Raw genomic sequence first — 143,879 nt, 5'->3', positions numbered from 1 at the left:
TGCCCTGATTAAAACAAATAAATTAGAGACTGAGCAGCTCTCTTGCTTCAGAGGAGCGTAAATTGGGCAGCTCGAGATCCTGCGCAAAGCCAGACCACGAAACGCTCCGAGATGGGTCTGCAGGCGATCGCAGGTGAGATGAGGAGGAAGGTGGAGCTGGAGCAGCTCCAGCTCCACACCCTGGGTGGAAATTCTGATTGCAATGTCGTTGTCGCCATCTGTCGCAGAGAAGGGCTCCGCAGGGCACCCTGCGGGAGGCTCGGCTCCCTGTGCCGCAGCCCATGGGAGCAGCTGCTCCCGCACCCCTCCCAGCTCGGCTCCTGCATCCTATAGGGAAACTGTTGCTTTAGCTACATTTGAAATCTTCTTGCTTTAATTTCACTTCATCAGCACAATGTAACCCATTTCAACAGGCGGCACGGGGGACGAGTCAGCCCGACTGTCTCGGGAGACCCCGGCTCCTCTCGCACCTCCTGCTGTCTTAGCAGAAAAAAACGGATCACAGAATCATTGAAGTTGGAAAAGACCCTTCAAATTATTGAACTTCATCATGCGGCCGCTCCACAGCCAATGTGGATGTGCTCTCTGCACCTTTAACCTGATCGCTCTTCCCATCTTCCAAGATTAACAAATTATTTAGAAAACACGTGTAACAAGGGCCCGCAAGGATTTCTCAGCGGTGCAGCGCTTAACGTGACCACTGTGCATCAAACTGCGCGGAAAGCATTCTGCACAACAACACCCTGTGTGTTTTGAGGGGTGCCAATCCATCACTGGCACAGCCCTTTACTTCTGCTTTATTTCTTAGTTCTAAAAAGCTGTGTCATTATTTATCGCTCCTATTTCAACATCGTGAAAGCTTAATGGAGGTTTTAAGGCCGGTGCTGCTCAGACGTACCAACGCAACCCTCGGCACGGCTGCCCTTTTATTACTTTCTATATCGTGCATAAATACTGACTGACATCATGGGAAATTCGTAAATCAGAGTCCTCGCAAAGGGGCTCAAAGCGCAGGAGTCCCAGCCGCTGCGCCAGGACAGACAGACGGACAGCAACGGGTCACCTCGGCCCCTGCGTTACCACGTCTGACGGACAGACAGACCAGGGATTTGTATGAATTCTTTCCTAATCTTAAGCTGCTAAATCATGCCCAAGTTCCCTCTTCTATTTGTTTCTACAGACGCAGTCAAGTGCTGATGAGATGAAGATTTAATGTCGAGCAAGAGGGAACAACTGGCTGGAATCAAAACACTCATCAGAGCGCAAGATTGAGGGGGAACACACAGGAGAAAATGAGTCCCATTGGAAATGCAGATGCCGGTTGCTTCCTGGAGCAGATGAGGGGCCCCCAGCACAGCCCGTGGGGCACAGACCCCAGAGCTGGGGGCCACCAAACCCACCTTGCTGCTCCCTGGGCTTTTCTGCTTTTATTTTTTGCACAATTCAGGCTACAAGTCTGGAAAAATGGCATTCGGTGTTTGGCCTGTTCTGGTAGTTTTACACAAAACTGTATTTTTGCTGAGATTCCTATATGCATTTGTATATATGTGTTATACACATCCACACGTGCACCCCAGCCTCACCCAGGCCAGCAGCGATCGCTGCCGCCTCATCCATAAACATCACACATACATAATACATACCTGCCTTTGTTGGCCGAGAGATGGGACCGGACCTGGGTTATCTTTCTGTTTCCATGGTAATAAAAGTAGCTTCTGATAATGGTGATTTCCTAAGTGCAGGGAGGCTGGGGCGTTTCAGAGGCGTCACAGCACAGACTTCAAATGGTCGGCGCCGCGCGGGGTCGTTCTGGCTCGGGCTGTTAATTGTGGGGGTGCAGCAGGTTTCGGGTACAGAGAGGATGCGGGGCTGAGGTTCCTCTGGTTATCGTCAGCTTATTCCCAGTAAGTCTGTTGAAGCGTCACGAGTGATCTGCGGGATTGTGCTCAGTCCCCAATGTCCCCCGTCCCCAGTGTCCCCAATGTTCCCAGTGTCCCCTCTCCCCAATGTCCCCTTGTCCCCTGTGTCCCCTGTCCCCAGTGTCCCCTGTCACCAATGTCCCCAGTGTCCCCTGTGCCCAGTGTCCCCAGCATCTCTCTGGTAAAAGTTTTCACTCTCTGGTAAAAGCTCTAACAATTCATTGCTCTATGTGGCACCTTTACAATTATTTATTCCTGAATATCTCACTGTGAAACTAAAATTAAAATATCCCCATAGACTAAGGCAGAAACCTTTGCAGAAACCTGACAGGATTCTCCTCCAGTCACAAGTCCCCAGGGTAAAATAAATTACAGAAGAAAATGTTTCAAAATAACTGCTCCCAATTAAAACTTCACTGGGGTTTACGCTCCACAAGTGCTCCTTTTCATCATGGTAAGCAGAAAAATGACACGGGCGCTGCCAATGGAAATGAGTCAGTGAATCAAGTGATTTATTCACTTTGCCTGTTTAAAACATGGGCTGTGAGGACACGGCCCCTCGTCCCCTTTGCACACAACTGCACTAACACAGGCACATGCTCTTCCTGCAAAATCACCCCATGCATGGGATGGTTTGGACATGCAGACATGCATGGGATGCACGGACATACAGGCATGCATGGGATGCACGGACATGCAGACGTGCATGGGATGCACGGACATACAGACATACATGGGATGCACGGACATGCAGATGTGCATGGGATGCACGGACATACAGACAGGCAGGGGATGCACAGACATGCAGACAGGCAGGGGATGCACGGACAAGCAGACGTGCATGGGATGCACGGACATGCAGACAGGCAGGGGATGCACGGACACATGGGAGAGGACCCGCAGGCATCACGATTCCCTTGCATTTTTAAATTAATATCAATAAAAGACACATTAGAATTGCAGAAATCATGGAAATGTCAAACATCTCTCACCCGCCTTGGTAAGAACTTTGTTAAGTACCAAATGCAAATGTGCAGCTGGTGCCTTTGACATTTTGGTTCCTTTGCTGGCACCGGCTAATCAATTCCGTTTCTAATTTTAATTTTATCAGCAGCAAATCTGTTAGATTTTTAAGGCTCTGATGCAGGCCAATTAATTTCTAATCAAATTACCTACGTTCTGATAGGTTTTGCCTGCGCGCTCAGCAGCGCCGTGAATCGCAGCCCCGGCTCTGCAGCCGCGACCTCGCACTGCAAATACAGTTCTCAGTGCCGGCTGATTTGCTGTTTAGATGTTAGTTTTAAAAAGCGTTGGGCCACGTACACAAAGGGTCTGTATTTACTGCCATTTTCATTTTTTAAGCTTTTTATTTTTGCCTGCAAATCTTTTGGATGAAGGGCGTTATTAGCGCGGCAATTAACCAACCCGGCTATCAAACTGTGCAATGCAGCATTAAATAAATCTCGGAACTGATCGCTTTCCAATTTTGAACAGATATATATGTGTCCATGTGTGCATGTATATATATATATATATATATGCGGAAATATCTGCCTATGTGTGTCTGCTTGATTGTCAAGTGGGAATGAATCACAGCTAAAAGCTTGATTTTGCTTAAAGATACCGTTAAAAGAAACACTCTTAAATATCAACGTTAGCACTGGCAAGAAGCATTTCCTAGAATAACCCATTTAAAGAAGGGGTGGCCGGGCCAGGGCTCCCGCGCGGGTCACACGCGTGTCCCCAGGGACCCTGCCCTGGGCTGACACTTGTCACTGGGGCTGCATTTGGGTGAGACAGGGATCCCAGAAATTGGTCCGAGAGCGGCCCGGGCAGGAGAGCTGGTACTAATGGGGACAGACACCGGCTCTGCGCGGGCACATCAGCCTTTCACCGGCTCTAAGCGCCCGTCAAACCCAATCCCGTCTCTCCCCTGACAGTTCTGCACCGCCAGCCACACTCACTTAGCAGAATCGACTTTGAAACGTGCTAATGACAAAAACTACATTTTCCCCCTTATAAATAAATAAGGTAAAGAAGGTTTTGCAAGGCATTTTTGCCTCTTTTATGAGCTGTCCTGTTCATGGGCTTCCTCCTCCCTGCAGCCACGGATGGGGCGCAAGGACGGGGAAACCCGTCTCCAGCTCCCGCTCCGCAGCACCGGAGCCGAGATGTCTCAGTCCCGCATCCCGACGCGATGTTGCTGCGCAACCCCAGCAGCCGCGGGACCACAACCTGCGCAAACGCAGCTTCTCCGTGAAGCTGGTTCCTCCTCCCGGGACGGCAGCTGCTGCTCGAGCGAGCCCGGAGCTGGTTTTGCCTCATCGATCTGTCCTGGTGGGCCTTCCATGCATTTCTTATTATTCTGCCTGACATCTGTTCACAATTTGTTTCTAACTCCTCACTCCGCTCCTCCGTGGCTGACTTGGGCCGTAGAGCCGAGGCCAACCCCTCGTGCAGATCTCAGGTACGTGCGGCTCGCTGGGGAACCTCCCGCTGCGCCCACCCCGTGCCCAGCGCGGGAGCAGCCGTTTGCTCCTCTGGGGAGTCCAGGTTGGTGGGACGGGGTGACAGTGGGTGCCCAGGGCAGCCTGGCACCCACCACCCACCCTGGACCGCCGGGAGCTGCTGCATGGCTTGCCAGGGGCGCCTGCATTTCCGTGGGCAGCTCAATAACCCGTAACAGCAGCTTTTTCAAGGACAAAGTTGTTGGACGTACGCGGGTACGAGTGAGAGCCAAACGCTGCCCCAAGTCTGCAAGATGCTTTGGATCCTCTGGAACAAAAGGGATATAAACTAATGGGTGGATGCCAGCTGGTAATGGTAAGCAGATGGCAGGAAGACTGCTGAGAGATGACTGGTTTATTTACTTGCTTATTCATTTACAGACTGTATTTTGGGTAAAGAAAATTCACCTGACTTTGTACCACCCAGTGACACTCAGAACAGGGGTGGGCACGGCTCCCTGCGCCTCTCCCCGCTCGCTCCTATTCATCTGCTGTTCACAAGGGCTGGAGGACGGGGATCAGGTCCTTCCAGTCTTCTGCACAGTTCTGCAAAGCTGGGCCTAATCCTGGAGCGGGGCTGAGACGGGTGAGCTAACAAGGAGCACAGCACAGACGGACAGAAACGCGCTCTGCGAGGGGCCGCTCGCCTGCCCGGGCAGGAGCAGCTCTGCTACGCCTTTCCTACATATGCTTATCTACTCGGTTCTCAGAAATCGAGAATCCCACATCCTCTCCAGCAAACGGTTCTCATGCTCATTGTCCTTAAAGCTGAAAATCTCTTTCATTACAAGTGTTTGCAGTGGGGACTTGCAGGATCCTGCTCTCTCCCAGCTCCGGGCCCCACTCTGCTTGTGCCCACACGTGAGATGCTTCAGCCTCATTCTGCAATAACTCCTCTATGCCCCGAAAACATCTCCAATGTGGGAAACCCTCCCTCCCCCAGACGTTTCAATCCTCACCTCCCAGGCCGGAGTCTTCCTAACCCAGCAGGACAGCACTGTGAGCCCAGACACAATAAATCCCAGGCGAAGCACAGGTGCTCTCAATTAGCAATTAGCACCCCCAGCACCTCCGAAAGGGCTCAGAGCTGCCGGCCAGAGGGACCCGCCCTCCAGAAGAGCCTCTTTTGGGTAAAACCTTCATAGCGCACAGAGCTGGTGCTGCAGCACGAGTTCCTGACCTCGCTACAACTCACTCCCACAGAGCTGCTGTCTCAGTGGCAGCAACGCTTTTGCCTTTCAACTTGAATTTAATTACAAAATAATTAACTGGGCAAAAATTCAGGGGTCATTTGGCACATGCGCCTGTCATACGCTACTGTAAGAGCTTCCTTTTGTCACTCCGCTGCCTTTTGCTGGCTGTGCTGAGAAGTCATGGAGCTCCACGTCCCCTCCCCTTCCCGTGACAGTGCTCATGTCACTGGGTAAAACCACCTGAGGGCTCATCAGCCACCTTCAGCCTCGGCGACATGATGCCTCGGTCGCTCTGTTTAGCGGTGGGATAAGGCAGAAGGGGCAGATCCAGCACCCTGGGCTGCCCCGGCCCTCCTGGAGCACATGGGCGATGCTGGTGGGTTTGGGTTCCAGCGTCAGGGAGGAGGCACCACGTACACCCCGCTCGGCAGGGAACGGCCGGAGCGTGCTCACCATTGTGCCAGCCCAGCTTCATTTGCCCTGTTGCTAATTGAGCTCTTCTTCCTCTCTCTTGTGTTTGCTGTTAGTAATTAGCATTAATAATCCGCCTCCCCTCCAAAGGGAATATGACACAAGTCCTCCCGCGAGAGCACGCCGCCTCCACGCTGCTCCAGTCCCACAGAGCCAAGGCAGCCCCCGCACCCTGACACCCCCACATCCCTGCACACCCACATCCCCGCAACCTGACACCCCCACATCCCTGCACACCACATCCCCGCATCCTGACACCCTCACATCCCTGCATCCTGACACCCTCACATCCCTGCATCCTGACACCCCCACATCCTTGCACACCCGCATCCTGACACCCCCACATCCTTGCACACCCGCATCCTGACACCCCCACATCCCTGCACACCCGCATCCTGACACCCCCACATCCTTGCACACCCGCATCCCTGCATCCCCACATCATCCCCCAGCTGCTGTTTCGGGGTGCAAAGCGGAGGCACCACAGGAGGGTGGTGGGAACCCACCTCCTCCCCTTGGCCTCCCCAGGGGCGGGCAGGGAGCGCCCAGGAACTCCAGAAAAGGATTTGGGGAGCCAGGAGAGGCGGAATTCGGCAGGGAGGCCGCACAGGGACGGCTGAGCCCTCGGCCGGGCCGTGCCAAGCGCCCTGCGATGCGCGCGCTGACCCCTCAGCCCAGAGAGACAGCCGCTCCGCACCCTGCCTTCGCTGTGCGCTTTTCCCCTTCTTGATGAAAAGTTCTGTTCTGATTGAACTAATTACGCTGATTGAATTTCCTCCCCCTCTCTGTCTCTGAGTGTGAAAGGTTTCCTTAATTTGACGGGGGTAATTGTTATGCACACACTGTCAGATGTTAATGCAATTCTGTGATTGACAGGTAATCAGCACATCAGTTGTACAAAAAGAGTGAATAAGTCTGTAATTTTATTTCCCCTGATTCCACTGTGTGGGATGGCAGGAAAATCTAAATTAGCAATCAGGGAAGGCAATCCTGCTGCAGAGCTGCTGCCAGCCGGCGGACGGCGGGGCTGGGACTGCAGGGTCCCACTCGGGCTCCGGGGGACGGAGCCCCGTGCAGGGCTCAGATCTGCTCCCACCAGCACCCACACCCACCCACGCTCCCGTGCAGCACCCACGGCTTCAGCGGCTTGGAACGCGCTTCTGCAGAGAGAGGCAGAACATCCCCAGCAACCTCACAGTTCTGACACCCCAAAGTCCCCCCAAGAAACGTGTGGGTGATGTGGAGCCTTGTGGGCTTTGCTAAGCTGGAGGATAAGGGGTGTGAGGATGCACGGGCCGTCCCCAGGGCGAGCACACGCTGCCGCAGCTGCCTCCAGGGACACAGGGTGCTGGGAGAACCGCTGGCGGGGCTCCGGGTGTCCCACGGCGGGGGGAGCGAAGGGATTAGGCTGGAGGTTTGTGCTGCGCACCTTCTGTTGGGGCTGGCGGAGCGACGGGAAGAGCCAGACGGATGCTCCATGGCAGTGACGGCGTCTGCCCATCTCATGTGCTGCTCGTCAGCTGCTGACGAGCCCCAGACAGGCAGGAGGAAGGAATGCCAAAACACGCACTTCTCCAGAACACTTTCTGAGGTTTCTTATAGCCTTGCTTTCCTTTCTTTAGTAAGACCTGATGTAATTTTTTGCTCATCTCCTAGCTTGGATCCCAGGCACAGCGCTCTGTCTGCACAGCAGCAGCGGCTCGAAGCGCAGAGCAGCAACACGGGTACCAGAGCGATGCGCTGCAGGAGCTGGAGCGGCTGACGGCAGAGACCAGGGGACGTGGAGATGCCAAATGACACCACGAGCAGCATCCTCCGAGCGCCTGCATTAACATCACAAAGGGTCAAATCCCACGTATGAAGAGCTGGGACTGAATAGCTAGATTTACCATTAGCAAGATTTATCTGAACTATTTAAAAATCCTTAGTAAGATTTATCTGAAATATTTAAAAATCCCTTTTGGAAGGATTTTAGTCTGGAGCGAGGCTGGTTCTCTTCCCCAGAGCACGCATCAAATAGGCTATTCAAGGCAAAAACTCCGTGCTGATTGGGATGCACAGCACTGCCCTGCGCTTCAATAGGATTGAGCGGGGTGTAAGCCAGTGAAGAGCTCTGCCCATAACGGAGATGATACAGGAGGCTCAAGGAGCTTAGTGGTTCTTAGGGAAAGAAACAGGGTGTGAGAGGAGATTAGAGCAGGACCTCACTGTAGTCAATAAATTCCAAGGAAGAGAAGAGACCGCTATGCTGGCAGAGCTCCCCTCCTACTGTAGAACACATAAAACACCATCTCCAGCTAAAAGGATGTTTGACATTGGAGAAAATTAGACAGATATTTTGTTATCCAGTGTAAGTCACATGCAAAATGAACTACAAAGGGCAGCAGCAGGAGCAGCTGGTAAAGACAGATTAGAAATCAGATTTAGACAAGCATCTTCTGGCAAAAAAGATGCTTAGGATTAGGCTGCTAATTTGTAATGGCAGATGGGGACAGGGCTTTGTTGTGCAAAGGGGCTGCAGGGAGCACCGGGACGTGCCGGAGGGAAACACGGGGGCACCCAGCAGCTCCCCCTCCCGCGGGGCAAACGGCCGCTCGCACAACAGCCCAGCGCTGCTCACAATACCAAACCCAGCACACCAACCTCAGCTTCTTTAGAGCCTGGGATGAAAGATTAAACAGTGACTAAGCCCAGCTCTGGAGGGTGCAGAGGGCCTGGCCGCGGGGCTGGAGGCAGCGTAAATCCTCGGGAGCTCAGAGACCCACGTGGCATCTCTTCCCCTCTCTGAAGGCAATTTCCACTTAGCACAGTCTTAATTTGTTTGGTTTTTTTTAATGACATGAATCAGGAATTTTTCGCTGATCTGTGCTTGAAATGCTCTGAAATATTTGTGAATTGATGGGGGTCAGGACAGATTAAACAAACTGCCTCTGAACCCCTGGTTTCTGCCTCTGCGGGCAGCAGCAGTCCCAGGCTGGGGGTGCTTTATCCCATTGCAGCCGTGGGGGCCGCACAGGGTCCCACCTGGGGGTCTCCCTGCAGCCGGTACCGCTGTGTCCACATACGATGCCGAGGGGCTCAGCGTTTGTGGATCTGCAGCATCCGGAGCAGACGTGCTCAGCTCACCCCTCAGACGTGTCCTTTCCACCGCGAACACCAGGAGCAACACGTTACAACCAAAGTCAACGCGAATAATAAACAACAGCGGAGGGGAGGCACCAGCTGAAGCGCGCGGCGCCCGCGGAGCTGCCGGCAGCGGCGCGGGGACTGTAGGTGGCAATCGCATCTTGCGAGCGGGAGGGAGCCGGGAGCAGCGAGATGGGAAGGGGTTCCACGCCAGGGAAGCCCCCAGCCCACCGCTCGCACGGCCCCAGGGCAGCGGCTCCCTGTGCCCACTTCTATAAGCTCGCTGTGCTCTAACAAAGAGACTGAATAATTTATAGACAGGAATCATTTCCCTCCTGGATGCTGAGTCCCTGCAAACGCAGTTTTCCAGCTGCAGGCTGCGTCCCGGGCAGGAGCCGCTCCCAGCCGGGGCTGCCCACAAACGGCACCGGTGCCCTCGTGCAGGCGGATTGTTTCCTCTGAAATAGTTTGGACCCTGAATTCTCCATCCCTCTTTTCTTCTCTTAAACAACAACTGACATGGAACCTAAAGGGCAAAGCAAACGCCCAAGCCTCTGTATCTCTGAGCTGGAGGAAGCTGCTAAGGAACATACTGGGTTGAAAAAGCGCCAAGGGAAAATCTCCCGAGTGACAGCAGCGCCGAGGTCCGGGCGAGACTGAGACAGAACTGCAGGGACCGGAGCCAAAGCAAGTGGGACTGGCCCGGTTAGAGGCGTTTGGGCAATAAAAACCTGTGTCCCAGGGCAGGTTTTAATAATAATTGACCAGTGAGCAGCAAAGAATGGGAAGCTGGTCGGTGACAGTCACCGGTGGGATGGATCCTGCTGCTCGCGCTGCTCCAGCTCCGCACGCCCAGCGAGAAGCAGCCGTGGCAGGGCAGGCGTTGAGCCCTTTCCTGGTGTGATTTAATAGCATCCCAGCCCTTCAGCACATGATAAAAGCCTCAAGTGAGCATCAAGTGTCGTCCGGTTCATCTTCCTGCCCGGTGGGCCCGTGGTGCCGGCTGCGGCGGCTCCGACCGTCCCTCCCACCGGGAATTCTGGGTCAGAACCCACAGAAAACGGAGCTGCCGAAAACGGAAATTCCTGGAAGCTGTCCCCTTTCTTCAAAATATTTAGAAATTTTGTCGAAAAAAAAGGCTGACAACACCCAAACTGACTCTTTTGGACCGGCTTCTCTCTCTCCGCAGTTTGCAGCCAACGTTTTTCAGTGGGTTTTGGCAGAAAATCTTTGGGTTTTGACAGTTGTTCTTTTCTCAACGACAAGCTGACATCTTCCACTACATTTTTTTTTTTTTTTTAGAATACTTCTGAGTTTTGCTTGTTGGAATTTGACTCAAGAAACTGATTTTCACAAACCCTTTGATAATACAAGGGAAATGATCAGCAGGCCCAGGGCAATGGGATGCGGCGGGTTGCTGGAGCCAGCAGGAGGTGGGGAAGGGGGGACAGCACGACCTGCGCTGTCACATCAGCCAGCAGAACCACATCTACCCGTCCTATTCCTTCTCTGGTTCAGCTGGACACGAGCAAAGCGCCCGCGTTTGTCCCCCCGCCAGCAGGAGGACGAGTCCCAGGCAGAGGGACTCAGCTGTCACACGTACGAACCACCAGTATTAATGTTGCCCTGACACAGACTTTTACAATTTATTATATGCAGATGGACGCTGGGAATGCAGTTGTTTTAATTACAGTGAAATGCCAGGCAAGATTGGTTATGCAAGTCAATAAATCACCCGACTGCACTGATTAAACAGGAGTAATATTTTGAATAAGTGACTGTCTCAGAAATGATCATTACTATAGTTCGCTATCATTCTCCTCCACGTGTATATTGCAAACAAAATTAAATGAAGATGTCGAGTTGCAACAGAGACTAGACACTGATTAAAAGAGAGCCCCTCGGTCCTTTTTCCCCTTCCTGAAAGGTGAGACCTGGGAGCCCATCGGCTCCATGGGCTCCGCACTCACCTGCGGCTGCAAAACAAGGAGACAGATGGAAGGAGATTAGGGAGAAGATTCATATTAGGCAGAAAAGAGATGGATGTCCTTATGTGTGTACAACTAGTTAAAACATTGATCGTTAGTAAGGGATTCGTGGGCCTGATGAAGAGTGCGGCAGGATGGCGAGGGTGAAGGTTAAACCAGCTCCCACCAGTGTAGAGCAAAGAAATGACGCTCTGGAAAGCACGGGCGGACCTGACGGCCAGACGTGGCTTTGCAGACGCATTTATCCACAGGACAGGCTCGTTTAAGCTCGGCTGGTGCAGGATGCAGCATCTTTAAAAACCGAAGTGGCACGTTAAATGATTCTGCGAGTGCCCGGCAGCGCGGGGGGACCCTCGGAGGGACGCTGGGAACAGGCAGCTCATAAATGCACTTGCAGCCCTTTCCAGCAGGAGCTGCAGCAGGACAGGGACACAGGGACACTCGTCCCCGTGTCACCTGGGGCTGGACACGGCCTGGAACCTGCTGAGGGTCAGTCCAGGCCGGGCAGAGCCCACCGCTGTCCTTGTCACCGCCGGGACCCGCTCACGGGGGAGGCTGCTGAGATCCTTTTTGTACTACACGCTAATTAATAGACTTTGGCTTACAGACCCTTGTTCTCTTCTTAATTGGCTTTTGGGGCTTATTCCTGCTTATGTTAATCTCTTCAGGAAAAGCTGTTTTCTAGCCCATTTACACCGAAGCAGTGTTTGGCAAAGCAAGGTGTGTTCAGAGCATCTCAGCAGCCGGGGAAACATGGCGTGTCCTGGCACACGGGTGGTGAGGCCGCGGCAGAGCTGCCGGACCCGCCACCACCACGGCAGAGCCACCGGACCCGCCACCACCACGGCAGAGCCGCCGGACCCGCCACCACCACGGCAGAGCTGCCGGACCCACCACCACCACGGCAGAGCCGCCGGACCCGCCACCACCACGGCAGAGCCACCGGACCCGCCACCACCACGGCAGAGCCACCGCAGCCACCACCACGGCAGAGCCGCCGGACCCACCACCACCACGGCAGAGCCGCCGGACCCGCTGCCACCACGGCAGAGCCACCGGACCCGCCACCACCACGGCAGAGCCACCGCAGCCACCATCACCGCCGGCCGGGGGTCGGGATGCGATGGCACATTCGCTGCGCCGAGAGAGCCCGGGGCTGCAGCTCTGCAATGGTTAAACCTCAGATATTGCCTTTCTGCCCAGTGAACCAAGTGATAGGATTGCAGTTAATGGTAATTTGAACATGTTTGGTCAACTAGAAATACATAACTAGATTGAAACATGAAAATGCCCTATGAATTTATACAACTGATGCATTTGAACGCAGTCAGCTGTTAACTTCATTGCAAGAAGGATGGTAGGAATAATCTTCAACAGCCTACACATTTTTAATCGAACCCTTGCAAACAGGAATAATGTATCAAAGGTACCTAACGCATCTGCCTCACACCTACGTACGGCATCAGCGCTCAGATATTCGCAAGCCGCAGTGTTCAGGACCAGATATAAGAGGTTTTCAGCTACAGAAGATCTGTCTCCCCTGACCTTGCTGCTTTCATTGCCGCGCTCTCCCGGCGCACGGCTGGGCTCTGGTCTCCTTCCTCCCGCCCACGCCGGGGACCTCACTCTGCAGTTGCCCTTTGAGCGGCACAGTGGCCACGGGGCCACCCCGCCACGTCGAGAACGCTCTGCAGGGGCCACGGCCACGCGCAACAGAGGATCCCAAACCTCCTCCCCACTCGGAGCTACAAGAGAACCCGGCCAGGGTCTAAAAAACACATCAGAGAAATATAAACCACGGCTGCCTATTCCCTAGCATCCAGGAAAGGACATGGGAGCAGGTCTAGCTGGGATCCCCCCAAAAGAATTCAATCTGTTCATGGTGTGGGTACCCAAACCTGCCACCCCATCCCACTGGGGGTCTCTTGTTCTCCTGCTCTTTTCCTGCCACTCGTTGCATTCCTTGAGAGGGAGACTCAGCTCTTGTCTGTCTGTACAGCCCTCCCAGGTGGGTCCGTCTGTCCAGCCGTCCCGGGCGGGTCTGTCTCAGCCCACACTGGGCTCCGTGTCCTTCGCTCATGAGCTCGAAAGGCTGGAGCCCAGAGAATTGCCAATAAACGCTCCAGTTTTCCTTATTTAGACTTCACCATTTTCTCCGCTCATCTTGTTAAAGGATGTAATTTATGTTGTGTGTGTCCATTTACGAGCCATTATATCCTAAATGAAAGAAGAGACGAAACATATTCTCTATTTAAAGCTTCCAAAATAGGCCTGATTAATACGTCCAATTGATTGTTCAGCTGTTCTACTTGCTAATCTGCAAAAACTAATTAGGCAAGTGGGAAACCAAAATACTGGGTCATTTCCATCGTGTGCTAATGAATGTTCTTCAGTTTAGCAAATGTTTTGTTTCTACCATGGAAAAAGAATAACATTGGAGATGGATCTGGCTGCCATATGGAGGAAGCTGTGCTACCAGTTAGATCCATAATTGATAAATCTGAATAGACTGGTCTGCAAAAAAGTCTGTATTGAGTCGCTAGGATGCCCGAGTTGTGGGGCAGACTGCAAACTCGCTTTCTGGGTTGAAGTTGTTCAAGAAAGGTGCTGCTTTAACCACATTCTCAAGCTAATGGCGTTTCTTTCCCTCTCAAATCACCACCCCAGCTAGTAATGGTTTATTGCCCCAAGGATGCCTTCCTGAAAGTGTCCTACAGGGGCCTCAGATGTCCTGGAAAGATCCTCTTCTTCCCTACCAGAATTATTTCAGAGATTGTTTCCTTCAACTTTCCATTTGCACTTTGCTGCTGAATAAGGGCATTTGCTCTTGGTGCTTCTATTTTGGAGCCTCCACAAATCACATCCTTAATTGTCCCAATTGCTAATGAGGCTGGTGGGACCTGCATGATCTCAGGCCTTCGCTACCTTAAAACAGGCACCTAAAACCACAGACGCTAAACACTGACGACTCTGAGTCAGAATGAGAAGGCGGAGAAGGAGAACCGGCGCAGGAGGCGGCAGGAGCCGTCTGCAGCCCAGCGGCACCGAGCAGCCCAGCGCTCAGCTCCCAGTTCCATTAAGCCACGGAGAGCTGGTTGAGATGCAAATGTATGCGCTTGGTAAACAAGCCTCTTTACTGCGGGTTAAAAGCCAGTTTCTGGAATCACATTCAGAGGAGACAATTAAAGCAGCTCCCGGGCTGCGTCCTGCGGCAGCTCCGCGGGCATGGAGAGCCCTTCTCGGTCAGCTCCATCCTCCGTGTTTGATCTGGAACCTACTCAATGAATAGCTAATGCCAGCGCTCTCCGTACCCGGGACTCCTTAAAACTGAATAACTGATTCCATTAAAAGGGCATTAGCTCTGTACGCTCATAATTAATCTCCTCGAGAGAACTAATAGTTCAAAAGATTTGTGCGGAGCAAGGACGTTTTACATCACACAGCCCGTTTTTCCTAATTGATTAATTTAAAGCGATCTCTTGAGCAGTTTTGCGGCACAGAACCTTTTCACCCCACACACAGGGAGAATAAATAGCTATCAGCTCGCAACCAGCCCGGGCTCCTCGTGTCCTGGCAGAGCGGAGCAGCGGCACAGCGTGCGTGCAGTTGCGAAAAGGCTGCCCGGGACCATTCGGAGCAGCTGCCGCCTCCTCCCATTCTGTAGCTCTGTTCCATCTCCTGCAGCGTCTCAAAGCACGGAGAGCACTCAACATACCCTCGCTGCCAACCTTTGCCCTTTCAAAGTGTGTCTTGGAGAGCAAAAGCTCTTTGCTCGCAGACACAAGCAGCCAGGCACTGAGCTGGGGCTGTGCGAGGAGGCGGCGAAGGTGGCAGCTCCAGCCTGTTTGACCCTCTGCACACCCTCCTGCAACATTTGCTCCTTTGTGTTTCCCTTCAAGATGTTTTCAATGAGCATCTTGTCCCTTCTGCACTGCCAAGTCACTGAAGGCGCTGACACAGTCGACAGCCTGCAGCTGCCTGTGAGACCCACATCTCGGGATGGGTACCGCAGGGATGCCGGGTACCACAGGGATGCTGGGTACCACAGGGATGCTGCACACCTGCTGCAGGGACGCTGGGTACCGCAGGGATGCTGGGTACCACAGGGATGCTGCACACCTGCTGCAGGGACGCTGGGTACCGCAGGGATGCTGGACACCCGCTGCAGGGATGAAGAGTACTGCAGGGATGCTGGATACCACAGGGATGCAGGGTAACAGCACGCCTGCTGCAGGGATGCAGGGCACCGCAGGGATGCTGGGCACCACAGGGATGTTGGATACCACAGGGATGCAGGGTACCAGCACGCCTGCTGCAGGGATGCAGGGTACCGCAGGGATGCTGAGCACCGCAGGGATGCAGCACGCCTGCTGCAGGGATGCTGCAGGGATTTCTGCTGCGTGGTCAGTGCTTGCTCTCATTTTCTGCCTGGGTTTCGCATCAGTGAACTCGGCGCTGCCTCCATCCCAGCATTTACCAACGGTGTGATGAGCGAAGCGCAGCAAGCAGCCAGTTTTCCGGGGGGTCCCACCGCTGGGGATGCCGGCAGAGCGGGCTGAGTGCCCCTGTGTCCCAGGAGAGCCCCGTGCGTCTCTCGGGACGCCTCTGCCTGCAGGTCCCGGCTCTCCCCAGCACCGGCAGCCGGCACAGAGCTGGCACAACGGCCCCGGAGAGGAGGACTCCGGCCTCCTCGCAGCGCTCTGACGGGAAGGCACTGACGTTACCTGAGCTGCCACAGGAAACATCACCCACGGGAGAAGCCGGAGCAGAGGGCATTCCTCCCAACGCTGCGCTGCTCGGGAGAAGCGCCCGTTCATCAAATGCCATCTTGCTGCGCTTCCCGCTTGGGGAGAAAACTCACTGTGAACGCAGAGCTCTGTGTAGCTGATTATATCAATTACTTTTCAAAACATGATTTTGATCCCAATGCCGCTTCACTGGATCAGTAAATAGAAAGTGCTCTCGGAGAAAAATGGCCTTTTTTTAGAACTGGCAAAATGCTATTGCTACTGATGAACGAAACCACCCAGAGAGCGCGATATAGCACATATGATACATAACTAATCACAAGTATCATCTGCTAAATTGAAAACCGTGATGTTTGCTGCTAGAACCAAACACTAACGTGGCGTTCCGCCGCAGGCGCGACCCCGGGGGTGCTCACCAGGCTGTTTAAGTTATTTGATTAACTTCTTATAATCGGAATTAAGAAATGAGTCGTTTTACTGAAATGTGAAGCTCCAGGACAGGTGCAAGCGGTGGCGGAGCCGCGGTGGCGGGCGCTGGACACGGCGCGGGGGCCTGGACGTGACCTGGGCTGGGCGGTGGTTTGGGTGACGGGTCCCATGGGGACCCAGGGACACAGACGGGTGCAGGGGACACAGAGGTACAGGAAACCTCCTTTCTCACATGTAAAGGGCATTTCAGATGAAACCAAACTGACATGACACTGAGAATCAGCCCCGGGCGGAACAGGTGCGTGCTGGGTTACAAACACCTTATTTACAGCAGTGCCTGGAAGGCCGGACAGTCTTTAATAGCTGCTCCAAATGCTACATAATGATCTCCTGTTATTTAATTCTCCAAGAGGTTTGATAGCTTTCCATAAGTCAAGGTTTATTTGCCTTCCCTTGAATGTCACGCATAATTCTTGTGGAAATGTTTATTTGCCTAATGCAAGTTTTAATGTCCAGGTTATTTATTCCTTCTATTTGTCAGCTATAAAGAAAGCTACCTTTAGTCTCAAGCCTGATTACTTAAAGTAATACAGTGGCTCAGGCTCTTTCATCTTCTCAGTGTGACTGAAACGCATTTACAGCTGAATGGCTTATAAAAAAATATCTAATTTTTAAAAGTATACCACATTTTAATACACTTTGCATTACCCATAAGTAACCCGCAAGCTAAAGCCCCATCGGAAATATCTATTTTGTTAACTATGAGGATTAACCAATAAAGGGCACATTTATGGGGAAACGCGGAATGAAGGAATTACCGGCTTTTTGGTGCTGCTGGTTTTGTGCCAAGTCCCCAGGAGGCCTCACCCACCACCCCTGCAGACAGACGTACGGACACCCAGTGGTCGCAGGTTCATGCCGAGCTGCACGCTGCTCAGCACCCCAACCATCTCCCCACACCCCAACCATCTCCATTCCCCCACACCCCACGAGGCTCATCGGCCTCAAAACCCAGAGCTGGAAACATTCAATGAAATAAAATAAATCCTGCTAGAAGAAATTACTGCACGTCAAAAATAATTCTTTGCCCCCGGACTTTCTGCTCCCACTGACAATGAATCATCTCTCGGCATTAAGCAGCCGCAGCTTTGTTATTAAAAATCAATACTATTAAAACACACCTAAAACTTGACTAAATGCAATTATGGCACATCAAAGAGTATTACAGCTCAAGGGGTTTTAAGGACGGCGCGGGGAGGATCTGGAATCCCAGGGCTCCCTGCACCTGGGTGGAGGGAGAAGCCACTTTGGCACCATGGGACCGGCTGGCAGATGGTCAGTGATGCTCGGTGACAATGTCTGGGGGCGACCAGGGGGGTGACAGGGCCACCGTGAGCCAAAGAACCATCCAGCACAGGGCCCAGCCCCTCCGCTTAATTTAGACGTCTAACGCTGCAGAATTAACTCGGTGCAAAATAGCAATTAGCATAACAATCCTTCCTGCAATTAAGTAAAAAGGGGCTCTGTGCTGGAGGAAATTATAGAGTGAGATCTTCTCCCGCTGTCGCCTGCGAGCGCTGGGCTGCGCCACGGCCCTTCCATTGCTGCACAGGACAGAGGCTGTTCTGGGCTGGGGACACATCCTGCTGTCGGGGACCTTATTTTGATGTGTCACTTGTGCACGCATTAAACACACAGCTTTGTGCACAGTGTGAGAGTGAATGAGACTCTGCGAGCGAGCTGTCACCTGCTCCGAGAGGTGTGAAAAAATTATGAGCTGCATTGTACTGGAAACTACAAATAGTGCTTACTCCCAGGAATAAACACATACATTTGGGCTATGAAGTCAAAATTAAGCTGTATACAGAATGTAGATTTATTTGGCGGGTTTGCGAGGAATTGGCATATTATAGAGTTTCACCCATGGAAATCAAGGCTCCTGCCTATCATTCATAAAAATAATCGCATCTATTACCCTGCTCCTCCCACGGCTCCAGGTATCGGTACATCTAACCCTGTCCGCCCCTTACAGAGTGACTGTAAAAGCCTGGAGGGCACAGCCACCAAACGGGGACACAGCCACCAATGGGACCTCAGCCCCGCTGGCCCAGGGGCTCGGCCACCGGCCCCTTTCACCCCCAGCCGGGCGCCAGCGTGTTGGGATGACGCCCCTGCGATGGTTTCCATGGTTTTCCGTCCTGCTGAGCACCTCGGCCCCGATCCAGCGCAGGCAGGAGGTGACACCGGCTCCTGCGCCCGTCACCCGCAGCTGCAGCCAGAGCCTTTACACCTCCTTTGCTTTCTGTGCTCTTAACGCAAGCAGAACAGATGGAGAAATGTTACCTATTTTTAGCCTCTTACACTGTAGTGTTTTCCCTTGGATAAGGCTGTCACAACACCTCCCGCTCCCCGTGCCAGGCTGGGCAGCCGCAGCTGCGGTGACACCAGGGACATTCGGCAGCGCGCAGAGCTCCTGCTGGGACGGCTCTGCCGGGGACGTTCAGCTGCCACCATAAATTCATCTGCCAGCAAAGAGCCCAGTTTGTGCCGGCTGCAGGCAGCTTGTGTTTTGTGATGCCTTTCCCACTCGCTGGGTAAGAGCTATTTCTGCAGGGAAAGAAAAGGCAGAAGGCAACGTGTGAAACCTCTGCAGACTGACTAGTCTTTTCCTTCCAGTTGCCTGTTTTTTCCCAGAAGGAACAGTAACAAAATCAAGAGAACACTGTTTTCATCAAGCCTGAGCTCAGCCTGGGGCTGCAGCTCCCAAGAGCCCGTCGCTCCCTGACTGGGACTGCGCCTGCATCCCTTGTATCCATCGCATGCCTCGTATCCGTCACATCCCTTGTACCCATCGCATCCCTGGTACCCATCGCATCCCGCACTCTCACTGCATCCCTTGTACCCATCGCATCCCTTGTATCCATGGCATCCATCGCATCCCTCGTACCCATCGCATCCATGGTACCCATCACATCCCTCGTACCCATCGCATCCCTCGTACCCACCGCATCCCTCACTCTCACTGCATCCCTCGTACCCATCGCATCCATGGTACCCATCGCATCCATCGCATCCCTCACTCTCACTGCATCCCTCGTACCCATCGCGTCCCTCGCACCCATCGCATCCCCGCATCCCTGCCCATCCCTTTGCCAACGTGTGGTACCACATCCCGCCTCCCTCTCCTACCCCTGTGGGTACAAACCAGCCTCCAGCAGCCCGGGGGGCACTGGGCTTTATGGTTGTGTCCAGTTGGGTCCAGCAAGGGACCCTGCGTGTTGCCAGGGGGAGCAGCACAGCCAGTTGAAATAACGTCTCATTTTTATTTCACTGAAGGCAAACAGAATCCATTTGTAGAAACCTCATTATTTTGATTTAAAATAATTCTTTGCAGCTGGTTGGTCATGAAGGAAGGCTTAACATTATTTTTTAAATCAGAGTTGCTTTTTTCATGCTATGTGCATGCAAGGAATATGATGTGAATGTCCTGCATTTGCTATAATAGCAAAATTGCCAAAATCAACCAACCAGTGGCAAATGTGCGCAGCCAGGAGTGAGCTGAAGGTTGCCAAAAGCAAAGCGTTATTATTTTTAAAATAACTGTTAAAAATGCACCATCTTCAGCATTAAAATTGCTTCTATTAACACGCATCTCGTTGACGTGTTTTAACGTGGATTCTCCGCCTTGTGAAATCCACAGGAGCCCGGAGCTCAAACCGCTGGGGGTTCGTCCTGCGGTTCGGATGAGAGGAGAGGTGGGGAGGGAAGGCACCGTGCACCCGGACGACGTGAAAATCACAAGGTAGAATAAAGCCCCAAGAGCCATCGTGTTGGGAGCTCCTGCACCACGAGAAACCTGATTGTAGGTGATCTTGTGCCATCCCCATCACCCGGGCTGGACCGCGGCTGCCGGGAGATCCCGGGGACATTCTGGGGGACGAGCATCATCCCCCACGCCTTAACTGTTCTGAAGCATCAAACGGCAAACAAGCGGAATGAAGCTGAGGATCTGCAGAGGGGCTACTATGTAATTAATCTTTAAACATGAAAACCTAAAATTATATCTTTCTTACTGAAAACAGGCATTTAAGAGCTCAGAGTCCTGGAAGCATCTCCGGGGCAATGGCAGCCACTCATTACAGCAGACAAAGGAAGCGCGGGCTCTAATTTGTCTTTAGTCAACTGTCTTGGGCTTGAAGGCCGTGGGGCTGGTGAGAAACGCTACCAAAGTAATGAAGAAATTAAGGGGCTTCTAAAATTAACCCAAACGACTTTCCCTCGGTTGCATGAGGTCATTCTAAATATAAACAGAAAACTCTGCGCTACTTATCTAAAGCATTGCGAAGTCTTAGGAATTGATCCTTGTAGTTTATTTTCTATTTTTTTAAATTAAATAATTCTATAGTAATGACCACATTGATGACCAATTTATCTTCCTCAGTTTTTCTATTTTGCTGTATTTTATTTACATAGTGACCTACATTCTTGTCCAGAACAATTTACCTGTTACCTGAACAGGACGGTGAGACGGTGCCACTTATTAGTTTGCTCTAAAGGTTAAAACTCCCCAATAACAGGCCCGCTGGGGATTTTGCCAGACTCCAGAGCTCAGAAGGACAGCTCAGAGCGTCACCTTGTGCCCCAAGACACTGCAGGGGTATTTAAAAGGATTTAGATTACTCCCCAACAGCCCAAAATGCTGAAGGGCAGGAGACTCCATTGGATTCTCCATAGCGGCTCTGGGGTGCCCTGGTTGCTCCATCTCTGCAGCACCGACTGAGCACCCCCCCCGCGGGACCCCCCTGCGCCCCAACGCGCCCTTCAGCCCGGACGGGCATTTGCTCAGCACCCCGAGGGGGACAAATCTATAGGGTTTGAAATGCCCCGTATGGATTTTCCATTTCCTTTGCATGTACGGATGGAGATTACCCGCTCGTTTCTCAGGAGCTGCACACAAAAGCCTTAACAACGCCTATTGTCAGGGAGAAAAACATTCCCCATCCGTCTTCGATCGGCTTCATCCAAGCCCTTGAAATTTTGATTATGCTCCAGTACAATGAGGAGTACATGATGACGGGGGATGGCATTAGGGACAGAATCAAGAGGTGAGCATTTCATTATGATGAAAATACAGCATTTTTCGCCTGCACAAAGCACAGAGCTGCTCCCGCTCCGCGGGCAGTTTCCACGGTGCCAATATCCACGTTATCCAAGGTGCAGAAGAGCTCCCTCTCACACCAGCTCCTGGATTCGGCCACGACCAAGAGAACCTACACAGGAATGTGCCAGAAATTGCAGGATGCTGGGTTTGGGGCTCTGGGAGCCACCTGCTCTCCTTCACACCAAATGTCACTCAGCTGCTTCTGAAGCATTTCCATGTCTCAGCTGTGCTAATCCACAGCTGGTTCCTCTGGGTACACCCCACACTGACCCCCCCTTCTTCCTTTAGTGCCTTACGGGGTGCTCCTCTGCCCGCACTAACGGCACATTGCATTCGCATTAATGCAGAGTTAATTCTTCACTATTAGCATCCAGAGACTTCATGATTGGCTACTTACTTTAAAATAATTATTTTTATTGTCAGTCATATAAATCTAGCAAAATAATGAAGCATCAAGAGATTAGGCACTTGGTACTAATAAAAACACACCACGCAGGTAATAATATAAACAAGGTATGGGAAACAATAAAATACGTGAGAATTTATTTCTATACTTAATGCAATGACCTTCGTGACTCTCTCCTGAATTAGAGAATGACTTACTGCATTCTCTGAGTCAACGCGCTGTATCGCGCGCCTTGTTCCCCTCCTGGCTGGGACACGATGCTCTCGCACATCTGGGGTGCCCGGAGCAGCGTCCTATGGGCAGGGACACGATGTTCCACCCCCGTGTCCCCCGGGCACCGGGGCTGGGAGAACACAGCACCGGGAGCTGGAGCTTAATGAAACCCAGGCGCTCCTCTCAGCATCGCTCATCTGCTATTCAGCTCAACCTGTACACGGGGAAATTAGCCGCAGAATTCATCTTCTCAGGGAACGTCAGTTCAAATCTTGTGCCTGTTTCTGAGAAACGATTTTATCTCCAGCTATGCCAGTTAGAAGAAGCAGGAGAACATTATTGCTTGGAAAGGAGGTGACGGGTCTCTCGTGGCTCGTGTTAACGGCCCAGAGGCTGCGAGGAGGGGGTGGGGGATCCCAGCCCTGCAGCACGAAGCCGAGCGGCCCCATCTCGCCCCATTACACAGAATCACAGGGGTTGAAGGGCCCTGGAAAGCTCATCCAGCGCAATCCCCCATGGAGCAGGAACACCCAGCTGAGGTTACACAGGAAGGTGTCCAGGCGGGTTGGAATGTCTGCAGAGAAGGAGACTCCACAACCCCCCTGGGCAGCCTGGGCCAGGCTCTGCCACCCTCACCCCCAACAAGTTTCTTCTTAAATTTAAGTGGAACCTCCTGTGTTCCAGTTTGCACCCATTACCCCTTGTCCTACCATTGGTTGTCACCCAGAAGAGCCTGGCTCCATCCTCCTGACACTCCCCCTTTATAGATCTGCAAACATGAATGAGTCCCCCCTCAGTGTCCTCTTGTCCAGCTCCAGAGCCCCAGCTCCCTCAGCCTTTCCTCACACGGGAGATGCTCCACTCCCTGCAGCATCCTTGCTCCAGCAAACCCAAGAGCAGCCGCATCACTGGTGTGGGGACACGGCAACATGGGGACACGGCAACACGGGGACACGGCAATGTGGTCCAGCACCCGTGTCCCCACCAGCCGGAGCATCGCTGACTTCCCGCGCCTCCCCGGCTTTCTGCTGTTGAAATGTCCTGCCCTGCTGTAACCCTGGCATCCTTAAAACACCCCTCTCTCATCTAATGGGAGACACTTCACCGCAAGGAGCCTGACAGCCCCTTCATTCCAGCACGAAGGGGTGAGAAATTGCTGACCCCTAGAGTAAAATGCTTAAAACCATTAGTGACCGCTTTGGTGACAGGCTATTACAAGCAAATTTCTGCTCAGTGATTAATTTCATCACAGTAAAAGGTTCCACCGTTCGTTTTGTGAGAGTTGATGAAACAAGGGAATTCAGTTCCTTTCCGAGTTACGTTCTTGAAAAGCAACTTTTTGGCACAAGGTGAGAGTTTCATTTCATTACAAAATCAAACTCACTTGTGCCAGAAGAAGCAGGAGGAGACCAACCCTGGGAAAGAAACAGCCCCACAGGAGCTGGGCTGCCAGTCCCACAACCCAAACCTACAACAGCGAGCACCAAATGCAATGAGAGTCTGTTCCTGCTACTTACTCATCAGTTTAACACGACTGAACAAAAGAGTAAATAATGGCCGGTGTTTGCCAAGGGGCTCCCGTCACTTCTGCCCTATGTGTCCAGTTCAAGGGATTTTCTTTTCTCTAACAGTATCCTCCTTTTCATATTAACCCAGCTGATGGTCTGAAAGCTTTGACCCCTCCGCAGGCCGAGAAAGCCGCACTCCTTTCAAAAATGCCTCAGAGCTATGTAACACCATCATCAGAAAAGGTAAAAAAAGTCACAGCAATTATTTATCGACTCATAGTTTAAGAAGATGTTGTTTCCTCTCTTGGAGTAAAAGGAGATCCAGGCTCTAATGCTGTTTCTCCCACTCTTCAATCAATAACTCCGACAATAATTCAGGCTCGCTCGCCCCAGCCCACGTATCCAGCCTCATTTCCCAGAGCTTCTGATGAGTCTGGGAGAGGAAAAGGAGCTGAATGACACCCACCATTGGTCTTGGTGGTCCCAGCTCTAGGATGCACCCAAAGGGCCCACAGATGGGGGCAGAAACTGCCCCCCACCCATCCCCACTGCAAAGTTTATCCTTGGAGATCTGTCGGGGACATCACCAGGGGACACGGGGAAGCCAGTAATCAATAAGTCACCCCAATACCTGAGACTTTCTACAAGAGCAAGCTCTGATTTTGGAAGGTCCCTAGAGGCTGTGCCGAGGGCACCGTGATGCCAAGGGCGCTGGGGATGCTCAGCACCGCTCGGTGAGGACGACGGGTCCCCACCGTGAGCATCCACACGGGTCTGTCACCGTGTCACCCGCAGCGACAGCCGCAGCGCCGCCACCGTCAGGCTCCACCGCACCCGCTAACGAACCGTCCATCGGGACCCAGCATCGCCGCAGTGCTTCTGCTTTACAGAAAGCCACGTCCCCCCATCCTTATTAATATGATTAATAATTAGGGGAAAAAAAGCAGCTCAGCTTGGGATAAAATTAATATGGGAATAAAAGACAGATCTAATAAACATGGACAGAATTTATGATTTTCTCAGACGTCGCTTTGCGAGAGATAATGTTGCACTGTGATGCTGATTTGCCGGATGAGAACCATATAATTTATCCTGTCAGCGAACATGAGAAATCTTGTCTCTGCAGGGGATGACTGATGGTCTCATGAAAACTGGCAAGGAAGCAAATAAAATAATTTTGTCCGTTCAAAAATATCTAATTATCACGTCCTCGTTTATGACAACGCACGAGGGCGAGGGCTGAGTCAATACTTACAATGCGGATTTCTGCTTTATGCTGAAACTTTCTTTTCATTTCCAAGTTGTAGCATTTTTAAAGCTAATAATTAGAGCTGCTGGCTCTTTGTTCTTCACAAGAGCAGCTCAGGTTCCTGCACCGACACAGGTTTCCTCAGCCCGATCTGCTGGGAACTTCACCATGTAAAAAGCACAAGCTCAGATCAGCTCAGAATTATCAAAACCCCATCAACTGGGGCTTGATGCACCAATATTATTGCCCTGTTTCAAGATGCCAGCCCAGTGATGCTGGACCGTGTCAGATGGACCCGGAGCAGCGTCACAGCAGAGGGAGAGACGGGAACAGAAATGGACAAGTCCCAGAGTGACGTGCTGATCTGAGCTATAAAAATCCCTGCTGAAATTCCAGGAAAAGGAATAAAAAATACATCTTAAAAGTCAGCACAGCTCCAGCTTCAAAGGGCACAGGTTTTGCATTTCCCTCGCTGCCGGAAGGTCTGCTAATCGCTGTTTAAGCAGGGTTCATCGGTGAGGAATGGTTTCAGTAGCAGGGCTTGTTCCTCGCCGGGAAGAGCGGAGCTGGGTTAATAACACCTTATTTTGCAGAGAATTCCACTTCACTGGAGCATGTGTGAAAAGGACTTTGATTTGAATGAGGATTGATATCAGTCCTGCAAAGCAGGGCAACTAAACCAGCAACAAAGCGAAGCATTTATAACCCAACCACTAACCTGTAAACTTACCACCCAGGCTGATTATTTTGCAATAATCTGAGGAGAAGGCTGGTGCTTCTGTGCCCAGCAGAGATGTGCTGTCAGGTCGTAAAGCCTCCCTGGAGCTGGAGCTGCACGCGTGGGCTAATTGGCATAATTATGCCTGATGAATTGCCAACACCAACCACCGCTCAGAGCGGAGCCGCCTCCAGCATCCTGGGGAATGTCCTTGTCCTGGGAAGATGTGGTGGCCACAGCCCCGAGACCGTTAGGGGGTGAGACCCCCCCGACCGGCGCCGCAGGGCCCCGCAGCGCTATTTTTAGCGTGTGCTGATTTTTGGCACCCGCTGTCTCCGTGTTACCCCCACAGCGAAGCCGAGGGTGACAGGAGGTGTCCTCACCCGAGGGGCTGGGCAGGATCAGGAGTGGCAGATGCAGCGAGTTAAAGCGCCAGGAAGAGAAATTGAAAATAACCAACAGGCACAACAGTGCAATAAATAAAGGGGATTAAATCAGAACAAAACCAGGTGACGTTTATGTAGAGCATCTCCTTTGCAGATTACTCATGTAAAAAATGTACCTATATCATCACACGGCTCAGTTTAGCTCCACGATTAGATAATACTCAGGCAAACGACTCTCATAAGTCTGTATTATGTTTCCAGAGTGAATCCTGCTGGATCCCAGCGACACTTTTGCCTCGAGCTGCGAGTTCAGACACAGAAACACTCGTGTCCCCAGACACCCGGGTGGGCAGGACTGTCCAGCTTCCCGTTACATGTTCACCCAGGCTGATGAGACGAGAGCCCAACCGTGTCCTCAAGCAGCACCGAGATGCTGAAAACCAGGAGAACAAGCGAGCAGCAACATCCCCAGCTCAGCGCGGTCCGATCCGCAGCAATCCTCGCTGTTCTTCTTGGGAATCTCTGTGCAAAGTGAGTGATAAGGGCCATAACTTTGCTTTATTTTTCCTCCCGTACCACTTGCAGCTCACACCCTCGGTGGTTCTTTGTGTCATTTTTATAGTGACTTATAAAAGCCTCGGCAGAGTTAGCCGTGATTTACTTCTGAGGGACAGGCTGGCTTTTGTCTGCCTGGAGCTGGCATGGAAACTTTCCCATTGTTGAGACTTGTATGGCACTTAGCTAAATAAAACCAGGTAAAAAATGAGGAAAACACAGATATTTGCTTTCTATTAAATAATTATTTCTTCTTCAGAACACTATTACTTCTCTGCACTCACAGGCTCCTACAGCAGCTGCTGTGAAAGGGTTTCAAAATGCTGATGCGCGTTCAATACGGCTCTGCCGAGGGGTGCTCCCCGTGTTAAATGGAACAAGTTCCTCTGGCCGGACACCCCTGATGCTTCAATTTATGTATTTGTGGACACCCCTGATGCTTCAATTAATGTATTTGTGGACACCCCTTACGCTTCAATTAATGTATTTGTGACCGCAGCAGCTGGCCCAGCCGGTCATGGACCCACCGCCCGTCCCCTCCAGGAGCGCGTCCCAGCGCACGGGCAGGCAACTGGAGTCAATATACAAGGAGAAGGAAAAGCCAATTAAAAGACCCTTTGCAGACGGCCTCTGAGTCAGAGTTTCATAATTAAAAGCCCCATTTTCCCCTCCTGACCTCGCTCCGGCCCCGGCTTTGCTGTGACCTCCCGAGGCGACGGCAAAGGCTCATCGTCCTTCTCCTCTGTCCTGGGCTGTCACTCTGCCCCTCGTCAAAGCCGGAGCAACATGTCAAAGGCGGCAGCTCCCTGCTACTGAACTCCATCCTTTCCAGCACACGTTCCCAGGCCGGCGCTTCACGTTCATTAAGGTTCATTTTCAAAGTCGCCGCAGCCCATGCTCTCAATAAAGTGCAAATACCAGGGATGGGGGGAAGGTGGAGAGATACCACCATCGTACCCTCTTTAAAAATTGATAGAAATAAGATTAACAGATGCCTCTGGCTGCGAGGCTCCATCACTCGAGCATCGTGCTCAGCACATCTCCATGGCAACTTGCTTATGTGGCCTGAATAGACGTGTTGGGAAATTGGGGTTCGCCTGGACTTATGGGGAACCTTGGGAAAGCATCCAAATCCGCCCTCCCGGTTCAAACCGGGATTATTTGCTTAGTCCCAGCTTTGACCAGCGCTACTTTTAACATCCAACCTCATCGAAAGCGCCCTCACCACTTCTGGAGGTTTTAACTTCCAGCTGGTGATAAATGACATTCGGCAAAGCGAGTGCTAATGAGCCGACATCCTTCATTTCACCCGTGAAAAGATCAGTTATTGACAATAATCAAAGAGCACGTCTGTGGCCGTGCAAGATGCGGTAATTCTGTTACACGGAACAACATCGATTTGTTGTCGCGAGGCATCTGTGGCCAGAAAGGCAATTCCAGCTGAAAGGGAAGGATGGAAAACACTCTGGTGAAGTTTAGATTTCTTGCCAATTAGACAGAACCGGGCAGGGACATTGTGGGAGCAGCAGGGACCGCGTCCTCCCGCCCGGCCCCACGTACCCCGCTTTCTGCAGACAACATGGGCTTTTTTTCCTCTTAAGTTACTTTTATTTAAATGTAAAATCCTCAGCTTAAATTGCAGCAGGTTTTGTGATATTTAATATCCAAAGCTCGGAAAGGTCATGTCTGTCTGAAAATAAGATGAGGTTTAATCTGGAGATTGTGTGTGGCAGGGTTTTTTTATGAAGATTTGGTTTAGAAATAGATCTTAAATCCATAAGGTCACCAAGAGGAATGGTTTTTCTTTCTCAGAGACTTATCGCTCCTGTATCTCGGAGGAACGGAGGATATTTCAGAGAAGAAACAAAACGCCGCATCTTCCCTCCTGTTCATTTCTGCACCTGCACCCACAACTGCTCTCTTCACTATCCCTTTGTCACGCTCCTCTTCTGCTCACTTGAATATTTGTGTTTAAGGTGCATCAGATAAGACACCTTTGCTGTATTCCTCCAGCATTTTAACAGTGTTTTTCAGTACCTTTATGTCAAGTTCACGACAACTGCTGTTTCAGTGACCCCGCGTGCAGCCCTGCAGACGTTGTTCTAGTTGAACCTGAGAACTTCACCACTCTTAATAAAACATCATTTTGTACCCTGCACTGCGGAGAACACAGCACTGACCCGGGCCAGAAAGAGACTTCACCCCCAGGAAATCCCAGGAATACTTCAAATATCCTCACTCCCTCCTTTTCCGCAGAAGAACAGAAGCCAAAGGGCCGGGAGGTGGGACAGCAGAAATACCGCGTTGAACAGAGCACAAAGCAGCCCTAAGAGCATCCTATCACATTTTCCTCTAAACACACAGATATTCAACTTCATTCTTTGTCCTTAAGCACCTTTAAATGCTCCTGCACAACGTCCCTCTCCAGCAGGACCTGTGTCCTCGTGCACTCTGGACACCACTACAGCATCAAACACCCCGGGTCCAGCTTCTCTGTCTGCACCAGCTGCATTCCCCTGCAAACTCCTCTTGCCTTGCAGACTAACAGAGAGCTCTATGTATTTAATCATTCATGCACTCAGCGTTAGAGCCAGGGAATCACACACAACACAAGGCTAAATCACACAGCAGCGCCATCGCTTCCTACTCGTCCGTGCGGCCCTTGAGTAACGGCACCGCGGGAGATCGGGTGCCAAGCCCTGTTACGCTGCTGGTGAGTTGTGTTGTGCTCAAACATCACCGCTCTGTTATCTCTGCATTTACTATGAGCAGCCTGACGCCTGTTCATGTGCTTAACCTGGTTTGTGTTACACAAACACGCGGGGCTGGAACGCGACCCAAGGAAACGGGCGGAACGTCCCTATGGGCTCCCTGTGCCGCACCGGGGCTGTCCCAACATTTCTGTGCGTGTGCACCCTCTACCATGGAAAAGCACTTGGAAAACGCTGCGCTCTGGCCAAATCTGCTCCTCAGCATCGGCGTCCGGAGCTGCCGTCCGTCCGTCCGTCCTCGGTTCAGAGCGCATCACCAACGCGCCTTAACTGCACGGGGTAGATACATTTTGAGTGTTGCACAAAACCTGTGACCGGCGTTTCTGTCCTCCTGTTTGATCTTGTTAAGAATCAAAGCAAGCAATTACAACCTTAATCTTTCTATAGAACTATAGCTACAGATAAAACCACCACGGGTAACACGCGCCACAGCACGGACGCAAAACAAGAAACGACACGGGATCTTTGATGCCTGACTGAGAACACCCAGAAACAGCTTCACAACTCCCTAAACCTTCAGCTGCCTCTAGACAGCTCGAGTGCAGGTTGCAAACTCACAGGCTGGTTTTTTCCTGGCGCTTGTGTACCAAGAACAGGAAAACACGGGCAAGGCCTGAAGATAAGGTTTCCTCCTCATTCTAGATACATTTACTGATACAACTGCAGTCAAGGGCCCAAAGGGGAAGCAAAACAGAAGCAAAGAGAAAGCTAAGAAAGGAATCTCAGCTCTGTACGCGTGGGGAAGAGATGAAGCTCGAGGAGCTATGTGCACAGCATTGCTTTTGCTGAGAAAATATTTCTTTTTCACTTTGGGTGCAATCCAGCACGGCGACTCAAAATTCCCATTTTAGTGCCATCAAGCCTCCTCCGGTCCCCAGGCAGAACCCGTATGTCACACACACCTGGCGCTGGCTCTCGGGGCTCACATGGAGCCACTCGCGACGGCCCCGGCGCGGGAAGCCGGGAGCAGCACGGCTGATATTTACTTTAACTAAGCACCTGAATCCTTGCAAAAATATCTGCTCTAAACCAAGAATCACTGCAGAATAGAAATTCAGTGTTCTGTTGCTCGCTTTACCCGCACCGAGCGGCCCCCGTGCCAAGGGAATAAGTCAGCGCAGCCCTCTCTGTAGCTGTGGTCACCACGTCCCTGCCCGTGCCTGATCCACCGTGGCAAAAGCAACAGAGAAGGCAGCGATGGGCGTCTCCATTAGAAAACCAACCCAAAACAAATGCACATAGTTTTAAACCCATCCCTGTAACGAAAGCGATCATGCATAATTCAGCGATAATGAAGACTACACGGAGAAGTTAAAAACCCAACACATTCAGCTCTTAAACCTCAGAAATAACCAAGCGGCTGCTTCCCGCCCAGGAGCCATCGCTGGAGGCGCCGTGGCCGCGGGGCTGGTGGGCACTGGGGAAAACCTGGGAAACACCAGGATCCCAGCATCGCCCTCCCCAGCTCCGCGTCCCCCGGACCGCAGGGACACGGCTCCGGCAGCACCGCGACCAGCTCAGCTCGTGCGTGTCCCCCCATCTCTGCAGCACCCGCTTCCCTCCCCTCGGGTCCCCTTCTCCGGGTCCCGGGGGGCGCGGGTGGCGGGAGGACCCCCCGTCACACAGATAAGCCTCAAAGCATTAAAACCAGCATTCGGAGAGGAAATGTGACACCTGGATATTACAGGATGTAATGGAATCAGCCAAGTGGTAAATGCAGCTTTTAAATAGGTTTTGTGTTCCCCCTTAGCTTGTCTGACACTGATTAGTTCTGACGGGAAAGGGCTGGTCAGCAGCTCTGCCCAGCCAGGCTGGTGCTGGGGACACCCAAAGACGAGCGGGACCCCCCCGGCCCCACTGCACTGGGGGGAGCAGCTGAAAGCAGATGCAATTTGATAGAAACTTCTGGAATGGTGTAACTGCAGGTCAACAAACGCAACCAGCAAACACCCCGCGCACCGGCCTGGGGGGGTCATGCCACCTATTGCAAATGCGTGGGCTCAAATCGGGAGGATGTTTCATTTAAACACTTAAATATTATTGCTTAGTATTTCCCAAACACGAAGAGGTGGGAAGGAAAACGGGGGGGGGAGGCTGGGCAGCCTCAGCCAGCTGGCTCGGACCCCACCACGTCCCCGGTCCCCTCCTGGGGTCCCTGCTCTTTGGGGACAGCCAGCACGTCCCCAGTCCCCTCCTGGGGTCCCTGCTCTTTGGGGACAGCCAGCATGTCCCCGGTGCCCTCCTGGGGTCCCTGCTCTTTGGGGACAGCCAGCACGTCCCCGGTGCCCTCCTGGGGTCCCTGCTCTTTGGGGACAGCCAGCACGTCTCTGCAGTTTGGGAAGAACAAGGACACAGACTGTGCTGCTGGTCCGGCTGCGGGCGCCACGCGCGAGCACGGGCGCAGCCTTATCTGCTGCTCTGCTCTGCATCTTTCCAGCCAGGCGACGCTTGTGAAAAGGTTTTATCTTCATTCACAGTTTCTAATAAGAACGGAGCTCTGATTTCTTCGTTGCTTTGCTTCTTCACGATGAGCTTTCCAGTACTTAACAGATATTCAGAGCTACGCAGCGACTGCCTTTATTCTTTTCACTTGCAGTTGGCTCTCTCATGTTTTCCCAGGATAAAGCTGATTAAAAATTCATAGAGAATAGAGGCTTATGTAGAAAAAATGCTAAGAAAAAATTCTAGTTAATTGGAATCTGGAAAGAGTTGTACTGTCACAGGTTTGAAATCCAAACCAGATTTCCAAACCCAAGCTGGTTAGATTCGCTTTGGCCCAAAACCTGTTGTTAAGAAAAGCGTTTAGAGAAGGCGTTAAAGGCAACAGCAAGTCTGACTTTCTTAAAATTCTGCAGTAAAGATGCTCAAAATGACAAAGCCGTTTTGACTCGACGCGCTTAACTTCCAGCCTAAACCACCTCAGGATAAAGCTGGACTTGTCATTGTGGGCGCACAGGCGGGTTTGCGGCTCCTCGTCCCGCGCCGCGGGGATGGAGCACAAAGCCCATGAGGTTCGTGTCCCGGGAAGGAGCCTGCGGGAGCTTTTCTGCTGCCGTTTGGGCTGAGGGTCCCCCCAGTCCCCCCCAGTTGGGTTTGCGGCTCTGCGAGCCCAACCCAGACCTGCCCTGGAGCACCGAGATCCAGCTCCGGTGTTCTCTCCTTCTCGCAATGAACGGCGCATCGTTTCTCAGCAAGATTAAGTAAAAGCCAGTGTTTTAATTGTACTATAAGCTCTTTCATAAGCAAGCATAAGAATTCGCAGACTTATTTCCTTTTAAAATGAGGACATTTATTCAAAGTAGGTAAAAGCACCCACTTTGCATAGCATGATGCCAAGAATATTGCTTTTTACTAGAATAACTCCCGCTATTTATGCAAACCCTGATGTATTACCAGTGTGCTGGGAGTTTTCATTGTCTGTTTACGAGCTTACAAACCTAAAATCTTCCCCATTCAATCTAGTAAGAAGTATTGCCATGCAAGTGTGGACTGGATCCTTAACCAGCTACTAAAACAGCAGCTCAGAGAACTAATGAGAGCCTTCGTTAGGCAGCGCTCGTCACTCCACAGCTCAACCAGCTTCCACAAAAACGACCCCAGCCCCAGTACCACCATTGGGACCACAGACAACAGGCTGAGGATCCAGCAGCAACAGGGTCACTTGGAAATGTCCTGTGGGACCCTCGTTACCTCTGTTTTAAACATCACTTATTTTCCTCATCTCCCGTCGCAGAGTTTCAGGCGCAGCCAAGCGTTCCCTCTAATTCACCCCATCTACGCAGAGCGATCCCTATTCCCTCTGCACTTTGCGATACTCCGACAACCAGGACGCATAAACCCCAGTGTATATATATTTTATATATATATATATATATATATATATATGCTTCCCATAGTAAATTTTTGTATGGGAATATTTGGGTCTGCTTTTAATCTTCCGATGTGCCAGTTAGGGAGCGCTGCTAAAGCCCAGCCTGAACGTGCCAACGCGGCAAATCCTAAGTGTTGCTTCTAAAAGCCATAAACGCGAGGCTGATGCGAGGAACGCTCTTTTAGCTAAATTGCTCTGTTCCTTCTTGCTCCTCCCCACCCCAAGTGTTAAAGCGGTTCCTCCAGCAGCTGGTAGCGCTGCACTAAAGAAATCAGGAGGACTGTTCCAGGCGGCGTGGGGGGCAGAAACAAAGGCATCCAGGGAACAAACACAAAATCCTCTTTGCTGGCTCTAACGAAATTGCCTTAAGGGTCCTACACAATCAATAAAATATCACTGCAGATGTATCTAAAATGGAGCCTTTTTTGCCGTTGCTTTGCATTGCAGGTAATATTTCCTGATGAGCGCTGTACCCAGGGCTCTGCTGCTGATTTCTGGCTGGTTTTTGGCATCACGCTGCCGCGATCCTCCCTGCGCTTGCTCTGCCTTGCTGTTGTTCTTTTTGCCATGAGCCTACACAGGCTCTTTTAAGCATCACTTAAAAATAAACCGCTAGCGCAGCAGCGATGCCAGAGGTGTGGACATAGCTGTGGTGGCTCCAGGTTGTGTCCCGAGGGCTCTGGCACACATGTCACTGCCCATCGTGCTGCGCGGCCGCGCACCTGGACCGCGGAGCATCCCCGGGCGCTGCAGGTGCGAACCGGCTGACGAGCCCCAACGAGCGCGAACAGTCGGTACACATGAAAACACACCGTACGCCAAGACCAAACCGTTAGCTAGGGAGCCCCTTTGTCCTCATTGCTTTCTTCTTCTCAAATAATAAACACAACGCTCCCCGGCCCTTGGTCCCGGGGGCACTGGAGAAGCTGGGAGCGCCGCTCGTGCTGCGGAGCCGCAGGTCACGGCTGCCCCGGCCGTCCCCGCCGACACGCTGGCGCGGTGCCCCCGCTCTGCAAACCCATCTGCTGCTCCGCTGCTCGGCCACCGGCTCCTTCGGCTCCCAATGCCCCCCGCGCTCCCGCCACCACCAGCCACCGCTGCTTTTGTAGAGCGGCCGCCAGCCAAGCCCTCAGCCCCGCTCTGCCGCTTTGCCTGCTGTTAAACGGGAGGAAAATCACATAAGTGAGTGTGTATTTGCTCTACATGGGAGAGCAGCGCCCAGGGTGACGGTCCCAGCTCCTGCCGGGGTGATGGGGACACATCACGTCAGGAAGGGACCGGCAGCCGGAGCTGACACCGCCGCTCCTGGGCCATCAAAGGGCAGCGCTGGGTTCCAACGGCTCCGCTTTGGCTCAGCCCCGGCTGCAGAACCGCAGCCCTTCCCCAGGAACAACGCACCAGCCGACTCTACCGCTACAAAATCCTCCTCTCCTAATGTGTTTATATTAACCACAAATTGGCTGATTTCCTGTAATATGACAGCAGTCACATTAATATGGCACATTTGGCTGAGACTTCGTGCTCTTAAAATCTGGAATTGCAAAGTTCTGGTTCCCACAGCAACCACAGGTAGCAATTATTCTGGTTCTGCAAATTTCCAGAACAGACGGAATATTTGCTTTCTGCAGCCCCTTCTAAATGCACAGCAAAGCATGTGTCTCTGCATCAAAATTCATTTATTTCCTTTTTCTGTGTTTATATCTCCATTTGCACCTTAGAAATCTTTTCTATATGAGCATTTTTAGACAGGCTTTTGTACCTGCTACAGAATATAGAACCCCCTAAAACACATCACGCTTAATTTATTTCCACTTAGCTCTAGTCTTTGCAACAAATACAATTCATTGCACTCGCTGCATCACGTTTTGTCTCCGTACATCACGTATAATGAATATCACCACAATAAAATTCATAGTTTGTGACACTCCTTATTAATACCAGCTTCTCATGGAAAAGGAAGATTACTGCGGCCATTATGAATGTATAGATCTTGCTTTTTCTGTGAGAAGACACGCACGCTGCTCTCAAAAGAGGAAAAGCCCTTCATGCCCGTGGATGGAACGAGCACCGAGGAGAGAAACCCGCGTGTGTAAACCCACACGGGGCCTTGTGGGGCGGTGGAACGAGCGGCCGTCGGGGTTTCCAGCACATCAATGTGCTCCCAACGCCGTTCCCTCCGTACGGCGAGAGAGGAGGGCAAGCCGAGTGTTTCTATGAGGATTTTTAAGCATTGCACGGCTCCCTGACCGCCCCCCCAGTGCATTATTGTGATTAACACACCAACGGTTTAGTGGTTTATTTCTTCTTTAATTAGCCAAGCTCTCCTAACGAGTTGCTCCTCACCTCCAGGACCCATTTCCCTGAACGCGGAGCAGTTCTCGAGAACGCTCGACAGAAACCATGCTGCTCCCTGCCCTAGTTTGGCAGCTGCTCTTTGCTTTGGGGAAGCTCAGTAACGCTGCGATCGCCTGGAAAACACTTTGACTGGCGCTCCCAACTCGAGATGCAGTTACATGCTCACTCTGCCACTGCAAATTGCTTTGGGTTCCCTCCCTGCCCCTCCTGCATTACTGGCTAAATTACAAAGACTGAAGCCCGCGTTCTAATCTACTTTTGCTTCGTGTTTGCTCCTGGGAGCAGGAGTTTGCTGGGGCTCCATTCTCAGCCCCAGTTAAACCCGTCTGCGTCCATCTAGGTCTGGCTCATGGAGTATCAGCACTAAACAGCCCCAGGACAGACCCTGACCCAGAGCTCGGTTCAGCTCTTCCTCCATGAAGCTCAGCTTGGTGGGAGAGAAGGAATAATTACCGTCTGCAGCTCACAGCCTGCCTATATTTAATGTGTATTAGCGCTGCAAACTGTCCTGATCGCTTTAGTACATTCATTATGTACTCAGTCCTCTTAGAGCCAAGATGCAGCACTTGATTTAAATTTTTGCTGTCAGATCTGATTAAAAATTAAGTTGAACACAGTTGTAGGAAAACTAAATTAACATTCTTTTTGAGTAATACCATATAATTTAATGCAACAATTAATACAATTGAGTCATGCAAGTACTAATATCTGTCTAGCGGAGCCTGGGGTTGGAAGCAGGCAGGGACACGTGGCTGGTTGTGCTCTCTGAAGGAGCTCAGGCAAAGGTATGGGCACAATCACCAGCACTGCAGCACCCCGACCAGAGGAAAATAAACAGGAGCTGGAGCTGGACAGGGCTGCGTTTCGAGGAGACAGCTCTCACCGGGCACTCCTTGCGAGGCGGGTGGAAATTTCCATCCTCGCTTTTATTTCAGGATCTTTGAAGACCATTCCCAGAGCCGGCGGAACCCGCGTGTGTCCGTGTGTCCGCAGAGCCCAGCGCTCACAGACAGAACCTTGCTCATCCTTCTCCTCGGGCTGCCCGCGCATCCCTGCCAGAGCACGCCTGTCACCCCAGGGGGACAAGGACAACGTCATTTGTCCCCTCACCATGAGCAGACACAGCCCGCACCTCCAGGAGCTGCGGTCAGATTCAACACAGACCCACGGCGCATCTCACCCTGTCCCAGCGGCCGGTTGGCCCAGGAGCCGCCGGGTGGCCCCAGGAGCCGCTGGGTGGCCCCAGGAGCTGCCAGGTGGCTCCAGGAGCTGCCAGGTGGCCCCAGGAGCCGCTGGGTGGCCCAACAATAACAGCGCAGCGTCACCGAGCTCTCGACAGGTCCGGCCACCGCAGCCTCCACAAGCACAACCAGAGCATCTAAACGCACCATAGGGGTTTGTTTATCACTCTGCCCTGACAATTTTAATAACGCGGTTTATTTGTAACAGTTAAGGGCCTCGGGATACAGGAGACACAGAAACATTTGCCACTTATTGTCAGCAAAAATGGCTGGAGGCAAAGCCTGTGTGAGACACCGCGGTGGCCGTCCCGGCGCGCCAGGCTCACCGGGGCCGGCACCGGGGCTGCCGAGAGGGTTTGGGTTGGTTTCGTTAAAGAAATGCGCTATTCAAACCCTGGTGACGAGTGTCCAGCAGCACCTTTAACGCAGAGAGGCGTCCCGGAGCACGGGAGCTCGGCCAGGACGTGGCGGGGGAGCAGGGGATGTCCCATGGGTTCCAATCCTGCCCTCACCACAGGATAAACCGCCCAAAGCCACCCAGGGTGTGCGATCCAGCCAGACGAGGGGCTCAATGCCCTTAATCCCCATCTCATAACCATAAAAACCATCACAGCTTTGCAGCAAGATGTAGTTAAAAACATCCTGAGAGAAAAATGTCCCCTCTGCCAGAGGTTGAGCAATTCTAGACAGTTTCTATTCCTTCACGCTGAATGGAGAAGGCTCATACACCAGGCTTTGAATGCAAGGGCCATTTAGGATTGAAAAATAGAGATAGGTTTATATACAAAACGGGAGCATTTCACAAAAACTCCATCTCTCGCTCCCTCTCCAAGAATTATTGTCCCTTATTATACCGCAACAATGGAGGGATTCGCTTCCTCGCTAAGGTGAGCGTGATCAGTTCTCCTGTCATTCTGCAGAATGGGAGAGGAAAATAACGTTGACCTGAGATCTGAGCTGCGAGGCTGAGGATGCCAGGAAATGCTGGAACCCTTTTGTCTGCCGCTCCCTGTCCCCCCCGGGCAGAAAAGCCCCCAGAGAGCAGCAAAAGCACCGCACGACGGAGGGGCCACCATTAGCCCAACCGGGGCCACCATTAGCCCAACCGGGGCCACCGTCCCCGTGCCGGCGGGGCGGGACGATCCGCTCCGTGACAGGGACTTTGTCAAGCGCCGCAGCAATTTTTGGCCATTAGCAGCATTCTGCAAATGTCATTCCAACTGCCCGTCATTTCTGGAGGTATTTTTGGCTCTTGTACAACCCGCTCATCGCCTCAGCGCCGGGCATCTATTTATATCCCGCTGGCGGGAAAGGCTGGTCCTATAGACATTATTTTCATCAACCGGCTATAAAGCAGCTTCATATTTGAAATGCAGAGTCCTGGGGTGGGCTGGGCAACCTCACCCCCCAGCACAGCGTTTATTTGGGGGAACCAGAGCTCCGGACATTGTAACCGGGGTTGTTCATCTATTGCTTAGCAGAGGTGCTCGAATTCTTCATCCCTAAAATTATCGCCTGGGTCTTTGAATCCTGCTCAAGGTGCTTCACCCCTCTCCCTTTGCTCCTCAACGCACCAGCCCAACGTTTCTGCCTTAGGTCTTTAATAAGAGGAGTTTTGCCATAGCTTATTATCGCTAAAATTAAATGTCACCTTGGGTTTTCCTCGCTCACTTTAGCACACTCTGCTGCTGCCTTCGACATCTATAAAAGGAAACTTTATGGCTCTTTGCTCTCCGCTTCTTAAAAACTGCATGCAAAGAGAAAAATCTCTCGCTTTCTTTCTATTTTTTTAAATATGCAGGAATAGTTTGTGCAGTTGCATGTTCGCTGCACGGTGACGTTCTGGGAAAACTGCACGACTGTGTGGGATTGATGCAAAGTAGGTTTTACAGCAGCAAGAAAAACACTGAGGGAAATGGGTGTTCGTCGGCTTCTCAGACCTCTGGGGTTTTGCTTCACTGTGCCATAAATGAAGGCAGCGTTAACCTATAGAGCACTTCACCCTGACCCGCTTCTACTGCCTTAACCCGAAAATTAAAGACATTTGTCTGGGGTTGGTGGGGCAGAGGGGTCCCCAGGGTACCTGCTCAGGTCTATAAGGATGTTGCCAGACAAGGATTTCAGAACAAGGAGATTTAAGCCCAAATTTCTTCACGGTTTTCCAGTGAAAAGCGTCTCATCCCACAAGACTCTTAAATTAACCTGCCTGACATCCCTCTTCTCTTTTACTGAGGTACCGCTGGGGCAAGAAAATACATTAAATAAGAGCCCTGCTCTCGCTTAAATCCAAGGGACGCTCCGGGAGGAAAAACAAATACACCCCAAAGCATCAAAGGAACGCAGAGAAACAAACTCCCAACAACCTAACACTAAATACTAGAGCTCACCCATTGCTCTGCCCGCTTGTTCCACCCTCTGTACCCCCAGCTCTTCCTCATCCAGCACTGACACCCCCCATACCCCCAAAATGATTGTTTCCCCTCATTTTATACCATCGCCCAACAACATCAGCAGGTGCCTCTTGGCAGGGGAGCCCCAAGTCAAACCAGCTCCGGAGCATCGGGTGGATGATGCTGCTCCGCGTCCCCCCCAAAATCCACACTCACACCCCCCGCTCCCTCTCAAGGGGATCCCCATGCAGCCCAGGAGCAGCCCAGCCTTTAAACCATCCTCAACACACCCTTTCATCCCGAGGGAACTCAGCTCCTTTCCCCGCAGCGCCCGGGATACTTTTGAAGTTGTTTTGCCAGCATCCAGATCAAGCCGGGCTCCTGTTTAATGACACCCGCACGCTTCTGTTACACAGCTACAAAGATTGTTTTGATACTTCAAGAATATTTGACTCGCCAGTCAAAATAAAACACTGGAAATTGAATAAAAACTCCCCTTGAATGCAGAAATCACTTATTAACATGAGCGCGCCGTGTAGGATGCGATCTGGACTGGCTTCCCAATTAGCTGCAACGCCGAGCCTGCTGTTGGAGCCAACCGCACAAGACACGGGGCTATTAATTAACTGCTGCAGTTTCCTTCAGCTTTTATCAGCTCCCGAGTTGCTTATTTTCTAAGCAATAGGGTGTGTGTGTAACACAAAAGCTGGGGAGCAATTCCTCGCTGCCAAAAGCGTCCCCGTGGTCTTGTGTCCATCACAAACCAGCATCAGGAACCACCTGCCCACGGCTCATCCTGCCCGGCATTGAGCACAAACCCTTATGGGTTATTCCAATACAAACCCTTATGGGTTATTCCAGTCCAAACCCTTATGGGTTATTCCAATACAAACCGAAGGAGCTGCTTTCAGGTTGACCCATTTTCCAAAACATTTCATACCAGGTTATGTTGAGAAAGACGCTCAGAACGCTGACCCTGCACATTTAGGGCTGTTCAAGCACCAAGATGTGGGGAACACCAATTCCTGCTGCATCTCCGCTCCCAGCCAGCCTGCTCATGCTATTTTTTATCATTATTGCTGAAATGCATATGAATGAGTTCTCTGGGGCTTTGCACAATTTTTTATTTTGCTAAGCTGCATTTTCTTTTCCAGAAACCTTATTTTGATGTAAATCTTGTAAACAGGGGCGCTGGCTCGTTCGAATGCTGAGCACAAAAGCTCATCCAGAGAAACAGATCAAAAGTCTGCAGTTGGCTTAATGAAAAGACAGATTGACAAAGAGGTTGGGAAAGTCTGCGTGGATTGGGGGGGAAAAGGCAGGTTTAAAGGTTTATTAATTGCCTGGGAGGACCTGGAAGGAGAGGCACAAATAGCAGGAAAGGGTATGGGAGATGAACCCTTCGTCATCTTTATGACTGCAAATACCCTCAGTGTAAAAAGTCCACTGTTCAAGCTCTATGGAACGGCCGCACAAACGCTAAGTGCTGAGGGGAATAGAAAATCCAGACTTTCAGACAAATTGTTCAATATTTAAAGCGTTTTCTTTGCAATCAGGTGTCCCCATTTTGATTTCTTTTCAAGTTGTGCGCCAGCCCTGAAATGACTGCGAGGGGATAATTACGGTACTTTTCCCAAATGAAGTATAGACAATAACGAGAAAAGCAGCCGGGCTGTCGATATCACGGCAATAATGCGCAGCCGTGACACCCGGAGCATCGATCGTCCCTCCGCGGCCACTAACGACGCAGCAAACGAGCCGGGAGGAGGAACGGGGCTGGGCAAGAGAAGCTCCATCATCCCTGGACGTTGGTTTGAGCTCTGAAGGGACCAAACGCTTCTTTTTAGGGGAACCCCAAACTAATGGGCACCTCTTGTGCTCCTGGAGCTGCATTTGTGCGCTCGAGGCTGGAGGGACGTTCTGCACATGGAGCTCCCATTGCGTGCTTGAGACTGGAGGGACGTTGTGCTCACGGAGCTCCAGACCTGAGCTCTGGGCACAGAGACACAAAACAGTTAACGCTGGAAAGGAAAAATGATCCCGCTTTTGCTTTTATCATCTAATCTTAGCTGGACACAGCAAATTATGCAGAATACCAAGGAAAGCAGCATAAGCAAGATCCTTTGGTACTTGAAATTATCCACATTATCTTAAAATAAATCATGCCCGTTGCCCCTTTGAAGTTCTGTCACTATTTTTAATCAGAGAGCTGAGGCTTGGCGTTCCCAGTGAATTCATCAGTAATTTATGCTAATAGATTGCTGTGCTGATGCTACACGCGTATCTCCAGATCCGTCCAGATGCCGCGATAACCGCAGGGACGCCGGCGCCTTTACCAGAAGCCGGCGAGCGAGGCTGGGACCGGATCCTGCAGCACAGAGCCCAAACCCACCCGAGTTCACATCTATTCTTCCCAGAGCCAAAAACATGTGCTTGGAAACCTGGAGATCTCCCTTTCCTTCCCTTCTCAATGTTCTGTCCATAGGGGAACACGCAGAACACAGCCCAGGTTTTAGTTCAGCTCCCATGGGTCCGACCTCTCCTGCAGCAACAGGAGCGGAAAGGAAAGAAACAGCATTAATAAATCTTAAATTAAAATCAAATCGCAAATTCAACCAGAATTTGCACAAAAGGGAAGAGAATCAATTGCAGCCTTCTCCCGGTTTCTTTAAGGTAGCCTCGTGTTATTTCTAATGAAACAAAAATCAATAAGAAATGCTTCTTATGGTTCATTTTTTAAAGCTCAATACCAGCTACACAATTTGGATGACAATTATGAATGATCGGTTATGTCATTCAGCCCTTTCTCTACTCCCCAGCTTGCCAAAGCCTGCAATCATGTATTATTGCTTGCAGGTACATCTTTAAATATTGGTTTGCTTTCCACTTTTCTACAATGATCATTCAGAAATAAACTGAATTTGCTGATCAATTCCATTGACTTGAAAGCAAGAGTTATTAATGCCTTCAGTTTGTTGCTGGCTTCTAAACTTTTCTGATCCATTAGTTATGAGTCCCCATTGATTGAAAACACACATCCCCACCGCATTGTTCTTCAAGCTAAAAACCCCAAGGTTTGTACAGTCGCTTTTCCCCAGGAGGCACAGCTTGGTTTTTAAAACCAGCACGAGACGATCATGTAATTTCACCACAATAACTTCCTTTGTGGGTAAAAGTGACAAAGCCGGTTCTGAAGCGCCTCATTAAAGATGAGTTCATTTTCTTTCCCAATCGCGCGTTGTTCCACCTCCCGCCCGCGCCCCCGGGTCCATCGCTCCCCACCGGTCCCCAGGGTCTTGGGGACACGGGCTGTTCCTCAGCTGCCCTCCAGGAGTTTCCCCAGCAGCGAGAACCCGTTGGTGCTGGGAACGTCCAGCAGCACCAAGGTCAATTTTTCCTTCCAGAAAAGTGACTTTCAAGGGGAATGACACGTGTTTACAAAGGCACCACTAGCGAGCGCAGAGCCTCTGCTCGCCCACCCCATACCCACTGCGAACTGCCACAGGATCCCTCCAAACCTGCTAAGAAACCCACGGAACTATATCCCATTTTAAAATCACGCTGGCTGGGCTCAATTCTGCAAATCGTTTAAACACGTTCTGAACTTGAAGCTAATGAGTCAACTTAGTGAAGTCAAAAGGTACTTGACCGTCAATCTGAAGTGCTGAGTGTGTTGCAAGGTCAGACCCCACAGGTGTTGGTGACAGCGAGAGGTGCAGATGGGGCGCACGCCCCACATCCCCCGTCCCGGGCTTTACCATCTCCAAGTTACAAACTTCACCACTTTCGGTGCAATTTGCAAGCGCCGAGAGCGATCGTTATGTCTCGTTTGGTGAGGAAGGGAAAAAAATACAAACCACTTTCTAATTCTCTGGCAGTTTGATGCCTAAATATATCTAAGCCTTCCAGGGAAATGTTGTGCTTAGAGCAAGTCTAACGTGAGCTGCTTCTCCTTTCAATTGAAGATATTCCCCAAAATGACCTATTGATCACGAGAGAGGGGGATCATTTGTCTGCCCCGATGGCTGCGCTGAAGTGACCTTGTGTGAGAGTGTCTGATGTTGGCTCAGCACCGGGGGGACGGCAAAACCCATCCTGCCCAGAGCCCTCCTGAGCTCCAGGGAAAAGAGCGACTCAGCTTTTGGGGAAACGAGTGTCAGATTAACAGCTTGTGATCTGGAGCATGTGATATGTGCATCCAACGGGCTGGAGATGGAGGAATGAGAGAGCAATACCCCGAAGCCGTTCCTGCTTCTTCTCCACCTGGCTTTCGGAGCATCCTTGGGGATTTGCCCTTCTCACGGAGTTGGGTTTGGAGGAGGAAGAGGGTGACACGTTCTCAAGGAGGTTATTTACAAGCGCTCTTTCCTGGAGATCAATGTGTTGAGCCTGGTGAGGAATGACTTCAATTTTGCCTGTAAAACTTGGATCAAACAGTGCTGACAATGCAAACCTCCCCCCCGCCCGGAGATTAAACTTGTTCTGCTGTTCTGCACGGGGGCCGCGCGCGTTGCGTGCCGGGGGCTCTCGGTGCCGGGGGCTCTCGGTGCCGGGGGCTCTCGGTGCCGCACTCCATCTCCAGCAGGTTCTGAGAGCACACGGCAGAAATAACCCATTTGTGTGTCGCTCGAGGTGCTTCTGGCGCATCAGAGCTGTGTCAGACCCGGGAGCGCCCCACGGAACAGAAAACGCATCCGGAAAACCGGGTGCAAAGATGAGACAAAATTACACTAGTTGAACCTAAACTTGATTCTGGATTAGTACAGGTTCCTCGTATCGACCTTGAACAAGTCCCAGGGATTGAGAGCATAACAGCAGCACAAGGGCAGAAGAGTCCTGTGCAGCACTGGAGTCTATAAGAGGTCTATATTCAAACATCCAAAGCAATTTATAGCAAGAGGCACCCTTGGCATCCAGCATCTCCCGGGAAATGACTGTAGAGCTGAGGCTGATCACCCTTGACTTCACCTAGAGCTGTTTACTCCCTGAGCCGGCAATTAATCCCACTGCCTCCCCACCCCTAGGACTCGGCTGCTAAAACTGTACACCCAAAAAAAGCAATGACACCTCTGGGCGAGCGCCAACCGCAGCCGGTTCTCTAAGGCCCATTCTCCCACCAGCGTAAGGCAAAGCGATGCAACACACCGGTAAAAACCCCAAGGATCTGATGTTCGAGCAATCACAGAACCACTTGTGCTGTGCATTTACAAGGACTCCCTGATAGATACATATATATATATATATATATATATATATATATATATATATATATTTTATTGCCCAGGAAGGAGAGAGGAAAGCTCCAGCCCGTTGCAGGGAGCACCCCTGAGCTGCGCTGCTGTGGTACCTGCTCCTGCTGTGGCTGCTCCATCTCCGCTTGCTCTTCATTCAGCCTCCAAGTTGTAAAGCGTTATTAAACTTGTCCTCAGCCACTTCAGAGCGGCAGACAAGGCGGCCACGCTTCTCCAGCCCTTGATTTGGCAGTTCTGCAAGACATTAATCTACTTGGAGGGGTTTTTCCTAATTCATCAATGGGTATCTTTATATTTAATCTCTAGTCAAACTACTCCTCACTTGATCTTTACCCTGTTAGCACAAGGAGATGTAATTGTGTCCTCCCACGGCGAGCGCCGGGAGGGCTGAGCTCTCACCGAAACACGCGGCCGTGCGAGACGGGCACTGCGATTGCTCGCTGGGAAGGATACAGATCCACTTCCAGCCAAAACGCAAAGGCGCCCAACTTCCCAAAGGCACAACGCGCAGGCGGGTGCTGATTGATTCTGTGCGACTGTTCACCACCGGCACCGCACAGCCCGGCACAGGCGGCACAGCACCGGTCGGACACCGGAGCCACCGGCGCTGTCACCGCAGCGCTGGGAGAACGAGGGAAACCAGAGAGCATCTTCCCAGCTACATTTCAAAAAGCAAGTGGTTTTCTATCTTTTTTAATTCATTTTCTCTGTTTTCCTAACACCTTTAAATACCAAATAAACAGCGGATTTTCAAAAGCTAATAAAAAGCAGCGTTCCTCTCTTCCTGTGAGGACTGTGACGTACATGGGCAGACTCCCACACCCCCCCCTTCCAACCCATAAATACCGCACTGCACAATCCCCTTCCACCGGGATGAAACATGAAACTCTTCATTGCTTGCTAAGCCGAAAAGCACCAACATTAACCTCCTGCCCAAGCACCGACAGCCATGAATAACAAGTATTTAACCCGCACAACGCTCTGGTTTAGCACCGGTTTTAAACGGCGTCTCACACCAGCTTAAAACAAGGCCACTGGAAACCCGCGCTCCAGTTCAGGCGTGCGGGATAAGCGCTAATCCCAGCCCAAGTCTCTTCCGAGCACGACCTGGTGCTTTGTCCCAGAGCCAGGACATCATTCCCGCGGTCACGGGCTTTTTGCTTCCACACATTTCACACACCTGGGTCGTCCGCAGCATCTCGCCCACAACCAGTGCTACAGAAAAGCTGCTTTATGGGCATCCCGCCCCAGGCAGGAGCCTCCTCACCCCACACATCAGGATGCAATGCGCAGTCCTGCCTTATTTTGCTCTGAACAGGAACAGCCAGACCCAGCCGCAGCTCCCCCACCAGCATTTAGACCTTCTCTGAATGCGCTGGAACAAGCAAGACGTTTGCAGCGGGTTGGAAACGGGCCCGGCGTGCGACGGAGCGGGAACCAGGCCGGCTGCAGGCGGCCAAATTCACTCCAGCGCAATCCCACTGGAGCCCGATTTTAACAGGCATTCCAAACAACGTGCTCTTCGCTTGGCCTTTGCATGCGTGGAGGAAAAAACCAAAAGGTATTAACAACTCATTGCAAACCTTTGCACGGGTAATTAGACAGTGGGTAGTGACGCGCCCTGTGCCCTCGCGGGCTGGCCGGTGACCAACCTTCCGCTCGTCCACACGCTCTGAGGCTGACGGGTTCAAAATCAACCACATGCGAATTCATCAGGAAGCCACAGAGCACACCAAGTTTTGCTGTAACCTGGTTCCATGTAAAGATAATTGCAAGCAGAGTTTAATTCTGCAGTGTCTCATTTTCTTGTCTGACTAAGCAGGCATAATTTACGCCCATCAGTTGCAAATGGCTCAATGGCTTCTCCCACCAATCCTAAAGACAGAGGGCTTTTTATTCTTCCAATGAAAAAAAGTACTTCCTACCTCTGCAGAAGGAGGATGAAAAATACATGCAAAGGCTGGCTGACACAAATACGTATTTCCACTCAGCCTAGTTCAAAAGACCACACTGCAGCACAGAAAAGGGAGCACCTGACAAAGCCGACTGGCCCAAACAGCTTCTCCTGTCAGGGGACGAACATGTGGTGCGATAAAGATAATAATTTAAACCGGTCTTTCTCATTCATTTGTTCCCTGTTGCCCTTTTCAACCTGTAAGACACGCTACAATTGTACAAACTCGCCCGCTGCTGCGTGCGGCTGACGAGCAGCTGGGGGCTCGTGGAGCTTCGGTATGAGTGGGATGCTTGAGCCCCGGCGCCGCGATGCTCGAGCCCTGCTCGCCGTGCACAGCCAGGTCTCTCAGAGCACCAGCTCATGTCCAACATCAGATCAAAAGACGTGGGTGATCAAAGGAGGCGCCCAGCAAGGCTCCTGCTGGCAGGGATGCTCATGGTGGCTCAACCGCCTCTCAATGCCACCCGAGGGTCCCCCAGGTGGGAGCGAAGCCGCCTTTGAATCGGTTCCACCACAGGGGCCGTGGTGCGAGCTCCGGAGCACTGGTCCCTGCAACACCCTGCACGGTACTGGAGTCGGTACCAACCCTGCTCGCTCTGTTTCCGCAGAGCGCTCCCGCTCTCCGGTTTGACAGGAGCTCGCGTTCTCCCAGTGCGCTCGCCTGACTTTCGCGATAATATATTCAGCAGAACTGGATACATTTCAAACCAGCTATTACACCACAGTATGTTCCAACACAAATATATGCAGCGTAGTGCAGCAACAATTCTTCTAGGAGTTATTACTCTCTAACGCAGATTACAGGAAAAAAGCAGCATTTCCCTGCCCGTCCCCCGGCCCCGCTGGGCGAGAACCCGCGGAGCAGGCGCCACCACGGACCGTGCTCCCCGGGAGCTCGCACGGAATTAGGGGAGAAGGAACCGGACAAAAATCTAAGCAGCAGGAAGTCTCCAGACATTCCAGTCACCTGCCCAGCAACACGTTGCACAACACGCGGGTGGTTTCTGGCACATTCCGCAGCCCCGCGGTGGGGACGGCAGAGCGGCCAGAGGAGCCCACGGGGAACACGGAACACCGAGCGGAGATGGGAACCCTCCTCTTCCCAACCAGCTCAACACAGCACAAAATCAAAGTGAGTTTGTGGGGGCAACCGTGGTTTCTCGCTGTTGGCTTTGGCAAGAGCTCCAGGCGGCACCGTCGCCTCGTCCCGGCTGCTCGCGAGGGTTTAACGCAGCAAAGCGCCGGACGGAGCTCCCAGATCATTATTGCAGGAGGAATCCTCACTGTAGCTAAACTTGCTATGTAAAAAATCAAACCTACCGCAGCACACCAAAAGCTGCAGGGGAACCAGAATTAAACCCACCGCGTTAAAGGGAAGCGGAAGGAGGAGAAACGAGCGCACGACCAGAACGAAAGGAAATATTCTTCATAATGGTGAACCTGCGAACAGCCGCTGAGATTCAATTCAGCGGCCCATCAATCACAGCGCGGTGTCAGAGCCCAGGGCTGCTGGGGACGCTCTCAGCAGAGGGCACTCAAGCCCCAGAAATCCGCATTCTCCAGCCCCCCTGTATTGACTCTCTGGTATTTTCGGAGCCGACTTCAGCACATGAATCTTGGTAATGTGAGCACTGGGCCTCATAACTCACATTGATTGTGGTTATATTACACCTGATGCGTATAAATCTAAACAAAATGCATGTGGATGTAGCTAATTCAAATGAACTGGTTTAGATACCATTAAAAAAAATGAGAGAAGCCTCTTTTTCTTCATTAGCATAGAAAAACGCCATAGCTATAGAAATGCTTACATCTCCTTCTGCAGGTTCATGCTTCTGCTGCTGCTCTGAAGCATGAATCTTATTTGAAAAGGTCCTTTGTCAATTGGCATTTGTCCCTAGATATTAATATTTTAAATACTATTTCCACTTTTGCAAGTGGCTCCTTTTTATACTCAAAAATAAAGTCTCACATTCATAGCCTAGAACATCAATAAATATACAGCTGTATTTGTAGGTGAGGAAACTGAGATTTTTATGTATATAAAAAACCATAAAATGTACATGAGTATCAAGGTCTTATCTGGGTAATAAATGAACTCTAAATACCACATGTATCCACTGTAAAAAAGGCAGCATGAAAACCCAACATATCCAAACACCCTCATAACAAACGAGGAACAGCCAAATGACTTATTCCAAAGGGCACGCCACGTTCCTGCGTTACAAATACCGCAGAGCACATGCACTAACGGATACACTACGGAGTGACGAATTACCACATTAAAGCCATTTTCACAGCGGTTGTGAACCGCGCAAACGCCTCCCATTTTGAACACGGCCGTGACAAACCGCAGAACGCCGAGCCCTCGCGCTGCCTCTCCTGTCCCTTTGGGCAGCCTCCGGTGCCCAAAGACGGCCCCGTCTCACCCATACAAACTCATCTGTGTCCCAGGGAAAGGCCGCCTGCCCGGACACTGGCGCGGACAGACGGACAGACAGCACGTGGAGCTGGGCAGCACTCACCTGGCAGCAGCGCTGAGCCGGAGCTCTGGTCCCAAAAGTGCTCCGTTCATCCTGCAGGTGCATTTTCTTTTTTCCATCCGTTTTGTCTTTGCTGTAATTGGCCGCAGCTGGGGACACTTTGGCCCAACGTGCAGGTCACTGCTCACAGGTGTGGAGCCCGGGCAGGGCACCCGCAGCGGCGGGGGAAACAGCCTAAGGCAACCACGGTGCCACATCTAAGAGCAGCTTCCAAATGATCCCTCTATTTCATCAGGACATGGGGCAGGCCCTTGGGGAGCAGAGCAGAGCGCTGCCGAGGGACTGGGCTGGGGACCGCGCACAGGAGGGGACGTGGAGCCGCGAGTTTTGCTGCACGGCTCGATTGCTGTGGCAGGAAAGGCCACGGCAGCCCTGAGCAACCCCCGGGCACAGCGTGCACCCCTGCACCCCTGCCCAGGCACAGCACCCACCCCTGCACCCCTGCCCAGGCACAGCGCGCACCCCTGCATCCCTGCCCAGGCACAGCGCCCACCCCTGCACCCCTGCCCGGGCACAGCGCGCACCCCTGCACCCCTGCCCGGGCACAGCGCCCACCCTGCACCCCTGCCCGGGCACAGCGCCCACCCCTGCACCCCTGCCTGGGCACAGCGCCCACCCCTGCACCCCTGCCCGGGCACAGCGCCCACCCCTGCACCCCTGCCCGGGCACAGCACCCACCCCTGCACCCCTGCCCGGGCACACTGCACTTGCTTTGCCATCCAGCCTCAGGTAAACCATCGTCCTGCCCTCCTGAGCAGCACAGGCTTCTTCCTCTGCCCTACAAACCCGCTGTGCACTATTCACGACCTCCAAGAACCCATCAGATCCCAACCAAATAAGAAATAAACTACTTGTGCTGGTAGGATCCAGAGGCTGAAAGCTGGTGCCAGCAAAAAGGCAAGAAGCAACATCCTGACACTAATGAACCAACAGAATATATCATCCTGGCTACATTTTAATTTAAATAGTCCACAAAATCTCAGCCTCTTATCCCAAGTTACTGAAAATCAAACCCACTTCTCTACATGCTGGAGTCTGCAAAGAGTAAAGAACAGACACAGAAGAAAGAGCCCTTTCTAGCCCTTCCCTCCCAATAGGTTTGTGGGGCTTTTTTATCTCCAGGTGCAAAGACTCACCAGGTTGTGACATTTAATCTTATAACAAGTTCACAGAAACAGCCGTCCTTCATTTAAGCAATAAGTAAAGAAAAATTCTTCCGTGCCCTTTTGCTAAATCTCATGCTTTTCGGTGTCAGGAGGGATAAAAATATCCTGAACATGAGAGACCCTTTTCCGTAAGTGTCCTTGACACGGGTACGATTTCCCGCTGGACGCGGGGCCGTCTGCCCACACGGACAGAACAGACCCAGAGAGCGCGATCCTGCACGGCGCTGAGGATGCTGCGCGCCGGCGCCTCCCGGCCTGACTCTTAGGAAGGAGGAAGAAGCAGCCTCCTCCACCACAGCACGACGCTGAGAGCCCAGGCTGTGCTCAGGGGCACCTTCCATCACCCCACACCAGCTCAACCGCGGCCTCGAGCGCCCGGGGGGGTTTGGGAGAGTTACACCAGCATCTATCTGCAGGAGGGGCTGGTGCTGCCGTGGGCGCACAGATCCCCAGGGGCTCTCCCAGCTTCTCCTCAGCATTCCGTGATGATGACAGCTGGCAGACACCCTGGCCAACCCTCCCGCTGCCACGGGCACGCAGGGAACCCCGGCCCCGCGGGGCTGCTCACTGCGGCAGCCGCTGCGCCCGCTCTCCGCTGTCACACGCAACACCCGGGAACTTTCCTTCGGGTTTTAGACCGATAACGATTCGCGTATGTTCCCTCCGCCAGTTCACACAGGCAGGCGAACGGAGGCTGCTCCGAGTCGCTCGAGCGCAGGACAGCGATCGGCTTTTCTCCCGGCGCTGAGCACGCCGAGCTCGCTGCTGGGGAAAGCGGCGGACAAGGAAAATTAAAGGGATGGACAGATATGGAGTAATAGTATGTTTGTAAGAAAATTAAAGATTTGCTCTTCAGATGTTCCAGGCGATGTAGTTAGCAGACAGCTGGCAAATGGGAGCGATTGGAAATGATGGAATAGATCAAATTATTTAAATGAGAAAAAATAAATTCACCCCAGCCTAGCCCAGCAAGTTGACAAAGCAGCTACTTATCTGCTGCATGTGCAGCCCTTTGTCTCTGTCACCGCGGTCATTAAACTCCCGGCTGCGCAGCCCGGGCTTGGCGCCCGCTCGGTACCGCCAACTCCAGCGGCCCCGACCCCGGTACCGGCCCCAGCCCCGGTACCCCGGCCCGAGCGATGCTGCCCCGCCTCGCCCGGAGCCCGACGGAGGGGCTGTCGGGAACACAGGGGACATAGAGGACACCGGGCACCCCGGGATCCGCGGGCCGGGGGGGGCTGTCGGGGCAGAGGGACCCCCGGGGCTGCCGGAGCCCCCGCGCCGCCGCTCCCCGGCCGCCTCCTGCCCCGCGCCCCGGGGGAGCGGGCGGGCACAGCGCGGCGGTGCCGGTGTGTGTCGGGGGTGTGTGTCGGTGTGTCAGCGTGTGTCGGTGCGTGTCAGTGTGTGAGGGTGTGTGAGGGTGTGCGGGCTCCACTCCGGGCTTTGCGCGAGCCGCGCGCATCAGCGGTAGGAGGGGACAGAGCCGCTCCTGCGGGCGCACCGGCACCGCTCCGCAGGTGCCGCCCGACCGGCACCGGCACCGCACGGCCCGGCGCGGCTCGGCTCGGCGTGGCACGGCTCGGCTCGGCTCGGCTCGGCACGCGGGACGGGCCGGCGCGGCCGCACTAAGATGTGCCATGAGCGGTCCGGCCTCGGCGCCCACCGGCCGCTCCGCCTGAGCCCCGGGCAGCAGCCGCCCGCTCCCCCGCTGCCCCTGGGGCCGTAGGGCCCGCGCCCTCCCCAACGATGCCCCATCTCTGGCCGGCTCTCCGCGGCGTGCTCTGGGAATACTGGGCAGCGCTCCTGGTCGGCGGCTTCTGGGGCCAGTGCTCGCACGGGATGCCGCATGTCATCCGGATAGGTAAGGCCGCCCGGCCCCGCGGGGCAAGGTCGGGGCGCGGTGCCGGGGCGGGGGATGCGCTGCCCGGGGACGGGAAGGACGGTGCCCGCGGGCGCGGAGCGGGGCCGGGCGCGGTGCGGAGCTGTGTCCCGCGGCGGAGCGGTGCCGCGTCCCGGTGCGGAGCCGTGTCCCGGCACGGAGCGGTGCCGTGTCCCGGGGAGGAGCGGTGCCGTGCCGCTGCCACGGGGGTAGCGCGCCCGGTGCGAGCAGCCGCCCTGGGCACGGTGCAATGAGGGTGCTGGGCACGGTGCAAAGCGGAGAGAGGGTGCTGAGCCTCCGGAGACGGGGGATGCCGTGCTCTTGGAGATGGAGGGGGATGCTGTACCCCTGGATACAGGAGATGCTGTGCCTCCGGAGAGGGGAGATGCTGTACCCCTGGACAGGGGGATGCTCTGCCCCTGGAGAGGGAGATGCTGTGCCCGCGGAGAGGGGAGATGCTGTACCCCTGTTTAGGGGGATGCTGTACCCCTGGATAAGGGGATGCTGTACCCCTGGAGAGGGGATGCTGTGCCCGCGGAGAGGGGAGATGCTGTACCCTGTTTAGGGGGATGCTGTACCCCTGGATAAGGGGATGCTGTACCCCTGGATAGGGGATGCTGTGCCCGCGGAGAGGGGAGATGCTGTACCCTGGATAGGGGGATGCTGTACCCCTGGATAGGGGATGCTGTGCCCCTGGAGAGGGGGGTGCCCAGCCTGCTGCTGGAAGGACTGCGGTGCCCGGTGCGAGTCGGGCTGCTCTGCCCCTGGAGAAGGGGATGATCTGCCCCCGGAGGGGGGGCTGCGGTGCCCGGTGCACAGCGGTGCAAGGAGAGGTGCTGAGCCTGCTGCAATAGGGTGCTGTGCAGGGGGCTCGGCGCCCAGGCCGGCCATGGCCAGCAGCAGCAGAGGCAGCCGGGGGCCGTGGCACCGAGCCCTGCAGCCCGGAGGATGCCCGCGGGCTGGTTATGCTGCAGCCGCTGCTAAGGGCCAGGCGTGTTCGTTAAATTGCGGAGGTTGTGGGGAAAATTAATTTTTAATAATGTTACATAAAGTAATTGCACAGATAACAGCTGGGAAAGAGTCTACAATCCTTCTTTTTCTAATTAAACAAGATACTTGTTTTAAGTGTGTCAGTGAGAGAATGGTGCTGGTTTCCTGTTCCATCCCATGTACTTTGCCACCGGTACACATTCCCAGGGATTTGCTGTCTGCCCAGTAAAAATTCTAAGGAGAGGTTTACTTGTATTTTCAAGAACTGGATTCTAACCCAGAGCAAGTAGTGAAAACAGAATAGATTTGTGAATATTTTGAAATGGAAAAAAAGGGTTTTATGTATCCCAGTGCAACCGCACAGCAGCAATGGGAAAGGCAGCACGGGGAAAACGCTGCTCCGGAGGGGCAGCTGCGTTCTGATGGGAAACACCGTCACCTCCAGAGCAGTTCTGAGCGACTTGCGCGGCCCAGAGTGGCTCACGGCCGGTTCCTGCAGGTGAACATCTGCTCTCCGCTGGACTCCTGCGGCCGGCTCTCCAGGCAGCCGCGGTTCTGTGCCCGTTGCAGTGCCAGAAATGCTGCTGGAAAAGGTTAATGGACCCACCGCTGGGGCCTGGGCCCTGGCGGCTGCTGAACTTTTGCTAGAGCCAAGCTGCTTGGTATGCTCAGCCACAGCCCCGGGCAGCTGGAAATGTTTTGCGCCACAGAAACCCCCTCCCAGGAAAGCTCCGGGTGCTGCTGCCAGCAGGGAGGAGGCGTCCCCGCCGTCCCCCCCCTCCGTCACAGCCTGTCCCCGGCGAGAGCTCCGCAGCGCCGCGGCAGCGCTGCTCTTCCCAACGGGTCCCAGGGCGCAGATCCCCACTGGGAACACTGGCGGTGTGCTGGGGGGGTCCCGCGGCAGTTGGAGTGTCCCCGGGGGGGTCCTGCTGCAGATGGGGTGTCCCCGGGGGGGACCTACCCTGGCAGCTCCACCTGCTTTGGCTTAGCAGCAGCGGGCCCGATCCTGCGTGGGCTGCTGTGGTGGGCACTGGTGGGGTCGGGGCTGGGGGTGCCTGGGTCCCCAGACACAGCGCAGCTCGGGGGCGCCACCCCGGCCAGGAGCGTCCCCGCGGGCCCGTGGGTGCCCAGCCCCTCGCCCAGCGCCCCCCTGGTGCTGCACCCGGGTTTTCCAGCCGCAGAAGGTGGGAGCGCTGCTGCGCCTTCCGCACAACGGCCCCGCTTTAATTGCCGAGAAACACCCCGTTCAGCACCTGGTTCAGCCTTTTTCTTTGTCAGTAAAATAAGAAACCCCAAGATCAGAAAAAGGCTTTAAACGGGGCTGCAGGGAGACGGGTGTTTCCCTTCGCTCTCTGCTAAAGCTGGCGTCATTTTGTCCTCTTTTTTTTCAGCCCGCTGGAAAATTGCAGCTTTTACCCCCTGCATTAATTTGTGCAAAGCTGCCTGGCTTTCAAGTGATTCTTTCAATTATTAGGTTATGCCAGGAAGTGCAGAACACTTAAATAAGTATTGTTTTAGAAATGAAAATCAAGCCAGAGAGCAAACAGGCAACTTCTCAAAGCTCTCTTCTCTTCCTATGAAGCTGACTACTAAAATAAATACAGGGAGAGATATCTAAGAAAGGGAAGGAAAAGCCAAAAGCACTCTTTCTCCCCTGAGTAAAATATAAATATTTAATCTACACATCTAAACATAATCCACACATATACAGGTACAAAGAATATCTCTGCCTTATTGCTGGATTTTTCTTTATTAAGTCGGAGTTTGCATCTGAAGGTTTTTCAACAGCTGTTGGATTATTATGCAATCTGTTAAATATTTGAAAACGCTCCATCAGAAAGATCTGCTGCAGGCTCAAGGTGCTCGATCGGGCTGCGAGCTTTGCTGCTACAAAGACAGATAAAGGTAGTGGTGCGATGGGGTTACTCCGTGTTTACACCCTGTGTGATGCCGCCACGGGATCGCTGAGGTTACACCTGTTAGTAAGCGCTGCACCGAGCAGCTCGGTATCCCCAAAACCATGCCCCTCATACCGTAAAAGCAGCAAGATGATTAAGCTCCCCTTCGAGCCTATTTCTTGAACCTTTCTCCTAGATTAATGAGCAGTAGTAGCACCTTTTCCAGCACCAGGCGAGAGCCTGATGCCATTTTGTGGAGCCCGGTGGCCCCGGCGCTGCCAAAGCCAGGGCTGAGCGGGACCAGCGCCTGCCGCTCCGCAGCACACCCGTCTCCATCGCCGCAGCACACCCGTCTCCATCGCCGCAGCACACCCGTCTCCATCGCCGCAGCACACCCGTCTCCATCGCCGCGCTCTGCTGAAGCACCAGCAGACACGACTCGGAGTGATTATTTTGATGGATGACGTGTTAGCGAGATCTACGTGCCGATCAGATGGATGCCAACGGTTTGAGATTAATAAGGAATTGTAAAAAAATAGACCACGGGCGCCGTCAATCTAATCCCAGCCCTTGCGTTCGTTCATTAGTGGGTTTGTTTGTATTCCGGTGCTGCTGAGGAGATGACGCCAAAACCTGGGGGGCAGAGCAGTGGGGGGGGGTCTGTCCCCAGTGCTGGGGTGACAGGAGGGTCCCACACACCCAGGTTCCCCCAAACCGGGCTGCACGCTCACCTCGTCCCCCTTTGTGCCGGGGGACTTTCAGCTCATGTTCTACCTTTCATAGGAATCACCTTCACCTCTACATTCTCGCTTTTATTCTGGTTTGTGGTTTGGTTTTGTTTTGGTTGTGTTTTTTTTTTTTTAATAAGGTTATATTCCCACTGATATTTGTGGCAATAATTATACTTCAAGCATGTCTGACAGTCGCAGGCTTGTATCACTGAGGTGTTGGGAGCAGGATTGGGCCCCAGCTAAGCCTTTAAACAAACAGCCCTGCACGGAGGAATCCATGGGATTGTATTTCTTCTGGTCTCTTTCTAAGCCGTGTTTGCCTAGAGAAGGGGTCAGGGCATCGATCGTTCGTATGATTTGCAAGTAACACAGAAAAGACAATCAAATTGGATTGGAGTCTGTGTGGAAAAAAAATCATTGATTATTTTATATAAATAAGCAGAAAACAAATTCTGTGGGTAATTCTCCTCCTCTGTGCGATTGCCTTTTCTGAGGCTCATTATGCCTGCCTGGGATTTTATTTTGAAATCACCTTCCCACACTCTGCAAAGCAAGTGTTATTTTTAAAAACAAAGGCACGAGCAGGTTTCGCAGGCGGGGGGGACAGGGCTGGATGTGGGGAGGGAACCCTCAGAACGGCAGCACCGGGATTCCTGGCACCGCCGGCCTGGGGACGGGTTTGGCGCTGGACGGCGGTGGGGGGTGAGGGGCTATTGGGGGAGTGACCCCCCGGCAGCACCCAGTGCTCCCAGTGCCCCAGTGCTCCCGGTGCCCCCAGTGCCCCCAGTGCTCCCAGTGCTCCCAGTACTTCCAGTGCCCCCGGTGCTCCCAGTGTCCCCAGTGCTCCCGGTGCTCCCAGTGCTCCCGGTGCTCCCGGTGCTCCCAGTGCCCCCGGTGCTCCCGGTGCCTCCAGTGCCCCCAGTGCTCCCGGTGCCCCCAGTGCCCCCAGTGCTCCCGGTGCTCCCGGTGCTACCAGTGCCCCCAGTGCCCCCAGCGCTCCCAGTGCTCCCGGTGCTCCCGGTGCTACCAGTGCCCCCAGTGCCCCCAGTGCCCCCAGTGCTCCCGGTGCTCCCGGTGCTACCAGTGCCCCCAGTGCCCCCAGTGCCCCCAGTGCCCCCAGTGCTCCCGGTGCTCCCGGTGCCCCCAGCGCCCCCAGTGTGCGGTACCAGCAGCAGAGCTGGGCTGCCCGAGTGAACCTGCATTGGCTTCAATGCCACCTCATCTGGGGGTGCAAGATGAGAATCCCCCGCACCCCCGGGGCCAGCAGGATCCCCCCTCTGCCTTTCCACTGGTGCAACACAGCGGGATGTTTGGGTTTGTTGTGTTTTCCCTGTTCCTAACCCCCTCTGTTGCCTTTGTGGCTTCTCCTGCCTTTCTGTGGGTATTTCTGTGGGCATGCACCCATTGCTCAAGCATTTGACGGCTGATAAAGTTATTTCAGGTCATGAGATGCTTTGTGTGTCAGATAACGTGTTCTAGTAATTTCAGCGGGATATAAGGGTGGCAGTGTAAATTGTTTGGTGGTAAATTAATTCTGAATACATTTGAATAACAATGTTACCTCTTTATCGCAGAATAGTCTAATTATTTGATCTTGGCATCCTCTTGAGAACTTCATACAGGAAATCAAGATCAAACCACAGAGCAGAAGAAAAGCAGAACCCCATTCATCCCGGGGGCAGGAGCGCCACCAAATACACAGACCTGCTTGGTGCTGGTGGCCTCAGGGAGGGGACGTCCCCTGATGGGCAGCAGCGCACCCACCCCCGGGTTCAAGGCAGCGGGTTCTGCCAGTGGGGAAGGAGCTGGTGTGGACTATGTGTGCAGGGACAGACAGACAGTTCTGCCTGCGCCAGGACATGGTGACGAGTCGCTCTGTGTGCAGGGACAGACAGACAGCTCTGCCTGCGCCAGGACACGGTGACGAGCCACTCTGTGTGCAGGGACAGACAGACAGCTCTGCCTGCACTGGGGACACGGTGACGAGCCGCTCTGTGTGCAGGGACAGACAGACAGCTCTGCCTGCGCCAGGACACGGTGACGAGCTGCTCTGTGTGCAGGGACAGACAGACAGCTCTGCCTGCGCCAGGACACGGTGACGAGTCGCTCTGTGTGCAGGGACAGACAGACAGCTCTGCCTGCGCCAGGACATGGTGACGAGCCGCTCTGTGTGCAGGGACAGACAGACAGCTCTGCCTGCGCCAGGACACGGTGACGAGCTGCTCTGTGTGCAGGGACAGACAGACAGCTCTGCCTGCACTGGGGACATGGTGACGAGCCGCTCTGTGTGCAGGGACAGACAGACAGCTCTGCCTGCGCCAGGACACGGTGATGAGCTGCCTGCTCTTGCTGCGCCGCCACCTCGGGCTTTGCCACCAGCAGCTGCAAACCCACCGCCGCCGCTTCATTCACCTCTGGATGGTTTTGTCGAAGCAACTAAACAGAGGTGGATATCATGGAAAGGTTTCCGTAAAGCCCTCACAGCGCAGCCACGCGCAGAGCAGCGCTGTAAGTAACTCAGCCTCCAGCAAAGCCGGTCTCCCCGTCCCGGTCCGTGCAGCGCTGCCCTGGCGCAGACGGGCACTGTTCGTCCATCGGCGATCCCACGCAGTGTTGGTCCATCGGCGATCCCAGCGAACCGCGGCGCTCCCGCGCGCGCCGTGGGCCACGCCGGAGCGGCAGCTCGGCAGAGGGCACTGCTCCGCTCCGCAGCCGCCCGGCGCCGCTCCCGCAGCCTCCAGCTCTGCCAGAACAGCCGCGACGCTGGAGTCTCTCATGGCGACACAATATCAAAGAAAACCCGACACTGCACAGTCTGTTTGTAGCAAGCGTTAAGCCTTGTAATCCAATGTATTGCGTTTCTGTGCAATCTCCACTCCCTCATTTTGGCTAGAGGTTTAATGTGATGGTGTCTACACTCCTTTTTTTCTTTGCATACTTAGAAGACAGGCTGGTGGAAGTCTCTGGGTAAGGCAGATAACGAGTTGAAAGCACCACAACTCAACAAGCAAGGGAGGGGAGAGGGAAATGATGGAGAGGAGCTGAGGGCTGAACGCGAGGATAAAACCTGCGCTGTGGCGACGCTGCCAAAGGGAACTGACGTGAAGTGAGAGGAGCCACTTGTCTTAAAGCTGTGAGAGCTGAACTTCTGGGACTGCAGCTGTTGCAGTGACCACAGGGGATCCCGACGCTCCACCTGTGAATTCTGGGGGCTCCGGTGCCCCTTAGAGACTCCAGCTTGTGCCTGAACGCACAAACAGAGATGTGACTGCTCCGGAACTGCTGGGAGGGAAGACAAGCAGGAAAATGCCGGTTGGGTTGCAAACACCGCTGGGGAGAGCTGGGGGGTACCCGGGTGCCAGGGGCAACCCCCAGTGCCACACAGCAACCCCCAGTCTGCAGCGGCTGGGGGAGCAGGGCTGTGGTTTGCAGCTGTGGTTTGCAGCTGTGGTTTGCAGCTGGGGTTTGCAGCTGGGGTTTGCAGCTGGGGTTTGCAGCTGGGGTTTGCAGGTGGGGTTTGCACCTGGGGTTCACAGCTGTGTTTTGCAGGTGGGGTTTGCAGCTGGGGTTTGCAGCTGGGGTTTGCAGGTGGGTTTGCAGCTGTGGTCTGCAGCTGTGGTTTGCAGGTGTGGTCTGCAGGTGGGGTCTGCAGGTGGGGTTTGCAGCTGTCGTTTGCAGCTGGGGTTTGCAGCTGGGGTCTGCAGGTGGGGTCTGCAGCTGTGGTTTGCAGGTGTGGTCTGCAGGTGGGGTCTGCAGGTGGGGTTTGCAGCTGTGGTTTGCAGCTGTGGTTTGCAGCTCTGGTTTGCAGCTGTGGTTTGCAGCTGGGTTTTGCAGCTGTGGTTTGCACCTGGGGTTTGCAGCTGTAGTTTGCAGCTGTGGTTTGCAGCTGTGGTTTGCAGCTGTGGTTTGCAGCTGGCATCTGCTCCTCCCGCCTGTGCCCTTTGGGTTTACCCCAACAGAAACTGATGCAGCAATGACACATCCACCTGGAAAAAAAGCCCGCAGGCTGCGTGGTTTCTCCCTAAGTACAGCTACAGCCTGCCCTTTTGCTCCAGCCCCACTAAGTCTGAAGAGTACACCAGAATACTGAGTATTTGCACCTCGGATTAGGAGTTTAGTCTGTGTAGTTACTGAGTCAGAGAAACATCCCTGTCCAGGGAAGTTTTTAAGCAGACAAATAGAGCAGCTAATATCAAAAGAACAACACAAAGACAAATTATTCAATTTGGACTTTGCACTTTGCTCATGCCTCCGGAAACCGGGCACCCAGGGATCCCCCCTAAGGGGCACCCGGACTCGCAGGTACTACAGCACTAAGCGCATTACAAAGGCTTTTGAGACAGATTGATTTCAATTAGCCTTCCATCCTTGACACCTGAAGCCTGCGCTTGGGGAGCGTTCGCTCGTGCCACTGCAGCAGGTCGGGTTGTGACGGCTGCTCACGCGTCCAATAAGGACCGGGAAGAGGCCACTGGATACTCATTAGTGCATAATGACATTTGATTGCTGCAGCACGTCCTTTGTTCAGCCTGGGGACTGGGAGGTGACCAGAGCAGCTCCTTGAACTCACCAGCGCCCAGGTGAACAGGAACATAAACTGTTCTTAAAAGAACAGCTGGTGCTGGAAAACCCGAATTCAATTAAAGATGTGGAAGAGTGTGGTGGAACCAGCGCTGGCCGTGGGCGGCTTTCCCCCGCTTTAATGAATAGATGGCTGTCATCTCTTACTTATCTCCCAGGATGAAGCAGTAAATAAAATCTGGTATAACCCACCAATTTAGCTGAGTTATGCCTGTCTATCGGGACTGAAGCGTTAGACTCGCTGGTTAGTTTTGCAGCGATTCCAAGCGCTCAGAGGAAGTCCCGGCAGTGATTTTCAATTCCTGCCCAGGCACCGGCCGGGGGTTCCCTTCCCGCAGCACTTCTGTGTTAGAAATGGGGCTGATTTTGTTACCAATGCAGCAAACGGTTAATAGAGAACCTGAGAACGGGTTTTGGCAGGAAGGGTTGAACCTGGGAGCTGCACAGGCGGCGGCCGAACGAAGCGCTGGCCTGTAAGTCGCCAGAGAAGAACACGGCGCGTGTCTGAACCGCGGCGTCTGGAGCCTGAAGCAAAGATGGCTGGTGCACCGCCGGCTAAATAAAAGGTTTTCTGCAAGCGAACAGGTGCTGCTCGGTCTGAATCGCTCTGATTCATGCCTCGCTGGAGGGGAATTATTAATCTGTCATATCCTGCACAAGGGTGGCTGGTAGATATTTTCGAGTAAAAATCAGAGCAGATCAAGACCGTTCCCTAATGGTTTCTATAGCCATTTGCATTATTCTTTACACTAAGTTCTGCTGGTGTGCCAGGGCCGCACATCAGCAGACACATCCAGACCCCACCAGCAGGGTCTGCATGCTCCGTGCTGGACAATGACAGACAATCCCTGACGAGCTCAGCACCCGTCACGCTCTCCTCGCCGTCTCTGCCTCCTGCACAGCGCGGTTCCTTGAGCACGAAGGCGGTTCCCAGAGCATTCCCGTATGAGCCTCCTGGGGCAGCGCCAGCCCCGCGGGACGCGCACTAAATAACATCTGGCAGCAGCTGCAGGCGCTGCCAACACCTGACTTGGAGCAGTCGCTGTGTTCCGTGTTGAGAGTCACAGCAACATTATGGCACCAGGATGTGACCTGGAGGCTTTTAGAACTAACTCAGCTCGGCAATATCATAGTCGTAACTTGCAGGAATATTTGTGTTCTTTCCTCTGGATTCCTACTACAGAAGTTTATCACAGGCCGTTTCAAATGCTCTTCCCCAGAGAAAGCATCCAGCCATTAGATATTTCCATTCTAAAGCGTGTCTGTTAGCTCAGTTTTTGCTGTTATTTATCAATACTGCTATAAGGCATTTCAATGACATGCTTCGCCCAAGTTCTTTAAAAGCCTCTGACTTATCTAGTTCTGCTCCTCTCCTTGGGAAGCAGAAGTTCAGCTCGCTACCCAGAAAGAAACAGGAGACAAAGCCAGGCCCAGAAAACCCACTGGCCCGACCTGCCGAGGGACACGGAGGTGGATGGTTCCTCGCAGTCCTCGATATTCCATTTGTCATTTCCATTTGTTCTCCTTTCTTGCTCCGATCCCCGGGATGTTCTCACTCCCCTGCACACCCCGTCGCTCGGGTGTCTGTGAGCCTGGTGCTGCCGGGCAGGTCCCTCCCTCAGTGCGCCCCAGATGCTGGTGCTCCCTGTCCCCATCCCCATCCCCATCCCCATCCCCATCCCCGTCCCTGTCCCCGTCCCCATCCCCATCTCCATCCCCCTCCCCATCCCTATCCCCATCCCCATCCCCATCCCCCTCCCCATCCCCCTCCCCATCCCCATCCCCATCCCCATCCCCGTCCCCGTCCCCGTCCCCATCCCCGTCCCCATCCCTGTCCTCATCCCTGTCCTTATCCCTGTCCCCATCCCTGTCCCTATCTCTGTCCCTGTCCCCATTCACATCTTTGTCCCTGTCCCCATCTTTGTCCCTGTCCCCATCCTCATCCTTGTCCCTGTCCCCATCCCTGTCCCTGTCTGCATCCCTGTCCCTGTCCCCGTCCCCATCCTTGTCCCTGTCCCCATCCCCATCCCTGTCCCCATCCCCGTCCCCATCCCTGTCCCTGTCCCCATCCCCATCCTTGTCCCTGTCCCCATCCCCGTCCCCATCCCCGTCCCCATCCCTGTCCCTGTCCCCATCCCTGTCCCTGTCTGCATCCTTGTCCCTGTCCCCGTCCCCATCCTTGTCCCCGTCCCCATCCCCATCCCTGTCCCCATCCCCGTCCCCATCCCTGTCCCATCCCGGGGCACTGGAGTCGCCCTCGTTCGCAGTCCCGGAGCAGCCGCGCAGGACGGTCCCTGCCCCACCGCTCCGGGCAGGGCCCCGTCCCCCCGCACACAGAGCACGGGCTGTTGTTCCTTCACAGCACCATTAACCTCGAAAGCAGGAGCTGCTTCTTTGCCTATGTGAGACAGATTTATAATATTTCCTCTTCTTTAACACTGGATTCTTAGTGCAGACAGCAATTTATTGAATAATCAATTTCCTTATCTATGTAATACATTGAGGTGATCCATCAACGTCAGATAATCAATCCAGCTTGGGATTTTAAGTGTGTAAGAGTGTATGTGTGTGTACTTGTATATATATTTTCATCCTGTATCATTGTCAGGCCAAATAACGTCTCCCTTTCCGCGCTGCTTTCTCAGTGACTTTTGTTTATGGTGTATAAAAGAAAACCATGACATTATATTACACCTTGTAAGTTTTACGGTACTTGAGAGGTTTATGCGGTATGAATGTAAAGGGCAATGCAATAATGCAAAGGGCAGTGAGACATTTTTAAGCGCAGAAGGATCCACACGGAGCTGCAGAGATAAATCTGGGTGGATAATCATCCCACCGTGTCTCTGCTGTTTATGAGAGAAGTCGACATTCACTGCAAATCATGCTTCAGGTCACTCCTGCCCTGCTCTCTGGTTCTGCTTTGCGTTACAGGCTGTTTAAATGGTTCTAAATGGCCTTTGGGACATGGGCCCCAAGGGCTGATCTAGAGAATTAACCATGGGAAGAACTAACAGGAGTCCAAATTACCAAATCTGGAGCTTACAGATAGTTCAGGTGAGGAAGAAGAGCTGAGTCCAAAGTCTGAGCTGGGCAGAAAGTGCCCGAGAACAGGGCTGGACCTGCAGTGACTGTCCCTCAAAGCACAACCTCCGTCGCACCGCGCTGCTGTCAGACGTCTCCAACACCCGAGCAGCGAGTCCTCAAGCATGAATATCCAGAATTCAGCATCTGTAATTAGCAGCAGAACTGGAGACAAAACGCCATTACTTTTTGAGGTCAAGATAAGTTTTATACATAGGTCACCGCTCCACGTGCTTCATTCAAAATCCAATTTGTTTTGTGGGCTTACGGACGGCGGAAACGCTGATTATTACGCTATCTCCACATGGCCAGTACTTTCTGTTGCAGGAAAAGATTTCTCCCTTAATTGCTTTCAGTTCTAAGTGTCTGGCACCGAGACAGGGCTCTCCTGACTTGAACCGTCTCATCAGGAGCTGAAAACTTAACTGGAGACGGGGAGTCTGGAGATGGGGCAGAGCCAGGGCAGCGGCAGCTCGTGTCCATGGCCGTGCTGGCAGCTCGTGTCCCCCCATGGCGATGTCACCCACCCCACAAGGAGCTCCCAAACCCACCCTTTGGGAGAGAAGCAGCCACAGGAACCCCCCAAGTCCTCATCCCTGTCCCCTGCACCCCAGCTCTGCAGCGCAGCTCCCGCAGCTCCGGATGCCATCACCAGGCAATTTCTTTTGCAGTAATGCTGTTACCACTTGAAGCTGAAACAGGGACCTGTAAAAAGGAGGTTCTTGGTTTAAATTTCTGCTCTATAAAATCTTAAAGATCTGTTCTTCCTTTATAGGGAAAGAAAACCATTTTCTTCCTCATTTTATGCACTATTCTCCTTACGGATTTTTATTTCTGCAAGATCGGGTTTTGTCATCTTTACTTAGAAGAAATTCAGAATGAGTCCTTGGACGTTTCGCTCCAGGGCGATATCCAGGCTCAGCTCATAATATTTGAATGGAAACAGGATCTTTAGTTTCTTTTCCTGTTCGTGTACATCATGGGAAAGGGTGGCCCAGAAAGCCTGGGACACGATCTTAGATAAGCCAGGAACATTTTTTAAAATGTAGATTTGTCTTTGCACAGATTATCAGCTTCACTTAAGATTAAAGTTATAAATAAAAGTGTTGAATATCAACAATCCCGGGCTGTTCCAGCAGCTACCGCCAGTCCCGGGGCTTCAACAGACAAGACCGACTTTGTAACGTGCCCATCTATTTATACACTGATCAGCAGAAAGACACCTATATCCATATTTACATAATGTTCTTACACATTAATGCGCGGTGTTTTTTTGAGGAAAAACATGAAATATTTTGTCTGCAGTGTCACTTTATGCATTAAGTGTGGCAATTTCAGGCACTGGATCCCTTTCCTCCAATTAGAGGGAGAGCAACAGCACATTAATGAACAAAACCTCATTTGCGTATCCTTATCTTTACATTATCAATCCGCATTTAGTTTTAGTACTTTGGACTTAACTTTCACTCTCTTTCCTTCTCTCTTACTCCAAGGATCCCCCACACAACAACGCAACCACACGGACCAGCCACGAGCCACCCCAGGGTCCCATCGTGGTCAGGTTAACATGGCACATGTCACCATGAGCCACCCCAGGGTCCCATCGTGGTCAGGTTAACCTGGCAGATGTCACCATGAGCCACCCCAGGGTCCCATCGTGGTCAGGTTAACCTGGCAGATGTGACCACGAGCCACCCCAGGGTCCCATCGAGGTCAGGTTAACCTGGCAGATGTGACCACGAGCCACCCCAGGGTCCCATTGTGGTCAGGTTAACATGGCAGATGTGACCACGAGCCACCCCAGGGTCTCATCGCAGTCAGGTTAACCTGGCAGATGTGACCACGAGCCACGCCAGGGTCCCATTGTGGTCAGGTTAACCTGGCAGATGTGACCACGAGCCACCCCAGGGTCCCATCGTGGTCAGGTTAACCTGGCAGATGTGACCACGAGCCACCCCAGGGTCCCATTGTGGTCAGGTTAACCTGGCAGATGTGACCACGAGCCACCCCAGGGTCCCCTTTGTGGTCAGGTGACCCCAGCAGATGCCACCTGTCCCATGGTCATGCCCAAGCCATCACCCGTGTCCCCCAGCCCCTTCCTGGGGCCGCTGAACCCCGCTCCTCACCCACTGGCCTCACAAGTGCAGGGAAGGAACCAGCACAGTTCAAATCCTGAGCAAGCTGTGTTCCTGGCTTCCCAAAGACGCTGCGAGGTGCCACCAGCCCGGGTGACAGCGCTGGGGACAGCGGCTGACAGCCCAGCAGCCACCCGACCCCGCTCGCATGAGCTCACCCAGGAGATTCTCCCCCAACCTGGTGACCGTCTATATTTAGTCCTGGCCCAGGAGTCTGATCTATATTTTTTGACTGCATTATTAAGGTCATTCTTCGTGGTTACGTGACTCCTTGTGCTTTGTGAGTGTTTGTGAGGAAACCTATTTCCATATGAATTATGAAAGTTTATGCCAACGGGACTGTAATTCGTAAATTGTTATGACAGCAGCATTTTGAAAGGAAACACAGAGAAACCAGGGCAATAAAACTTGCCATTAAGGGAGTGGACTTGTGAGTCCTGGAAAGAATTCTTGTCCAAGGATTATATATGATCATCACACACCAAAATGTGTTTTTGCATTTTTATTGCTAGCAAATTACTTGTAAACCCACTAGGGAGCTAATGATTTTTCCTTTGTGGCCATGCCGCTTCACTTTGTTTTTTTTATATATACATTTTTGTGACCAGTTAAGCCATTGTTTTTGATTGATAACAACAATAATGATTTCTAAATAGCCTGGGTGTTAGAGGGTTAACCATCCTGGACCCCAGCCGACAGAAACTACCTGCCCGTGATGGATTTCAAAGGGAGGGCGGCTGGTGGAGCCTGGGCAGGTTTTCCTGGGCCCCGCTGACCAGCTCCAATGGGGAGCACGGATTATGTGTGTTCCTCAGCAGCTCCTCGTTCATTCGACAGTGAACCTGCTTGAAGATTCCTCACTTTTTGGCTTCTTCATTAGTGTTACCTGTTCAGCAGTGCGGAGTAATGGGAGCGACTCCAGAAAGGAGCATTTGGATTCCGATTCCATTGCTGCCCTGTCCCTGTTTCCATTCCTGTCCCCATTCCTGTCCTTGTCCCTGTCCCCAACCCTGTCCTCATTCCTGTCTGGTTCCTGTCCCTGTCCCTGTCCCTGTCCCTGTCCCCATTCCTGTCCCTGTCCCTGTCCCTGTCTCCATCCCTGTCCCTGTCCCCTGTCCCCATCCCGGTCCCTGCTCGCACCCTCCCAGGAGCCTCCTCTCCACGTTCTCTCCTCCGAGCGTCGCTCGGTGCCGCGGGCGCCGGTTCCCGAACAGCAGCCGCTTACCCCGTTACCCCTCTGAGACGCTGATAGTTCATTGTAAGCACGATGGCTGCAGAGAGCAGCGGGAAGTGCAAGATCAGCCTTAATCTGAAGGTTAAGTGAGTCCTAAATTATTCACTGCCATGGTTACCGGGGTGATTACACCTCGCTCTTAGAAAGACCCTCCTGGCACAAGCCCAGTCACAGCGTGGGGACAAGCCACCTATTGTCCCTCCCGGAGCCCGTCACCCCCATCTGGGATTCCCTGCACACAAGCAGCAAAGGGACAGAAACGTTCGGTAGATTGTGGGACATCTGTATGTTCATTACCAACGCCCGTGACAAAAAAGCATCACACGACTAACTGCACTTTTGATCGTAATAAAGCCATTTGTTAGAGCCACAATTCCTTTAGAGATTTTCAAAGCCTTATTTTTAGCGAAGTATTTTTTGATCTTTCGTTAGCTCCTGTTCTTCTCTGCCACAGACTCCCCGCGTGGCTTTGAACAAATGACTTTGCTCTTCTGTGCCTTAATGCTGCGCTTGTAAAATGAGGCTGAGCGCTGTGGCCGCTCCTGGGGCCGCTGCGATGTGAGGGCTGCAGGACTGCGGCGTGTGCATGGGAACAGCCCACGCTGCTGCACCGAGGCCGAGCAAACAGGTCTGAACAGCCACAAACCCGTTTAACTGGTGAAATAGTGAGATTACAACCCAGGGCTCTCTGACTGGAGTCGTTCTGAAAAACACGAGTATCCTAAATATGCTTAACTGCTTACTTAATGTAGATTTTAAAAGTTATTTATTGAAATTTAACAACTGTTTACTCAATATAGGACTGTAAAGCCTTAAAAACATACTCTTAATAACCCCGTGGTATTTAACTAATGTACAATAGCGTGTGCTATTACATCCCAATTAAACCCCTATTTGAGACACTTAATTAAAAAGGAGGCTATAATAAGCTCCCGATCATTTGGCTCCCCAGCCAGATCCATACGATGAAGGATTCTGCGCGAGTCGGTGCCAAAGGCAGCGGAGCAGCCGCCGGTCGCGGAGGGTTCGGCGGGGCCGGGAGGAGGAGGAGGGACCGGAGGAGGGATGAAGGTGCTGGAATGTGCTGGAAGGTCCCTCCCCATCCAGACACTTCGCTGCCGGGGTCAGCGGAGCCCAGGGGCTGCGGGCAAGGACAAAGGACACGGCCACGTTGTGCTGCCGGACGCTGGAGCTCCCAGGGCTGCTCCAGCCAAGGGTCCCGGGCAGGAGCAGCAGCGGGTTCCAGCAGCTCCGGGTTTATCGCAGCCACGGGGACGCCGCGGCCGTTCCTCTGCAGGAGACACCACCGGCTCACGGCCCCTCTGGGCACGAGTCCCGGTGCGAAGGAGCAGCCTCCAAGCTGCCCCGAGGCCACGATACCTGCGGCGATGGGAAACGACCCGCGGCGGGACGCAGACACGATGCACGCACAGAGAGCTGGGCTGGGCTGGCTTCTTCATTCTCCATTGACCATTTGTAGGATTTACAGATGCAAATCCTGGACTAAGGTGTTACATAAGATGTTTTTCCAATAACTGTTATTAAGAACACACCACACTCATGTTATGTTTGTTTCAGTTATGTTCCCGCTCATTCACAGCCCAGGCCCAAGGACATTCACACATCCCATGCACTTGGGGGTGGTTATTCGGCCCGAGATACCATTCTCACGAGTCTGGGCTATCACTCTATACAATTATGAGAAACATACTTCAACACAATCTGTCCAAGGCCCTTTATATTTTGCTATGATCTAATTACGTTAGTATTACGTCTCTGACCGCCCAGATGGCCATGTTAGTATTGACCTTCCTTTATCATCCAGGTGGCTGGAACCGCACAACTTGCTTTCCTGTGGATATCGTGTGGGGCTTTGGGCACGCGGGCGGCTCTGAGCGGCTCTGCCCTGCTCTCTTCTGCAGTCGGGAGTCGTGACACTGGCAAACAGTGACACTGGCAAACAGTGACAGGGCTGTGTCATTACCCAGCCCTGCCAGGCTGCGGGAGCCCTGGGGACACCGTCTGATGACAGCTGCTCGCCATCCAGCCGAGACCTTCTCCCTGCATCTCTTGAAAGACAATAATAATCCAAGCTCCCTTTAATTCGAGCATGTTTGAAATCGGAAGTGACAATAGCTTTGTGCTGGCTCCACAGCATGATGTGATGGCAATTTGTATAAGTGATTTTTTTTGCTTTTAATTATCAACATGAGATTCAAAACTGAGGAATACGGGGACCCCATGAGGCATGCTCGACTGTTTCAAGGATGAAGTTTGTTTGTTTATTCAGGTGCTTAAATATAGCTCTTAATTGCACAAAAATAAAAGGCAGGAGAAGAGATTGGCATCCAGGAGCCTCAGGTCAGGCCGCAGCTCTGACAGAGACCCTGGGCGGCCCCAGGCAAAATACTTGGGGAAAATACTGTTCCCATTTGCATCTGGTGGAGGGGATGCAAGAAACAGCAAATGAGAGCAAATGGGAGCAAATGAGAGCAAATGGGAGCAAATGAGAGCGAGTGCTCCGCGGGCAGCGCGGCACCTCTGCTCCCCAGGCCACCGCCGGGTCCCCACGGTGTCACCGCAGAGCAAAGCAAATGGATTTACAGCCACGGTGTCATCTCCCCAAGCGAGAATTGATGCCCTCGCTTCCTTTTGGAGGCAGATAAAATAAGTACAGAGAGATGTGGGATGCGGCAGCTCTCTGGGTTTTGCAGAGGATTTCCAGGCAAGCCGCGGTTTACGAGCAGCCCATTAACACAGCGCACACCGCGTGTCATAAAAAACCCCATTTTCCCCGTTTTGGCTCTACAGTTGTATTTCATTTGCAGTCTCAGCGGAGGTTTTGGCAGGGAACGGTCCCTGTCGCGGGTGCGGTGACCAAGGCGGCCGCATCCCAGCAATGGGGCTGGGTGATGCGGGAGCAAGATTTGGGAAGTGCCCGTCCCGGAGGGGTCTGTGCTCCGGGACCTGGGTCAGGGCAGAACAGAACAGACGCTTCCGAGGGAGAGGGAGATGTGAACATCCCCTCCCTTTTTGTTGTTGTTGTCCCGGCTCCTTTAAAATAATGTTTAGACTTCATGTATTGCTAATTACACACACTGGTGCTGTGTGGTATTTCACGCCAGCCACTGATGGATGCTCTATAATCTTACATAAAAGAGAGCACGTTTGTTTTGTAGGGCTAACTGCACACAATCTGTTATTGTGTAATGCTGAATGCTTTGAGGATTGGTGCCTTTCAGCGTGGAGCATAAAAGCCAGGCCTCCCCGGCAATAACCTTCATTAATCAGGCTTCCCTAGGCTGCGAGCGCCGGGACCACGACGTCTTCTTTGTGCATCGCTTTGAAAACCTCCCACCGATCTGCCGGTCTTTCCTTTTTCTTTATTTGGTTTAAATGGGAAAATACCCTCCCAGAACAACCACCCTCATTTGAGTTGGGGCTCCACGCGTTTTCTTAGACTAACAGGCAGCTTAAAGCGGGGGAGGGAAAAGCAGCTGCAACTCCAACTTCACTTAAAGAGGATCCAGCTTCTTTTGTTTTTCACAAGAGCCGTTGAGTGTTTGGAGCTCTAAAAAATATGGCCACTTATTCAGGCTGCTAAAACATAGATTTAGGTGTTTCGAGGGCTTTCGAGAGATGGAGAAGCAGGAGTGAAGGTCACGGCGAGCTCTGCCAAACTGCGAACTCCTGCACGAACCCAACCCTGGTGCTCACGGTTCCCAAGCTGCCTGGTTTGCAGATACATCCCAAACCCCCCCTCCTCCGCGCGGACGAAAATCACGACAACCAACATCAGGGGGTGTCTGAGCGGCTCCGAAAGTTGTGGGAACAGCAACACAATCAACATAATTTTAGCTTTAATTGCTAAACGTTGCTGTAGAAAGAACAGCCGCCTTCCTGCCCCGGGTTCCCGCAGTCGCTCCCCCAGGTTTCAAGACGCAGTGAAAGTTTTTGGGTTGTTTTTTTCGCACCGTACGTTTCAAACGCTTCATTGTCAAACTGGTTAAAAGCCCTTATTTATAAAATGTGTGCGTCTCTTTCAGCTTAACTGAAAAGGCATTAAAATAACTGCAGCTGTGGAAAGAATAATTACAGCGAGATTTTGTCAAGGACTCTCTTGTCTGATGTTGCCATCTGTGACATGGTGAATGCAAAGATCATTTTAAACATAGGCTGTTAATGGAGAGAATAATTTGAGAGCTTTAGATATTTATGGTAAATTATTTAACTTTATCGGTGGGTTTTATGGCCTCGATATTCCATATAGTGAGGATCTCTGCGTTTTGGGTTGTTCTGCACTTTGTGACGACAAGTACACTGCAGTAAAAGCAGCACCTCACGTGTTTCAAGGAGACATCATATTAATCAGATTATTTTCATGCTCTTCAATATCATCCTTGATGTCTTATAAAAAACCTTTAGAGAAAGATCTAGTTATCGCCCAGGTGTTAACAGTCAGTCCTTCAAGCATGGGCAGTGACGGGGCCTGTAAACACCACATTTTCGCATTAATTTCCTCCCGTCTCTTAGAATATTGTTTTTGAGACTCCCACTAAGAGGACATTGCTGCATTATTTCCTTCAACAACCCCCTAACCGCCAAATTAAGAACAGACTGTCGCACTGGAAATGAGTAATTGGCTGCCGGAGCCAGGGGAAGAGGAGACTTGGCTTCAGTGACAGTCGCTGCTCTGTGAACGGGGCTGGAGCGGAGTCGAGTGCGCTCGTTAATCAAATTAGGGCAGGAGTGGCCGTGGGGCCAGTCCCTGAACCTCCAGCTCCCGCCGCCCGTCCCGCAGCTCCAGGCTGAGCAACCTTGTCCTAGGAGGTGTCTCCAGGAGGACACTGAGTTTGGACGGGGGTTTCCCGGTACAGAGCCAAGTCCTTGCAGCATGTTCCTTTCCATAAAAAAACCCCAAAAGCTTTTAACGGGCGGGCTGGGGGCTGGCTCTGCTGACGGAGGACGAGGTTCGCTCCTCCTGGACGTGTAACGTGGCTCCATTTGACAAGCGTCTCGCAGCACGTGCGTCCCCGTCCCTCCCGCTCCCGCGGCGTCGCCACGAGCCGCGCACCCGAGACGGCCCGGCGGGACCACTCCGTCGGACGTGAACTTTTCAGCGGAATCGAGATCATCGTTCTGACAGCTGAAGGCCGCGGCTCCGCTGCAGCCCCTGGCAGCCACCTTGGGAGCGTGCAAAATGTAAATGGGAAGGGACAAGAATCCGCCCGTTTGTTCTTACTGAAGAGCCTCTTCCCACCCAGCCTGCCCTCTGCCTCCTGCGGCTCTGCAGCTGCTCAACATCTGGATCTCTTTCTGGCTCGCTAATGGGCTCTGGCTGCGCTAACGAGGAGACGGCACCGCAGCCAGGGGCACGGCCGCGGGGCTCACAGCGCTCCCTGCACAGCAACACTTGTCTACCAGAGGTGGGTGGACCTGGAAACCCCCCGAGAGCTGAGATGCGGCAGGCGGTGGGCAGGGGAAGGTCGGCAGCACCGGCCGCGGCACCAACCCCACCAGGCACTGAGCCCCAGTGCAGCTAACAGGGCAAATCCAGTCGCTGGGGACTTACTACAAGGTGAACTAAGCTGGGAGCAAACGTGTGGGTGATGGACTGGCAGGGGAGAAGCCAGGTAACGTTAACCTCCACGGCAGCCCCGGGGCGATGCCGTTTGCCCGCAGCCGTCTGGGTGCACAGGAGCCCTCGGGAGGTTCTGCCGCTCCGGGCTGTGCAGGAGCCTCTGCCACGTTTGGCTCATTCTTTCACATGGCAGCACCTAAAACGAGCCAGCCAGCTCCATCCCTGCAGCACCTGAGCCCCTCGCTTTGCAGAAGCCAACCTGCAAATGTTTGAGAGCACCTGAAGAAATATTTACAGAGCAGCGTTTGCAAACCCCTGGAAGGTTGGCACTGCCAGGTGCTCCTCTGTTTGAAGGAAAAGTGAGTTTGTGTACGCAGGTGGTTTACACCGTTTAGTTAATTTGGGTAATTTGTTTGTCACCGGTAACTTGCATCACAAAACAAAGCAGCTCTCGGCCACTGCACAGGATACCGGCGGCTCTTTGTGACACGATGCTGCTCAAAGGGCTCATAGGAAAAGCCTTTCTCTAGAGATCACAGCCAGGTGGTCCACAGGTCCCTCTGAGCACAGGCTCCCTTTGTCCATACGTTTCCTTTCTCTGTACATAAAGGTGCAGATGGCCGGTTCCTGGAGGCAGCCACACAAAGTTTCGAGGGCACGTGTGAGTCTGGGTGTGCATGTGAGTGCACACTTGTCCAGGAAAGAAGCAAGAAGTAGCAAAACCAGACTTAGTGCAGGCTTTAGTGCTGATTTTTCAGCAATTTTTCAGCTCAGTGTGAAGGTGTATAGATAGATTTTTGCGCATGTAGCAGCCAATGTGTATCTCACGGTTACAAAGCTCCTTCACCAAGGTCCTCGGACCTGAAGAATGGAGCCTCAGAAGCAGCTTTTGCTCTCCTGCTCGCAGCGTGGCCGCGCTGCGGCTGCTGGCACAGGCACGGAAGACACTTAATAATTTAAGATACCTTCTTTGAATGTGACTTTGCAGCTGAAAATAAGGGGAAACAGGGTAGCAAGACGAACACACATCAAAACGCTGCCTGGCCAAAGTGCCAGCTTTGCGCTAAATCCACCTAAATCCACCTAAAACAGACCCCGGCCCAGCGCGACCCCCAGGTCCCAGAGCCCACGCCAGCAAAACTCGGGCTCGCTGGCCCAGTTACAAACAGAACCAGCAGGAAAGACCCCGCGCTTGCTCAGAGCTGCGGGTCCTCTTGGCTTCTTGGTTTCTCTTCCTCCAGCTATCAGAGCTGTTAACTCAAATCAACATTCCTAATGCCAAATCTATTGGAACATGCCTTCCAGACCCACAGACATTTCTGTTATGGCCAGGATTAATCACAAGGGATAATTAGAGTATTAAATGAAATAATTATAACATTATGACTCTAATAACCAAATTCATGGATATTAGCTTCTGAGAAAAGACAAATACAGCAACGAGAGCCGTTTTGAGGGGTGCCTCTGGCTGCATTGCTTTTTCTTTGCATTTTTCCATTAAAAATGCCCAAACATGTCAGCGAGACAACTCACCCTAAAGCGAGGGGGCAAAGCAGCTTCGGAGCCACAGCGGCCAGTCCAGCAAAGGGTGGATAATAAATTGGGATTTTTATCATATCGTTCCTCTGTGATTCATAGCTCCTGTGATCTGTGGAAGGGATCATCTCGGTGTGAACTATCACTATGCTGTACTCCATGTACAGCCTCGTAGCTCCAACTGCAGTCTATAGGTACCAGCTATACCTCTGTGTGTATGTGCCGCTCTGCAGGCCGCTGCATGGAGAATACATCACAGCACTTCAATTTCCAAATTCCTCCACAGGATTAAATGATTAGAATTCTTTTGCATAGTTCCGACAAAGCAGTCAAAATCCAGTTGCAAATGCTATGTTGTTTATCGATAGCTCCATAATACAGGCGAGGTGGGCTGCCAGACAGCTGCATTTCCTGGCATTTAAAAAGAATTCACTGTAATGTATTGTAATGCATTAGCATAATAATTGGTAAGCATTCGCAGATGAATAGTTTACTGACTGATAGATTTTGTACAGAAACTGTGAAGGTTACATGGAGGGTGAAAACATTTCACTGTGTCAATGAACATACTTAATTTTTCTGGAAGTGCTATTTAAATGGTGCGGCGCTGGGACATTAGCATAACAAAGCCATAACGCACCCGTTTGTGCCGGACCGGGGAGCGCGGCCCGCGGGGGCTTCGCCAGGAGACCCCCAGGAGATGGTCCGGAGACCCCAGACCCATTGCTGCTGGGGACACGTTCCTGCTGGGGACATGTTGCTGCTGGGGACACGCTGCTGCTGGGGACACATTACTGATGGGGACACACTGCTGGTGGGGACACGTTGCTGGTGGGGACACATCTGAGCTCCTGAGGACAGGGACCCGCTGATGGACACACCGTCACCTCCCATCGGGATGTCCTGGCAAGGCTTGAATTCACTCCCCGCTCGTCTCTGGGTCCTCTGAGCGCTTTGGCATTAACAGACGTCACCTGGGGCCCCGTGAGAAACGCACCACGGCTCTGAATGATTTACACCCTGCGGTTCCTGCCTCGGTCTTGTCTTCCCATCGTTTTACAGCAGACTGTCAGGATGACAACTTCGCAATTAACTTAGAGGCAACCAAAAAGTTCATCGGAAGGGACAGAGCTGAATCTTTTGGACAGACAGTTTTGGAAAAGTCAGATTTTTGCTTGCCGTTATAGATATTAACTCCATTCTCATTTGGAATAAGTTGGGGCGAACAGATGTGAGGAGGAATGAACTATTCCAGCACACAAAGCTTTGGTCTCCGCTGTCCCCACAGGGATGATCAGACACACGTGGCCTCGGCCTGCTGGGGGACCCCAGACTGTTCTACCACTGTCATCGTTCATTGTTCTACCACTGCTACCATTCACTGTTCTACCACAGTTACCATTCACTGTTCTACCACTGTTACCATTCACTGTTCTACCACTGTCACCGTTCATTGTTCTACCACAGTTACCATTCATTGTTCTACCACTGTTACCGTTCATTGTTCCACCACAGTTACCATTCATTGTTCTACCACTGTCACCGTTCATTGTTCTACCACAGTTACCATTCACTGTTCTACCACAGTTACCATTCATTGTTCTACCACTGTTACCGTTCATTGTTCCACCACAGTTACCATTCATTGTTCTACCACTGTTACCGTTCATTGTTCTACCACAGTTACCATTCATTGTTCTACCACTGTCACCGTTCATTGTTCTACCACAGTTACCATTCACTGTTCTACCACAGTTACCATTCATTGTTCTACCACTGTTACCGTTCATTGTTCTACCACAGTTACCATTCATTGTTCTACCACTGTCACCGTTCATTGTTCTACCACAGTTACCATTCACTGTTCTACCACAGTTACCATTCATTGTTCTACCACTGTCACCGTTCATTGTTCTACCACAGTTACCATTCATTGTTCTACCACAGTTACCGTTCATAGTTCTACCACAGTTACCATTCATTGTTCTATCACAGTTACCGTTCACTGTTCTACCACAGTTACCATTCATCTCCACATTAGGAATATGTTTAAAAAAAAATCAAATCAAAGGAGCTTTATCCCAGGTGACAAAGTAAAAATACTTCCCTTCAGCACAACCATTTGACCTCCAGTTTCTACCCAACGTACAGATTTTAAGTGTTTCAAGATCTCATCTGAAAGTCCCATGAGCAGCAAACTCTGGAGTACGGTTCAATGCGTTTCTTCCAGGAATGATGGAAAGATGAATCAAACCTCATTTACAGAGATCTTTTAATCTTCCTGACATTTGCGGCTCTCACTTTTCCTTCTCGGAAAGTTCTTATGGCATAAAGAGGGTAGATGCAAACAGGATTTGTATTCCACTTCAAAATTTGTCATCAACAAGACGCCCTTCTGTAGATTTTTAAACCACCCTTTAACACGAAACACATGGGGTATAAATTATGGATTAAGAAAATCTTCCTAGAGGTAAGAATATTTAAGTGGTGGAAGAGGTTTTCTATTTCAGAACAGGGATATTTAGGACTGTGGCAAAAGCAATGGGCTGATGAGGAGGCCCCAGACAGACAGACAGACACTGCGGCCACCGCTGTCCCCACGCAGACCCTCCCCACGTCCCTCCAGAGGCACAGCAAACAGCCCAACAGCTCCTGCTCCTGTTAGTTTAACCGTGAAAGCCCATTCCCAACGAGCTGCACGCAACCCTGACCTGGTTGACTCCCTCAGGCTAATTGGGGAAACAGAAGCGTGATTTATAGTAACAGGTTTCTTCCTACTTTACGGTTGCAATGTGTTTCATTAACGCTTCCACAGCAGTTTGCACTATTAGGGACGCGTTTGCTTCCAGTAAGGAGAGAGAAAATATAACAAAGCGGGGATAACAATGGGGTGACAGCCTACAGCTGGGAAACACCAAGTCCCTCCGTCTTTCTTGCACAGGACATTTCCAGGACCTGGGAACCACACCAGGACCTTATGCTGCTCAGCACCCTCCGCAGCATAAGGCTGCGCTGTAAATAAATACACTTAATGCTACACGTGGAATTTCAAGAGCATAGTCCTCCCCGAGAAAGCACGTCCCCACCCAAACTCTTCAGCCTTGGCACGGGAGGTGCTGCAGAGTGGGAGCACAGCAGGACCGTGGCTGTGCCCTCCAGTCCCTCCTAGAATCACAGGGCTCACGGGGACACCAGGACATGGGGACACTGGGACACCAGGATATGGGGACACCAGGACATGGGGACATGGGGACACCAGCGCATGAGGACACTGGGACATGGGGAGACTGGGGACATGAGGACACCAGGACATGGGGACACCAGCTGTGGTGCCCACGGTGTCTATGATGTCCCATGGTGTCTGTGGTGGCCTATGGGGCTGCCAGATAGTGAGCTATAGGGGGCAATGGGGCTGCCAGATAGTGAGCTATTGGGGCAATAGGGCTGCCAGATAGTGAGCCTTGAGGGGCAATGGGGCTGCCAGATAGTGAGCCTTAGGGGGCAATGGGGCTGCCAGATAGTGGATGGGGCTGTATAGGCACCTATGTGGGTCAGTAGGAGTCTATACCGTCCATAAGGGTCCATAGGGATCTTCTCCAGGACTGGCGGGGCGAGAGGACACGGTCAGCGCTCCCATGGGGCACAGAGCCCCTGCCCTGCGCAGTGGGGACCTGCACCCCCTCGGGGCAGTGGGACAGCCCAGACGCCCCCAACCCGTGTGGGGAGAGGTTTTGTGGACTAACCGCTGCCGTTATTCCTGAACAGAAGGCACGAAATGAGCTCCCGAGGAAGCGAAACGATGAAGGGAACTGGAGCATCTCCCGTGTGGGTCTGCGGGTGCTCCGGGGGGACCGGGGCGTCCTCACGGGCCAGGCTGTCCCAGCGCAGCTCCGGGACTCGCCGTTTGCTTGAGAACAGCTGTAAACCACTGGATTTATGAGCTGAGGAATGAGGGACAACAGCGGGGGAGCCGGAGGAGCCGCTCGGGGAGCGCCTGGCGCTGCTCCGGGCAGGGGATGATGATGCCCATGGATCGGGATGCGCTACGGCTACCGGAACTTCAAAGGGAAAAACACACCCCGACACCAAACACTCATTACATTTTATTTCTCCTCCTTTAAAGGAAATCTATTATTTATTCCTGTTCTGATTTATTTAATAATTAGCATGAAAGAGAAAACTAGCAGCAGATGGGGACATTCCGGGGGACAATTTCAGCGCTGAATATTTCATTATGTACAAACGTAACTTCGCTTCAGACAGACTGCAGTGTGCAGACAATGTGGGAGGCTGCAATATTTTTCTTCACGCTATTTGTTTAAAAAATAAATCGCACTTTACTAAAAACACAAGTTTTTAAGTAGTCCTGAGGACTATGTTAAAAACCATGTTAACATCTTCATGTTTTACTCCAGATGAAAACTCCTGCAAGTGCAGATGGTGCCGGCCCCTCGGTAACATGGACAGGGCACAGCTGGGGGGGTTTGGCAGCGATTTCACTCAACTTGGTAACTCTGCTCATGTTAAACATGAAACTCATAATACTTTGCATTCAGATTAAGGTGGTACCGGCTCCCGGCTGCAGACAAACCCCGTTTCGGTGCCGTCTGGGGATGCCCAAGCGCCCTCGGCATCGAGAACATCCCAGAAACCAACAGCGCGGCGGCACCTTGTAAAGCTGTACCCTGGTGTTGGATGCTTTTTGCTGCCCTCATATATATTGGGTAATAAATGCCCCTTTGGTAGAAGGAGACAGTATTTCATTGCAAAAGTAAAATATAATAACAGGGGAAAGTGCTATCTCAGCTCGCTGCATAAACAGCTAAAATAAGCAATATGTAGGCATATCATTTGGAACACAGATTAATAATTTCTGTTCTGAGTAGTGGTAGCTGGCCTGATTTACTGTGGTGATGGTATTATGGTCCCAGACTTTATTGTCCTTTAAATTATATGGCAGTCTATACAGGAGGTAGACAGGGATCTAAATCAAGTATTATTGCCTGTAAATTTGGAAACAAATAGTAGTTTTCCCCCCTTTAAATCACTGAGTTTGTGTGTTTTATAAGGTGAACGCTGTGGGTTTTTATGTGACCGGAGTTGTTGTTTCCCTGCTTCGCCTTCTCCGGCACGTGGAGCCCGAGTTGTTCTGCGGCTCCGGGATCTCTGCGTAACGGGGATGGTTTTATCCGACCCAACGTCCCGCGGCTGCCTCGGGACGGGGGAAATGGGGACACACAGCCCCAAGGAGCACCCGCTGGGGCAGGGACCACGGGCGCAGCAAGGGACACGTGTTCCCCCTTGTGCAACAGAGCGATCGATACCGCCGGGGGGACTGAATGAGGGTTTAGAAACCTTCTGAGCTTGTCTTTATTCTTCACGTCTTCTGAGGGAAGGGACGGCTGCTGGTCCTTCAGCCGCTTGCTATGAGGGGCCGGCGACTTTTGTGGCGCCTGTGAGGTCCAGTGTTCAGCAGGTAATTGAAAAGCTGATGAGAGGAGCTGTCACTGCCCGGCAGCTCCGCTCGCCCGGCTGCTGAATCGCAATTCATTTCCAGGCGGTAGCGTGCTGTTTATGTTTCTGTCATCTGATACCTGAACGCCTGGATCAGACTCTTTATTTTCGCCTTGCCCTTTGTACCGCTCGGTGTATTCGCAGTGTCCCTGTCTCTTTGCTGCTTTGATGCCACCGTGCGTGCAGCTCGTGCCGCCCGCGCCGGGGCCGGAGCAGAGGGAGAGCGGATCCCAGAGCTGCTGGGATGACAGAGCAGAGAGCACCTGGGGCAGAGCTCTGGGTACCACAGGGATGCTCTGACGTGCGGGGATGGGGACGGCAAGGGGGCTCCCGCATCAAACGGGCCCGGTGGGAAGAGGGTTCACAAACAGAGCAAGATCTGGGCTGTGAAAAGCTTCTGATGGAAATAGCTGAGAAAGAGAGGGAAGGGAAGGGAAGGGAAGGGAAGGGAAGGGAAGGGAAGGGAAGGGAAGGGAAGGGAAGGGAAGGGAAGGGAAGGGAAGGGAAGGGAAGGGAAGGGAAGGGAAGGGAAGGGAAGGGAAGGGAAGGGAAGGGAAGGGAAGGGAAGGGAAGGGAAGGGAAGGGAAGGGAAGGGAAGGGAAGGCCTTCCCAACGCGCAGTGTTCCAGAGGGCACCACGCACGTTGCTCCTGGGGACTGAAATCACACACAGGGACTGAAAGGTGCCACTTCAGGCCCCTGCTCTGTCCTGTGCGACACGAGCCTTGGGCGGTGGGTAACGGAGAACAGGGCAGTGACAACGGGTGTCCCCACCCCGCAGCAGGACGATTCAGAGCAGTTTTGTACATGGGTTGATGGCTGTGATGCTGCTTTGCAGACTCTGTGATGTATTAGCCTGGCCTCCTCTCAGACAAGAAGAAAAATGGGGTAGGCAAAATGTTTCTATATTTGTAGGCTTAGAACAAATCACTTTTATGCTAACAGAGCAGCTGCAACCATTAGGGAATCCCGGGAGCCCTAAAGAGCTGCCAAAAGAAAGTGTCCTCCGGGCTCATGTGAAAGGCCATGGAGGAGCCGGGCACCAGCACCTCTGCTCCGGAGACCACGGGGACAGCCGAGGAGCTGAGCACGCACGGGCGGCACAGGGTTTGTTTGCTCACCGTCTGAGCCGGGCCATATTGCGGACCTGAGATCTGCTCTCCCGTCTATCAGCAGCGCGTTTGCCAAGCAGCTCTTGGCAGAGCCGCCAGACGCAGCCCTGCCAAGCTCCTCCTCGCGCTGCCGTGAGCGGAGACGTCGCTGAGCGGGGCCGGGGAGGGCGGACGGACAGACAGGACAGGACAGACAGGACCGGCTGCCCGGGGCCCACCCTTCGCCCCCTGCCCCGCTGTGGAGCTGCCCATGGGACCACAGCGGGAGGGGGAAAAATCAATCTCTGCATTACACGCTTCCTTTCCCAGTGCACTGGTTTCAATCTAACAAAAAGGTTTCTAGTAACGCTGTCCCCTATCCAGCATAATATAAACCATAGCCTTACGTGTAAATAAACACGAGACTTATCCTATCACGTATGCATGTCTTAGTGAGGGAAAAGCCTGAGTTACATACAGCGTGAAACGGTCTTTAAATGCAACAAACAGACTAGAATCCTGATCAGTAAACCCTTCCCAATCACTTAAGTGCACAGTGGCCGCACAGAGGAGAAACAACTACGGCACCTTAATACTCAGAGTTCCTGAGGCTCCTCCTGGTGCCGGTGACTCCTCCGTCCGGCTTTCGGCAGCTTGTGCTGCAGCTCGTGCTGCTCCAGCTGAGCAGCCCTGGCACAGGGGCACACACCTGCACTCGCGAGGTGTACAAGAGCTATCAGACACCACCTTTCCGAGGGGTAAGTGTCCTGGGCTGCCCTTGCACGGGTAAAACCATCGATAAGAGGCTCCAGGCCCTGGACACCTGACTGTGCTTCTCCTTCCCTCTCCTGCTGCTTTGTTCAGGCACTCGGAGCTGTGACACACACCCTCTCAAGGCTGAACTTCAGATGACTGAGCTGAGTTTTGAGCCCCTGCTTTTTGAGTGGGTTCATAAATTAAGCACCACATGGTTCTTTTTTTTCCTTTTGTGCTCTATAAAAAGCCGAGCGAGCAGTGCTCCAGCAGGGCATCAGCACCAGAATGTCACCCCTGTGAGAGCAATTTCCCTCTGGCTCCTATTTTTAAACAACCTCCTGGAGCCCCTCCTGCCCACGTTCTGGTGAAAGCACTCCAAAGCTTAACAGGTTTGACATTTTCATTTCTGTTTTCTCGAAAACGCTAACATCATCTGATTGAGCATTACAGCCTGTTTGCGTCCCGTTGCCTGCGAATATATATCATGAGCCCTAGCACCAAGAACACAAGGCAGTGAGGCTGTGACAGGGACGCTCTGATTAAGTGAATGATTGCGGATTAGCGGCTGCAGAGCCCCCCGTCTCTGAGCCGCGCTCTCCTCGTGGTCCTTTCTGTAAATGATTTGCTTTTTGGATAATGGCTTCTGGCACGCGGCGCAAGAGGGATGTTTTTATTTCATGAGCGCCGCGGAGGCTGCTGCCCAGACTCCCGGGCTCCGTTTTGCCCGTAACACAACTTTGCACTTTCCTTCCATCAGCCGCTGTGTTCCAGACCCTGTGCTATGTAGCGTTACCCCCAGCGTCCCACACATCTGGCAGAGCAGCTGGGGAGCGGAGCGGAGCAGAGCAGAGCAGCCTCCTCCTCCCAGCCCCTTGGCCATGACGGTAGATGGAGCCCAGTCCAACCAGCTCGGGTGCCGGAGCCGTGTCGGGAGCGCTGCCCTGTTCATAATGCCCCATAGATGTGTAAGGGAGAGCGGCCGGGCGGGAGCTGCACCTCTGGCTCCACATCTCCTCTGTGAAGCCTCTTCTGCTCCCCCCATCCATGGTTTCAGCAAATCCATCACAGCCAGAGCGAAGGCTACAAAGTCCCCAGCAATCTAGAAGCTCTTCCAAGTCCCATCAGGATTTCAAAGGCTAATGCGCTGGACATGAGATGAACCTCGCGCCCCTTTCACTAAGCAGCAGCTAATCCTGCCAAAATGACTGTGACAATCGTGGTAATGTCAGTGCTGCGGGTTCCTCCCCTGAAGCAGCAGCATGGCAGAGGAGTGACAGAGCGGAGCGTGTCACCCGGGACACGGCAGTGCCCCTTTCGCAGGACATATGTTCTGTGTGCTAACACATTCGAGGGATTCATTCACCTTTGATCTGGTCTTCTCAGCTTCTCAGCCCGCGAGCAGAGATCCAAATGTGGGTATTAAACCAGGCTGTGCCCAGAGCACACGCTGTGCTCAGCGCTGGTTTCAGCCGCGCGGCTCCAGCAGAGACGGCACCGACATGGCTCTACTCTCTTGTTTTTTGTCTTTTACTTCGGGGGCCCAAAGCACCGCAGGGTTCAAAGAGCTCCCGGCGCTCCGGCAGCACGCTATCATCTCTGGGAGCATGATTATAGCTAGTGCTGCAAATTGCACAAAATACCTCCCCAATGATGAAGATTGCAGGGAGGCTGGGAAAATTACCTTTTTCATTATGTCTTAAAAATACTGCAATCTCAGCCTGTGCCTGAGATTCTAGGAACTGGTGTGTTGTTCAGAACGGCGCTGCTGGAGCGGGCTTGCAGAGAGCAGAGAAAATGGAGCCTTCTCTTAGCCAGACACATCGGGACCCCTGTGACCCTGGTTTTAAATCCCAATGGGTTGAGAAGCTTTCTGCAGCTCCCACCGGACAGCAGGAAAGGCTGCTGGCATCCTGGGGGAGGTTGAAAAGAGGAGAAACTGGACCCCAAGAGATGCTTCAGCAGGATCTCAGGGGTGCATCCCAGCTAACTCGGGAATGGAAAGGAGCTGGGAACAGGATCCCAGCGCAGCCCGTGGGAAGCGTTTTGCTGAGATGCTCTGAAGCCATTTCTCCAGGGCGCTGTGGCTCCTGCGCCGGGATCAGCGCTCCCCGCGCTGCTCAGCCTGGTCGGTGCTCGTGCTGCCCTTGGTCGTCAGGGCTGTCGGGCACACGGAGACACCTCCGGGTTGTATTTGCACAACCCGTTGTTCATCCCCCTCGCCCGCCCTGCCCTCTCCTTGCAAAATGGATTCAGAGCATCTCAGGGCACGACCTTGTCTAACGAGGTGCCTGCCGAGTGTCTGAAGCACACTGCAAAACCACGAATAGAAATGCAGTTGTAAGGATGCACTACTGCAGAAGAAAATAAACACAAGTGTGCACAACTGAGCTGAGCGGCCCCGGCCCTGCTCAGCACCAACACAGCCCGGGGCTGGAAGGTGGAGACGGGAGGAAGACGGGCAGGTTATCGATTGAAAGCTGGATTCGGGCTGTGTGTATGTGATGCATGAACAAAGCAAGACATTAAAAATTAATAGTAATAGCAAAGTCTTGGCTACCGGGGGACATTCTCGTCTCTGGCTGCCGGTGGGTCCGGTGGGGATGGCAGAACGGCTGCTGTGCCGGTTCCTCATTAAACGTGCGTTACACCCCCGGCCGGGCAGAGCCGAGCTGCTCCTCACACTTCCCATCTGACTTGGGCTTGGTGGGACCAGTCTTAGTCCTTACGGGGCAAAGCGGTTTCTCCTTCTGTCAAAATTAACTGAATATCATCCCCCTGGTGAAACGCACAAGTGGAAAAGCACACATCAGGCTAATATGCATGAAAAGCTTTTTTTTAGCTGGGTTTCTGAAGACACTGCATTTGAAGTCGGCGTCTCCTATCAGTCCTGTGGCAGCCGAATACCTGTGATGATCTACTTTCATTAGATTTTGGTGTTAATTGAAAATGCTGTTGAAAGCCAACAAGAGTTGCTGCGCTGTAGCCTCAGGGACCTCAGTGAGGTCTTAAAAAAAGGAGCTTTTTCCTTTGAAGAACTCGGGGAAAAGGTGTCTGCCACCAGGATGCTTGGAAAATTCGCTCTGTTGTTATTTTAGAAGAACAAACCTAAATTTGGCACCATCAGCAGAGATGGCCTAGGTCAGTGTTCCTTGCAGGGCCTTTTTCCCTTTGGATGGACTATCGCTGCTTCTGCACTGGAGCCCATGGGATGCTGGAGCTCCCAAAGGTCCTGGGTATTTTCCACCCCCCTCTGGCTGCAGAGCTGGATCAGGAGCCACCGATCCAGGGCGGCTTCACCCGTCCACCTCCTGCATCCCCGTCTTACTTAGTGGGATACACACACAGAGCACTTCACTAAGACACGGGGTTTCGTGCAGAAATCAAGTAAAAGCTATCGTATAATTTTGCTCTGATGGGAGGCAAACACAGGGCAATTTGGGCTGAGTTTTCCTTTAAGTTTCTGCAGAAATGAAAACCGAAATGAGAAGGAGCATGAGGAAAATTGTTCATATGTATCCCCGGGAGCTGAAATTGCTGAGTGCCGCAGAGCTCCGCCAAATCCCCTTATTCAGGACACACTCCTGCAATATTGGTAGACGGGACAGGGCTGAGATTTGAAAATGTCACAAGCAGCAGGACAAACAGGCAGGGGTTCCTTTCTACCCAACATGCGCATAACAACCATGGCAGGCATAATATTTCCAAATATTCCCTATGTAAAATTGATTTTTAAAATGAATCTGCTTGCCAGGTACACACCGTGTCTGCAAACAGACAAGAGACAGCATTTTGCAGACAGAACTGTTTGATGCAAACTAATTTTGGCATCGTAAGAGCTTGTCTGTTCACAGAAGACGGGATATTTGAGCAAATTAAGGCTCTACAGGCACCAGAAGCACCTGGTTGTGCATCCACTAGAGCAGCCAACATGCACTGGGCAACTTCCTGAGAGTTCGGTGGGAGGCAGAATGATCCGTGATTAATGACCATTGCTGCAGTGTATTTCATACTCTTTCTAGAAGAAAACTTCCAGATTCTGAGCAACAGGTCAGCTCCAGCACAACAAAGTTTCTCGTTCCTTGAGATGAAGCCCCGAGCAGCAGCGAGGGACGGCTGTGACATACATACACGCTTTAGATACGGGTTGTGCCGGGATCTGCTGTTCTGACAGCGCTGGGAAATGAGGCTCTTCTGGCCCCGGTCTCTGCTCAATCCTGCCCTGTGGGAGAAGGTCGTGCGAACAGACAAGACGCAAAATGCACCTGACGGGCATTTTAAAGGGTGCGCTTTAAAAATTAAGATACAAGAGTGCTTGCAAATCTAAAATACCAAGTCCCACATACACGCCAGCGGATTCAGAGAACAGACTCAATAAACAATGGAGCATCTGTTTGCAAAAAGCAGACAAAGCCAGTCATCAGCACTACGCTTATTTTTATATCCTAATTCACTGCTGGAGTGTGAGCGTCTGTGGTTTGACTCCCGATCAGCCACGGAGCAGAGCCGTGGGAGCAGCTGGCGCCGGCACTGCGGGGACACGGAGGGGACAGGCGGAGTGCTGGCCCTGCTGCAAGAGGGACCAGCGTCACGCCTGCAGTGACACCCGAGGGACGTGCCACCCCTCTGGTGCCATGGGGCTGGCTGTGCCCCGCTCGCCGCGGTGTCACCGGTGCTGGGGTGCACGGGCTCCCTGCAGTGTCACCAGTGTCAAGGTGCATGGGTCCCCCGTGGTGTCACCGGTGCCAAGGTGCATGGGCTCTCCATGGTGTCACCGGTGCCAAGGTGCACGGGCCCCCCTCATTGTCACTGGTGCCGGGGTGCATGGACCCCGGCGGTGTCACCGGTGCCAGGGTGCACAGGCTCCCCGCAGTGTCACCAGTGTCAGGGTGCGTGGGTCCCCCGCACCAGAGCTGCCACTGTGGGAAGGACACGGGAGCCAGAAGAACAAAGTAAAGTATCGGCAGAGAGAAGAAAAACGACCCAAATACAAGTGACAAGTGGTGTTCAAATAGGAAACAGTGTCTCGCTGAACCCTGCACATCAAATGAGTAGAGAGAGTGGGAAACGTCTAAAGCAATTTGAAGAAGTGTATTGAATCCCCACGGGGAGCTCCAGATGGTTTGTGTGGCCAGCGCAGCTCTCGTTGCTCGTGCAAAAGCTGCCCCGCGTTCTCAGGAGCATTTCTGACAATAATGGCGTTTGCTTTCCCCTCTCCCTCCCTCTCTGGACAAACGGATGTTGTCTGTCCCCTCTCTCCCCCGGGGAACTGCCCTCCCTGGGCAGCACGGCCATGGTTCTCCCCCTTTTCCACGTTCTTTGGGAGTCAGAGACTCATCCTCCGCTCTGCGCTTGCGGTTTATGATACTTACAGATGTCTTTGTGGGCTGTATAACGAGGCAATCTGCTGGCGCTGAGCTGGGGGATGTTCCGGTAGGTTTGGAGCCACATTAATGCCAGGACACAGTGTTCCTGGGGGCACATCGTCCCCAAGACGGAGAATCCCCATCCATTGCACACAGGACCTATTGCGTTCCTCCAGTCCCCAGCAGCCTTCCCGCTCTGATACAGCACATTCTCACTGTATTCTACCTGCACTACGAAGAAAAGTATTCGAGGTTTTCTTCTTCTGTCGTGCATTTTTAATTGGACTATAAATTCCGCTTTGTTGTGTTCTAGAATGTTGGTTTTATTTTCCAATAGAACTGTCTCTTCTTTGATGAGATTTATTACCCAATTTCCAGCTTTATGTTTCCCTTTTGGGCTTTTGTTTTAGCTGCTTCCTGGTTATACAGACAACCCCTTTTTCCACCTTTTTATAGTTGAATATCCTTGAGTCTTTATTTCTGTGCTACTTATTGGTGCATGTTTCTTTTGCCCAGTTTCCTCAGGATTCATTTTGGATCCATCCCCAGACCTGCATCTCCACTCTGTATCTTCCTGAGGATGTCTTTGAGCTTCCATAATTAGACACTATATTGTCATTGAGCTGTGTGATGTTACGATGATTTTATGGCCGTGTTTATGCTCTGGGCCCCCTGCACGGAAATACAGAAAGGACATTTTCTGTGTTTATTTTCATACACCCACAGAGAACACAACAGGGTGACCTTCAATCCAGCTCCTGGTTATTAATCGGTAGATAAAGCCACCGCCGCTCGCTGGAGAACCTGTTAGAAATCTGTGCTATTCGGGGGTGTTTTAACTAAGTCTGTGTGACGGGAGGAAAGTGGAGGCACAGTTAATTTAAGCACAAATTCCTTCTAACCTGGTAATTAAACCAACTCTCTAGTGCTCTGCCCTAAAATGCCTAAAATCACGACGGTGTTCAGCACTGAAACAGGTTGGGTTTTAAATACCAGCCTCTCTGCATTAACCATGGGACCCTGTTTGCTGACCTTTCTTGCCGTATTTGCTTAAGGAAAGCCTTTTTTGCTACTAAACTGAAGAAACAACCATCACCCTTCCGTATTATTTTAGTCTATTTATACGAAGTATCTCAGTGCACACTTCAAAGGTCACAGGAAAACTCTGGGAGTTAATTGGCCCCATTGCTTCTAATAGCGCCTTTGATATTGGGAAGATTCCTTGTTATTAAACCAGGAAAAGGCTTAGTTATTAGTATCTGATACTACTTTAACAAATGAAAATTTGCAGCTAAGATGCCTTTTCCCCCCTTGTCTCCTGAGATAAAGGTTCATTATTTCCACTGGTGGTGGGTGAGCGTCAAGGGGATGAGAGAATTAAGAAAGGCGTTTGTGTTTATCCCTTTAGCTCCACGGGCACCCTCATCTGCTCCCCCTGTGACCTCCCGCTTGCAGAAATAGACCTTTATGCATCTTTGTTTCAGCACTTAACAACCAAGGATTATTTGAAGAACTCTACAAGTTTCTTATATTCATGCAATACGCTCTTTCAGATTTGCCAGCGAGATACATTTGTAAGAGATCGCAAATACCTGTTCATACGAGTTTGGGAAGGGGAAGCTAAAACCGGCATTATGAACAGTAAAATCTGCATGGAAGGAAACAGCCAGACAAAGCACCGCGTGGCGGCACATCGGGCAAACGTGCCACCACCGTCACTGCCCATCGCTGTCCCAGCAGCACAGGTGACACGTCCTGGCTGTCCCACCCGCCTGGGGACATGTCCTGGGTGTCCCAGTAGAGCCGGGGACACATGGAACAGGAGCTGCTGCCTCCCACAGCACTGGTGCCAGTGAAACACCCCTTTGTTATGGGATAAAGGGAACCAGACGGGGTTATCTCTGCCGCCCAGCCCAATACGTCCACCCACCCACCGGATTCTGTTGACCAGCTTTAATCGCCCAAGAGTTTACCCTGCTGCTCCCAGGATCTGTGTTCGGATTACTCTGCAGGAGGAAGGAAATATTTGTACGCTCGCTTAGGTGTCATGGCATGGCATGGCACGACACAGCTCTTGTCGAGCAGGAGGGGACAGGCGGATCCTGCTCCAGCCCGTGTCCCCAAAACTGCCAGCAAGGCCATCGGGAGCACTGACAGTGCAGGGACCCAGGACTCGGTGCCAAACTCGCTGCTCATCTTGAGCAAAGAATCATCTTTCCAGGCCTTCATCCTACCATCTGCAAGTTTCAGAAAGCACAGCTTTTCCCCTCTGCCTTCTAGCTGGTGTCTGGTTTTCCTCTTTACACTATAAAGCTATAGTATTCTCTTTATACTACAAAGCCGAGTGAAGCACTAAGCAGTAGGGTTATTCCAACTCACCGTCTGGTGAGATGTGACTGAGGGCAGGCCTTGAAGTATTTCCATAAACAGTATTTAAGAAGTAAAACAATTCACACTGCATTTCTTGGAAGTGGATGCCCAAGAGGGCCCTGAGCGAAGCTCACAGATCCGCACAGCTCGCAGTGCAGGAGCGGGCACGGTCACCTCGGCGTGGGAACGTCCCCTCCTGCTCCGAAAACAGGGACACAGGGACAGCACAGAACGGGAGGAGCACACACCAGCGTGGAGGAGCCTGGGATCTCACTTCATTTTCATTTCGGATCTTTTCTGCATTGTTTCTATATTTGAGTAGCAAGGTCCACAGCATGGCCGGAAATAATGCTGTTGATTTCCAGCGCTACCTCATATTTTCATTATTATAGCCCCAAGATGTTAGTAGTTGATTTTAATTAAGGGAGTCCCGTGAAGCACGTGGACTGCACACACAGCCCTGCGGTGTCACCGCCAGCCCCACGGTGTCAACGCCAGCCCCACAGTATCACTACAAGCGCCACAGTGTCACCGCCAGCCCCACGGTGTCACCGCCAGCCCCGTAGTGTCACTGCCATCCCCATGGTGTCACCGCCAGCCCCGTGGTGTCACTACAAGCCCCACAGTGTCACCGCCAGCCCACAATGTCACCGCCAGCCCCACAGTGTCACCGCCATCCCCATGGTGTCACTGCCATCCCCGTAGTGTCACTGCCATTCCCAGGGTGTCACCGCCAGCCCCGTGGTGTCACGACAAGCCCCATAGTGTCACTGCCAGCCCCACAATGTCACCGCCAGCCCCACGGTGTCACCGCCAGCCCCCCAGCTCCCGCGTGCCGCCGCCGTCCCCCTCGTGGCGCTCCCCCCACGCCGAGCAGCGCCGGGCAGAGGGCGCGTGTGCAGCAGCACTGAGTTCCAGCGCCGGCCGGGCGCCCCGCGGCCACCCCCGGGACATCAGCGGGACCGCCGCGCTCGCAGCAGCGCAGTGCAGGATTGGTGCCGCGCGCGGGGCAGCGCAGTGCAGGATTGGTGCCGCGCGCGGGGCAGCGCAGTGCAGGATTGGTGCCGCGCGCGGGGCAGCGACCCGACACTTCGGTTCATCAGATTCACACGCCGCCACCCAGCAGAGCCCCACTTACCGCTGGGCTACAAGATGCTAGAAACGTCTTTTCCAAACAGCTTCTAAATATATGACACGCATCGAGAAGAAAGCGATGCATAAAGCAGCCGCTCGGCACTACGGCAGGGTGTACGTCTGCAGCATCCTCTACCAATTTGCTTTCAGGTGGACTGCTCCACTTATTAATCTTATTTTTTCTCGCTTAGCCCTTTGAGACTGAAGCTATTACTTGAGTTCTGCACCAGTCACCTGTAAACTGGAGGATGAGCGAGGGACGCTGTCCCCCATTTGGATCTCTGGCCCCAGTGTGGCAGCAGCAACCACGAGGCGGCTGCTCGGCCTGCGCTGAAGCAGGAGGACTGTTTTGCCCAAATTCCTGTGGTTTCCCCCCAAACAATGTTTGCTGCAGGAGGCAAGGAGGAACACAAGCCCTAGAAACAGAGAACCTTCACTCCTCAGCTTTCCTGACAGAAATCTTTCCCTTCAATACGCCTTTTAATTAAAGTCCAGTTCAGCTCAGCTGCGTTCAGAGCTCCTTTGGCACTTTGCAGCAGGGGCTGCTCAAGTTCACAACACAAGTTTTAGTCCCATCAGTAGATATTATCCCATTAACCCTTCCAGAGACCTGCCCCCGCCCTCTCTGTAGCAGTTTGCTCGTTTGTGCTAACGAGGCGTGTGTGATTGCTCATGTTTATGATTGGGTGATGTATCTATTAATTAGCTCCGCATGAATCAATAGGAGCCACTGAACACGCGATCCCTGGTAATTCATTACGCTGTAGTGGAGGAAACAGTGTCCTTAGCACTAAACAAGCAGTGATAACTACGATACATCTTGGAATTACTACAAAACATCAAAGCTTTGGGGTTTGGTGTGAACAGCAAAGCGCTCAGGTCACCGCTGAGCAGACACCTGGTGCGGTTCCATCCGCTGTCACCGGTGACAAAGGTGCGAAGCTACACAATGACTAACGTGCATCTTTAATTGGATTTGAACCTATTAATAGAGTTTTCCTATTCCACCTCCTCTATAATTGGAACGGTCTTCAAATTTCGCCATTTCTGAGCTACCAAACTGATAATTTAGTCACCGTAGTTTGTGATTCACTTTGTTTAGTCAAAATAATGAATGTTCAGCTTCATTAGCACAGCCAATGCTGGTGGGGATGCTCAGTGCTGGTGGGGACACCCAATGCTGGTGGGGACAACCAGCTCTGGTGGGGACACCCTGTGCTGATGGGGACACCCTGTGCTGGTGGGGACACCCAATGCTGGTGGGGACACCCTGTGCTGGTGGGGACACCCAGCTCTGGTGGGGACACCCTGTGCTGGTGGGGACACCCTGTGCTGGTGGGGACACCCTGTGCTGGTGGGGACACTCAATGCTGGTGGGGACACCCAATGCTGATGGGGACACCCTGTGCTGGTGGGGACACCCAGCTCTGGTGGGGACACCCAATGCTGATGGGGACAACCAGCTCTGGTGGGGACACCCTGTGCTGGTGGGGACACCCTGTGCTGGTGGAGACATGGGGACACCCAGCTCTGGTGGGGACACTGTGGACAGTGGGGACATCACTGTCAGGACGCCATGGGCAGCCCGGCCGTGTCCCCACCGCGGTGACGGGGACCCCGGCGCCAGCCCCACGTTCAGCCACCAGCGCCGATCACGGCTCCGTGCCAGCTGCTCTCTCATGTGCGCCGTATTCTTTGATGAGACGAAGAGGTTTTACTGGCTGATTGTGCTCGTTACCGGGAATTCAGAGCTCCTCTGCGGCCGTGCTGCCGGGCAGTTCCCCGCGTCCCTCTGCACCCCCTGCTCCGCGTGTTCGCAAACGAGAGAACAGACGGGAAAACCATGAAAGCACTTGTCAGAGCGGACCCTTTTGTCACTCTCTCTTTGTCTTTCATTCCCTGGAATAAAGTGCTGCTTTTAAGTCAGTGAAGCTTTCAGCTGTAATTACCCTGGACACTCAGAATTGGCAATTAAGAAATTAAAAAAAAAAAGGACAAATAACCATTCATAAGAACATCGCATGGTTACAAAATGCCCACCCTGGGCAGATCCTTCCTGCCAGGAAAGACGTTGGTCAAGGTAGATTGAGACGGAATATCTAAGAAATCCTGAGCTTTCTTGTTCTCACGAACAGCGAATGGTGCAGGTGCCTCCTGACACGGGTCAGGCCACGTGTCCCAGGTGTCCCCGGACCCTGGTCCCAACACACCCAGCACCGCATCCCGGCCCGGGGGGCAGGTCAGGCCGTGTCCCAGGTGTCCCCAAACCCTGGTCCCAACACACCCAGCACCGCATCCCGGCCCGGGGTGGATTTTCCCTCTGCTTAGGACATTAGAATAGGAAGAGGCGAAGGCCACGCTGGGCGCCTGCGTGTCCCGATGCCACCTGCGGCTCCCCCGCACAGGGCGGCTCAATCACCCGCAGCCTCTTGGACACCCGGTAAACCCATTACAGACCTTTGATCTTTTCCTACGGAAAGGTTTTGCTGTGGAGAGCAGATGGGATTAAGCAGAAACAATTTTTGCAGAGAACTCGGTGCCTTTTTTCCCCTCTCTCTGATTACTTTTTTAAAAGGTAGAAAAAACCCCAGAAAATGCGAACAGCAAAGACCCTGCGAAGGGTTCGGGGTCGTCAGCTCCTGAATGGAGCCCATTTCATCAATCAAATTCAGCATCTATCAGCAGCAAATTCTCAGCATGTGGCACAAAAATCTTGTAAAATGGAACTGTTAAATATTTAGGGCAGAATGCAAACAATATGTCATAATATTTGCAGAGTTGCATTTGCTATTCAATGCATCATCTTATTTAAAGCCCTGATTTTTGGAAGCATCAACACAAGAATGAGAAACAATCAGTTGCCTGCCGCTATTTGGTTACATTGTAAATGAAGTGTAAGATTTAATTTAGATTTTTTAAAGTCTAATATTAGATGCTACACGCCAGGCAGGTATTAACGTTCATTAGCTGGGGCTTCGCAATGAATATTTAAGAAGAATTTAATTAACATGCAACAATTTTGATTTTTCTTGGGTTGAATTCTTATGTGGGACTTCATTGCATTGCAGGACAGCACCTATTCTATACTTATATCAAGTGTATTTCTAATTCCAGGTAAAAGAGGAGCTAATAACGGGTAGGGAAGGAAACAGAGAGCTGTGCCAGACCTGAGCGGGTCCCTGTTCCTGCTCCTCCTCTGCCACGTTCATTCCCACGGACAATTTTCACACATTAACCCGTGGGACTCAGTTTGCAGGGGGACAAGCGAGCAAACCTTTGCCTGCTGGGGTTCAACGGGGGTGGTGCTGGGGGCCCAAACCCAAGAGCATCCGCAGGGAGACCTGGTGCCCGCAGAATCACAGAATCCCACAGAATCCCAGAATGTCAGGGGTTGAAGGGCCCTGGAAAGCTCATCCAGTGCAATCCCCCCATGGAGCAGGAACACCCAGATGAGGTTACACAGGAAGGTGTCCAGGCGGGTTGGAATGTCTGCACAGAAGGAGACTCCACAACCCCCCTGGGCAGCCTGGGCCAGGCTCTGCCACCCTCACCAGGAACAAGTTTCTTCTCAAATTTAAGTGGAACCTCCTGTGTTCCAGTTTGCACCCATTGCCCCTTGTCCTGTCACTGGTTGTCACCGAGAAGAGCCTGGCTCCATCCTCCTGACACTCCCCTTTATAGATCTGTAAACATGAGTGAGTCCCCCCTCAGTCTCCTCTTCTCCAAGCTAAAGAGACCAGACGGATCCGGACCATCCTGCGGGTTCCGAGCTGTGATGATCGCAGACGTGAGCCTGGATTTATTGCAGCTCCGGCCTCGCTTCTCTGCTTCATACTGCACCAGATGGACATCGCGTCCAGCACCAGATTACACCGCAGGCCAATAAAACACAATGGGAAAACAGACTTACAGCTGTGCTGCCCAAACCCTGTGTTATAGATCCTTAATAATGTTAAGCTTTCAAACTTCCTTTTCTGCCGTATATTACAGTTTAAAGCGTGCTTATAGCCCAAAGTGCGACCATAAAAATGCCAACCGAGCACGCCTGATTTATTCGGTCACCGGTGATTTCCGGGACACGTTTGCTGAGTGCCCAGTCTCGGGAAGGTTTTGGGGAGGGGGTGCCCATCGCCAAGGGGGGTGACGGCCCCGGGGTCTCCGTCCTGCAGCCCCGTCCTGCACAGACCAACCCAGCACAAATAAATACTGCGGTTTAACCCTGCGCTTGTGGCACCAAAAATCCAAACTGCTAATTAGTCAAAGCCAATGCAAGTGTTTGGTGAGGTATCGAAGAGTAAAAACAATTTGAATGCGAGTAGCCCAAAGCACACAAGATCTTCGTCTTCTGGAGAAATAAACCTACTTAAATGAAAGTAGGGAGCCCGTCCCAGCACCGCCGAGGGAAACTGGTGGGACTGGGTGTCACTGGGCACCCTCGGGGGCTCCTTGGGCTGGGACTCCCTGGTCCCTGCGGAGATCCGCACGATGCTGCGAGCTGTACACCAGGTACATTAAAAGGTTCTTGCTGCCCTTATCTTGACGGGAATCTACTCCTACGAGATCATGGTCCTGCCTTCTTCATTTTTTTAATTAATTGAGCCTGCTTAAAAAAATAAAAATGCCCATTTCATTTTAATCATGTATTATGCAAATTAAATATGTAAATATCATTAAGAAATCTGTTGCTAACTTAATTTATTTCTGCTGTCGTGCTGCTGAAGGCCTTTGATCGCAGATTAGCGCTTTGATCCGCTCCCTTGGTCGGGGTTACGTGCGGCCGCCGCGCTGAACGCTCCTTCTCAGATGTAAAACGTGCAACACCAGAACAGCTTGTTCAAAGCGGAGGAGACGGCGCCAATTAGGCCGAGCGAGTGGGAGCTGCAAACGAGGAGAAGTTTGTTTCCAGGAGCTGCGACCATGCGGGCTGTGTCGACCGCGCCGTGTCCTGTGGGACCAGATGGACACGGACACGGGTGCTGAACACACCCAGTGCGTGTGACCCGCCGACCCCACGGGGGACGTGTGCGACCCACTGACTCCATTAGTCATGTGTGACCCGCCGACCCCACGGGGGACGTGTGTGACCCACTGACTCCATAAGTGATGTGTGACCCGCCGACCCTACGGGGGATGTGTGTGACCCACTGAGCCCACACGTGATGTATGTGACCCGCTGACCCCATGGGTGACGTGTGTGACCAACCCATGCCAAGGGTGATGTGTGTGACCCACTGACCCCACACGTGACATGTGTGACCTGCCAACCCCACGGGTGACGTGTGTGACCCACTGATCCCATAAGTGGTGTGTGACCCACTGACCCCATGGGTGACGTGTGTGACCCACTGATCCCATAAGTGATGTGTGACCCTCTGTCCCCATATGTGACATGTGTGACCCACTGACCCCACACATGATGTGTGACCCACCGACCCCACAGGTGACGTGTGTGACCCACTGTCCCCATACGTGATGCGTCACCCACCGACCCCACGGGTGACGTGTGTGACCCACTGACCCCACAGGTGACATGTGTGACCCACTGACCCCACACATGACGTGTGTGACCCCCCCGCCCCACGGGTGACGGGTACCAGACCATCCCAAGCTGCTGGCCTTTAAAAAACAAACTGCCATCTTCAATTAATTTCTCATCGAGTGCAAGCAAAGTGCTGATACATACACTTTAGCTACAGTGTTTTTAATCAGTTAATTTAACCAGAAGCATTAATAATGTATTTCTTTGCCACTTGGCTGCTCATCTGTTAAACAGCTCATACGGAGAAGAATGTCACCCCCTGTGACATGAAGTACCTAATACAGTGCAAATGAAGTAGGACTTTGCATATTCAATATCAAAATGAGAGAAGAGGGAGATGCCGTCTCTCGGGAATGGCTCAGCCTGCTGTGACGGGCTCTCTGTCCCGGCGGGCGGGAGAATCCCTCCTTATGGCACACACACGTTTTGCATATCTGATTTTCTGCTTGAATTCCTTTTCTTGGCATTACTCAGCAAGTACCTGGCCTTTCATTCTGCTGCAAAATGTGGTGGAATCCGAGGTGCTGGGCGCGTCGCTGGGTTCGCCAGCTCCTCCCGTCAGGCACCGGGGGGTCCGCGGGACCCCGGACAGGCAGCGGCACCCGGGGCGCTGCGGCAGCCGCGAGCAGGACTGTCCCCTGCAGCCCAGAGCAGGACCGTACCCTGCGGCCGAGAGCAGGACCGTCCCCTGCAGCCCAGAGCAGGACTGTCCCCTGCAGCCCAGAGCAGGACCGTCCCCTGCAGCCCAGAGCAGGACCGTCCCCTGCAGCCCAGAGCAGGACCGTCCCCTGCAGCCCAGAGCAGGACCGTCCCCAGCAGCCCGGAGCAGGACCGTCCCCTGCAGCCGCTGGGCTGGAAACCTCGTCAGCGTGGGGAGGCAGAGCAACCCTGGGGCGCTTGGAAAATACAGCTGGAAACACGCCAGACCTGAGAGCCGGAGAAACTGCCGGGAGAGAAACGTTTGCTCGGGGACAAGCCCAATTCCTTCCTAATTCTGATAAAAGAGACGCGTAATGAACACCAGCAGCGTGTGAGCGTGAGCGACCCGGACACACGGGCTCTGGGGTTAACCCTCACCCTGCGCTGGGCTCAGATCCCGCTCTGGCACCTGCCACAACAGCCACCAGCTCATTCAGCTGCGTTTAATGATGGAGCATTTGATAGCAGCAGCTCCTCGGGGGAAAGGGCAAGAAGAACAAGGAGTTATATTTATTGCCTTCTGGATTTTCCTGCTTTCCCTTCAGTCAGTGTTATTGCATCGGTGGCTGTAGGAGTCCCGCTGCCAGGCAGTCTCTGGGAGCTTTAGCTCCATCCCCAGAGCGCAACCTCGCGCTCCCGAGAATTATTTATTTACTTATCGCTGGTGTTTTCTCATTTCTCTTTATTGGTACAAACGCTGGCCCTGGAGGGACCTGGACCACGCCAGTGACATTCTCTCCACTGGACTGGTCAGATAGACAGAACGGTCATTTCCCTGGCATCCCGGGAAGGCTCACTGGGGAGGACGGGCTGTGCCGCCCTGCCCCGGGGACCACCCGGGAGAAACAGCCACCAACCGACGGGTACGGGTCCTGCTGGGCCTGGTCACTAATCCCGCCCCGAAACAGAGCCCAGCCCTGCTCTGCAACAAGATGTTGCAGAGATAAAACACATGAAGTACAGGCCCTGGGGCACGAGATGTATGTGAGCCGCGGGCAGGAGCTCGGGCTGGCTCCATCCTCAGCGAGAGCTACTTCAAAACGTGTATTGCTGCCAGGATGTCACATGGAAAGAGACTGTCGGAAAGCTGTCTAAATGTGTTAAAAACACTGTCAGCGGGGGAGAGAAAAGCGCTATCAGAAATAGTTGTTCTTCAGAGCTAAGTAACTCCGGGATTTTATAAGGAGTAAGAGATAAGAGATCACACCGCACACTGAGGGCTGTTGGAATTTTCTTGCCGAGAATGAAGCTGTTTGTTTTGTTAACAAGGGGAAGAGGGCAAGAAGTGTAAAACTAAAATACTTTGAATTTCTTGACTTAGCTTTCAGCGGAGCTAAAAATAACTGGGGCTCCGTGCAGCCGCAGCTCAGGATGAGCCGGGAAAGGATTCCCGTCCCGTCCCCCTGCTCCTGCCCGGCCGCTCCGTGCCCTGGGGGATTTGGGGGGTTTCCTGGGATCCAGATTTTACTCTGAATAGAGAGACTCATTGTCCGCTGCTCGGTTAGAGTGGGATCCCCTGCGTGTTGTGGCCAAACCTCCCTCCACGTGCAGGAACCAGCCTGCCCGGCCGCCTGCTCCTCTTCCTGCTCTTCTGCTCCAGATCTCAAGGAGAGCTGCAGGTCTGCTTTGGATTCTCATTCTGAATTTTTAAACCTCCCCCCCCCCAGCAGCAACATCAGTGGTCAGCAAATCAAACCACATAAAAGAATAAGACATGAAGCTGATTTTAATTAGTGTGTTTTCCCAAATGCTGATTGACATTCCCTGGAGGGCAATTAGTCTGCTTTAAAGGTAAAAGACAACTGAATAATTATTTAACCTGACTGGTGACTGATATTTAAAATCCAAGAAGTCACATGTAATAATCGATTACTCCATCAAAAAAATCTGTAAAAGCAAGTGATAGCGGTTGCTTGTGTTCCTGCCCAAGGAGCTGGTGGCGCTTTGGCCAAGGGGTCTCGGACGAGGCTGGTTTGGGAACCTGGAGCCCAGCGCACTAAAGGCCACACAAGCACGGCAAGAAACAAACAGCAGACGCTGTTGAACCTCAATGCGTGTTGAACGACACCCGTGGGGAGCCCAGGGCTGCACGGCTGCTCGAGGGAGCCGCGCGGTCACCTGTCACCTGCGGCACGGGGAGGGACGAGGACAGGGCAGCTGGGACCTGGCACAGGCAATGCTGGGACAGAGAGCTGAGCACCAGGTCGAGGCAGCAGCATCCAGCAGTCCCCGAGACATCTGAAACAACTCGAAAAACAGGGCAGAGGCAGAAATGGTTTAGAGACAGGCAGTAACACTAAAGGGCCCTTAGTTTTAGTGTCTCAGATGAAACTTGTTTATAGGTAGTATATAAAAGTGGGAACGGTTTTGTTGTTGACTTTTTATAGCCCATTGACTCTGCACACGAGAGCAAAGCCGCGGCGAGGGCACCGGTGTGAGCCCGCGCGATGGCTCCTGGGGAGCGCGGGGAGGGCGACACGGCTGTCGCTGATCAGCACGTTGCCCAGCCCTGCATCGCTTCACCCCCGGCGGGGTTTGTGGGCACACACGGGGTCCCCCAGGACGTCCATCCCTCATTCTCTCAGTAGCACAAGCACATATTCTCCATTTTGCTCAAATGGAAAAGCCGCAACAATTATTTTCATAATTAGCTGGCTTTTCAAATTAATGCCAGTTATGCTATGTAATCATGATGAAGATTCTGCATTAATCAGCTGTCTCAAGCTGGTTATTAGGCTCTTTAAACAATGCTGGGAAGGAAGGTGTCTGGAGGAGCGGCGAGGAGCCGGAGGGACCCCCGGCTGGGCTGGCCCAGCCCCACGGCCGCTGCGGATCTGCCGCCGGTGTCCCCGGCTCCGTGACACCTGAGCAATGGCGGCAGGTCCCACGCAGTCCCAGCGGCACAGCCAGAAATCCATCACTTCTGCCCGGCTGCTCCTCGGCGCCTGCCACTAAATTCAAGGTACTGGGTGGCTGCACAGGAAATTCTTTTCTGTCAAAAAGCCTCTTACATCCAGTTGGATGTTGGGAACGTGAATTTATTTGGGATCAAACACCAATAATCCACGTACCCAGCCGCTCTATGCTCTGTCCCAAGCAGACCTGCTCCACACAAGCCCGCGGGCTCTGGGGAGGGACAGGGACGGTCTCAGCACCGCTCCTGTGTTCGCAGGGCTTGGGGTGTCCTGAGGAGCTGTCACCGCAACGCCCGCTCGGCCCTCGCCAAAGTGGCACTCCCGGCTTACACCAAACGGCCACAAAACCCACAGATAACGCGCTCTGGCTCCTGGAGGAGCGTTTGCGCTGTTTCTTGAGAATGAGGAGGGCTGAGCAGACATCTGTTGTCTACAACAAAACATTTTAGGTCTACCTTAAATTGAAGGGGAAGATTTTCCTTCTGCTAATGAACCCAGAGACCATCTGTTACCAATTGCACTTGCTTATCTTGTTCATCCATTAATTATTTAGGTTTACTTTTTAATAAGATAGAGTGAGACTCACGTGCCTTTCTGTGGTTCCGTAAGGGGCAGAGGATAGTGCCGACATCTCCGAGACAAGGACGTGCAATTACATAATTTACGCCCGCACTAAGTCACTTCAATTAGAGCGGCTGTCAGCGGGGAACTGGGGACAAGCCTCGGATACAGAGCCAAGAAACCCAGCGGTACCGCGACATGAGCTCGCTGCCCTTGGGGAGGTGTAATGGCATTAACAACTTTGGAACACGGCAAAGCCCGCATCCGAGATGTGCATTATTGAGCAGAGAAGCTGTAGGGCAGGCAAATTCAGAAGTCTCCACTGGTCTGAATGATGAACTCAGATAACTAAAGATGAGGAACAATAGGAGATGAGAAGGGCACTGAAACCAGCACTAAAACCAGCTGCATGAGGACGTGGGGGACGAGGCGGGAGGGTCAGAAACTCCCCTGAGCACAACACCAGAGCATCCCTGCAGCTGAGCAACAGCACACCCACCTCCCGAGGTTCGGTCTTATGGAAACCCACTATCTGTCTTATAAAGCCTTATCTGCCTTACAAAGTGGCACTCTGAACACGGGCCATGTAGCAAAACTGCAAATGTTTTAATGTCTTTCTTTCAGTCGAGGAAATATCCTGGAGCAGCCTTGTTCAGCCTGCGAATGTCACAGAGTCTTCTCGTCCTTGGAGCTTCCAAATCAGACTTTAGGTGGCTTACCGCTGGCTTTGCTTGTGTTGCAGGAGGCATCTTTGAGTACGCAGATGGCCCCAACACGCAGGTGATGAGCGCTGAGGAACAAGCCTTCAGGTTTTCTGCCAATATTATCAACAGAAACAGAACTTTGTTGCCTAACACGACGCTAACCTACGACATTCAGAGGATACACTTCCACGACAGCTTTGAAGCCACTAAGAAAGGTAAGAGCACAGCACGCCGCTTGGCGGCTTCGCGGCCGTTTACTCGGCACTAAAAGGCAGGGTTTGGCGCCAGAGCCGCAGCCGCTCGTTTTGTCCTCGCTAGTCAGTGATGTGGAGGAGAGTCCTCCAGGAGCTGACCTTCCAGAGGCATTTTAATAGACAGGGAACGACTACGCTTTCCTCCCTCCGCAAACCTCGCAAAACTCCTTTCAGTGTTTGCTTCTAATCCTGAGCGCGGGTCTGGAGGCCATGCCTTTGTTTAGTTTACTGTATCCCTGGCGCAGAAATTCTGTTCTCTTCCTGAAAGCCAGTCGGTTTTGATGATCTGATAACAGCAGCCCGCTGGAATTGCTGAGGAGGAGGGAAGAAATGTGGCTGTGGGGTGATGACCTGAGGGCTCAGTGGTTTTGCTTCTGCTGCGGGAGAACCGAACGGCGCTGCCTGGGTGGGTTGTGGGGGAGCCCCCAGGGGGACACCTGCCCACGGCCCCCGTTCCCTTGGCAGCCTGTGACCAGCTGGCGCTGGGGGTCGTCGCAATATTCGGCCCTTCGCAAGGCTCCTGCACCAACGCCGTGCAGTCCATCTGCAACGCGCTGGAGGTCCCGCACATCCAGCTCCGCTGGAAGCATCACCCCCTGGACAACAAGGACACTTTCTACGTCAACCTGTACCCCGACTACGCCTCCCTCAGCCACGCCATCCTGGACCTGGTGCAGTATCTGAAATGGAGGTCGGCCACCGTGGTTTACGATGACAGCACAGGTAAGGGCAGGAGATGTTTTGTTGTGGGTCCCATTTAGGGATTTTTCTAATGAAGCTGTTAGGAGCAAAATGCCACCCGAGCAGCGCTGGTTGCAGTGGACGTGCCAGTTCCCAGCGCTGCCCCGGGATCCTTTCCCATGTGTTTCGCTCACAAAGCGCCAGGATGTGGGGAACCCCCCAGCAACAAAGGGGCCCGAGGGTGCTCAGCTCCGCGGCGTTTGGCTCTTGGTCGCTGGGGCACCGCGGGGGCACTTTCCCAGCAGTTCTGCAAAGTTTCTTGTTTTCTGGCTAATTCTGTAAAACACAGCTGGCAAAGTTCTGCACATAGAGCAAGCATTGATGGTTAAACAAAGCAAAGTCCCGCATAAGACTATAGATAAAAAACCCCCCAAAACAAAAGACACATTGGATAGCCTGTCCAACCTAATTCCACTAAACCAAATGGTTTCTTTAGGGGAGGGCTGATGAGAACACAGTTTGACATTTCTGTTTTGCAAATGTGGGTCACAGTATGTTCCCTTCGTGGCGTATTCTAATGTATTTCTTCCACTATGCAGAAGGACATGCTTCTATTTTCCTCCTTGCAATAGGCATCTGCTGAATTTCTTCTTGCAGCATTAGATATCAGTAACTCCTGCTGCATCCAGCGTGGCTTGGTACCATCTGCATAAAGATAAATTCATTCTAAGGGTAGTAAGAAAGTCACGAGTTGTGATTAAGTGACTGTTATGAACTATACTACTCATAAATTTAAGTATCTACTCATTTTTTTATTCTGCTGCTGTGCATCATAAACAGTGCAGATTTTAATTTGTTCTATAGCTGATTAGCACATCCTGTCCCTTCTCAAGGGCGTATTCGCTTCAGAAAATACGTCGTGACCGCAGAGATGTCAAAGGTTAGGACCAATCTGCTATTCTCCTCTTCCCCTCAGTGCAGGGACCCCAGCTCGGCCACAGCCGGGCCCGGGAAAAGCCACTCTGCCTTAGAACAGCTGGAAACAGCTGGGTTTGTAATGACTGACGCATGGCACCTTGGCTCCGATTTGCCTTTAGCAACGGCCATTTGAGGGAGAGAGGAAAGTCCTGGTTGCGTTCTGTAAAGAATAGGGGAAGAAACACTGGCTGCGCTGGGCAGGAGGGGCGAGGGCCGGCCGTGCGTAACGCGGCGGGTCTGGCGCTGCCCGCAGGGCTGATCCGGCTCCAGGAGCTCATCATGGCCCCGTCGCGCTACAACATCCGCCTCAAGATCCGCCAGCTCCCGCTCGACACGGACGACGCGCGGCCGCTGCTCAAGGAGATGAAGCGGGGCAGGGAATTCCGCATCATCTTCGACTGCAGCCACCTGATGGCCGCTCAGATCCTCAAGCAGGTGAGCGGGGGGACAGCGGGGAGCGTGTGTGCGGGGGCCGTCCTGCTCCCTCCCTCTGGCCACGAGCCGCAGCTGCACTAAGACGTGCAACATGGCCATTTTTCAAGGGTACTACTGGATTTCTATAGGAACTATAGTTTTCACCGCTAAAAAAAAGTGAAGTATCACCAAGTGACTGTCAGTAAGAACAAACAAACGTTACGGGAGGACAAAGTGCTGTGGCCAAGCGTGTGTTGAAGGCGGCACAGAGGCCGGTTCACGGCTGCTGTTTTCAATACCTTCTTTGCCGTCCGCGCTGCCGTCTGCCCCCGGTTGGTCCACAGGAGCCCTGAAAGCACAGGGTGTTTATAACACACGTCCTTTGCGTGTCGCGCTGCAAACAGCCGCGTCTGGGCGGTGTCCTCCAGCCCTTGGGCAGCCCCGTGTGCAATCCTTGGCCTTTAAGGCAGCTGTCAGTGATTTTCCATTCCTTTCTCCCCGAGTTCCTCCAGCGGCGTTTTTCGCGGGTTTGCTGCTCAGCCCAGCTCCTCCTCATCTCCCAGCGCCTGTAGGTTTCAGGGTCAATATGAGGATCTCACAAAGAAAGCTAAAAACCAGCCGGTGGAAGTGCTGCTCATATCAGCCCAGCAAGACACAGCCACAGAGAATAAACAAACCCCCTGAAGGGCAGAGAGAGCAAGCACATGGAAAGAGGCTTCTCCTGCAGCCTGCTTGATGCAGAAGGAAGGGAAGAGCTCAGAGAAACCAGAAAGCCCGGGAGGGATTATTAAAGCAAGCAATATCAGGGACTCATTGTCTCCTGCCTATTATTTTAACATGCTGGCTGTGTTTGGTGCTGTTCACTTATTATGCAGTTTATTATAGTTTATTGTGCCATCTGCTCTGCTCATCACTGTGAGCGCAGAGTGAGGAAGATGGAGGAGAGGGGGGACCAGGGAGACAGAATCTTCCCGCCTGGCGCTGTGTGCGCGCCGGCTCTTTCAGGACCCAAAGCCACGAACTGCAGCTTAGCAATGCTACACAGAAACACAGCGGGCCGAGAAAATGCCAGGGAAGGTTAGTCCAGCCTTCTGCTTGCCCCCAAAACCAGTAATGTTTGTATATTATTGCTGTTATTTACTTCTGATAATCACACCAGTCAGTTTCCTCGGAGCAACAGAGACATCAAACCAGCCATTATTTCACCCTCTTGGACAAAAATATCATTGTAAAAACCTATCCCAGCTGTGCCTGCCATCACTGCCATGGGGCTCCCGCTCTCACCCGGAACTGCCTGCAGCTTCTCCGCCAGGTTTATCATTTATTCATCTCCCCACACACCCAGATGTTTCCTGCACACAGGCTGCCAGGACCTGGAAGCCGGGGCTTGTTTCCTCCAGCAGGTCGGAACTTTCCACCTACCACTGATCCAGCTGCAGAACATGAACTGGAATCTTGTTATTTACTCTCGATTGGTTTCACATGCTCTAACTGATGCTTCACACGCTGAGGTATCATCCCTTGCTCCAGCCCTTTGCACCCGGGTGTGCGGGTGAGGAGGAACCGGCAGCTCCGTGGCCAGGGGGCAGGGGGACAGGCTGGTGAGCAGGTGACAGGGGACAGGCTGGTGCTCTTCAGCACACGCGTTTTGCTGGCCAAACACACACTTAACTGCTTCACAGACTGATCTGGAATCCAGATCCTGTGTTTCTGGGTCTGTCTTCTGCTGCACTTCAGGTGTTGACGTTGCACGACTGTTGTGACATTCTTGTGCACACTCTTCCTAACCTGTCCCTCCTCTCCCCAAGGCCATGGCGATGGGAATGATGACGGAATACTACCACTTCATCTTCACCACGCTGGTAAAGTATCTGATCTGTGCCAACACCTTCTACCCTCGCCGGGAGTGGGAAGTGAGGAGGGGGTGGCGCGGCGGGAGAGCGGGCTGGGTGTCTTGTGTGTCCTGGGTGTCCTGGGTGTCCTGGGTGTCCTGTCCCGGGGACACAGTGCGGTGGGACGGCAGAGCCAGGGCTGGCACCTGCCAGGGCAGGGAGGGCTGGATGGAGCTTCAGCTGGGACACAGACCACAGAGATGTGGTTGTAAATCCCCCAGAGCAGCTCATCCCGAGACACGTCGGCCTCTCCTCGGGCTGCTTCTGGCCCGGCTCGCTCCTTGGGAGCTGCTCCAGCTGGGCACAGGTGTGGGCTCTGGTTTATCTCCCCTTCCAGCCAGTTTGATCTCAGTGCAGCCACCCGCGCACTGAAGATGAGCACCAGTGTGAATCTGCGCGGTTGCAGACCCCCAGACGGCGTTTGGTGGGACCAGTTCTCCTCGGAACCGGGTCCGTGTCCGTGTGCTGAGCTCGGGCTCCCGAGGAGCCGGCGGCAGCCCCGCTGTGGGCAATAGTGCAGTCCCGCAGGTTTATTTTGCATGAGAACAACTCATCTTGAAATGAACTCCACACTCATTAAACACGGGCCAGTTCCTCTCTGACTCCAGAGGCACTTCGGTTAGGGATTTTTGGCATGCCACTTTTGTTTCCATTTAGGAGGCTATTGTCTAGTGTACTGTTGAATTTTGTGTGATTTTGAAAATCCAATTTATCTTTTTGCCTTTAGGAAAGAAACAGACTAAACTAACCCTTAAAAACTGCAAAATTTATTTTTCAAATGCAAAAGACATTTTAATTACCCCTGTTGCTATTATCTATTCCAGGCAGCTTTGAGCATTTCCCAGATAACCTCCTATTAATCAGCCCCAGCTGAGCCTAGAGTACATTTCATGTGTAGGTACAGCCTGGAGGTGGGAAAAGAAGAATTATAATAAATTAATAGATAAGCAATCACAATTAATGCCACTTTCCTGAAATAACAGTTATATCATGGGAAAGATATTTTAATCTGTCATTCCTCAAGGCAATGTTTTCCTAGCTTGCAATGCATGTGCTTCAGCTCCTCCAGTACTAGACCCATGGGGTGCTAATGAATTAGTCTATTATGTTATACTGAATGTTTCTAAAAGGTCCCCAGTCAATACTGAGCACAGTGCATCAACACTTGGCACGAAACGCTTCGACGTTGCGCGAGGCTGCGCGGTTCAGCGGGGCCGGCTCGCGGGGCTCGGCCACCGCGGAGGATGAGGAAGAGGAGGAGGAGCCTTCTGAGCCTTCATCTAACGCACAAGCAGCTTCGGGACCCGCGAGGCGCCGGGTGGTGACACCCTGAGCCCCAGCCCCTCCGGCTCCCCAGCAGCTCGTACAAACTGCCCCATCTCCTCCCGGCCTGTGAGCCAACGGAAACAAAAATGACAGACCCAACCCAGGCCAGGGTGGCAGGATGGAGGGGAGAATGAATCTGCAGTGCAGAAAATAATGAGTGAAAAGGAATGTAGATGAGGTGGAAAATAGAACCAGATGTTTCAATCTGTGGCTGCACAGGAGCAGAAAATCCAGAAGAAACTGATATGGCAATCGAGCCCCACACCTCTCCGAGTCCTGACACTCCGCTTGTAGGCACTTCAGAGTCAACATTCTGGGCTGGTTTTCACCATGCCCTTTAACAAAACCTGGAGGCTTGTACTTGAGATTTTTCAGGGGGAAAACAACCAACCAAACACACACAACACAAAGCCCCTGATCTCTGTTGTGGTGTGATTAATGACTCGTCCCTGGCTGCACCTGCAGATTAACGCGCGGCATCCATCAGAGGTGCCTTGGGGCTGCAAAGGCTTCAGGAAAAGATCAACCCCCCAAAGCTTATTAAAGCAAACCAGCTGTAAGAATTCCTCTCTCCCCCACTGCGAATGAAGTCTCGGTTGCTGGCGAGTGCTGATTTTGTTGCGCTTTGCTCAGGGTGGTGTGTTTTAGGGCCTTTCCCAGCTCGCTGCTGCCGGACCCCGTGTCCTGTAGAGCCACCACAGCAACAGCCACGAGACCTCCTGCTGGATTTAAACTCTTTGGGATAATCCCTTATGAGAGCAATGAACATCATTCCCATATTCACCCCCCACTCTACCACAGAAGACAGTGGTGTTGCCTTTCAGCCTCCCTATATTTTTACTACCATTGAACACTTGCAGAAACTGCTCAGGATAAGCTCTGATTAAACATGTCCCGTCCAACAAATGATTCCCCTTAATGAAGCCACATCCTGACCTCCATTCTGCACCCTCGGGTCGCTGCCCGGGGTTCTCGCTGAGCAGACCCGCTGTGCTCTGCTCCGGCCGTGTTGTCTGAGCCCAAACCGCCCAGACTAGGTACTGAGCACTGAAGTTAATCCCAAACCGCAGTTAATATTCCGCGTGTGGCAGAGCCAGGAGATGCATTAGGAAGCGCCTCTGCAGAGGCTCCGCTCGCCCGTCTCGCCGCTGCCAGGCGCTGCTGGCGGGCTGCCCGCCTCCCGGCTCTGCAGATCGCATAAAGGGCACCCTCATTCACTTGCAGACTGTGTGGGCTGGTCGTAATGTCAAGAAACACGTCTTAGTTCCTCTTTGATAGCCGTCTGCAAATTGGCGTGCTGCATTCAGAGCTCCTCCGTCATCTGCAGCACCCTGTGGGTTCAGCGCTCACAGCCAATTGCCCACGGAAAGGCCCCCGGGAGCTTCGGACACAGGAGCTCTGCGTTGTCCCCCTCCCCTTGCTCCCAAGCCCCTTTTTCATGGTTACACACAGCGGTTCTGGTTCTCTCCCCACAGTTCACTCGCCTCTTTCATGCAGCGAGTGCGGTAGGAGCTTCCCCTGCTGTGTGTGGGTGAATCTGCACATTTGACACCCCAATTCCCCGACCGCGCCGAGCCCCGTCCTGCAAGCACTGACTGATGGCAACGGGCGCATTGTCCTCCACCCTCTGCGGGCTCCACCTGCCCACCTCAGCCACAGCCAGAAAACACCAACAAAACAAAGCTAAACAAAATGTTTAAACTGGTTTCTCTCTTTTAAGGATCTTTATGCATTAGACCTAGAACCATATCGTTACTCCGGAGTGAACCTGACCGGCTTTCGGATCCTCAACGTGGAGAACCCGCACGTGTCCTCCATCATCGAGAAGTGGTCCATGGAGCGGCTGCAGTCCGCGCCCAAGGCGGAGCTGGGGCTGCTCGACGGCGTCATGATGGTACGAGAAGTTTAAACGTGGGAAATCTGGGGAGCAGATTAGAGCGGGAGGGAGGGCAGGAACGTTCGTTAAGGGCTAAGCGTTCTAGTTATTGGTTGTTGTACTGGTAACTGGACAGTGTGCGCCCCAAACCCCCCAGCACCCGGGAGAGGCACCATCCCCTCTCTTTGCTTTCCCCCCACACGTCCTGTGTCAGCTCAGGGCAGGACGATCCCCAGCCCAACGCCCGGCACAGCTGGACTGTGCCAGGCACTTTGCTGGGATTGATGCAGGGACAAAGAGCCAAAGCTCTGCCCAGAGATGAGCTTTGCTGCAGCTTTGATGACTCCCGTTTAGGGTCTGATGGCAGCTCCGCTCCGCTGAGTTACTGCTCGGAAGGTTCGGCACCTGCTCGCCCATCTGTCTTCCCTGCCGGGCTGTCTCCGACCCCCGGAATTGCCGACTGGCTCCCTCCTTCCTTCTCCCTTCAGATCTGCCAGAACTCCCCCCACATGTGGCAGAGCCTCCCTGAATTTCACCTTGCAACGGCTCCTTGTGTCCCTCCTGTTCTTTTTTTCCCCGGAGGAGAGCCCCACTATTCTCCTTTAGCCACCTACTTGTCTGCGGCGTTGCCCACACCTGCAGCATCGTGTTGTCTGCAGCGCTGCTGGGTTCCCCCCCCAGATCTTCTCCCAGTCCCTCTCTCTGTGCTGCCTGTTATTTGTGTTTGCCTGCTGTCCTGATCTCAGCTGGGCATTACAGTATGTAATCCACCATGAAACTGCTTGGACATACTCTTGCACTTCCCCTCCCTGCCGTAACTTAGCAAACCTTGCTTCCTCGCTCTGGAACCGCTGTTGACACAAATGCTGTTCCCCTTGACTTTAGACAGACGCTGCCCTGCTGTACGACGCGGTGCACGTGGTGTCCGTCTGCTACCAGCGCGCCCCTCAGATGACCGTCAACTCCCTGCAGTGCCACCGCCACAAAGCCTGGAGGTTCGGTGGCCGCTTCATGAACTTTATAAAAGAGGTAAAAGCATGATTTGCAACTATTACTGCTTCCCGCTAACACAAAACTCCCCCGCGGGAGCAGCGAGCTGCTCGGCACACAGGGCGCACGGCTGTGAAACCCCCCCCTGCCTGGGCAGGTACCGCAGACACAGGCCGGGCTGCCGAGTGCACCCAGAATGGAAAAATCCCCTCTTTGCCTTCAAAATAACATCTGTCCAGCTGTGCCAAGCATCCCGAACGAGCCGAGCCCTCCCGTGCCGTCACTGAGATCTGCGCTGGCCTCTGCCTGCGTCACGAGCAGCTGGACCGCTCGCTCTCGGAGGCCGTTTCTCAGCCGAGCACCAGCCATTTACCGCGGACAGGAACATTTGCTTGGGGCCCACAAAGGGCGTTCGGTGCTGCCGAACCCCAGCGGCAGAGCTGGCAGCGCGGGGTCCCTGTGCACTGAGCCCACTTGGGCAGAGCGGGGGATTCAGCACGGAGGAGCCCGGGGAGCGAGGACGCAGCTTCGTTCCCTCTGTGTTTCCAGTCATTATGATTTCTCCCCGTTCAGCGCATGTAATTGTTGGTTTGCCCCTGGCTGAAGCGCGCAGGCAGCCTCACAGCACGGGTGTTGGAGAGCAGGGAGAGTGCAGTGAGAAGTGTCCAGCCATCCCAAACCAGCCCGAGCTCGCACCCCTGCACTCACACCCCGGGTTGGCTCCGTCTGCAAAAAGGAGCCCTCAAAGAAGGAAAAAACGAAGGCGGAGCTGCAGGGAGGTACTGCAAACCCTACCAGATATGTCTTTGTGATAAAAAACCCTCTTATTTACCCCAAGGCCTTTTTAAACTTCTCTGCCTGGGGCGGTTTGCACAGCAAGTTGTAAGAGTGGCTGCAGGATGGGACGCACGATTGGGTCACATTTAAAAGGCTGGGTATAAAAACCCCTAAAGTTTTCAAACAGAAGAGTAGCAGGAGGAGAGAAGAAGAATGATTCCCATTGCAGAGAGAGAATGAGCTCTTTTCTTAATAGGCACTAAAGACGGTATTCTCTCCTCTCTCTCTCTCCATTCTGGTGTTTTGTTCCCTCCTGCAGAAAGCCGCTCCAGCTGGCTGCCAAAACAGAGTGTAAATAATTTGTTTGGTTGGCTCCTTTTGCAAATTACCCTGAGCCGCACACTCCAGTGCCCGCCTGTTGTTTCCCTCCCTGGCAGCGTGTCAGCGCGTTGCAGGGATAAGCCTCCTCCCCACCGCAATCAGAACACGCAGCAACCGCTCTCTCTCAGCTCCCAAAAGACCAAGGGGTGCACAGAGGGACGTGTCCCCGCAGCCACCCCCTCCCCAGCTCGGGGACAGAGCCCGAGACGCGACTGCAAAGCAGCAAAGGTGTCAGCAGCCCGGAGCATCCTCCTCGGGACGGGCACTCACAGCACAGCCCAGCGCTGTCCCCGGCACCTGCTGTCCCCAGCACCTGCTCCGCCAACGCAGCCACTGCCTGACATTTAGGGCTCCATCACCTCTTAAATCAGAGAGAGCAATTCTGGTGGTGCTGCAAAGCGTACGCTGGAAAAGAGACAGCACCCCAGCAGCACTGCGCTGAAATGAAGCTGGAGCTCTTGACGCCAAGCTCCTGCTGCCAGCAGGACCCGCTCCCAGGTCCGACCAGGCTGTGCAGGACCTTGCCCCGTCAAACACTGAAATTCTCCACAGCCCCAAGGGGCACCAGCCCTGGGCTCATCCTGCCCAAAAGCGGAGCAGCGCTATGGGCAGCACTCCCACCGATCCCCGTGCCTATTTCACAGCACAGAGCCTGCTCCTGGCCTCTTCTGCTCCACCATCCGTCTGGAAGGAGGGAGGAGAGTGTTCAGGACACCTCATCCTCCACACACCTTGGAAGCATCAGCAGGTTCGTGCAAAAAGGGATTATTTATGAGCCGGACTGGAGGTGTCCCAAAGCCCGGCTCCCCGCAGCCCCGCATTTATCAGTGCTCCAAGGATAACTGCAGCGCACGAGGATGCCGTGATAAATGCAAGCGCTTTTCTACTGAGTCATCACGTCCTGCAACAGCTGGTGGACAGAAAAGGTGCAAACGAAAACTGTAGCGAGGACTGCAAGAGAGTTGAGAGAATCTCCAGCTCTGTCTGCAGTCTGAACAGTGACAGAGATGGCTGTTAATTAATCATGCTCTTTGGGGAGTAAGAACCAGTATAAGGACTAATTAAAAGAACATACAGTGTAGGGTAAAAGATTATTTATGATGCCTAGTAACAGCCCTGCTACTTTTTCTCCCTTCCACAGGCCCAATGGGAAGGATTAACAGGACGAATTGTCTTTAATAAAACGAGTGGTTTACGGACAGATTTTGACTTGGATATCATCAGCCTCAAAGAAGACGGTCTCGAAAAGGTAGGCGAGGTTTGTCTTACCCGCTATGGCTTAGTCTATCTCCGACTCTCAGGCAGCAGAGGAAACGGTGGTTGCATCGCTTCCATGTTCTCTGGTTTTTACACAAAAGGGTCTTTGCTTTGTGGGATTCCTCAGATCCTTTTCCACGGCTCAGCCGGCACTCGGGGCCCCGCGCGATGTGTGTGGGATGCAGTGGGATCCGAGCAGCCGGTAACAGCTCCCGGCCTGGGCCAAGGGGGGAGGAATAAAGCCCGTCCCCCCCCCATCTCGCTGGCCTTGCTTACAAAATGCTGATTTTTCTGAGGAGGCAACAGCCCTTGAAAGCATCACCTCGGTGTGATTTCCCACAAAGAAAATTGCCTAAGGCTTGGAAATGGCACCAGCTTATTACCGCCTGGATTTTGGAGGAGGAAGCAGTGTGTATTTTTGTTTATTTCTGGGCTGTGTTATCCAAGCGACAATAAGCAAAAAGCAAAGTGTGGTTTTGCCTGGTTGGCTGGAGGGGTCTCATTCGCTTTGCCCGGGAACCGGAGGAGACACAGCACAAAGGCTGCAGCCTCAGATCCTCCTCATTAGCGCAAATCTCCGGGCACAGAAACACAATGCTGATGTGAAAGCCTGATTCTCAGGTGTTCGTGGGGATTTCATTTCCTTTTCTTCAATTACTTATTTAAATAATAATAATAAAAAAGGCCATATGCAAAGCATCTGGAGCGTTTCGAGGTGAGGTCAGTTGGTTTAAGCCCAAAGGAGCAGCCCGACGTGCTCCCGGGGTCCCCCCGGCCTCATCCTGCTCAAGGTCTCCTGCACATTGACGGCAGAGAGGGGCCAGCGGGCAGCAAATCCCCTTCCCAAGCAGATTCTGCTTTTCGACAGGCACAAGGTGCCGTGGGCAGCGGGACGTGCACCGAGTCCCGTCCCCTCCGGCACGGGGACAGGTGCCGGGGCTGCGGGAGGCGCCAGCTGGGGGCACAGAGAGGGACGTTTCAATTAACGGTGCAGCGAGCGGCCCAACACGCACAGATGCCCGTACAGGGAATTAATCAAACAGGGCTGGAGGCAGCGGTGTGATCAGGGTGCGGTGAAGCTCCGTGGCACCAAACAGCTTGGCCTCCCCATCCCCCTGTTTTGACAGTTTGTTTTGCCTTCGGTTCGAAATAAATCGCTGCCACGCTTTCTCACCACAGCAGTTGTTTGCTCCACGTAGAAAATCTCAAGGTCGCCACGGCGCTCTCCTAGCGAGTGTTTTTTGGTGTCGAATACAGAAAACAGTTCAAATAGACCCAATGGCATTGAGGCTGAGCAGCCGATGCGGGAAGAGCCGCCTCCTCGCCAGACCTGAGCAGGAGATGATCTCTGCACCTTGACTTCAGGTTTTTACAAAGTATTTTGTATATAGAGTCTAAACCAAAAAAACCCAACGTGTCTTTTTGGAGCACAGCGGCACCGACGTGCCGGAGAGCTGCGCTGGTGGAATAACAGAAATGTGCGTAGATTTGGGTACCGCAGGATGTTTAGGTCCAACCGCAATACCTGTCACGTCAAGCTGCTCAGGTGTGGCGGGGAATTGCTGGCACCAGCCGCATTTATTGCTGTTGTGTGTCACACAAAGCCCAGAGGAAGCGCCAAACCCTGGCGCACCCCCCGTGCAGCTTTTGTCTCCGACAACTCGCGGATTTCGCAGCTCCGCTGTTATTTTTTGAAAGCTCCTTGTCAGCTCTAGAGGGGTTTTGAAGTATCGATGTCACATCTCTGCCCAAGCGAGGTTTGTGTCGATAGTTAAGCTGAAATAACAAAACGCCAAACTACAAACAAATCCCGAACGGATTGTGCGTTATGTATAATAGCTTATGTTTGTTGAGCTTTAGGATTGAACTCCTGATCCTCGCGGCTCCTGGATGTTGCAGGGATTACAGGAGTATTAACTATACCTAATTACATGTGGTTCGACTATCTGACTTGCACAGTTCTCTTAATGCACTTTTTTCTTTCCTTTATCTTAATATTTTAAACTGATTAATTCAGGCTTAAGAACTATGTATTTAATTTCTTAAAGAAAACGCAGCAGGCAGAGCTCCCCGAGCCCGCAGTGCTGCTGGCCGGGGCTCCGCGTTTGCTTCTCTTCTCCCATGCAGAACCACCATCTTTTGGCATTGCGGCTGCTGTGTGATCGCAGGGAGATGCGGGGGATTGCTCAGGTTTTACCTGAAATATTTAGAGCCCTTCACAAAGTTCATGGAAACTCTTGTAGAATTCATGACGTTTTTTTGCCAGGCAGCATTGCTCATTACAAAGTCTCTTTTTGGGGATGCAGTAAAACCAAGTTCTTCCCTTGGACTGCTGAAGAGGTTGAAGCAGCTTAAAAATAGCAATAAATAAAAGATGGGAAGTTCCTGGCTCCCGGTGGCTCTGAGCCGGCTGCCTTTGCTTCCTCTGGGTCCCATCGCACAGTTTGACCCCACAGATGGATCGTTCTGTTCCCATTTCCACATGGGGTTTGGTTTTCCTCAGTGCCAGCCTGGCTAGATGGCCACCCCGCTCCTTCTGCTGCCGGCACCCCCACGTTCCTCCAGCTCCCCTGACATTTCAGCTCCCGTCACAGTCCTTTAGCCACTTCAGCCTTCAAAGTTGGGTCTAAAGCCTCCCCGGCGCCACGGAGATCAGGTTAACAGGCTTAGAGCTGCCCAGATGACTTCTCTTAAATAGAGACACGTTTTGCTATTTCTGGGTCAATAGCCTCCTTCAAAGCCTCATCTTTTATTAAAATTGACAGCCTGAGAAGACCAGAGCACCTCACATGGGTGGGGACTGTGGTGGCGAACGCCCGTCCCGAGGGGTGACCTGGGCCAAGGGGACCCGTTCCAAACGTCCCTCTGGTTTGTCACAGCGCGGAGTCGGGAACGGTCCCCACCGTCTGCAGAGCTGGTCAAGTCCTTTCTAATCTTCCCTACCAAAGCAAATTGGTGGGAAAATAAAGAAACTGGCCTTATATTTGTATTTGTTTTCTTTTGTTCTGCTTCACCCTTGCCCAGAGCTGACTCTCCAGCCCGGTCCGATGATTCGCTCTACACGGTACCTTTGCAAATTGCTTGTGCAGCCCCTGAATTCCACTCACCGGGGTCCTCTTCCATAGAGCTGCATCAGAGAGCAGCGCCAGCGCTGCTGGTCAGACACGTGCAGCTGGAGCCACCTGCAACTGGAGGGTTAATGCAAATCGCCTGTTTAGGTGACACAAGATGATCATTTCAGTTTGCTTCTGGTTACTGGAGGTGAAAGCACCATCTCCCCTACCCAGGCCGGGAGGGTGTCACTGGCTGTTCACGGGTTCGCTCGCTTTGTTTCAGGTTGGAGCGTGGAGCCCTTCGGAGGGTTTGAACATCACAGAAATTGCCAAAGGACGGGGGCCGAACGTCACCGACTCGCTGAGCAACAGATCCCTGATTGTCACCACAGTCCTGGTAGGTGACTGCAAGCTCATCTCTCTCCTCCTCCCATAAATCCCAGAGACACTGGCTTAGCCGTGACAATCACGTTTCTTTCCCCCTCAAGTCGGTATTTGATAAACCAGCTAAGAGTAATGCCGTTACCCCGCAAACCGTGGCTGCTTAACAGGTCTCCTCCGCTCCCAACTGTCACGCCGCGTTTTGTTCTCACATTCGCTATTGGATTTGACGGCAGGCATCAGATCAGAATGAATTTTTATTTACTATCTAATGAATTATGACTAGTGGCATTGGTTTCCAGACGGCTGTATTACACAGCGCAGGCTCACGTCAGCCCTGGACAGCCTGCCCAGGACTGAGCCTGAGCTGCGGCTTTGCCTATGGAAACGTTGGGCCCTTTGTGTTCCGTATATTCAGGAGGCACAAAGGTACAGAGGGTAAAGGTAATTCGGGACCGGGGTGTCGGTGAAAGGTGTATGGAGAGGACCGAGGGAAACTAGAAAAGATGCATCTTGTGAGGGATAAGACGCGTGGCCGGGCTGTGGAAATGTCTGGGTCTAGGGTGCGATAATCACCAGATCTCAAAGGCCACGGCATAATGCGAGATGATGGAGCCAGGAGGAGACCCATCAGCCATCCGCCTTTGACATGCTTTTCTCAGGCAGTGTTTTCATCTCGCACTCCGCGAGCATGTACAAATTACATAAAGTACACGGGTGATATCAGTTCCTATTAATTGTACCATTCCTTGGGCATGTACATGTGCCACGGGGTATCTACCTCAAATCCGCGGCTGCCCTGCAATCCCCTTGCCTGTGGGAGGAGGAAATGTGCTCAGACCCCAGTTTGGCAATAATTACATTTCCATATACTGGATTCTAAAAAATAAAACACAACCTTCAATTTGATTTGCATTTGCAACACCCCTTTGTACTTTTGCACTGGTGTAAATGATTGTAGAAAAGCCAGAGGAGGAAACTTTAAAAGGAAAAGCATGAAAGGTTATTTTTTCCCCTTTTGCTCATATTGCAATGACTTGTTGGAAGAGAAATATTACCCCAGCAGCCAGCACCGCTCTCCCCAAGCAATATGGGAACTGTGAAGTTATGAAATTGAGGGCACCTTCACTGAGAAATCGATTAGCAAACCGAGAGAGCTTGTGAATTGGATGTCTGGCCATTTTCAGTAATAAATTGTGAAATAGTCCGTGAATAAGTGGTTCACAGAGTTCAGAATTACCCCCTAGGAAATGTTTGAGACCTGGAGATACATTACTGAAGCGAGTGGCGTCCTAATGTTCAGTGCTTCGGCTGTTAAATATGTATGTAATCCCTACAGCTCTTCCCCAAATTAATAGTGCTTTATGGCTGCTCTGGAGCCCGTGTATTCATATCGAGATCCAGGGATGCGGCTGATTCACAAACAAAGCACTAATTCCAGGGAAGGCGCAGGGAGGGCAGGACCGAACCGAGCTGTGCGTGCCAAGCTCAGCTCTGTGACGGGATCTTACCGGTTTGGCCAAAACAGGCAAGAAAACCAAACCACGGAGGTTTGGGGCCGCCCACCCCTGGCCGTGTTGGACCCACCGGCCCGCGGGCACCGCGCTGCGGGGCGGCTGCGTCGCTGCTGCGCCCGATTCGGGCTCCAGTTTGTCCTCCCCCCTTTATTGTTTCTCAACGCTCTTCATTTTCAGAGCACGAAATGGTTATTTTTCTCCCTGAAATCCTACCAAATGGAAAACAGTTGGCAGCTCAGAAGAGACAAAATTAAATTTCGTGGGGCAAACAAGGTTGCTAATTAGCTGATGTGCTGTGTAAAGTTAATTTATTCCCAACATGTCACGGCGCCAGCCCTGCTCCAAGCGCCTGGCGGCTCAGGCTGACCCGCGGGGTGGCCCTGTCCTTGGAACTAGATGGTCCCCAAGGTCCCTTCCAACCCAAACCATTCTACGCCACGACCGCACCGACCCTTCACGGGGACTTTTTGCCTTCCCGTGTGCAGGAAGAGCCCTTTGTCATGTTCCGCAAGTCTGACACGGCCCTGTTTGGGAACGACCGCTTCGAGGGTTACTGCATCGACCTGCTGAAGGAGCTGGCCATCATCCTGGGCTTCAGCTACGAGATCCGGCTGGTGGAGGACGGCAAGTACGGGGCGCAGGACGAGAAGGGGCAGTGGAACGGCATGATCAAGGAGCTCATCGACCACGTGAGTGAGCGCTCGCTGCGTGTCCCCAAGGCTTGCTGCGGGGGGACGGGTACCCGCCGGCTCGGGACTCAGCCTCACCCTGCCTGGACAAGTGTTGCACAACTTGTTGGAAGAGCAGCTCTTTGACTCTTCTAAATATTCACCGGGGGGTTCTGCACATGGACGTGGGACAGGCCGCCCGCGCCAGCTGCGGTGCCCCCCGGGGACACCGCGGCTCTGCCCCCACAAACAGGGGCCAGGGCACAACACCAGGGTGGCTGAGGGACCCCAGACGTGGCCCAGACGCAGCCCAGTTGAATCCGGATAACAGATCCTGCGATTCTGGGATCCAGACTGCAAGAGCAGGTGTGCAGGGGACAGTTTAATACACTTCCTTTTTATATAAACCGAGCTTATTTTCTAACATCTCCTGGGACGTGGAGCTCCCCCTGCAACACAGCAGCTGTGGCCACTTCTGAGAGCCCATTAAACACCAGTGAAACTGTCGTGGCAGCTTCACTCCCGCAGCTGCCACAAGTCACCTACTCTGAAACCTCCACTCGCAGCCAGAGGTTGCTCAGGTTCCTAATTAGATATTTTGCCTCCAGCACATCCTGTGATCCCAGAGGCCCAGTTAGGGAGGCGAGGAAAGCTGGCGCTTTTATGAATCTCTTACTCCCAGAAAAAGGTCTCTGGAAGAAAAGATCAGGACCAAATTAATCTCTGATCTCCGCGGCAGTATGAGCCACCCTGCAGCACAGCTCTGTCCTCAACGTCCTGCTCGAGTGGCCCATGGGCCGCTTCTCAAGTTCCTGGCCACATTTTTAAAACATTGCCTAAGTAGAAAAGAGACAAAAATAATCCCCCGTACATAGCGGCTGTGATGCGCTCACGGTTCATGTGAGAAGAATGTGTTTGCTGGGTGAGTCACTCCAGTAAATGAGCGGCGCTGGGCAGGTACAGAGCATTGTCTGGCCGAGCGGCCGCGGAGCTGGGGCTCGGGGATCTGGGTCGTGTTTCCAGATTTGGCTCGTCTGCCCTAAATGACATTGGACAAGTTGCTTCTGTGCAAGACTTGCTCCATCTGTAAAACGCAGATGATAATGATTATGTCCCTTGTAGGGACAGAGTGATGCTTAATCAGTTAGCGGAGAGCGCTGCCGTCCTCCGGTGGCTCGGCCTGGAGAAGCGGCAAGGACGCGCAAGGACAGCCCTTGGGGCAGCAGGACGCTGCGTCCCGCAGGGGAACGCTGCGCAGACCTGCCTTCCTGCGTCTGCTTCCAGAAAACTCCAGACAGCTCAAAATACACATTTCAGAGCCTCTTACACAACAGCCTTGCTGGGTTGGACAAGTGACAGTGTCCCGGCAGAAGGGACACGCAGACAGGAGCAGGCGCAGAGCACGGGCTGCGGACAGGGGACAGCGCGCTGGGGACACAGCGGCTGCGGTTTTGCTGCTCTCACCGCAGAGTATCTGGAGTGCAGGGCTCTGAGAAGTAAATTGCCCCAAAGCAGGAAATAATATAGAAGGAATAGAAGCCAGACTGTCATTTAGTCCAAACCGTGTCACTTTCAATGTCCTGTGAGACATTAGAGGGCTCTCCGGAGGCTTTCAGCCATCCCCAGAGCTGTGGTCAGCTAAAAGAGACAGACCGAGAAGAAGGTATGAGGAACAACCTCATTAAGGAGCATGAAATTCATGGTCAACCTGCATTAAAGTATTTCTTGGCTAACTGAAAAGCAAATTAACATCCAGCAACAGGCGAGGAGCAAACGCGCTCTTCTCGCAGGCTCTGCTGCAGCACCAAGGTGGAACTCTCTTCTCAGCAGGTGTGGCGGGTGCGTGCCCAGGAGAGATTTACAACCAGTGCCCAAACCCCAGACGAAGCCATTATTTTCTTTATCTGCATGTCATTGCTTTTTATAGCAGTGTTTATGTAAAGCATTAAAAAGTGAAACTGCAACCAGATGGGGCCCTTCCTCAGCAGCAAAGCATCTTCAGCTCGCGCGGGGAAAGGAGTAACCCATCGGCACTTTGCAACGGGAGAGTTCAGCCTTATTTCACACCTCGTAGGAAAAGCGTTGGAGACAGCATTCAAACAAAGTTGTAGCGATGAAAACAGGGCTGCCCACACTGCGAGTTTGGTAGCTGGGCTGGCTTTCCTTCATATTCAGCGTCTCCTTCTCATAAAAGAATTGGGATTGCTGGGGTGGGAGGACAGGCTGTTGACGCAGTCTCCTGGCTTGTTTGGGAGTCTCGCATCCTCCTCTCTGATGCAGACAGGCCTGGCCGCGGGCAGCGACGCCTCGGGCTGTGATCCTTTGTAAAACTGCTTTGTTTCTAGTCTGGCCTTAAGCATAAACAGGAAAAGCAACAGCAGTGGGAGCAGCTCCCAGCGTGACCCTGTCTGCCGGGTCCCAGCAGCAGCTCTGGAGACGACAGCCCGTGCAGTGACGTGCGCAAAGCCCTGCCCTGCTGCCTTTCATCTGCCGCTCAGCCTTCCTCGCCAAAACCCCCGTTCTGAGGGGGTTCCCTGCACTCCCCGGAGAAGCAAACTCCTTCCTCACCGCTGCTTTTCATCCTCATCCTCCCCTGCAAAGGAGCCTCCATCCCATGGGAAAGCTGAACGCGGTCCCTGCGCTGCTGTCTGGGGAGCCCTGGGGCACCCGGGTGGCAAAGAAGCTCCTGTGTCCTTTATTCATAATAAACAGGGAGCCTCCTTTCATCAGTAGTGACCTGTCACTGATGTTTATTCATAGAAATCATTATTGATACAAGCAAAACCACACTGTGCATTGTGACCCATCCATTCTGATTTATGAATCCGAGTTGTCTGGCAAAATGACGCCTGCAAATCTTCCCTTTGTTTGCGGGCAGGATCACATAAAACCGGCAGAATGAGTTGTTCTGGACATTTTGCACAAACTTGTTCACAAATAAAACTTGTCTTCTGCTGAGACAGTGGATATCAAATTTCCATTCCATCTGAAACTTCACGTGGGAATAAAAAAGGTATGAAAAATAATAGGGTTTCTAATGGAAATCCCTGCCAATGGTAACTATAGAGAAGATGTAATTTCTATCCTTAGGGACGATTTATGACAGTTGATTTAACACTTTCACAATAAATGGGCATTTATTGACAGTAAAATCTGGCAGAAATACAAACTGAACCACATTGCCGTTAACGTTCCTGCGCTGGTGGGTGTTTAATCCAAGTGATGCGTTTGGAAGCCACAGGGGCAGGAACAGGGAAAAGCCGATTTTGCTGTATGAAGTGTCCTCCACGTCACACCTGAATACCAATCAAATAAGTAAAACCTGCACTATTTACCTGTCTCTCAGGCAACACATACATCATTAGTGTATGTAAATACCTAACGGAGATTGGCAAAATAAGCACTGAGGCAGCTTATTTTCTTGAATAAATGTTTATCCTGGTGCTTACGCTGCTCCGGGCTCGGCCGGGCACACGGCGCTTTGCTCGGGGCTGCGGGATTCCAGCGGCTGTGCCAGAGCTGCTCTGACCCCCGGCCACTGTGATCGCTGCGAGCCCCAGATAACACTCAGCACCTGCCAACCAAGCCAAGAGTCTCTGCGGAGAACACAACCCACCCCCAAACGCCCGCTGAACCTGCATCCGTTCCAGCCAAGCGAAAATGCTGTAACTGCGGGAATACGGGGATCCAAGCCCTCCAAGGTGTCTTGGAGAAGTGTCTGCACTTGGTGTGTAGCTGCAAAATTCACCTTTTTGGCCTCAATTCAGCAGAACACTCAGGAACACACATAAGGCTTGGAAGGCCGGCAGGCTCTAGGGAAACAAGTGTGTGCTTAAGTGGTTTTGCTGCATAACAGCCTTTAAGCCGCTGGAATTTGTATCATTCCTCATTTTTAATAAAACCCATCTTACTGTGCAACAGCATGAAAGTTGGGGCTGAGGGAAGGAAGCAGCCAGGGCCTGATAATTGACTTCCCGGCCTGTAATGTCAGAGCACGACAAATGAAAGCGTCACCCTTGGTGGGTTTTGATTTAGATCCTCTCAGTCAGCAAACCCTTAATTAGAGGCCACCTTCAGAAAAATCTGCATTGATAAAAAGGAGATGGAAGTGCAGCCCTGTGCTGCCTTTAATAGCTCGGGACACGCGGAGCGCGGGCTCCCTAATCCACGCTCCGTTCCGCTTCTGCGTGACATTTACAGCCAAGGACACGCGGCTGTGATCAAATCACAGGAGCTGCTGAAATGACACAGTAAAACTTTATTTCTGCACTAAAAGCGTTTTGATCCTCGGGCATCCATGCAGATTTCCCTCTCTCCATTTTCTGTGGTGGAGCATAAACTCCCTTGCTGTAACGTTTTGGCAAATCTGGCCGAAGCTTTTTAAAGGCAGGGGGTTGTGAGGGAGTGCTGACCACGGAACGGCTCATTTGTCCCGTTCTCCAGAAAAATCCATCGCCAAATCCTTCGAGATCTCCTCCGTGTTGAGTCAGGACACTCACACAGAGGTGATGGAGGAGCTAAAGGACCTTTAAAGCGACGTTCTTTGGAGAGGAGACCATCATAACACACATGTATATATATGTAATGGATAAAAGAAACTTTTCCTATAGAAAAAGGCCTGGATTCCCATATATTTAAAAATATTCTACTGACTTCCATCACAGGTTTGCAATGTCTAACACGATCATTAGTCCAACCTTCCTCTGCAGCCCCGACCCATTTCCTCACCCATTTCTACAGTGAACCCATAGTCTCTGTTGGACTAGCAAGACAGCTAATATTGATTTGAAGTTTGCAAGTAATGACAAATCACTATATCCCTACGTAATTATCACTCATGGTTAATTTAGAATTTTAATTTTCAGAACCAGATGTTAAATAAATCTTGCATGAGTATGTTAAGCACCTGGCACGGGGCGGGTGCCGCTCGTCTTGAGAAACATGATTTATATGCCCGTATTTCCTCTGGAGTCAGTGGTGCCAGAAGCCCCCGAACTCGGTTTGTGCAGCTCTGACAGGGCGGTGTTTGCTGGTCCGGCTGGAGGGACCGGGGCCACGGAGCCCAACCTGTGCCGGGGAATGGGGAACCCCAGGGCCGCGCTTTGGGGGTTTCTGACCGCTGTGGGTGCTCCACCGGGGATGGCGACCCCGCGGTTTCTAACGCCTCTTCCTCTCTCCCGTGTCACGCACAGAAAGCCGATCTGGCGGTCGCTCCTCTCACCATCACCCACGTTCGGGAGAAAGCCATAGACTTCTCCAAGCCCTTCATGACGCTGGGGGTCAGCATCTTGTACCGAAAGCCCAACGGGACCAACCCCAGCGTGTTCTCCTTCCTCAACCCGCTCTCTCCCGACATCTGGATGTACATCCTCCTCGCCTACCTGGGGGTCAGCTGCGTGCTGTTTGTCATTGCCAGGTAAGGCACGTGGGGGCACCAAACCCGGCGCTGATTCAGTCACCTTTGGGAGGCCCGTGGCTGCTCACACCTGCCAGGCTCCCTGTCTGTGTCGGACCCGAACCTCAGCGGGGCTGCCGAGCTCACAGAGCCCCCGTGGGGAGAATTACAGACAAGCCATCCATCGGGGAATCTGTTTCCCTCTTCGCCAGCTCCAGCCTGTGTTCTATCCTTTGTACTGCTTTACCGTCCTAAACGCGCTTGTGTTTGTTTGCTTTATTAACATAAACCCGTAAGCCTCTTTCGCTGTCTCAGGGCAGAGGGTTCTACAGATTTAGTAGACTTCCAGTACAAAAGAATTTTAAAATGCGCTTGCTTTTATGATTTTAGAAGTTTTGTTGCCTTTCCGCTTCATTAGCGTCTCCCTGGTATAACGAAGGGTGATTTTCTTGCTCTGTATCGTTCGCCGTTCATGCTCCTGTTACCTGCTCCAGGGAGAAGCCCCTGTGTCCTGCACTATCTTCACCTCCCATTTCTGAACCCTCCACCAGCAAAGCTCCCACAAACCCCTCCCTGTATCAGAAGAACGGAGAACCCGTTGCTAGGGGTCAGACAATGTGTCTGTTTACAAAATTAATATGCATCTAATTAGCATGTTTAAACCCCCTATATTTAAAAGCAGCAGAATTTGCATATATTTGCATGTGTTATGAATTTCCCAGAGTCTTTGATGAGACGCACAGTCCGGGGCTGCTCTCAATACGTGATTCCACCTTTTCAAACCAAAACAAAGCACTTGCCCCCCCCTGCCCGCAGCCGCCCCCCCGGCCACGCGCAGCCCTCGCTGGGTTTAAATATTGCGCGTAAACACAGTGCTGGGAGTGTTTCCTGAGCACAAACTGCATGAGAGGCTCGGTTCTCGTTCCTTCCAGTTGAAGCTGTGCTGGTGGTGCCTTCAGAAGGCTCCGTGCAGCCCCCCCGGCCGGCCGGGCTCTGTGCGGAGCCCCACGGGCCGCGGTGCCATCCCCAGAGACCCGCTCCTGTCTCACCCACTGCCATCAGTCAGACAGACACTCAAAGCAAGGCTTGAACAGGAAAACTGCAGCAACCAGAATCCATTAACCCCCATGTTACAACAAATCTGCAATTTTCAACATCCCTCAGGTCCACGGAGGCATTTAGAGATGATTTCCTGAGTTTACTGTGAAACATCCTAATTACACATAACAGCAGTTGTCAAAGTAAACTCGGCTTAGCAGCATTCACGCTGCAGAGCATCTGGGCTGGCGAAGCAGCATCGTCTGAACCCTCCTCTGCTGGGCGCGGAGCTGGAGAGGCTGCACGACCCTCCCAGGGGACACGGGATGCTCTCCAAGTTACCCATTTCAACTGCAATCGTTCTCTCTAGAATCTGCAACACCTCTCTGGCGAATGGCGACACACACCGGCTTTCCAGGCCCTTCCCCGGCCCCGCATGAGCGCCCAGGGCTCTGCAGGAGCTTTGCACGGAGCCCGTGGGGAGCAGCAGCACCAGCAACCACCCAGCACTGGGGTTCTGGAGCTGGCGCTTAACGCACAGAACAGCGGCACTTGGTGCGATCCCATACAACACCGAGAGCTGCGTTTGCATTATCACACCGCTGCACCCTCCACCAGCTCCGCCCTGCCGCAGACACACAAAATGCAGGGAACTGGGCAAAACGTGGCTTGCTGGCTTTGTCCTGCCCCAGCTCAGCCCTGGGGAAGGGCAGGATGAGGCCCTCCGCGGTTTTGCTTTGTGTTGGAGAGGGAACCAGATGCTCTCAGCGGGAAAAGATATTCATCTGGGAAAATGAACCCAAGGTAATTGTGAAAAGGGAAAATATTGCGATGACTGATAGAACTTATGTGTCTGGTAGCCATGCAGAACGCGGCTCGATGGGCTCTGCTGCCGGAACGCCTTTGACTTTAATGTCATAAAGTATCAGGCTGCTTGTGCGGCTTGGAATGACAATTCAAACACAATTTTACGTTTATGAGTTTATTTTTCCCAACTCGCGTAACGGCCAAATCCAGCCCAAATTGTCCAGCTGCCCCTTTCAAAGTGCGTTAAATGTGAAAACTGTATCTGCACGTGAAATTCCTGGCGATGAACACGAGGGGAGCGCTGGGACGAGCCCTGATGTGAAAAACATTTGTGAGAGGAGACCCAGGCTGGTCTGTCCACCCCGGGACCCCCCGGGTACCCCCCGCCCTGGGGACCCTCCTTACCAGGCTGGTTTGGGGCTCAAATTGAACCTGGGAAAGACTGCAATTGTTTCTTTTTCACATGGTTTCTTCCTGACATTTCTTCTGCCTTCCTATTCTTTCAGAGAACATCAAGTGTTCAGCGTAATTAAGGTTCTGCAGGAACGATCTTTCAACACATAGAGATGGAAAGCGAGAGGTTGCATAGGGAACGTATTTACTGCATTCAGCAGTAATGGAAACAATATCTGCTTTTGACCCCAGCAAGGCCTCTAAAATTCAATTCTCGGGAGAAAACCACAATGGAAATAGCAAAGCCTTAATTCAGAGACATGAGTCTCCTGAACTAGGCACCAGAGTCCTCTGCTGATGCTATAATCATAGGTCAATGCCACTTAAAACCAACTTAGAGACTATTCAGAGGCAGGGAAAGGATGGATTTGATCCATCTCCCCTTTTATTCAGTCTTTAGTTATTGATGGAGCCTCTGCTCCCACCCCAGCCCCCCCAGAGCCATCGACAGCGGCAATTTCTAAGGCTTCGTGGGAGCAATTTGTGCGGGGACCCAACACAGGGTTCCACGGGGCTCCACGGGGGCCGTGCTGCTGATTTGAACCGTCACCCGTCCCCAGCCCCACACGCCCTTCAAACGACAGCTCATCACCTGTGGCTGCACACCGGGGCGCCGGCTTTAATATCCATCTTAATTGCGATGAGGGCTGGGTCATCCATAAGAAACTCCTCTAGAGATGCAATTTAGACTCAAAAAGTATTTTGTGGTAGATCTTTAAACCTTATTTGAAATGCTCCCCTGTTTCCCCGCTAAAAAAGGCCAAGAAGAGACGAGAAAATAAGCAGGTTTTTGATGGAATATTTCTCAGCCCCTGTTCTGAACCTGAGCAGGGGGAACCAGCCGGCGGGGACCCCGAGCAGCCCCCGTTGGTTGTGGGGTCACCGAGCCCCGCTCGCTCCTTCCCTCGTCACCCTCTGCTGCCGCTAATGGCCCCACTCGCTTTTCAAGCACCGAAGACTCCGTCGCCGCTTTGCAGTTTCCTGAATCTCTCTCTGTAATTTGAGCGGCACCAGTAGGTTTTCGCTCGGAAACCTTGAAGTTCTTCAGCGTGTCATCTTGTCAGGCTCATTTGATCTTACCAATTCCCTTTCCTTTTCATATTCTCTCATTGGCAGCCCAAGAAGGTTTTCATTAATTCCTCAACGCTGGTTTTATCCAACAGAAAGGGCTTAGGCACCATCCTTTATACACCCCTGGCATAAATTTACAGAAAGTTTTTAAAGGAGCAGGCAGCATGTAAAGCCAGGTCTGAATTCAGCCTCATTTTTGTTGTCCCTTCTGATTTTCTCTTGTTTAAAAGCCGAGGAGGTGGGCAGGACACAAGACCAAGGGTTTGCTGGGGGCCCTGGGACAGAGCTGGGGCTCTTTGCTCCAAATGCACCCACCCTCTGGCTGGGGCACCCCTGAAATTCAGCACCCAGACACCCCCTTGGGTGGCAGCGCGTCTGGCAGCGAATTACAGAGAGAACTGTCTCCAGCTCAGCCTGTGGGCCGGGCTTTGGGAAAGGGCTGTTGCGAAGCTACAGGGATTTCAGAAGGGAGCGGAGATGATAATTAATGCCTGGTTCAAAAGCAATTACACCAATTATGTTTTTAATTTAATCTCTGCAAAATTTGGGACTCTTGGAAAATGTAAATGAACAGCTCTAAAAATATTAGCGTTTCTCCCATTGAAAATCCTCCCCGGATCCTGGCTAAAAGCCGCACGCCCGCTGCGCTCGGGATGGATCCCGGCTCCCGTTCTCCTGCTCCTTCGGGTTCTTCTCAGCCGCGTCCTGACTAACGAGCTCTCGCTCCCCCGTGCGCAGGTTCAGCCCGTACGAGTGGTACGACGCTCACCCCTGCAACCCGGGCTCGGACGTCGTGGAGAACAACTTCACCCTGCTGAACAGCTTCTGGTTCGGGATGGGAGCGCTGATGCAGCAAGGTACAGCCCCCCAGCCCCCCTGTCCCAGCGCAGGATGCCGCCTGCACCCCCTGGGCTCCCCAAACTCACAGCATCCCACAGACCTGCAAATCCCCGCTTCAGTTCACCCAGGCAATCGGTTTAATCTCAGTATCTCTGTCCTGGCTCGCTCTGTTTTAAATCAACTTTCACAGAAGACAGAGCATCATCCCCTCTGGTCTGTCTCCATTTTTATCCTCATCTGGTCATTCTGCACATTGTGAAATGGCCTGGAACTCCCTCTAGCACCGGCCAAGGCTGCTGGGGCTGAGCGGATGGATGGTGAGGAGCATCTGCAGGCAGCTCTGCCCGGCGGCCACCGCGAGACTCAACGGTTCCAGTACTCCTGGTGGAAGATACCACAGTCACAGGGACCTTAGAAATGGGATATGGATGGGATTATGTTCCTATATGTGGTTGGAATAAAGCAAAGGGATATACAGAGAGAGATGAATAGAGCAAATCTGTTAAAAAGACAGCAGAGGGGGAGCTTGTGAGCATCTCTGAAAAAGGAACAAAATTCAGCTGTGATCTAATTGCAGAAAATCCAGGAATAAAAATAAGCAGAAAATGTCAAGCATTTATCACGCTTTAATTTACCGTGTATCAGTAGTTCCACCCAGAGAGCAGCAGAACACGCACAGCGCTCCTGCTCCCGCGGTGCCGGGCGCTGTCCGGCCGGGCAGGACAGTTCCCAGCAAGGTGTTCGAGCAGGATGAATCATCCTCGGAGCAAGTGCTGATAAATGAAAAGAGCTGGACTCTTTTTAACTCTGTTCTGCATCTAAGGAGAATGGTATTTCAAAGCCAGACTGATGTCACGCCGGCCCATGCCTCAAAGGGAGAAAGCAGGGAAGCAGCAGGATCCTGAGGTGACCCACAGCAGGATGTGGGGAGACCCACAGCAGGATTTGGGGTGACCCACAGCAGGATTTGGGGTGACCCACAGCAGGACTTGGGGTGACCCACAGCAGGATTTGAGGAGACCTGCAGCAGGATCCTGGGGAGACCCACAGCAGGATGTGGGGAGACCCACAGCAGGATTTGGGGTGACCCACAGCAGGATTTGGGGTGACCCACAGCAGGATTTGGGGAGATCCGCAGCAGGACCTGGGGTGACCCACAGCAGGATTTGGGGAGACCCGCAGCAGGATTTGGGGAGACCCGCAGCAGGATTTGGGGCGACCCACAGCAGGACTTGGGGCGACCCGCAGCAGGATTTGGGGTGACCCGCAGCAGGATTTGGGGTGACCCACAGCAGGACCTCGGCCCCCCGTGGGGTCTCCTTGCTGCGCTCAGAGGAGAATCCACACTCCGAGATGCGCTTTGGTGCCGTGCTGCTGAAAACTGCTTTGCAAAGCCCAATCTTTGTTCCAAATTCCAGGCTGGTTTTATCCTCTGAACGCAGTTGTTTCAAACCCAAAGCTCTTTCCTGGCTTTAAAAGGTATCTTGGGCAATTACAAAAATAGCACAACCCATTTAGTCCTTCATGTCTGCTCAATAAGAGTCATTCCAGACCTGTTACCCCTTTTATGCTGTAACATCTCCTGCTTCCCCACTTCTCACCAGTATTCAAAGTACTGGACCCTGATAGCTCCTTTCTCTTGCTGTTTGATTATTTTTTTTAAACCTTGTGTATTTGAACACACTCCCTAGAGTGAATCCTTTGAAAAATAATCCATATAAAAGCAAAGCCCTTTTTAAACAGCAGAACAAAACCCTCATAAAAGTTCTGCAATGGTTTGCTATTTAAATCTGATAAAAGCAGCCCGGCTAATCACTTCCGTTGGAACGTTTCCTGTACGTTGTGCACTGTACCCAAGGGCAGCAGGGAAGGGACAGGGGTTTTCTGCAAACGTTACAAAAACCTCACTGATTTCCTTGCGTGCAAGACCCATGGGTCATTTGCCTCAAAACCAGCTGGTTTTAATTGTGTCGCTGTTACAGTTTTGACAGTGGAACCTAATCCTTTATGTATCTATTGGACTGGATGATCTTTCGAGGTCCCTTCCAATCCCTAACATTCTGTGATTCTGTATAGATGTATATAGCGTATAAAATGTACAGGTCTCTTCTCTCTGCTTCCTGTCCCATCCCAGGCTCCGAGCTGATGCCCAAAGCCCTGTCCACACGGATCATTGGCGGCATATGGTGGTTCTTCACCCTCATCATCATCTCGTCCTACACGGCCAACCTCGCCGCCTTCCTGACGGTGGAGAGGATGGAATCCCCCATCGACTCGGCAGACGACTTGGCCAAGCAGACAAAAATAGAGTATGGAGCCGTGAAGGACGGAGCTACCATGACCTTCTTCAAGGTGAGACCAGGCACAGGCAGGGCCGGAACTTTCTGAGAACAAAGAACCAAAGCTAAAAAGGCTCCTAAGCCACTGCTGCTTCTCCTTCTAAGCAGGTTGTTCCAATCCCTTGCCAAGACTTCACAGAATCCCAGGGTGTCAGGGGTTGAAGGGCCCTGCAAAGCTCATCCAGTGCAATCCCCCCATGGAGCAGGAACACCCAGATGAGGTTACACAGGAAGGTGTCCAGGCGGGTTGGAATGTCTGCACAGAAGGAGACTCCACAACCCCCTGGGCAGCCTGGGCCAGGCTCTGCCACCCTCACCCCCAACAAGTTTCTTCTCACATTTAAGTGGAACCTTTTGTGTTCCAGTTTGCACCCATTGCCCCTTGTCCTGTCCCTGGTTGTCACCCAGAAGAGCCTGGCTCCATCCTCCTGACACTCACCCTTTAGATATCTGTAAACATGAATGAGGTCACCCCTCAGTCTCCTCTTCTCCAAGCTAAAGAGACCCAGTTTAGCTCATCTAGACTCACATCATGATTAAACCTCCCTCTCCTCGTTGCTAATTGAAGTCACAATTACAACATATATTCATTTTATAGCCTCTGAGACTGTACCTGATATTGGCTCAGACAGCGTAACACGAAGCGCACATTAGGCACAGCAGGACAGGCGGATCGCACGTTCTCGAAGCACCTTCCCTGCAGAAGGTCCCTGTCGAATTGAGCCCAAACCCGGCGGCTGCTCCAGCCCAGGTTTGTTCTGTGCGCCTGAGCAAACCAGCTGCAGCAAATGGAGACTTTGCCCAACCCCACTGGCACATTTCAGGTTCATGAAAAGAACTTTTGAGAAGCTATTTATTCCCTGGCAATGCAGATCGAGTTACAGGAATAAACACAGCTCAATTAATTTAGGAACAGCATCTAGGGTTTGTTATAAATCATGCCAGAAATCCTTCATATCTTGCAAAGCGTGCTGCCTCTGAACAAATGCCGGGTTTAACGTGCAGCGGGGAGTACGAGTGTGAGTGTGTGTACGTGTGTACGTATATACTCACTTGTACAGAAATATTAAATCCTCACAAGTATCTTCAGCTGGTGAAAATCAATTTATTTTTTCATACAGGCTAGAATTGAAAACCTTAAGCCTGAAAGTTACTTTCCTGCCAATTTCACTGATAAAAAGGCATATATGTCTTGGCAAGATGCCTGGTAGTGGCTCCTCTAAACTATCCCATTAATTTATTTGGGTGACTGGTCCTGACGCGTTGGTTATTAGAGGCAGATTCTGGGCTGTGACTCAAGGGATGGATTCAGGGGCGTTCCCGGCGTCACTGCACTCAGAGGGGCTGGGACGCAGCCTTTCACCAGGCAGCTCATTTAGCACTAACGCGGGGTTTTATTAAGATGCAGAGGGCAGACCCCGATGGTTTTATCCACTCACGTGAACCGGTGGGACAGGAGCAGGTGGAGAGGGACATGATCCCCAGCCTGTCCGTGTCAGCAATAATCTCCATCATTCCCAACGATCAGGAGCTTACGATGCCGGAATTTCTTTGCAGGAAGAAGTCGGTGTCAGGCCATTTATCTTAATGCTTCCGAGTTCCTCTTCATCTGCCTTTTTGAGCAAAGTGGGCATTGAGGGGGGCGTGGGGACCACAGGAGGGTCTCTGCCTGCCACTATCTCAGATTTCTTCTGTGCAACACATAGGAGTAAATACTCATTCCACAGAGAAGAAATCTGCATCTCCCCACAGCCTATATCAGACAGTAACTAACCCCAGTAAGGATTCTGGAAGGTAAATCACCTTAAGCTGTAAAATCAGAAGTCCAGCAAAATAAAATGCCCACAAAAAGCCCAGGAAAATAAAACCTCACGTGAATTCTTTACTGACTACTAAATGACTACTAATATTATTGTGCCTAATGAAGATGGTGGTTTGGCTTATTTGAATGGTATGTTCTCAGGTAACGCCATCCAAATTCCATAAATAAGCGCCCGTGTTTGCAGTAGGGCTGAAGCGTTCTGAGAGGACAGAGGAATGAACAGCTTCTCCCCAATAGGATAACGGGGCTGGAGCACGGGTGGTCCTCACCGCGGCCGCCCCTGCGGTTTCTGATCGATGACTGTTCTCACTATGACTGACAATCGCTTCCAAATTGGACTCGTAACAACCAGCCAGGTCTACCCGACTGCCAGCGCTGTGCCGACAACTACAGCTGGTCAGTCTTCACTTGGAAAAGGAATGTTCTTGGCTCGTGCCAGCTAAGTTAAACTAATAGGAAATAAGCTCCCAGTGAGGACGTGGCAGGTTTTAGACCTTGGGGAGACCCCGAGACTGCACCGAGGGCCTGACCTGCCTGAGGGAGCCACCACGGCCTCATCTGCGGGACACGAGGACATCGCAACCAGCGGCGCTTTGCTGCGGGGACACGGGCCGTCTCTGGGGTGCCCACCCCCCCATGGTGTCCCCCTGTCACCGCTGTCCCCCTGTCACCTGTGTACCCATGTCACTGGTGTCCCCCTGTCACCGCTGTCCCCCCTACCACAGTGTCCCCAGCTGGGACACCCGGAGCGGGCTTGACACAGCGCAGCTGCCAAACCTTGACTCCTCCCGGCATTTCAAACCACAATTAAGTCCTTTCAGCCGGTCAGAAACGGTGATTTAAGAAGAGAAAAGTGTTTTTTCTCTTCCAGGGAGCCCTGTCTCATGTAATTTAAGTTGCCCGAAGAGCAACAATGCCTCATGCAAGTCCTATTAGCTTCACTAAATGCAACCTATTGATTTTTTGCCAGTTTATTTTGCTCTATGCTTTAAACTGGGAGAACACTGATGTTGTTTAAGAGCTCTGTGTCAACACCCAAGGAGCATTAAATGAAGGAAGAGAAAGAGAGAAAGGGAGAGCCAGTGAACCCAGAGGCCTCTGAAGTGAACTGTATAAATGTTAAACAAGTCGTTATCAGCAAGCCGAGTATGCTATTCATTTCAATTACCCATTGTAATGCACAGATATTTAATAATCCTTTTGGAGGCTACATTTCTTGCTGCTCTTTGAGGTTTGATAGATGCCACAAATCTACCTTAGAGGCACTGGACCAGATTTTCAAGTGAGGGAGATTATAGTGCCTCTTGAATGGAATTTGCTCCGGCACATCCACGGCTGCACGTTCATCGGGTGGATTATGACAAACAGGAGCTTTAACTGAGACGGAATGAGTCTGTGGATATTTGAGGCAGGAGAATGAGCCCGCAGGGCCAGAGGAACAGCCTCTGTCACCGCACTACGCCAACCAGCGCCGGGCTGGTCGTGGCAACTGCCATGAAACGTTTAACTTCTGTTCAACGTGCTGAAAACGCCTGGGGTGGGCAGGCAAAGCATTTGGAATAGAAAGCACTGCAAGGGACTGATTTTCTTAGTTAACTCAGCCTTATTTAGTGTTTTTATCAGAAGAATCTATGCTCGGGGTGCAGGTGAGCACGTAACCCGACTCCAGGCAAAGCGCAAAGACTGAGCCCCCTGTTTACCACCCGCTCCTGCTCGGTGCTGCTGGGGACGGGGAGGTTTTGGCTGACCGAGCTGCCTCTTCCAGAAGAAAAAGGCACAAAGACGCAGGAAAAAAAACAGGAAAAACAAGAAATGGGGCAGAAAAGAACAGCACATCAAGGCTCAGGCAGCACCACGAACACGAGCCTCAATGTCCAAGTGCTTTTCCAGCCGGGACGGACAGAGGAGCGGACACAGTGACCAGCAAGCGGCACTTCAGAGAAAGCACGAGTGCCTTTCTAGGCAGGATTTCCAGACTGAAGCCAGTTATCTTCCTGACAGCCTACACAGAGACAGCCCAAGAGGTGGCCATAGCTAAATGCTGTATTTCAAACGTTACAGAAAGACATAAAATAACCATCTATCTTCCCACCCAACACATTTTCTAGAAGAATAAAACATTCACATGAATAGCAAGCTAGAAAACATATTCCTCCTTTTTTAACAGAATGCCTGCTGATAGTGAAAGAATAGACATGCTTATTTTTAGCCGTAAGACAATCTTGAATACTTCCATCCTCTGTTTATGTGGCTACGTTCAATTTGTTTGGCAGTTGCACACATCTCGGAGGAGACATGTTTCCTTGTGATGCTTGAGGAAAGACAAAAATATAACAGAGCGTGTGCAGAAGAGAAAAACAAACGCTCTGAAATGTTCTCTGTCTTCTCATTGTGCAGAAACACTACAGGAGAAACCAAATTCTGGTTAGGAGACCAATACCTTTAAATAGACCCAGTGTGATGCCAAACGACACTGGGCAGGGAAGCAGATATTTAAGACACGGTCAAATTGGTAGTGATTCCATTATGTGATCTGTTCTCAAACTGGTATTATAATTTACGGTAAAGAACCCTGTTTCAGCAAATAGAAGACTAATTCTTATTGGGGTGGGGGGTATTGTTTTTCCAGAAATCCAAAATATCCACGTTTGAAAAAATGTGGGCTTTCATGAGCAGCAAACCCACAGCACTGGTGAAGAACAACGAGGAGGGAATCCAGCGAACGCTGACGGCCGACTACGCGCTGCTGATGGAGTCAACCACCATCGAGTACATCACCCAGCGCAACTGCAACCTCACGCAGATCGGGGGGCTCCTCGACTCCAAAGGCTACGGCATCGGGACGCCCATGGGTGAGCGACACTGCAGGGCTTCTGTGGGCAGGAGGGGACTGGTTACTGCAAACCCAACCATGGGGATATGGTATTCCCCTCCCAGCGGAGAGTTTCCAAATCCCAAAGCTTACGCTGTCTGCCTGTTGAAGAGAGGTCCGAAAAGCTTTGCTTGGTGCAGAGCCGTTCCCTACTTTGTGCAGTACATTCCCCCCGTGTGTAACGGTGTTCCCTCTCCCCAGGGTCACCGTACAGGGACAAGATCACCGTTGCCATCCTCCAGCTGCAGGAGGAGGACAAGCTCCATGTCATGAAGGAGAAGTGGTGGCGGGGGAACGGCTGCCCTGAGGATGAGAACAAGGAGGCCAGCGCTCTGGGCATCCAAAACATCGGTGGGATTTTCATTGTCCTGGCAGCAGGCTTGGTGCTGTCTGTCTTCGTGGCCATGGTGGAGTTCATCTACAAGTTGCGCAAAACGGCGGAGCGCGAGCAGGTACCAATTTTCCCGGTCATTGAGGGTTTTGTACCCCAGAGCCAGGCAGGGGGACGGGCAGAGGCATCCAGCCCTGCCCGTGCTGCCTGGAAACCCAAGCAGCTGCAGCCTGGGGGTTGAAATGCAGCACCCCCAAAATGTTGTCCCAGGGCTCTCTGCTCCGTCCCGCTCCCCAGCCTCAGCTCCTGTCCCCTCGATCAGGGGCATCTGCTGCTGCAGTAACTACACTGGTAAACATTAGTGGGACAGTTTTGAGCAAGAGGACATGTAAGTCATAACAAGACAGACAGAGGACCCTGGGAGGGACCTTTCTGAACTGTTATATCCACCCACCACTGTCACATGCAATCGCGTTGCACATTCCAGGCGTAACACGTACACGCATGAAGTTTCCATCTCTTCTCCCCACTCCTGTTCAAAGAGCCGTAAGGAACTGGTCAGGGTCCACCAGGAAGCCTCACACTATCTTCCCAGCTTTTCACAACACTTACACAAACAGCTCATCCCACACGTGAGTGCTTATTAAACCAGAGGATTGCTGTTATGCTTTTCCCTCTTCCTTGCATGTTGTGGTATAGTAAATGGGAAGCACATTTGCGTACATGACTGGAAATCAAAGCAAGCTGTTCATGTGCTGGACTAGACAGATGAAGGCAGAGTGCCCCCCAGCAATCCCAGCGGGCTCCCCAGCCCTCTGACCCCAGCGCACAGAGCCGGCAGCCCCAGCAGGGATCACACGCTGCACCCGTGCGCCGACAGAGCCCGCAGCTCTGCCTTCCGCAGGGTTTCATTCCTCAAAGGTTCAATTCTCACCAAAGGAGAGAGGGGTCAGCCAGCCGCCCGTACATCACTGAAGTCCCACTAAGCGCAGCTGATGCCTTAAACGCAGCCTAAACCTCACGCTTGCCCTCTGCAGAGCTGGGTTTCAGGGCCCTCCTGCTGGCAGAGAGGTCAGCAGAACATTTTACCAGGAGTAACGATGCTTTTTGTCCCCAGCGCTCCTTCTGCAGCGCCATGGCCGACGAGATCCGGCTGTCGCTCACCTGCCAGCGCCGCGTCAAACACAAGCCCCAGGCCCCAGTGATGGTGAAGACGGACGCCGTGATCAACATGCACACGTTCAACGACCGACGGCTGCCCGGGAAGGACAACATGACCTGCAACACCGGCTTGACACCCGTGTTTCCCTAGGGAATGGGAACGGGGGGGCGGGAGGGAAGAACTGCGGCAGACGAGGCTGGATGCACTCTTAACTAGGGAAGGAAGGATTAAGAGACAAGAGGAATAAAATACAAAAAAAAAGCCTGGTTTGGCTCATCTCAAGAACAAGGCCTTTACAACACAGCTGCATCGATCACCGGCATAGGAGAAATAACTTCAAAGCACGGACTGTAACGTGGGGCTTGGGGCTTTTCTGTTTTGTTTTTCTTATTTTTCATTCCTTTTTTTTTTAACACTTAGATCCCACAGGCCTCATGAAGTCCAAACACACCATCCAGGAGTCTGATGTTTACATACTGAAAACACACGGAGGCCAAACAGAGTTGAGCCAAACTGACCCTCGGCGGGTAAGGAGGAGCCCCCGAGCTCCCTCTTCAGCATGGCAATAAAAAGCGACGCTTGGTCAGGTGTGGCGTGCGCGGCGTCTGTGCGAGCATTTGTCCCACACCGACACGCGCGGCACGCTCCGGCTGTGGGGAAAGGTCCGTGAGTGCCGCGGTGGCCGCGGCCGTGCCGGCTGTGGGAGCAGCTCGGTGACACCACGCCTGGGGCCGCGCGGGCCGTGCCGGGTGCAGGGGACACGGCACCGCGCGCGGCCAATCCACAGAGCTCACCGGCGAGCCGGAGCGGAGCCCAGCACCAGGGCAGGGCTGGGACAGCGCGGTGTGCGCGGCGCTGCTGCCACCACCCACACCCTGTGCCAAACCCCGGCCCAGGGTGACATCTCCAGGTCCTCTGCTCCTTCGCTCTTTCTGCAAAGCTCAGTCTCTCCTGCAAAGAACCGCAGAATGCGGCCGACCCCACGGGCTCCCGCAGCGCAGGACTGGAGCTGTTTCCAAGAGGCGAATGGTACCGATTCCCATGAAATTTGGCAGCACCGCTGCATGTGCACCTGGAGCAGGACAGGACCATCTGTGTGGACCAGGACTAAACGCTCCCCGTGGCAGCAGAGACCTGAACGGCCAAGGCTCAGCGCGCACGGCCAGCGCTGGGCTGGGACGAGCATCGCGGTGCGAGCCCAGCCCGACACCCCGGGAGCCGCAGCCTGCAACTCCACCCCATTTCAGCAAACACACACCGACACGTTTCTAAGGAATCTTCCATGAACTGCGTTCTCCTTTTTAGGTTGCTTAACCCAGAAGGCTGGTCCTGCAGATGAATTTAGTCAGAATTACCAAAGACCCCTCTGCTGACCTAAAGTAACACCCGAGTAACATCGCTCGGCTCCGTCCCTCCACAGGGAACGGCACGTGTGGCCAGGGGGACACTCTGCGGATTAATTAAACAAACAGAAACAGCTCTGCCCGTTCTTACCCAGAGCATCTCATGGCGAGTATTGCAAAGGTGCTTAAAAGCTCTGACTTAAACACTGGTGTTGAAGAGAAGAGCAACGACCTGCCCTTGCACGCGTCAGGGTGACGGTGACGGATGGTGCCCAAGCTCCGCAGCCCCAAACTCCATCGTGTCGTGAGCGCGGCGACCGCGGCAACCGGCACCTGAACCCACCTGCTCTGCCCTTCTGGAAAGCTGATCCTTGCCCAAAGGAACAAACCTGTTTGTAGCTGATTTCAGGGTTGGTTGTTTTTCCCCACCTGTCTCTTTCTGAGGCTCGGTTAGGAAGGTTGTCTTTGGAGCTGATAAGAATTAATAAATTAGCTGCAGGGGAGATAGCTGTTCCCCTGCTACCGCAGAACATAATTAGTCCTTGTTTTGTTTTTTCCATGATGTAAAAAAGAAACATAGTGACCTGAAACAGAAGAAGGTAATTTGCCATATTTTAACTCAAGTAAAGATATGCAAAGAATTTACGTTACATTTTCACCTTTTCACAGAAACCATGAAAAATGAGGGGTGAAAGCTGCCAACTCGACAGGCACCATATTCTGAGTAATTTGCTGACCAGACGCCTACAGCAGAGGATGGATTGAAGTGTGGGGCCCTTTCCCAAAGCTAATGACATTCTTTCTGTATTTCTTTGCAAATCCTTAGGCTTGTCAGAGTAGTAGGTTTTATGTTTCCTTTACAGATTTCTAAACTCTTAGAGATTTTTACAGTTAAGGCAGAGAGAAAAACTTGAAACTGGCTTTAAATATCCAGAGAGAGTAAGATACCACAGAAAATAGCATTCATTTTGCTTCCTGGCCAATTTTTTAAAAATAAATAAATATTACTAGTACCATTTATTCATCCTTTGCACCAGTTCGATTTGATTTTGCTCACAAACATCCCAGGGTGCCGGATGAGAATGTGGAATCACTGGTGCTACCTACCAGCAGGACCAAAGCCTGCGGATGAACCTTTTTCCTCCCCTGCACCCACCATCACTCAGCCACGAAACAGCAGCCAACGTTGCGCAGCCACACGAGGGTTTTATGTTTAAATCCTGAGCATTGCGATGTTGGACACATTCGGTGTGGGAGCTGGGGGCTCCCTGGGACCCCCGCCCGGGAAGCGCTGCCTCCCCTTCCCAGCAGCTCCTGCTCACTGGGAACTGGGTGAACTGGTGCCAGCCCTCGGCCGTGCTGCCGGGACCCGGCGCAGCTCCACCGCAGGACGGTAATCCGGCTGGTGGCTGCTCAGCCTGGCAGGACCTGGGTCTCATGTCCCCCGTGTCCCCTGAGGTGACACAGAGGAGCCGCCCAACACTTCACAGCGATGCGCTGGGACAGAGCTGGTGACAAAGCCTCTGCCGGCTACTTGGGACCTGTCTGTGACTATCGGCAACTCGCGTCTTTAAAACCATCTGGCTTCCAGCTTCGTTTCAATCAGCTCCATCCTTCACTTGGAGAGACTGAAAAAGTGAGGAGGAAATGAAGAAAACCCAGGTTTGGGCTATTAAACTGTATCTAAACTGTTGTCACCTCAGTTCACTGTCCCTCCATCGCTTGCTTTGTCCTCCCAGCCCTCCCGTGACACAGGGAACAGCTCTGCTCAGCGTCGCTTTTCTGCTCGGAGTTGACCAGCGGCACGAGTCGGGGACCACGGCGAAGGGGAACCAGCTCCAGCCCCGGGCAGCCCCTGCTCCCCCATGGCGGGGTGCCGGTCACGGTGACAGGACCCCCCAGATCCCGGCGGGTGTCACGGGGCACCCACCAAACGCGTGGGGACCCCATCACCCAGTGACCGCAGGAGTGACGGCACCGGGGCTGGCGGGACATGGGCAACACAAACCCCCGTCTGTACCTTCTGGGGACACGTTTCTCAAAAAAAGACACAAACACAAAAAAAAGAAAAAGAAAAAAAAAAACAGAAAAGAGTGGAAAAAAAGGAAAAAAATGGTCTCCATGACATTCAGGGGATTTTTTCCTTTGTGGACATGCAGAATTTCTATGAATATAGTTTTTTGTAAACATTTTGTAACAATTTTGGTTTCATAGTAACTGTGTTACTTGCTGATCATTCTAGGCCGATGTAAATAAAATTTACAGAAAAAAAAAAGAAAACAAAAAAAAGAAAAAATTCCGATTATTTTCCTTTTTAAGACACTGTGATATATCAAAAGTGCACAGTTTGCTGTATGAAGTAATATGGTTTTAAATTTTAAATAAAAAGGAATTTCTAGAAAATAACAAAGTTGATGCCTGTTTATACTGAACCCTTGTTGAAAGTTGATACCCAAAGCGGAGCTGTTTAACGCCATCCCCCAGCCCCCCACCGCTGCTCCGCTCACCTGCTGCCCCTCCACGCAACCAGAAATCTTATTAGCCTGATAAAAGCTGAAAGCACCCTCAGGGCCAATGTTTATTAGGCTGAAATGTTTACAACTCCGCTTTATTGCGTTGAGGCGGGAGCAAAGCTCCGCGGTTTGCAGGCGGGGAGGGATGAGAACAGCCCGGGACGGGGACTCCGCTCCCACACAGAGATGCGCTTGGGGCCGAACGGTGGCATCCTGTATCCAAACTGGCGCGGTCAGCAGGACAAGGGCAGTGACCCTTCCCCTGTGCTCTGCACTGGGGAGGCCACACCTGGAGTATTGTGTTCAGTTCTGGGCCCCTCAGCTCAGGAAAGAGATTGAAGTGCTGGAGCGGGTCCAGAGAAGAGCAACAAGACTGGGGAAGGGACTGGAACACAAGCCCTATGGGGAGAGGCTGAGGGAGCTGGGCTTGTTCAGTCTGGAGAAGAGGAGGCTCAGAGCTGAGCTCAGCACTCTCTAGAACTACCTGAAGGGCAGTTCTAGCCAGGTGGGGATTGGGCTCTTCTCCCAGGCATCAGCAATAGGACAAGGGGGCACGGGCTTCAACTCTGCCAGGGGAAATTGAGGCTGGAGATGAGAAAGCAATTCTGTGCAGAGAGAGTGGTCAGGATTGGAATGGCTGCCCAGGGAGGTGCTGGACTCACCGGCCCTGGAGGGTTTTAAACTGAGATTAGACATGGCACTTAGTGCCATGATCTAGTAAACGGACTGGAGTTGGACCAAGGGTTGGACTTGATGATCTCTGAGGGCTTTTCTATCCATTCTGTGATTCTGTGATTTTCAGCACTATGCTTGTGCATTTATTAAATAACCCCTGCAAATTACCATTTCCTGTACACCACGGTTTAAAAGACAATTCTTTCCCATTTGACTTATTTTTAAGGGTCACCCTCATCGATCTTTCTCATCCCTACTCACTCCAGCCCGCTGGAAAATCGCAGCTTTGACACTCCCGCCAAGGAAGGACTTTGAGAGCAGAGCTGAGTCTCGCTTTTATATTCTAAACCCCGATCGATCTGCAGAGAATATGTCAAAAAGAAGAAGGGGGAAGAAGGTAAAAGCGACTGAGGCCGTTGCGAAGCTGCTTGTGCATCGCTCCGCACGTGCGACTCGCTTCTGGGAACGAAATCCCATGGATGCGGCTCAGGAACGGGCAGGGCGGGCAGCGCGGGCTGACCCTGCGCCGCAAACCTCCGGCGGCGCCAGAAACAAAGGAATTGTCAACATTAATCGTTATCACCAATAACACCAGGCAGCAATTAACCTTGTCAGTCAACAGACCAACCTTCGCCGACTGTGAACCCGCCACCTGAAAGCTGCCAATCATGCTACAAATGAATAATTAATTGGACAACAGATTTCACTCATAAAAAAAGGAGATCGGTTCCCTTTGAGCATCAATTAGTCCCTCTGGGAAAAAGAGGAAGAAATCAAGAAACACTAAGAGAGGCATCTCTGCCCCATCTCGCGCTGTCCTGTTCCAGCCAGGCACTTTCAGACATTGGAGATCTGCAGCTCAGCAGAGAGAACAGTTTTTAACCTGTTTCTTGCAGCAAAACCCCATTTTACAGCAGTAACTGTACATCTGCGAGCAGGTGTGTTCCTGCCCCCGACGCCAGCACTGTGACATGTCCCTGTGCCCGCGGGGGGAAGGACGGACGACGGGGACCCCCACGACTCCTCCCCGCACCCTCGCTCAGCAGCTACCAACACCAACTCCTTCCTCAAACGACACCAAACAAAAACTTTGTCACTCAGGAAGGACTCAGGCAAATTTGGACCTAAATGCTTTTAAAGGCAGAATACACCTGATTTCCTTAATGCAACTTTGGGGATGGAGCGGAGAGAATGAAGGCAGGAGATCCAGCTTCTCCTCTAACGCACCGTGAGGCGGGTGGAACGGGCTGAGATGGTCACAACACGTCACAGGAATTGGATTTTTGTCTTTCCTCTGCATTTCCAGACTTTCAAAGCGTAACAAAAGACACCAAACCCAAGGCAGCAAGGCCCCGCCTGCTCGGGAGCAGCTCAGCGGAGGCGCTGGGCACAGGGACGGCGCGGAGCTGACGGTGCTGAGCAATTTGCTGGGGCAGACAGGGCACTGACACCTTTTATTTTAAATAGTATCAATGGTGCTATTTAGTACACTCCAAACACCGACTGAAAGCATGAGCTGAGTAAACAGGAACTCTTTTGGCAGCACTGAAGTAACATATGGGCTCTGGATATAATGTGCCTGGAAATGGTTTTTGTACATTAGCAGCGAAGGCTCCGTGGCCCCAGAGATGCTGCGCAATGGCCGGGAGGAGGACGGTGCTTGGAGAGGCTCTTTTTGGGGGCATGAAAGGGAAGCAGGTGGAACCAGAACACGATCTCTGGCAGAAGGGAAAGCGGGATCATTACAGGGAGAAAGGGGAACATGGCAGAATATAGAGTTAGATGAATCATCGCCAAAAAAAGCCCAGAAGGGTGCTGCAGAAAGGTTTCAGGCTCAGACCACCCCATCCTTTTAGGGCTTTTTTACCCTGCACGATTCCAAGTTGCGGGAAGGGAATGGGGTTTATTCCAAGTATTTCAGCAGTATCACTCTCCCCTTTGGTGGCCTAGCTAGAACTGCTCTGAGAGCCAGAATTAAAGTGTTTAAGAAGCATCTGTCATTATTAAAACTAAGTTGCTTTGCAATATTACTATTTTGCAGCAGTTTCATTATCTTATGTAAATGAGCTGTCTGTTCCCTTCTGCAGCGTGGGCTGCAGAGGGATGGGAGCCCCAGTGAGAAAATTTATTACCAGCCTCTCCCTCTTGAGATTATCAATTGCAATGAAGGAGCATAAATACAAATTCTTTAGCTGCTTATGCCACATTAAGGAACATGCTCCCAGCTGATGGCTTTGCCACTCCTGTGCGCTCCGACGGGAACGCAGCACGGTGCAGCAGGACTCCTCCGGCTCACAGCAGCGTTACGGAGGCTGGAGGAGCCGGGTGCGAAGCAACAGGTTCTTACAACAGTGCTAATCCCAGTCTGCCCTGCAGGCGATCACGCAGCTCCAATAGGTAATGCAATTAGACCGGTTTGTCTTTTAGAATGAATCCTGGTCCTCTTGATGCCCTGCGACACAACCGCAGCCCAAAGCCCTGCGCCCGTCTCCAGCTTGATCATCCACACGCGAGTCTGAACGTCCTTGTGTTCACGTTCCGTTCCGTCCGGAGCGTTTCCAGCCAGCAGACACGGCGCTGTGCGATCCAGCGCTGGCAGCCAGCGAGCATCCATCACAAGTGGGTAATTGATGGTATCTAGGGCCAGTTTATTGCAATCAATACAGCGCGCTGCACATCGGCATTCACCACAGCCCTCCTCTGTTCCAGAGGGTTAGAAAATGTTATTATCCAGACAAACCCCTAATTCCAACAAATTCGATTACCCAGGCAAATGAAAATAACACAAACAAAAGCATCTGAGATTCTGATGGCTGAGTCGCTTGCTGGTGGGTTTATTTATTTCTTTCTAACGGGATTTACAGTGCGCACCATGGGCACGCGTTCAGTTTCAAGGCGGCTTGAAAAGTGCGGCCCTGTGGCACCGCCGCCACAAACACGGGGCCGTGATTTCCTTAAAGACCCCGCTCAACGGCTCCTCAGGACCTGGCCCTCCCCACTGAGCCCTCTTCTGTCCCGCTCATCTCCTGGAGCCTCGGCTGCCCGGGCAGGTCTGTTCGGGGGGCTCTGGGCACTCCAGCTCAGACCTACAGAACTGGTTACGTGTGAAATGTGAGATTTGAAAACCTTTTGAATCCGGTCTTACTCCCTTCAAGCTTGTTTTCCAGAGGATGCTGAGAGCTAGGAAGGTCTGGTAAGCAAATCCACAATCCCAAATGTTTTCTGGCACAGTGCAATTTAGGTGGATGTTACAGAATGGTTCCAGAGGCAAATTTGAAATTTTTACTCCCTTCAGAATCAAGGTCTGACGACACAGTCCGGACTAAGTCACCGACGGACACAGGCCAGGCGATTTCTGCATGCAAGAATAAGAACCGAAATACCAGTTTTCCTACCCAAGAGCTCTGTCACAGTGCTTTGAAATGAGCTCCCAAGCAAGGATGATTGATGAAGTAAACAACAAAGCCGGGTGGAAAGGGCAACGTTATTGTTTTTCGCAGCAAGGGAAGGAATCGTTTTCATTACAAAGCCTCCAACGAGAAGTTAAAAACAATCGAAAATTGTTTAGCCTTTCTCAAACGGAGCGGTGGGAGAAATGCCACCTTCCCTGCCAGGGCTGCAGGGACCCACACAGCGACAACTCGGCCTCTCCACGCAGTTCTACGGGGTCATTGGAAAACACCTTGTTCCAGTTCTACACTGGAATATGGCAAAAAGCGTCCCAGGTTGGTGGCAGCCTAGGGCAGCGCTCTAATGAGGCCATCAATAACCCAGAGCAGCTGCTCACAAAGAATTCAGCTGTTCAAAGATGGAAAAGTCCATTAAGTTTATTGCATGAAATGTTGGACATGGTTTAGACAGAGGATCACTGCCAAATTATATAAACCACCCAAAATCTGCCAAATGAAGGAAGCGGAGGCAGGACAGGGCATTTTTAAACTGTCATTACCCCGGAGGGAAGAGAAAATTCATTTATCTAGTGTTGTGATCGAGAAGCAACAAGTAGGATGGCATTTGCAGGGCCAGCGCTGCTGTTCCATGGCTGGTTTGGAAGCACAGAGCTGTCAAGAGGACTAAACCACTTCGGTAAAGGGTTTTTTTCCCTTGCAGACAGCAAGTTAAGGTCAAAAAATGCTAATTAAAATGATATCCATACCCTCTATTTACCAGCAACAAGAAAACCTCAGAACTCGGCTTTGTTCCAGGAGCTCCCAAAACCAAACTGTACCCCTGATATCCAGACTGAGAAGAGGCTTTTACTGCTCAGATTTGCAGCAGCCACAGCACCAACGCACACGAGCAAGCACAAAACTCTGGTGAGCTTCGTGTTATCCGGACTTTGCAGAGCGTACAAGA

The 143,879-nt window shown here is 52.5% G+C and overlaps 1 protein-coding gene across 1 annotated transcript; it reads left to right on the top strand.

Moving 5' to 3' along the window:
* Positions 1 to 51,869: 51,869 nt before the first annotated feature.
* GRIK3 (glutamate ionotropic receptor kainate type subunit 3) lies at positions 51,870 to 135,142 on the top strand (the record flags this gene model as incomplete). Its single annotated transcript, XM_082071530.1, has 16 exons — positions 51,870 to 51,984; positions 100,456 to 100,632; positions 101,137 to 101,394; positions 102,584 to 102,765; positions 104,553 to 104,606; positions 107,683 to 107,856; positions 108,724 to 108,867; positions 111,128 to 111,235; positions 114,580 to 114,693; positions 116,680 to 116,883; positions 122,055 to 122,278; positions 126,365 to 126,483; positions 128,601 to 128,818; positions 133,257 to 133,479; positions 133,701 to 133,951; positions 134,948 to 135,142. 16 exons carry the CDS (start codon positions 51,870 to 51,872, stop codon positions 135,140 to 135,142), a joined length of 2,760 nt encoding a protein of 919 aa, XP_081927656.1.
* Positions 135,143 to 143,879: the final 8,737 nt, after the last annotated feature.

The sequence above is a fragment of the Streptopelia decaocto genome (assembly GCF_964273445.1).
Source record: "Streptopelia decaocto genome assembly, chromosome: 23".
NCBI lineage: Eukaryota > Metazoa > Chordata > Aves > Columbiformes > Columbidae > Streptopelia > Streptopelia decaocto.
The sequence above is the reverse complement of the archived record's forward strand: the minus strand, read 5'-3'. Positions and strand labels throughout refer to the sequence as shown.